We start from the raw sequence: 137,915 nt of genomic DNA, 5'->3' as shown, positions 1-137,915 counted from the left end.
AGAAAAACTTGGAGAGCATTGTCTGTTCTTAGATGAAAGGCTTGTTTTTTGTTTGCTTGTTGGCGTGTTTGTTTCTCATGAACATGTCTCACGGTTGAGGTTTTATGAGTAAATGTGGTCCCGGCTTGTGCCATTGAAATCAGTCTGCCGGCTTCATCGGAATGGCCACGAAGAGACCAGCTACAGTTGCTTACGCTAGTGAAAGTTTATTAAAAGACCACTAAGAAATGTCGTAGGGCTCCCCCTTGCTCAGCAAGGACTTCTCAGGCACCAAGCCTCTTGATTCAGGGGCTGCTCCCCGAGGTAATTAGAAAGTTTCCATGTTTCTTTCAGAAGGAATAAGGTTGGAAGGATGGAGAGAAGTTGAATGAGGCGGTCAGGACTTCTGCCTTTCATTATTGTTTTTTCACAAGGAACACACAAATGTGTAAAAAAATAAAACCTTCTTTTGTGTGTGTTTTTTTAATTAAGGGGGAAATGGTTTTCCTCAGAAGACAGTGTATTTGCTCTAAGCCAAAGTGTTCTGGATGTCTGGAACCCATTATTTTATTTGCTGCGTAGAATAGAACACAGTTATGTTCAATTCTGTCAGGTGGTCTCGGCCTGAACCAGAGCCCTAAAACCTGGCTCCTCTCTCACAAGGTTTCTCTTTTGTGTAGGGAGGTGAGTATTCACTGCCCCTGGCAGCATCCTCCAGGCCAGTTCTGACTGTCAAACATGACCCCCCTCAACAGTCCCCAAAGAGATGGAATAAGAAACATAAATTCAACCCAATGGAAGCAGCATGGTATAGGGGGAGGGAGAAGATAGGAGGCTGTGCTCTTTGTACAAGACCACCTAGTGCTGTTTCTGAGACATGATCACTATCATCATCATCATTATCATCAACTCAAGCTTTTTATCTAGGAGAAAGCTGTTCCACCAGCCCTTGCCCCAAAGCCAGACAATTCAGTTCCTCCCTGGAAGTGCTAGGTGCCTTTCTGCCCCTAGCCTCTGGAGCATAGATAGAGCCTGTGAGTACAAAGAGCAGGCCTACTGGAAACGAAAAATTTCTCACGCTGAGTTCTTGTTGATGCGATTCGGCTGTGAGAGACCTATTAATGGGCATCAGTGACTTGCTTTCTTCATTCCTAAAAGTAAACAGTGGCTTCTTTGGAAGGCAATGTGATAATGTGATGCTTTATTTGTCACAGCTGAGATGACTGCTTATTGGACTGAGTGAAATGGCTAAGTGGAAAGTCCTAGTCAAAATAGAAGCAGTGATCACACTTCTATAATAGGTACTGTAGGGCATTCAGAGAAAGGCAGTGGGCAGTGTGCACACCTGTGTGCTCACAGCCCCATGCAGAGGAATGAACCAATGTTGCTAACTGTCTTGTAATTGTTTTTCCTGGCCATCCACATCTAAACCATTGGCCTCCCATCAGAAATCACATCTAGTTGGAATCTCAACAGACAAAGGACATCTGAGCCAATGCTAATCAGAGGCAGTTCATAGAAAGGACCCCTGGCTGCAACCCAGCTGACAATGGATAGAGAGAAGTAAAAAGTAACAGTGAATGAAAAGGAGCAGTGCTATCAAGGAACATGTTGAAACAACAGCCACCACAAGTGCCCCCCACTTCCACATTTACAATGTGCTTTCTCCTCCTGCAGCCACCTCAGTCTACAGTTCCTCACAACGAACCCTCCTAGTCTCCTGCAACCTCACAGATCCTATGCAGATGCCAGGCAGGTATATGGACTGTGGCAGTGGCTATGAACACAGACCCTAACTGTTCCTGGGAAGTGGCTTGCGATAGGACTCTGGAAGGGCAAGGTCTTCCCAAGCCATAGGGAAATCTTGTTCACAGGAGCATGAGCATTTCTGTGAGTAAATATGTGCACACCTGGGTACTACTGCATTTGCAGGTGTGCAATTTGGTTCACATCTAAAGTATGGCTGTCGTGGAAATTATCCACACAATCTCAGCATCACCACAGTTGCTGAAGGAAGTGGATGGGCAACATTCTAGGCCAGAGCAGCATTTGGTACAGTCAAGCGAAGATGATAAATCTGATTTTCTTAGTTGTAACTAGGCTCACGAACAGAACTTCTGCCCAAGTGCACCTCAGATTTTATTTGAGTACACTAATGAGACTGTTCATCAATTTGGGGAGCATCTCAGTGCTAGGTCAGCCGTTCTGGCTAGGCAAGCACTTGGCCCAGTCATGCCCATAACCAACCTCTGTGGTTATACCAGAAGCAGCACTATATGTCCATTCAGTCTTAGTTTGAAAGTGGTTTCCAGTAGAGTGCATACAAACAGTTGCTCTATTATTTCTCCTAATTTTTGGCCAAAGTTGTGTAGTGGTTGAGAGCATGGACTCTATAACCAAAATACGCAGATTCGATTCCAAGCTCTTGGGTAACCTTGGGCAAGCTAATGAACTTCCTTCTGTAACAAAAAACAGGATAATACCCACTTCATAAAATAGTTAAAAGAATTAATATATGTAAAGTCTTTAGAACTATTTCTGGTCTGGGTTAAGTATTCTGGAAATATTAACTATTACTATGATTATTAATTATTATTATTAGTCATTAACAATACTATTATGTTATTTATGTGACATGTTGTTCTTTTTAAAGCTTCCTCACTGCCCTAGTTTCTAAAACACAGTTGAGAAATAGCATCTAAGGGGAAGGGATGTGTGCTCTTCCCACATCCACCCTTGCTTTCTCTGTTTGCTCTTTGACAGTGCCAGTGTGATCACCAATGTCCTAATTTTTTCTTAAGTGGTTCCTATGGTTCTTAAGTGAAATTCAAAATGTTATCCATGGCCCCAAGTCTCTGCATGATCTGGCCTTGCCGCTTCTCTTTCATTCTGTGCCATCCATCCCTTAGCTCTCCTCACTTCAAACTCATTGGCCATATCGTAGAGTGTCAGAACCTGTGAGTTTGCTATCCCCTTGGCGGGAAGCATTCTGTTCCTCCTGCTTCAATGCCTGCAGCTCCCTCTTTCTCAGTCCTGCTCAGTCCTTCTCAGTCCTTTCTATCCACAAGCCTTTCCTGGTGCTCCAGGCAAGTGAAGGCCCTCTGCCGTCCTCCTTTAACACTGCACTACTAAAACTTATTTACCAAATACATCTTTTGCTCCCCACACTGTTTTCTTCACTATTCAATCCCCAGTGCCTACCATGTGTCTAGAACTCATTAGGTAGTTAAAAGAAGAAAATGGAAAAAAATAATGCACTTGATGGTTAATATTTGGAATTTCTATATAGTAAAATATATTAATCTTTCTATGTCTTGTGTTCTTTATAACTTATTTAAGAGCTTCCTTTCCTACCCATGGGGTAATAAAGATATTCTTCTCTAGTTTCTTCTAATAAGTTTAAGAATTTGTATTTCACCTTCAAATGCTTAATTTATGCATGACTGATTTTTGATATGGTATGACATAGGGATCTATTTTCCATTTTCTTCTATATGCATATCTTTTCCTAGGACCATTTTTTGAATATTTTAATTATTCTCCATTGATTTGCAATACCACCCCTGTCAAAAATAAGATTTCCACATTTGTGTGGGTATGATTCTAGGTTCTGTAATTCATTTATCTAATTCTGTCCAAATGTCCCATTGTCTTAGTTTCTGTACCTTCATAATAAGTCTTGACACCTGGTGAAGTGAGTCCTTCTATGAAGTTCTTCTCCATAAGAATTATCTTGGCTATTCTTGGCTATTATCTCTTTCATATAAATTCTAAAATCAGCTGTGCTGGAATTTTTATTAGAATTTCATTGTAAAAATTGACACAATTCATATATTTGTGATACCCATAAACATAACGTGATATATTTATACCTTGAAAAAAAAACTCAAGGTGCCAAAGAATGGTTTCCCTGGTTGAGATGCACTCCCACCCACCAAGACTCATCTTGTACTATCAGTGAGTCTCAGATCCTGTCCAGGCTTTTCATGGAAAATGTGCCATTGGCCATCAGATGAGATACTGAGTGATGCCGACAGCCAGAAGTTCAGGAAGCTGGAGTCTTGGGCACAGAACATAACTTCAGTTCACTTCTGTGCTTGGTCTCAGGGGAAAGTTTATTCATACTGTGTCCAAATACCACACTGTGCAAAGATTTATTAATTGAAACATTCTTCCCCAACTCAGAGTAAAATTCCTTCCTCCAAGGGAAGGAAGGAGACCTAATGCACTTCAGGAGAAGGGTGGGGCTCTTTCCTCACAATTTAATGAAGTAGCGGTCAGAAGGCCATTGGGGTCAAATGGAAGTTGGCTTCTTTGAGTAACTTTTCTGGAAAACATTATGGTAGAGATGATTATACTTGCAACACAATTACAATTTAGGTTTCACAATCACAATACAATGAAAGAGTGGTTTTGGGAATTTACGATCTTTTCCACAGAATTCAATATTTCCTTTTCCTATCTTCTGCTTATAAATTTGAAACAGGTTTTTCCCCTTAAGATATTATAATGTAAAATTTATCCTTCATTGAAAAGTACACTTGTTCTAATAAGGATCTATTAATCTAATTTAGTATGTTTCCAAAAGTAGCAGTTTTAAGCTCAACATTTGAAGGAATTCAGGCACTAAAATTACCAAGTTTTTCAATTTCCTAACACAAAAAATAGCCTGATTGAATTTCATCACACTTATCTGACTTTGACTTTACTTGCCATTTTTTTCTAGAAAAGGAAAAGGTATTGAATAAAAGAAAAGAAATCCAGAACTTCAAAATTGTGGCTCTTGTTCTCCCAGAATTCACTACTAGTTATATTTGCTTTTCTCTAGCCCAGCTCCTACAGCCTGGGTTTTCTGCAACTGTTTTAAATAAGGAGATAACATTAGAGCAGCAATTTGTAATTGGTATGCTGCAAGAGTTTTTAGAATCTGCAATACCTGACTATTTAGTCAGGGGCACTGACCTCTTTTCCCTTAGACTGTCAAAGAAAAAAAAATGACAACAGCCAACACAACAATAGCTATCCAGTGTGAATGAATCAAAATTGTACCTATCTTCTGTCAGGTTAGCAAAAAATATATTTTTTGGCGTGCTGCAGAATTTTAGTAGTTAGTTTACACATGCTGTGGGATGAGAAAAGTTGACTATCACTACATTAGAGTGAGCAACATTAAATTGCGCTCCACTCTGCACTCCCTAGTTCCCACTGAGAAAAATTGATGGTATTTCCAAAGGTGAAACACATACTAGCAGAAATATGCAAGATGATTTTGGATGGGAGATTATTTAAATGAATACGTTAGACTTTCTCCTTGATGCAATCAGAATTATCAAAAGAAGGGGGGAAAAGGAAACACTTCTCTCACCAAGTAACTCATTTATGCATGGCATGCCTGTATAGCAGTAGGTCAAAAAATTAATATGTAAAATGTAATATTGTTAACTAAAGCCAACATACTTTCCTCTCCCTGTATTAAACAATATTGGAATCTGCTATACTTTTCTTTCTTAATGTTAGCCATACAGAGAACAAGCAAAAATGCCTTAGCTACTTGCTCCTAAAAGACGAAACTGTGACTAACCAAAACAGCCTACTTATCAGTACTAACCAACTTGCTCAACAAGACCTACTTCGACTCCTTCATCTCCCACTGTTCAGCAATCCAAAGCTACTACATCATAAATTCTGCCAAGCCCAACAAGTTCTCTGATTGGCAAATCTACCTGCAATTCACCCAGCCCAGGACCTAAAAACCATCAACATTCCACCCTGACTTCCCTTCTGAGATACTACTAAGACTGTCAATACGGTATTCATCATTACTGTAATAAATCTGATTAATTAGCTTTGACTGGTCAACAGGTTTTTCTGGTGGTCTTTGGGGTGGGGGACTCAACAGCTGACAAGCACACTGTAATCAAGATTTGTTTCATGTTACTGCATCGCAGTGGAAAACAAAGCCAGCAGTCAGGGGCAGGAGGGTTGAGGGCAGTAGAATCAATAAAAGCTTAAGAAGATTGTGAGAATTGGGTCTTCAAGTGTCCCGAGTCTACCTCTGGAACACTGGGGAGCCATGTCTCATTAGGAGAAACACTTCATCTCTGAGAATAACAATTAGAAGGAGAAATCTCAAGAGTTCCTAGTGAAAAAAATGGCAACTCACCAAGCACCTTCCTAAGTGGTTAAGAAAAGCTCAAATATTCAAAAAATATGAGAAAAAAATGTCATGTATCCTGGATGGGAAGGTGAGTGTGAAGATAACAAGAGGGCCCCCAGGGTGGTCAGAAGCCTAAAACCTCAGACAGGAGTTCCCTTGATTTATCCTGCAAGGATAATAGCTCTGAACCTTTCTAACAGCCCAATGCTAATTTCAGTTTCGTTTCTCTGCTTTAACTGTAAAGGTATTAAAAACATGGTAAAATATCTTTTTAAAGCCCATCTGGAACATGAATAATGATTCCATTACATATTTCGAAGCCATTGAGGGGAAAGTGCTGCTTCTGTTAATGCAACATCATCTGAACCGTAATATGAATTTTGATGACTTAAAAGCGTGGAGAGAAAATTGTATTTGCCACACAACAATGTCCTAACAATTAAATATGCCCTGGCTGGTGTGGCAGGTTCAATTCCCAGTCAGGGCACATAATCAGGTTATGGGTTCGATCCCCGGTTGGGGCACATATGGGAGGGCAACCAAGTTGATGTTTCTCTCTCACATCAATGCTGCTCCTTCCCTCTCTTTCTTTCCCTTCCTCTCTCTCTAAAAGCAATTTTAAAACACCCTCAGGTGAGGATTAGAAAACAAGAAATAAAATATTTCTGTGCTTTAACATTGTGGCTGAGAATATAATCTTTGGAATGTAATCAACCTAGGTTTGAAACCCAACTCTGTTTTTTATTAGCTGTGTGATTTGGGCAAGTTACTTAATCTCTAAGTTTCAGATTCCCCATGTACTAATCATGGATGATGTTTATGCTATAGGTTGTCGTGAAGACTAGATGTCGCCTATGTCTAATACCACATTGGGCAGCAGCATTAGGTGTGCAGCAGCATTAGGTGTGCAGCAGCATTAGGTGTGCAGCATTGGGTAGATGATGAACAAATACTTTCTTCCCTTTTGCTCATCTGAAATCTTGTCCTAAAAATCATTCAGTACACTATTTTGTTTCCTACTTGGTGGAAATGGCATATTTCACAAAAGACATGAAGTGCAATAATTAATTATTTCACACCAAACCATACATAAGATCTTTTTAGCAAAGCATTTCTGTAAGGGAGAGAACATGACTCTTTAGACATGGCAAAATTCTAGGCTGCAATGTTCTTTGCCTTTGCCAAGAGTATTCAGGACAAGAAGTTATTGGCAGAGAAACCGCAAGGATTGAGGACAGTGTCCTGCAGGAAGTGACTGCAGATGAGCCCAGATAGGAAGGACACACCACAGTAGATACTTTCTCATCAATTGTAATACAAACACTGGGAGGCCGGTGAGCTCTGTCACTCACTGGAGCCTGTGACCCGCATCTTCAGCTACAGCTACTGCGGGGGATAAAGCAGTGTTTATTATACATATGTTGTTTTACATGTAGTATTCTTTGTCTGCAATGGAATAATAGTGGAAGCAAGGGGGAGGGTTGAAACATAGAAAATACAGCCTTATGCTTCTGAATTTCTGTGCCTGATTCAACATGGGCAAGAAGGAGAGTTTTTGCCCCAACAGTTTCACAGTCTGTCTGGTTTTCAAAGGCCAATGAAAGAAATATAAGCCCAGGTACTTGGTATAAAAGTCAAGGAAAGTACTAAGGCAAATCCAGACAATCTACTGATGTGGTTGCAATTTTGTCTTAGGTGTTCCATAACCAGCATTTTGTATCCCAGACCTGCCTTAATACCCCATCCCCAATATTCGCCCTAGTGCTATAGAAGGTCAAAACTGTTGATCTCCGGTGGAGTCAAACAGAGGAATCTTCAGGAAGATAAAGTGTCCCTCTCCTTGATTACAAACTATGCACTTTTAGAAGTGTCCCTGGGATCAAGGAGGATGATTAGAGCCCAGGCCAACTTCACATTTATAGAGTGAAGTCTGAACTTCAGGGCTGCTTACCAATCTTCCTGTAATAGAAATCTGATTATAAATTCACCTAAAGGAAGAATTTCGTGGCTCCCCGTGATAGTGTGATTTATAATAAGAAATACTTATTTGGTCTATGTCCCTCTATTCCAGGCTCAGAAGTTCCAAAACCCTTGGAATTTCCGGTGATAAGAATGATATGGGTATCTTCTTATGCTAATAAGATGACTTTTGGCGAGTCCTTAGGTAACATAGGCCTGAAGCCTGGCTTGCTGGGGCATCAACCAGGAGATTAGAGGGTTGAAACTTTTGGTATCCCTCACACCAACCTCCCCAAGTGGAGGGGCTGAAGGCTAAATCAATCACCAATGAATGATTTCATCAGTCATGCATATGCGATGAAGCCTCCAAAAAAACTTAAAAGGACAGAGTTCAAAGAGCTTGCAGGTTGGTGAACACCTAGAAATCTGAGGACAATAGTGTGCCTGGAGAGGGTGTGGAAGCTCTGGGTCCCTTTTCCCATAACTTGCCCTATGCATATCTTCAATTTGGCTGTCCCTTTTGTATCTTTTTATAATTTTTTTTATGTTAAAGATTTTATTTATTTTTTAGCTAGAGGGGAAAGGAGGGAGAAAGAGAGAGAGAGAAGCATCAATGTATGGTTGCCTCTCATGCACCTCCTACTGGGGACCTGGCCTGCAACCTAGACATGTACCTTGACTGGAATCGAACCATCAACCCTTTGGTTTGCAAGTGGCACTCAATCAACTGAGCCACACCAGCCAGGGTGTATCCTTTTATAATAAGCCCTTAATCTAGTAAGTAAAATGCTTCTCTTGAGTTCTGTGAATCACTTTAGCAAATTAATCAAACATGAGGAGAGGGTTGTGGGAACCTCAGATTTATAGCCAGTCAGTCCAGTCAGAAGTACAGGTAACAGCATGGATTTGGGATTGGAATCCTGAGTTGGAGAGAATCATTGGAACCTCCAATTTGTAACCACCTGGGCTTGCAACTGGTGCCTGAAGTTGTGTTAGGGGAAGTATCTTGTAGGACTGAGTTCTCAATTTGTGGAATCTGATGCTCTATCTCTGGACAGTGTCAGAATTGAGTTGAATTCTCAGATACCCTGCTGGTGACTGAGAATTGCTTGGTGTTGTGTGGAAAGCACCCCCAACACCCAGATTGAAATTAGACCCAGGAACCCATAAAAGTTCTTAAAACCTACAGGATGAAATTAAACTTAGAGCAAGGTGTAAAAGTTCTTTCGTGATCTAAATGCAGTCTACTTTTGTAACTTACACCAAAATCTAAGCTGTCTTGCTGGTGCCCACACATACCATACCTTTATTTATTTGCAAATGCTGTTCCCATCTGCCTACTAAGTAAATTCTAGTGATCCTTAAAGACTTACTCAGATGTTACTTCTTTTATAAAGCCTCTGCCTCATCATCACCTCCACTCAGTGTTAGTTGTTCCAGTCTCTGTTGCAGTATGTACAGATAGATAGAATTGATATAAGTATAGATATAGATAAATCACAATATAATAATTATAACAATTAACTTTCATGTCTCTACTGGACATCTATTGTTTCAAATTCTTAGAAGAACCCTCCCTTCTCCTGGGAAATATTGATCCTACTTAAATGATTCTGAAAAGATCTGCCATTTCTTCAGGGCCCCACCTCCCAAATTTGGCCACTCAGCCCCAGGATCTTCTTGTATTCAGAGAGGCTGGGTTTTCATTCCTCAGAAGATAGATGTGAGAAGCTAAGGCTGATGGAAGCTATATTACACTCATCACGAAAGACTGTTGAAAGGTTAAAGCTGACCTACAGAGAAGAGAGATGGAGAGCTTTCTGGGAGTGTTTGAGTTCCAGGTCCCAGTCATCTTTAAGACTGTCCTTCCCACAAGCTTTGCACATTGGCCAAGAAATAAACTTTCTTGGCCTAAACTAGTTAGTTGTATTTCACTTAATAAAAGAAGCCTGGCTAATAAAATGACTATTTCATCAACTTAAATCTTGGTTGCTTTGATTACTGAAGTCATCTGTTATTCATTTTAGTATCTCAGAAATGTCCTGAAGTAACTTAAAAATGTTATAAAGCACCACAGTAGGATAAATAAATAGTTATGTTTTCTATCTTCATTTGAAATAAAGAGCTAGCCCCCAGAAACTTCAGAATATCTCAAATCCCACTCGATGGGATTAACACAGGTGGTGGAGCCGTGTGTCAAGTTTAACAGCCACTGCTCAGGTGGACAAGTGCTCAGGTTAAGGGCTCTGTTTATCCTGTTCATTGCTGTGTTCCCAGGAACAGAGAATTGCCCAGGTCGGGTAGTACTCAATAAACACTTTTTAAAGTAAAATTGTAATGAAATAATTTAGAGAAATTTAAAGATTCTCTGTTTACAAAAGCTGCTATATAATTAGCCATTCATCTACCAATTATACTTCATCTACCAATCTTTCACATCCAGGTTATTCCTGTTTGGGAGTTTGATTTGAAACTTCTATCCAGTTTACAGGTTCATTTCTACTTCTATGTCTCATCATTTTCACCTATCACTGCAATAATTATGTACAACAAACCGCTCTAAAACCCAGAGGCTTATAACATTAAGCCTTTAATTTTCTTGTGTGTGGCTCCCTGGATTGTCCAAAGTATCTCTTAAGTAAGGTGGACTTGACTCCAGGCTTTGGGTAGGCTTTAGGTCTCTTTTACATGTCTCCATATTCTCTCTGGACCAATTGTCATCTAGTCACATGGACCAACCTATTAATGAAGTGGAGAAATATATCCTTCCCACTCTAGTGAAAGGGCTTAGTGAGTCTCATTGTTGGGAACCGCCCTGACTGGTATCAGAAGCTGAAACCCCCACCTAGGCTAAGGCTAAGGGAGCGCCCTTGGAACCGTAAGCCAGCAAGGAGACAAAAGCTTATCTTCCTGGCAGGAATGCTGTTTCTGCTGCTTTATTCATAACTGAACCCCAAAAAGCTTGGTCGGTTAGCCAAAGACGGGTAAGATTCCCCACGGGGGAACGACCTAAGACAGGCACGATCACTTTGGGAGGCCCCCCAAAAGAAGGACTTGGGGGGGGGGCTGCAGCAAAAGGGGGGTGATGGACCCTCGCTCCTCGGCTCTGACATAGCCTACGTTCTCAGCATCTGGGGAAAAACCTCTTTGTCTCCCAGTTGCCTTAGTTCCCTTGCTCCACCTAAGCCTGAAACAATGACAGGGTGGTGCAGCTCGGTACTGAGAAGTGCGGATTCCCCGGGGTGATCAGGCCTAAGAAAGAACATGTAAATTACTGTGAAACCTCCTTTGTTTAGAATGCTCTCAGTTGAATGAGAAGGGTCTTAGGAGGAAGTTAGTTTTGTTCCTCAGTCTTACAGCTCTTTGACCCCCCAACTCAATAGACCGGCAGAGTTCTTTGTTTTCTATGGTTCCTTACTTCCCCGAATGAGTACTGTACTTTACCTGAATTATTATGCAGAATGAGCCTAATAAAAGCAGGTATGGACGGTAAATCGGCGCGCTCCCCACTAGGGGGGGTGGCCATTTCGTCCCTACTTCCCCACAGAAACTAGTCTGTCTCTGTGCATGTGTTGTTTTTTCTCGCGTGTTTTGTCGAGCCATCCACAGCGTTCCGTGGTCACTGCTGGCCGGTGACCCACGCGCAACATCTCATGGCAAAGGTCATGGATGCAAAAAGAGAGAAAAGAACAATAGTCCAAATCCACCATTCCTCTACAGATGACTAAACTGCAGATTACCTTTTAAATGTAAGAGCTATATGTCATGAACTGCCTGTAGTCTGGTGGAAAATCTGATACATAAGTAGATAGTTCAGTAACTTCCTGTATTCATAAAACAAAAGCCAATTTCACATCTTCCTTTGGTTAAGTGCATTCAGAACATTTACCAAGATAGATCATATTGTGGGCCATTAAACAAATCTCAATACATTTCAAGTGGTTCAAGTCATCCAAAGTTTTTCCTCTGAACCCACTAAAGTTAAAGATCACTAACAATACTATTGTATTCCTTTAGTCAATAAAGTATTCTTATTTTCTAATGTTGAACTATCCTTGCATTCCTGGGTAAACATTATTTGGTCAGATTACATTATTCTTTTATATTTTTATATGCTTTTTTTGTTCTATTCTTACATTTGGTATCCATGTTATCTTGGCTGAATAAAATATATTAGATAGTTTATAATCTTTTTCTATATTCTGAAATATATGATATCAAGTGGTAGTAACTGACTCCCTAAAAATTTGGTAGAACATTCTTGTAAAACTATTCAGACATGGGGAGATTTTATTTAGGAGTAGTGGTGATTAGATCTTTGATTAGATCTATTTAAGTTTTCTCACTTTTCAGGTAATTTTTGATATTTTATATTTTTCTAGAAATTTTTAACTTTAATTTTTAGAATAATTTATATAAGGTTTTAAAAACATTCTCATTAATGCCCTTTATATCTACACAGCAATAATAGTAGCTAATATTTATATTCTCATTGTTCAAAGCAGTTTTGCACATATTGCTCATGTATTTGTGCCTTCTCATGCTTTTTCCTATAGACTTTTCAAAATATTATCTATTTACTAGTGTTTTTAAAGTAGATATGATATACTGATCAAATGTCATTTTTTTAAAAATTATTTATTTATTTATTTTTAGAGAGGGAAGGGAGGGAGATAGAGAGAAACATCAATGTGTGGTTGCTGGGGGTTATGGCCTGCAACCCAGGCATGTACCCTTGCTGGGAATCAAACCTGTGACACTTCGGTTCGCAGCCCGCACTCAATCCACTAAGCTAGGCCAGCAGGGCTAAATGTCATTTTTATTTGTTCACAATTTCTGCCTTAGCTTTATCATTTTTATTTCACTGTTTTCAGTTTGTTAGCTCATATTGTTCCCATCTTTTAAAAATGAATCTATCCCAGGCTACAAACATTTCCTCTGGCTACTGCTTCAGTTGCAACCACAAAGCTTTTTGGGCAGTCTTCTTGTTTTCATGCATTTTTTAAAAATTTTATTCTTGTTCAAGTAAAGTTATCTACATTTTCCCCCCACCCCAGCCATCTCCCTCTCCCTCCCCTGATTCCACCCCTCCTTGATTATGTCCATGTGTCCTTTACAGCTGTTCCTGAAATCACTTCCCCCTTCCCCGCTTCATCCCCTCCTTCTAAATACTTTTTAACTTCCATTTAAATTTCCTTTGTACCCTGCATTACACAGAAATGTTTTCCCCTTTTTTGTGTATATTTCATAGTTTTGTAAAATGGAATCGTTCAGCTTATCCTGTTTGATATGAGCATTTTAAAATTCGACAAGATTGCTTTTGTCATCGTAGTGACATTTTTGTTGTCTCCCCAACATCTATTCCTCCTCACTGTGTAGCAGTTAGAAGATTTGGGTGAAACTGACTTCGCCTCTAAGTTCAGGAAGAAGCCTTGATTGGTTTAGAGTATGATCTCTCCTTTGTCACCATATTGATTCAGGTAATTAATTAATTCAGTCAGTGTCTGACATTCCTCTGAACACATGAATTGGTTCACAAGTGGTCCAGGCAGTTTGCCTCTCTGTGGTGTTTGCTGGAAATTTTGGGGTACAGATATTCTCTTGCTCTATATGGTATGGTGTATAGATATGAGGCCTGAAATTTCTGCTGTCATTTTGCTTCTATGACAAAAGTTAGTCTGAAGACAAAAAAGGGATTGCTAGGGGAATTTCACAGAATCAGAGTCTGTACAAAGCCTTTATTTCTCTAATGACTTCATTTCCATCGGAGTAAATTCTTCCTTTTGTTGAGTTTGATTTCTCCTAAAATATATTGGATTTATTTAAATGTTTGGTTACTTTTGGTTGTATGGTCACTTTGCAGTTGAGATGCCCTGCTTTGTGGTCCACTTACAGGGGAAGAATAAGCAGGAGCCGCTGCCTTTATTGGTCCACCACACTGGAGCATTCCTCTGTGTCATGCTTCAGGGGCTGATCTTCTAAGAGCTTTTGTAGAGTAATCACCCATGACTCAGGACGCCATTTCTGAAATATAAGCTTCCATACTCCAATTCTACCTAGAGCAGTGAGATTCCCCTTTGTTGTTGCCTGGCCCAAGACAGAAGAATCACAGGAATATTTCTCCCTATGTGTACCCCTATCACCCACCTCATCACCCTATCATTTATTCCTGAGCCTTTTTCTGCTTATAGCTTCTACTCACTGACTCCCTAAGCATGGATCAATCTTTCACAATATATTGTAAAATTTCCCACAAATCAGCTGGGCTGTGGCTTTCTTTCTTAACTTAGGAATATTTCATTTCTGTCTTTAGGAAAACTTTCAATGGATAAAAAACTAGGGATGGGTGGAAATGGGAGGGAGGAGGGGAGGGCAGAGTGGGTGGGCTGGAATGGGAGTAAAAGATAGAAAATTGTACTGCAACAATGATTAAAATAAAATTTAAAAAATAAAGATAAAAAAAACTTTCACAGCCTCTGGTCCTTCAATAGTTTCCATCTCTATTTGCATACATATGCATTTATCTATTGACTTATTTATTTAGTATTCTATCATTATATAAGGGCTTTTATGTAAAAGATATTGCAGCACAAGCTCATTCTGCCATCTTGAAATGGCTTCCATCAGTGAATCCCATAACTGACACTTCTACCCTTGAAAATGTGCCAAGTTTTTATTATTATTGCCACCTCTGAAATAAACACTGGTCTGGATGGCAAGGATCTCAGGAAACCAAACCAGACCGAAGGGAAATCAAGGATAACACTTAAAAGACATAGCAAATGTTCTCAGTTCTTTTCTGTTCATTTTACTTTATTCTCTTGATAAACTTCATGTCTGATTCACTAACTCAAATTTTTGTTTCATATTTGAATTATTAATTTTCATTACTGAACCACCAAACATCTGGCAAGCATAAGCTTGATAATTCTATAAACACGTCTCTGAAGAATGTTTCAAATCCTCAACATTAGTAAATATTCGAGTACCAAGTCATACATTGGCAGGGTATCCTGAGTTGGTGCTCACTGTGATTATTCCATCTGCATACACTTGGAATTTATGCCCTTTGCTGCATAAGTTCTCTAAAAAGAAAATAATGGAACTCGTTGAAGGGAGGAACAATTAAAAGGGGATCTGTGTACAAGTAAATAAATCTTGGTGTTCTGGCCATCACATAAGTCTGCAAGATGTTTTCAGTCCAATGATTAAGGCCTTTTTGTTGTTGCTGTTGCGATTAAAAGGGATTTTACAGAAGGATTCCAAATGCTTCCCAAAGTTTTGTGTAATAAATATAACACAAATGAAATTTATACCCTTACCATCTGAAATTCCTAAGAGTGTTACCCATATCCCTACACAAGAAATGTGGGAGAGAATTTATACATAGGAAGAAAATGTATCTTCTTCAAAGTCAAGGTTCAGATTTTACATTTCCAAACAGGTGAAGTCCTCTTGAATTTAATTTAATTTTCAACAGTCCAGGAAGACAATTCTGGAATGCTGTTTTACACCACTGACTAGAGAACAGAATTCTCTGCAGGGCAGGTACATCTTGACTACCACTCCCACAAAATAAGAAGGTTTCGTTAAAGAATGGGACACTTGATTCTACTTACACAGTGGCCATGCAGTGAGAAACTCAAGGTCATTTTAGCTGTGCCGAAAACATCTCTGCAGAGGAAAGCTACATGTTAGAAAATGCTCACTCATCATGATTATGTGATGTTCAATAATCAGGTAAATTATTTGCTTTCTTGCCACACAGTGCTTGCAGTTTTCAGGAATCTTCTGGTTTCTAATCAGTAAGATAACAGACTAAGTTAAATCATGAATCAAGACAAATAGAGTTGTTATCTAAGCCCTCCTTACCAAACAAACAAGATATAATTTTATGGACAGTAGGGAAAACTCCATTGCCCCGGAATTTTCCCTGCACTAGTTTCAGAAACCTCAATGACCATGATTCCTGTGTGTATAAATGGCTTGACTACCATTCCATATCTTAAAATGTTGTTGATCCAGTCTTCTGAGCAATGCTGCCTAATTCCCATAGGCCTTCACTGTCATGCGACAAGCATTGTATTTATTCCATTTTGATTCTACTGAATTCACCATAAATATATTTTATACCAGTCTCTTAACCCCACAATGTTCTTTGTGGGGGCTGTCAATTTCCACTGAACATTGTAGTGGATAATAGTAGATGATATAGTTTCCTACTTGAAATCCATTATACCATTCTTCTTCATTAACAGTGTCCAAGTTTTGTTCAGGTGTCTATTCTCTCTGTGTGACATTAGGAAAATTTACCCTATTCCCAGTTTAGTTGAATTCAATCATGTCCTATTCTTCTTGCCAGCAGTCATGTGACCTTCTTGCCAATCACACACAGGGAACTCTAAATGTTCTCTCTCCTTCCTTCTTTGGACATTATCATATTCAAATAAGATGCCTGGTGCTACAGCAGCCATCTTGTGATTAGCTTGAGGATGACACAGCAGAGTAATGGAAAGAACCTGGGACTTTGATGATGTCATTGAGCAACTGTAGCTGCCCTTTCCAGAACTTTCTGTTATCTGAGAAAATAAATATTATTGAATCATCCAGCTGGGTCAGAGTTTTCTATATCTTCCTGCTGAGGACATCCTAACTAAAACAATGACTTTGCTACTTTACTTACTTTACTTAAACTGCTAAATCTCAGACCTCATTCTTGTGAATGTTTATGTTGTCTTAGGTTCTTTTTTTAATATATTTTATTGATTATGCTATTACACTTGTCCCATTACACCCCTTCATTCCCCTCCACCCTGCACACCCTCTCCCACCCACATTCCCCCACTTTAGTTCATGTCTATGTGTCATAAGTTCTTTAGCTTCCACATTTCTCATACTATTCTTGTCCCCCATCTATTTTCTACCTACCATCTATGCAACTTATTCTCCATACCTTTTCCCCCTCTCCTCCTCCTCCCACTCCCCTGTTGCTAACCTTCCATGTGAGCTCCATTTCTGTGGTTCTCTTCCTGTTCTAGTTGTTTGCTTAGTTTCTTTTTGTTTTTGTTTTAGGTGTGGTTGTTAATAATTATGAGTTTGCTGTCCTTTTACTATACATGTTTTTATCTTCTTTTTCTTAGATAAGTCCCTTTAACATTTCCTATAATAAGGGCTTGGTGATGATGAACTCCTTTAACTTGACCTTATCTGAGAAGCACTTTATCTGCCCTTCCATTCTAAATGAAAGCTTTTTTGGATAGAGCAATCTTGGATATTTAATGGATGTTGCCTTTCATGACTTGGAATACTTCTTTCCAGCCCCTTCTTGCCTGTAAGGTCTCTTTTGAGAAATCAGCTGACAGTCTGATGGGAACTCCTTTGTAGGTTACTGTCTCCTTATCTCTTGCTACTTCTAGGATTCTCTCCTTCATTTTTACCTTGGCTAGTGTAATTATGATGTGCCTTGATGTGTTCCTCCTTGGGTCCAACTTCTTTGGGACTCTCTGAGCTTCCTGTACTTCCTGGAAGTCTATTTCCTTTGCCAGATTGGAGAAGTTCTCCTTTATTTGTTCAAATAGGTTTTCCACTTGTTGCTCTTCCTCTTCTCCTTCTGGTACCCCTATAATTTAGATGTTGGAACATTTAAAGATGTCCTGGAGGTTCCTAAGCCTCTCCTCATTTTTTTGAATTCTTATTTCTTCATTCTTTTTTGATTGTATGATTTTTTCTTCCTTCTTGTCCACTCCAATGAGTGAGACCCAGTTTTCATTCCATCACTATTCGTTTCGTGTGCATTTTTCTTCATTTCACTTATTGTAGCCTTCATTTTTTTTATCTAATTTGCGCCCAAAATCAACCAATTCTGTGAGCATCCTGATCACCAGTGCTTTGAACTGTTCATCTGATAGGTTGGCTATCTCTCGGTCGCTTAATAGTACTGATACTGGAGCTTGTAATTCTGTTTGAGCCATCTTTTTCCCCCCCCCCTTTGGTCTGGTCATGCCTGTTATGTATGAGGGGCAGAGCCTTAGTTGTTCACCAGGGCTGGGCACCCCCACCCGACTCTGGGTTGTGACGTTGTATGTGGGGGCGGGGTCTGAGAGGGAACAATGGCACTTGCTCCACTCTCTCTAGGACTTCAGTCCCTTCTGCCACTTCCCCCAAGCAAACTGGGCCACTCTGGTGCCAATTCCCATGTGGGTGGGCTCGTGCACCCTGTGGGACTTTCCAAGGACATCTCCTGTGAGGCTGGGAGTCTCTCCCTGTGCCTCAACCCCCACAGGTGTTTTCAATCAGTGCCCCAAGGCTCTATTTCCCAGTGCTGGGATCCTGGGTTGCTCGCAGTGCCTTGCTTCACAATTGCCACCTTGCTGGGTCTGCCGGTTGCTACCCCTTGGCCGGGGTCGGCCAGCTGCCACTTGTGCACTCAGGGACCACCCGCTGCAGTTTTGTGTGCCCTGGATGCCTTACGCGCCCGGTCCCAACGGCGTCTGCTCTCAATGCCGCGAGCCGCACCCAGCTGTTGGATTCCATCCCTCCTACCGGTCTGGATGAACGTGTCTATTTTAACTTCTTGGTTGTCCGACTTCCATACAGTTCAATTTCCTGTCAGTTCTGGTTGTTATTCTGTTTCTAAATTGTTGTTGTCCCTATCTTGGTTGTGCAAGGAGGCACAGTGTGTCTACCTACGCCTCCATCTTGGCTGGAAGTCCCTGTTGTCTTAGGTTCTGATGACCTCAACAGTAAAAGTTTCCTCCTTTGTTTTTGGGGAGAGCAGACACTCCAGGTGTTCTTCCTACACCTGGAACAGTTAACTGCATTTCTTCTTTGATTCTGTATCCTTCTCCAGCCTCCTACCTGTACCTGCATCAAAGTTTACTCCTTGACCTTCTGCTCTGTGTCTGCTGTGTGCTCATTCATTCTCATAGCTTGATCTCCCACATGTGACCATGAAAACCTTAACACCGCAACCCAGGACTCTTCTGCCCAGACCACTCTCACTGTCTGCTGGACAGCTCTGTCTAGATATTCCATGACCATCTCAATATTGACATTTCCACAAGCAAGCTTAGAATCTTCCTCCAAAGCCCAGAAATACAAGACTCTGTATCCCTCTCAGTGCTACCAGTTTTCTCCCAGACTCAAAACTTAAAGTCATTTTTCATTGAGCTGTCCTCCATTTCCTAAAAAGATAGGTTGTCACCAAGCACAGAGCCCACTCACACTATCTGTCTGTCATCCATTTTTGACTGCCCTCCTGCCTCCACTCACATGGCTGCTATTGGAGTTGCAATATTTATTCAAGAATATCTGTCTCCTGTCCCCTTTTCGTTGGCCCAGAGGTGAAAACCTGACCCAAGCTATGGTCTCAGTCATGATTCAGCCATGGGAAATAGGAACTTGGAACACTCTTTTTCTAGGTGCCTAGACTGAAACTCAGAAGCTCTCACTGACCAGGCTTTCTATTGTATGGGTGGTAGAAATTGTGTAATCCTGACTGAAAAGATAAAGGAAAAATGAGAATTAACAAACACTGACAGAGGAGAAGAAATAAGAAATGGGGGAAATAAGTGATGGAGTTCAGAACTTGGTCACAGTTGTTTCTAAGACCTAGCTCCTGTCCTCACCTGGAGTCTGTAAGATATCTCCAAATCCTTACAAGGAAATCCCTTTTCTCATAAGTTAGTCTAAAAAAGGTTTCAGTTACTGTGACTCAAAAGACATACTTTATAAAAGATCATATCAATCCCTTCTTTGAAATATTGGGAATTTTATTTCCATTTTCTAAACATCTGGTCCAGGTTCTCATCCCCTAAATCTCTACAACAGTTGGTTCTTTTTGGGTCACTGCCTCCAGTATCTTTCCTGGTCATTATGTCCTGTGGTCCAACTCAAGATTAACCCTCGGAAATACAGCTTTGCATATGCTATTCTCTTTCTCAAAAATCTCCCATGGATTCTCATTGCCTACGTAATTTAGCACCACTCAGTATTTACTAGTGCTTTGCGTAACTAGCTATGCAATACTACCTTCAGACTTCTACTTTTTATAAATGTGAATATTCTGGTTCAGCTAACCTTGTCTCCTAATTATTTTCTGAACATGCTATGAAGAATTCAATAACTGTACCTTCATTTACATTGTTTTCCCTGCCTGAAAGGCTTAGTCCCTCCACTCTGCTATTCTATGAGCATTTTTTCTTTAATGTAGAATTCAGATAACATCTCTTTTGGGAGACCTTCTTTGCAATGGTGGAATGCAATACTTGTTCATGATTTTTCCTTTTTTTCTTCCACATCTTCCAAGTTCAGTGTAAAAAAAGTATATTTTTCCCACTCAATTTATTTTGGGCTTAGCCTTGTGATATATATTGGCCAATGGAATATGACCAAACATGGAAATGCTTGTCCTTAGTTAAACTTTTAAGTCAGGTGCAGTGGCACACACCTGTAGTCCTAGCTACTTGGGAGGCTGAGGCAAGAGGATTGACTGCTTGGGCCCAGGAGTTCTGGGCTGCAGTGTGCTATGCTGATCATGTGTCCACACTAAGTTCAGCATCAATATGGTGACCTCCCAGGAGTGGTATGGAATCAACAGGTGGCAATTAAAAATAGAATTGTCTACATTTCACTGCATTTAACAACTATTCTTTATTGATTGTGGTTTGGGATTTTTGTTTTTCTTTTAATCTCTTTTCTGGCTTTCTTTTGCTCTAGATAAAAATATGTGGTTGGTTTATCTCAATTCTGCTAATCTTAACTGGAAGTCTCCTACCAACTCCTTTTGCATAAATCTACTTATTTCATAAATTATGATTAATTTGTAGTGAAGCATTCCCTTCTATCTTTCTACTTGGGCTTTATTCTGTATATATCAATGGTGAAGAAATCCTTAAAATCCAACTACTTTTTTGTTATCCTGAACCCAACTTCAATCCAAAAACCAAATTGTGACTCATATAACTCTTGCCAGTCAGTCCCCTTGAGTCTTAGTTAATTTATGGCAAATGGTTTGATATTTCTTTTGTGCTTTTCTTATAAAAATACTTTCTCACATGATGTGGAGCAGGATCCTGGTGGCAAGGGGCTATGGAAAAACAACATGCTTTTCTCCTTTCCTTCTATTTGTTATATATGCAGTTACAGTTATAGGGATGCTTATATTTTATTAAAATATGCTGATAATATTTCAGAATAAAAGCTACCCTCTTATGTATGTCAACTAGAAAGTAAAAGTCTTTCTGACAGGAAATCCAGACTGAGAAGAGCCTACCAAAGTATTGTAGCATGCAGGAAGACTCTGATTTTGATTACTTAGAGACAGAGTATCAAAGAACAGGTTTCCTAGTAATAGACCATGGATGGCACTCATCAAATGAAGGAGACCTGAGAGTGAGGAAGTCTCCAGAACTCTGTGGCAAGTGTGCCAATATCACAAAACAGAAAGATGATCTTTATTTTCTGGTAGCTTGGCAGGCAAGATGTGACCAAGGAATTGTTGGGATGATGGTTCAAGGTTCTTAGGAAGAACTGGCCTGAAAAATTGGAACTGATCCACAAAAGGAAATAGTCTTAAAGTTAGAAACATGGAGCTTAATTGTGTTTGAATCTCTGGTTCTAGAAACCCAGCTGTATCCACTCCTTCAAAGGGATACATGAGCCAATTAATTATTCTTACTGTCTTTACTAATTGTTTTGAGTTTTCCTTCTGACACTTAATCCAAGAGTCTTGACTAAAGCATAAGAGACGAGGGACTTGTTTACACTTGAGCTAGAGATTTAAAGGAAGAGTTTTGAATGCCTATGTATCATTTAGAGTCTTGTTTGGTTGTTGGTTCCAGAAAATCTGATAAACAATAGCTCAAACAAACAAGGAATTTGCCTCACATGACAAGAAGTCCGGGATAGGCAGTCCAGGGCAGTTAGGGCTAAGGACTATACCATGAAGAATCCAGACTTTTCCCAATTTTGCAACTTTTTTATCCTTAGCCAAGGCTTCTGCATCACATTCACATTCTAGGTGAAAAAAGTAAGGAAGCTGAAGAGGCAGCACCAGCAGGGTCCCACACTTTTCATCAGCCATAACTGAGGTGTGTGGTCTCCCTGGCTACATGCAAGTCTGAGAAAATGAGCTTTCAGCTTCTCAGGCTGCATAGTAGAGTAGGGTTGACAAAGTGGAAACCCAAAGAGACAATGTGGTAGTGGCAGTGAGGAAAAGAGTCAGGAAGAAGGGAAGTGAAAATTCAAGGGACATAGGTTCTTTTGGATTGGTGTTTTAGGGTTCTTAGGATATAATCCTAGCAGTAGAATTGCTAGGTCAAAAGGCAGATCCATTTTTAGTTTTCTGAGGAAATTACATTCTATTTTCCACAGTGGCTGCACCAGTATGCATTCCCACCAACAGTGCACTAGGGTTCCCTTTTCTCCACAACCTCTCCAACATTTGTTGATTGTTGCTTTGTTTATGATGGCCATTCAGACTGGTGTGAAGTGGTATCTCATTGTGATTTTAATTTGCATCTCTCTGATGGCTAGCAATACTGAGCATCTTTTCATATGTCTCTGGACCCTCTGTATGTCCCCCTTGGAGAAGTTGTCTGTTCAAGTCTTTTGCCCATTTTTAAATTGGGTTGCTTATCTTCTTAGAGTGGAGTCATGTGAGTTTTCTATATAGTTTGGAGATCAAACCCTTATCTGAGGTATCATTGGCAAATATGTTTTCCCATACAGTTGGTTCTCTTTTCATTTTAATGCTGTTTTGTTTAGCTGTGCAGAATATTTTTATTTTGATGAGATACCATTTGTTTATTTTTTTTTATTTATGTCCTATGCACCCCAATGTTCATAGCCAAGTGCTGGAAGCAACCTAAGTGCCCATCAGTAAATGAATGGATCAAAAAACTATGGGACATTTACACAATGGAATTCTATGCAACAGAAAAAAAGAAGGAGCTCCTTCCCTTTGCAACAGCATGGATGGAACTGGAGAACATTATGCTAAGTGAAATAAGCCAGACAGTAAAAGACAAATACCATATGATCTCACCATTAACAGGAACCTAATCAACAAAACTAACAAGCAAGCGAAGTGTAGCCAAAGACATTGAAATTGAGCACAGGCTGATAGTGACCAGAGGGGAGAGGGGAGGAGACAATGGGGGGGAAAGGGTGAAGAGTTTACAGGAACAATTATCAAGGATATATGGACAATAACAAGGGGGGTGGAAACAGGGAAGGGAGGTGGGGAGTGCTGGGGTGGTGGGGAGGGGTAGGAGGAAAAGGCAGAAAACTGTACATGAACAACAATAAAAAATAAAAATAACAAGAGAAAAAAAATGCAAGGGATAGAATTTGGTGTGCTTGTTAGTCATGTCCTCAGCTGGGAGGTTCTCTTCCCACTGCCAAACACTCCTGGGGCAGTACAGATTGGGATGGATCCCTTGCTGTTAAGGGGAATAATAGTTGCAAATATCATTCACGTAAGTTTGGGGTTTTGTAATTTTTTAAATACAGGAGAAAAGACACAAAAAGTACACAGAAAAAGAGAGAATCCACAAAGGACATGATTGGTAAATTGACTATGTAAAATTTGAAACCTCTCTCTTTCTCCCTCCCTCCTCCCCCTCTCTCTGTCTAAAATCTAATGGAAAACTGATGGAAACTACACACATGACAAAAAATTTTCTTTCTTTGCAGTGAGATCCTAAAATTATTAAGAAAAAGATAGTCAATTCAGTAGAAAATTGACTTAAAGGGTATAAACAGACAGTTTATATATTTTTTAAAAAGAAACCAAAATAGACCTTCCAAAAAGGTGATCCTCCTATTTATAATTAAAGAACTACCAAAAACAAGTTACTGTTTTTAATATATCAGATTTGTCAAATATTTTGAAATTTGGCAAAACCAGTGCTGATACATGTATGAGCAAGAGGACCCTCTCGTACTACAGGTGGGAGTTTAAATTAGTGACATCATTTGAAGGGCTATTTGACAGGAGCCATCAAATTTTAAAATGCTGCAGTAATCTCACTGATAGCAGTAAACTTATTTATCAACATTGGACAAGACACAATGCAATCAAAGCTGATATTCAACCACTGTATACTGACTGGTATGGCCCTCTGCTGGCATCCATCTGTTTGGTAAGTGCCCATTTAATAGCATCTTTAATATGTCTTAAAATTGTATGTGCTGATGAAAAACTGGAAATTACCAATTCATCTGTCCACAGAAGACTAGTTAAGTAGATTAAGGTCTTCCAATCCAAGAATATGTGATATGTTTCTGTTTATTTGTGTCATCCTTGATTTCTTTCATCATTGTCTTAACAATTTCCAGTGCACAGGTCTTGCCCCTCCTTGGCTAAATTTATTCCTAAGTATTTTATTCTTTTTGATGCTACTGTAAATGGGATTGCTGCCTAAATTTCTCTTTCAAATAACTTGTTGGTGAATAGGATGCAGTCGATTTCTGTATGTTGACTCTGCATCCTACAGCTTTTTTACTGAGCTTGTTTATTAGTTCTAACAGTTTTCAGAGTTTTCTGTATATGAGATCGTGTCATCTGCAAACAGTGACATTTTTACTTCTTCTTTCCTGATTTGGATACCATTGATTGATTGATTGATCTAATTGCTCTGGCCAGAATTTCCAGTACTGTGTTGAAAAGGAGTGGAGAGATTGTGTATTCATGTCTTTTTCTTAACCTTAGCAGAAAAGCTCTCAGCCTTTCACCATTGAGTATTATGTTAACTGTGGGCTTGTCATATAGGGCCTTAGTACTTCAATGTATGTTCCTTCTATACCCAATTTGTTGAGAGCCTTTATCATGGAAGGATGTTAAATTTTATCAAATGCTTTTCTGCATCCATTGAGATGATCATATGATTTTTTATCCTTCATTCTATTAATGTGGTGTATCATGTTAATTGATTTGCCTATGTTGAATCATCCTTGCATCTCAGGGATACATTCCACCTGATCATGGTATATGATCCATTTCATGTGACACTAAATTTGGTTTGCTAGCATTGTGTTGAAGATTTTTACCTCTATATTTATCAGGGATATGGTCTGTAGTTTTCTTTTCTTTAGTATCCTTTGGTAACAGGGTAATGCTGGCCTCAGAAAATGATTTAATTGCGTTTGGAATTGTTCTCTCCTCATCAAGTTTTTGGAAGAGGTTAAGACGGATTGTGTTAATTCTTTAAATTTTTAAATGAATTCTTCAAATGAATTCATCATTGAAGACATCTCTATAGTGTGGTGCTGACAATTAGCTTTTCTATTGTAATATAAGCGCTTGACTTGAAGCTTTTGATTTCTGAAGCATTCACATCAAAGATATCCATCTACACCCATCTCTCTGCCAGTGGTATAACTAGATAAAAGTGAGGCTGCCTCACTCATGAAGTGTCCTTTTTTCAAAACCCTGGGTGACCTAGATAACTGACCATTTGAGTGACCCTGCATTTTCCACCTTGTATTTAAATCCCATTCTTATGTTTTTAAATTCACCAGTAGAGAGTTAACCTGTGAAACCTTAGTCACCCCACCTTCAACCCCAGTAAAGGCTGAACCACAGGCTCTCTCCACTCCCCCCGCCTCAACCTCACTGTGTAGCCCCAGGCACATTATGTGCTTCCAAGACTTGGGAGTAAAACATTTGTTTATTTTTCCAAATTCTCTGATAGCCATTGCTGGGGTATGCCTTGCATAATAAGGAGGTCCTTCATAACAAGAATCACAAGGTCCAGTCCAGTCACAACATTGGCTCCACTCAGATAAATGCCTGTGGTTGGGGGGGGGGGGTGCTTGGCACAGTAGTCCTGGCCCAGGAGGGTGCCCCCAGGCATTTCTAGATGGCTGTTGATAAGCTGAGCCTAACACAAAACATGAACTTTTCTTTGTTAGATTTTTGATTACTAGTTCAATCTTCTTATTCCTTATTGATCTGTTAAGATTTTCTATTTCTTCATGATTCAGAGCAACCATGGGGCCAGCATCTGGAATGCAGGTGCACACAGTGCCAGGATCTGAAGCACAGGCACATGTGGAGAAGCCACAGCTCTGGGATCCGGGGCATGCATGGGGTTAGGTGGGTTGGAAGTCCTAGTCCTAGGGCAGCATGACAGCAGCTCCTTCTGGAGGGTCTCCCTTCTGGGGATCCCTGGTGGCTGCAGCTGCTGGTACCTCTGTGGCAAAAGCTATTGGTACCCTCTGTAGAGCCAGCTGCTGGAGTCCATGCTCACAAACACGATGAGGTCTTTTGCTGTGAAAACTGTGAGGTCCTCAGTGGAAAAGGCCACTAGGGAGATAGTAGCAGATGGCACCTGTGGCATAACTGATTCTGATAGTCCCTGCCCTTCTTGTTTGTTCCTAGTCTCCTGACATCTCAGCTAAGGTGATCACCCACGATCTTTTCTGTGTAGTTGTTCTCCACTTTTTACTCCACTCTGTTACTGGAGGTTCTAAATCAGAATCTTTGTTGGTTCCCAAACTGTCCCCTGTACACAGAGGGCAGGAGAGACTGAAGAACGAGGCACACCACTCCAGGTTGGCAGGTGATGGTTTTAATGAGTCAGGGAACTTACAAGGCTTGTTATCTTAAGTGCCCAAAAGATGCGTAGATCTCTGCACCAGCTTGCCCAATCTTAAAAGTTTATAGAGAGGCCTCAACTGGGTGCAGTCATGCATAGTGTCCATATGGTCTCAACAGCACATTGCTCTCTCAAGGCTATGTCCTTGAAAATGACTTCCACTGTGGGAGCTGTGGGGAGAGCCTATATTCCAAGTACAGGGGAAAGGGGGAGGATCCAGTTCTTAAAGGGTCAAACAGTAGCCACATCTTCTCAGTTACTTCCTCCAACATTCTTAATACCTCCTGGGATTACTTCCATTCGTAAATAACCGTCCAGTTGTTTTTTGGTGGGGAGATGAAGGCTGGTATCTCTTACTCTGGCATCCTGCTGACTGACAATGCTTTTTTGAATATGACACCAAAAACCCAGGCAAAAAAAAAAAACTGAAACAAAAATAAACAAGAGGAACTACATCAAACTAAAAGACTTCTGCACAGCAAAGTAAGTAATTAGCAAAATTAAAGGGGAGAAAATATTTTGAAACCTTATAGCCAATAAGGAGTTAATATCTACAATGTATAAGGAACTCATACAACTCAATAGCAAAAAAAATAAATACATAAATAAAGACTGAAAAACAAGCTAAAGACCTGAATAGGCATTTTATCAAAGAAGACACACAAATGGACAAAAAGTACATGAAAAGTTGCTGAACATCACTAATCACCAGGGAAATCAAAACCACAATGAAGTATCACCTCATGCCTGTTAGGATGATTCTTATCAAAAAGGCAAGAGATAACAACTGGTTGGTGAGGATGTAGAGAAAATGGAACCCCTGTGCACAGTCATTATGGAAAATAGTATGAAAGTTCCTCAAAAAATTAAAATACAACTACTGTATGATCCAGCCATCCTACTTCTGGGTATATATCCCAAACAACTAAACTTAGTATATTAAAAAAGTATCTGTATTCCCATGTTCACTGAACATTATCCACAATAGTCAAGATGTGCAAATGACCTAAGTCCATCAGTACCTAAGTGAAAAAAGAAATTATAGTGCACACACACACACACACACACACACACGGAATATTATTCAGCCTTTAAAAAAGGTGAATATCCTGCCATTTTCAACACCACAGATGAAACTGGAGAAACATCACACTAGTAAAATAAGCCTGACATGGAAAGAAAGATTTTGCATGATCTCACTTATATGTGAATCTAAAAAAGCCAAGCACTTAGTAAAAGAGAGTAGAATGGTGGTTACCAAGGGCGGGAGGTGGGGAAAATGGGGAGATGCTGGGCAAAGGGTACAAAGTAACAGTTCTGTAGGATGAATAAATATGGAGAATAAGGTACAGCATGATGACTCTCATTAATAATAATACTGTACTGTATCCTGGAAATTTGCTATGAGGGCAGATTTCGGGTCCTTCTACCATACACTAAAAAAATAGAAACTATGTGAGCAGATGAAAGCAAGGATTTTTTTCTTTATTCTTCACTGACATATCCCAAACTAATAGAAGAGCTTTTAGCATATAAGAGCTCAATAAGTGCTCAGTAAATATTTTTGGATGGATAGCTATTACTTCTTACATCTATCTTTGTAAGTTCCTCTCTAAACTTCCATCTAGCTCTAAAAGTCAAAACTAAGATATCTCTAAAGGACCAGGAGATTCAAATAAGGCTAAACATTCTCACTTCACCCTTTAGGGGGAACCCTGAGGAAGGTGATTAAGAAATCAAGACCAGCACTCGGTCTGAGATTTTTCTTTTCCTAACAGAAGAAATTCTGATTAAATTGCTGTGTTTTGATGAAGAAAAATCATGCTTTTAAAATGTCTATTCATAAATTCATAATGAAGAATCTGCTGCCACTTCCAAAGAAGGAGGTTAATTCAGGCCAACACAGAATATGTTTTACTTTCCTGGACCAAGGGTCCTATGAAGATAACATCAGCGCACATGTCCTGGATTTATGTTTCTAAGGAATTTCTGGATTACTATGATACATAAAACATAAACCAACTGTGTGAAACATAAATGTACACTTTAACGAATATATATAAAGTAAGTGCCTGTGGAAATGCAATGCTGATAGAAGAAAATATTATTGGCATCCGTGTTCTGCTTCCCACTTCCAAGCACCTCCCTATGCCAAAGGACTACAGGTTGGGGACCACAAATGCACTCTCTGAAACAAGAGATTCTCATGTAGGGTATTTATAAGAGAATGGCCTTAACCCCAGTGGAAGGGAAGAGAAGAAAATTGAATTAAGCAAAGAGAGAGGTTCCAACCAAGGTCTCAGCTAATGGATCTGGGATCCTTTAAGAGTTGTCCCAAACTGAGGGACTAGACCTTTATAATTCAATATCGGTCAGTTACTGGATACATCTGTATAGGGAACTGTTTTGCATGGCATGGAAATGTAGCTCAGCACCCACATAGAAAACCAGTGGGGAGCCAGTCAGCACATAGGACCATGCCCATGAAGAGGTTTTCCCATGGGGAATCAGGCTTGCATTGTACCTAGACTGCTATGAGACTTGCTTTTGCTAAAACTCCCTCACCCTGAATTGAGGCAGAAACTGCTTACTATAACTTCCTAAAGTCTGTGCTAAACCTACCAAGTATGAAGTGTGACTAGTTCAACCATTTTTCCCCTTGGTCTGCAACATCCTTCTCTTTGAAGTAATTAGCAGCATTCTTTCCTTTGTTATCTGTAAAAGGTAGTCTCCTGCAGTGAACCTATGCATAGTAAATGAGAACTACCCTCCCTGTAATGTACCCAGAGAAGCAATAAAAGCCTGTCCAGGCAGGGGCCAGGGCCTCTTGCCCTCTCGTGCACTTTCTCTCAGGGAGTGGCCATGCTGTCCATTTTTCTCCACAGGACTTCTGTTGGCCATGTGAATTTGTTCATAGCAGCCACAATACACACGGATCCTACTGGCCAGAATCCACATCACATCTGCCAATGGAAGAATGTGTTTTTCTTCAATTGAGGAAATCTTTGATGAAGGCTGACCTTGAAAGGTCATCTTCCAGCTTCACCCACAGCAGCTGGAGGAACAAGTTTTTCACTCCTGAAGGGAGTATGGGCAACTCATCCCCGTTTACACCACATTGCCATCTTGGCTTCAATGGTAATTGCATCTTTGCTTTTTTTTTCTAGTTTTACCGCATAAGGATAACAATATAATTTATTATTGTCTGTTTTTGAAGCTTACATGAATGGAATCCTACTGTCTGCATCTTTCTGCCTTTCTCTCAAAAATATTTTTAAGATTCAGCCATGCCACTGAATCTTAATCCAGCTTAATTCATTCATTTCCACTGTGGTACACATTGGTTTAATGTACCAAAGCATACTCACCCATTTCACTACTAATGGGCATGAGGGTTGCTGGTGACTTCGGGGTTTTAAAAATGCCACTGTGAACACTGTCCATGAGTGTGTATGTACCCTGGTGATCATGCACACAGGTTTCCAGGGCATGCACTTAGAAGTAAATTGCTGGGTCAGGGCATTTGTATTTTCAATTTTAGTAAAAAAAAAATACCAAGACGCTTTCTAATTTTCTTTCCCAAGAGCCACATTTGAGAGTCCTCCATTGCTCTGTTTGTATCACTGGGAATAGGCTTGGTAACACTACAATGAAGACCTCCAAATTTCAGTGGGTTGCAACAAAGGGCATCTCTCAATTTCATGTTCACCCCAGTAAGCTGTTTCCTGATCACTGCAGGATCCAGGCTGATGGAGCAGGCTCTATCTGAAACCTTCCTGTTCTCTTAGAACTTTTCATTTTCATGTATACATATAAATGCCATCTACAAATAGAGATTATATTACTTCCTCCTTTCCAATTCTCCTGCTTCTAAATGTGTTCTCTAACCCAACTGCATTGGCATTTTATATATTTTGAAGCTACATTGTTAATCGCATACAAGTATATACTTTTTTTAACCAATATGAAGTGACTCTAGGCCAGCCAACTGACCAACAGACTGGTAGCTGACTGTGGACACATGAGACAGCCCAGCCACAGCTTGTGTCACATTATAATCACCCCTGAACTTAGTGTTCAAAACAGCCATTTGTTTGGTTCATTATTCTCTGGGTCAGCAGTTTGTGTTGGACTCAGTTGGGTGGTTCTATTGTCCTGGCTGGCTTGTTCCTTTTAGCTGCCCAAGATAGGAAATAAGCTTAAAAAAAAAAAAAAAGAACAATTTAGTTTGCATGCAGACTTTGGGGAGAATATAGATAGGCAAGAGATGTTTCTGTCATGTCCAGTCTTCTCAGCTGGAAAAAAAAAAAAAAAAACAAGAAAAGAAACAACAACAACAAAAAAAACACAGACAGAGAGAGAGAGAACCAGGAGAAATGAGGTAACTTGAGTAATGTCACCATGGAAGTCAAGGAAGGAACCAGATGCTGAATTGCTGAATTCAGGTGCCCCAGGCTTGGTATTTCCCATAATACCATACTCCAACAGTGAATCCCCAGCTGCATTAAACAAAAGAGAAACCCTAGGAAAGTGCCCAGTCAGCATGAGCTCCACTCAGGAGAGCTAGGACAAATCCTTGGATTGATTTATTGACACATTTTGATAGATGGCTAGGAGCCAAATTCTTAGCCTAGCATTCCCAAACTCACCAATTTTCTAGAATCAGTGAAATCCACTATATGTTTAAAAGTGCAAAGCAGTCAATTCACACAATGATTAAAACACAAACTTTGCAGTGAACCAAGCAGATATCAAACCAGTTCCAAATACATTTTAATTCTAATTTTAGGCTACCCATTGATTTGTTGTATGAGATTTTATGTCACTTGACCTTTCTGCATCTTAATTCCTTCATCAGAAAAATTAATATTCCCCAGAGCAGTACATAGTGATAATTAATGAGATAACAGGTCTAAGGGAGGAATTAAAATCACACAAACTTTTTTCCTTTCGGCTGACACCCTGGTGTCTGAAACCAATGCAGAGTATCTACAAAACAAAGTTTTCCTAGAGCAAGAGATGCATATGGTAGGAGAAAAAGCATCAGCCATTCTGGGGGGACATTTCTAAGTCTTTGAAAACAGGCAGAGAATAAAAAAAAAATCAGAACCAAAAGGAAATGTGTCATGCCCTGTGGAGGGCAGGCAATTCTGAAGGTTAAAGACTCACAATCTGACATGAATAAGGGGCAATTGTTATAAATATGGGAGTGGGCAAAAGTAGGTTTACCATTGTTCATATGGAAAATAATACAATAATTTAAAATGATAATACAAGAATAAAATCAGTGTTTTGCATACTCACAACTGTAAACCTACTTTTGCCCCACCCTGTATGATGGGAAAAGGGCAAAAAGCAAAGTCTGCATAAGGTGGCCTATAGGAGATTAGAAGCAATTCTTTCTTGAAAGGGGATGATCAGAGAAGTTTTCACAGAGACAATGAGAGCTGAACTGGATTTTACACAGATTATGGATCTGGTAGATAGCAGATACCTATTAAATATTTTTCAAACAAATGAATTAAAAAGGTATTACCCACAAAAGTATCACCAAGGACAACAGCATAAGTGAATTGAATATGGAATTTCCAGAAAACAATAAGTGATATATTTAGTATTACTCCAGTGAAAACTTGGAGGGACAGCACAATTACCACAATTAGTGAGGCTAGAGATGGATACAAAGTCCAGATTGCCATACTAATGCTTTTGTGTGTGTCCTGTTTGATTTGGGAAACTATGGATGTTCGGAAACAATGCAAAAGGGTATTCCAGGTAAAGGCACTATGATGGACAGAGAGATGTGCTCCCCAGATCCAATCCCCCACCTCAGTGAAGGACTTACTGAGCCAGCTGCTAGGACCACTGTTGATAGACATCCTTCAGCTGGGCTCCTTCAGGGTCTGCCACAGCTGGAAAGCTACCTCACCCAAGAGCCAGCCTTTCCCAGAGCAGACCCCATCCAAGGCAGGGGATACAGGCCCAGCCATTTTGGCCCACCCTGGGGCAACTTTGACAAACCCTTTTAGTTCCAAAGCTCCCTGTGGGGTTGGCCAAGGCTGTCTTTAGGATTGTGCTACATCACAGTTCAATTACATTCCTGTTTTTTCCCAGACCTATGGCCAGACCAGAACCACCACCCAGGCAGGAGGTTGGGGAAATTGGCAAGGAGAGGGAAGCATCTGAAGCAGACATCAAGGTTAAGCTTGTTTACATCAGTCGGGAAATTCCTTTCTTCCATTTTTGCACATCCTCCTTCCTTGCTGGTGACAGCTCATGTTTTGGAACCAACAGAGTAGACCAAAAGGAGCCCTAGAGTTGCAATCAAAAGGAGTTCAAGGCCGGTTTCTGTTATGTGTCTGGGTCAAGCCACTTCACTTCTCTGGGAATGGGAAGAGCAATGGGAAAAATTGGAAAGAACAATGCCATCATTTGAGGTTTAGTAGAGGAAGTGGGCAAATACTGAGATAACATGGGAAAGTGCTTTACAAACTGCATACACAGAGTGGGGATGGATGCTATCTAAAACAATAATACTGTTTCTGCCCCTTGATCAGATTGTCTCTGTACTTCGGGGTTTTTGAAGTAAACTTTCTGCCAGGGTCAGAGCTGCTCCATGGAAAGTTTATACTGCCACCTTGTCTTTGCCTTTGTGCTCCCAACTTGTAGGTGTGGGAAGGTCAGCATTGGAAAAAAGAAGTGGAAAATGGATCACAGCTCAAATCATATACCATCCTCAGTGTAGACAAGCTGGGCCCCAAATGCCCAGGCAGCTGAGGTGATGCCTCAAAAAGATGTGCAGACACACACCTGTGTAATGAGCAGCTCTGACACACAGGGTGGAGCATCTGTCACTTCATGCCCATTTTTAGCCAAAATTGGTTACAATGTAGTGTGTTAAGAGAGAAAAACACAGTATTCCAGGCATTAGGAAAACACCTGGATTATACCAAAATGGTTATCTTTGGGAGAAAAGAAGATAAGTGAGCTTTATTTTTTCTATGTGCATTTTTACAAATTCATAAATTTAAACTTCAAAGTTGCTACCATGAAAACTTATCCTTTTATGATCACATAAAAATAGTCATAAAATAGAATGAAAATTTTAATGTTTCTATGATTTTATATAAAGCTGCCTTCCTATCCCATCTGCAGTGTTATGGGGCTTGACCGGAAGAATAAAAAGAATTCTAGAAATCACAACTTTCATTATTGAACAGAAACTTGCCAGAGAGTAAACTCCACTCTGGGTCCCTGAGCACAACCACCAGCTGCTTATAATCTGTTAGAGACTGAATGCTTGTGTGTCACCTGACCCCAGATTCATAAGTGGAAGCCTTAACCCCTAATGTGACTGAATTTGGAGATATGACCTTTTGGAGATAACTAAGTTTAAATAAGGTCATAAGGATGGGGCCCTAATCCTAAAGGCTAGTGTCCTTATTAAGGAGAGAAACCAGGGAACACTCTCTCCTCTGTCTCTCCCTCCCTGCTCTTTCTCTCTCATTCTCACCCTCACTCTCCCTTCCTCTTTCTTCTCTCTCCACAGAGAAAAGGCTACATGAGGACATAACAAGAAGACAGCTGTCTGAAAGACAGGAAGAGAGCTCTGGCCCGGAAGAGAACTCTCACCAGAAACCAAATCAGTGGGCACCTTGGTCTTGGACTCCCAGTCTTCAGAACTGTGAGAAGTAAATTTCTGTTATTTAAGCCCCCCAGCCTGTTGTATTTCATTATGGCAACCCAAACAGACTAATTCATAGAGGAATATCCAGAGGCCCTGTGCCAGGCACCCTCAGTACCCAGTAGCTCTAGAATTCCAGACAGTGCCTAGTTCTGCCCTGAACCTGGACCCAAGGTCAGAGGCCTGAATATCGAGCTGTGAGCCAGAAGAAGATCTCACATAACCACGATTATCCTCAGTATCCATACTGCACAATGTTTCCTGCAGGGTGAACGTAGACCCTTTCATTTGCATTGACAATGTCAGCCTTAAATATTGAGTTACCAAGTTTTAAAGGGCAAGAGTCACTGCAGTTGATTGCAAAGCAATGGTCCCATGACAAAGTCACTTCTGCTTCCTCTCCATCAAGTACTATGTCACAAGTATAGCAGATTGCAGTGAGCAGGTATCACACAGAGTGTCACATCAGATGATTTATTGAGAATGCCTTTATTTTCACACTACGTAGTCAGGGTGAAATTTCACAATAAATGTCCATTTTTCCAAACCCCTGCTTTGATGAATACTTCCAGGCCTTCTAGTGGTTAAAAAAAGTTTCAACTCACTTTTAAATTAGTTTGGACTCACTGCTTACATTGATTTTTCTTTTGTTACGTAGACAAAAAAAATAATGTTATGTCAAGTTCAAGTTTCTTTTCCATTCAATTCTAAATCATTTAAATAACTTTCAGGAAAGTTTCGGTCACTTTTTAAAGTACTAGAACACCATCCTTCTCAAATCACAGGTCTAGCCCCCACTGGCAGGAAAAAATTCAGGGGGTTAGGAATTGACCTCTGAGAGTAAAGAGTGGGCTTCGTTACTCATGAGCTGTGTGGCACTGTCTCAGGAAAGGCAATGTCAGCTTCATCGCCTATTACCACAGAGGCAACAGTCCCGAGGCTCTACTTGGCTCTACAGAGGTGTTGTGGCACACTGAACCTCGCATTCTTCCTTGGTTTCAAACCGGTTGGCATTGCCCCCACAGCTGCCATACCAGAACGGTTGGCAAGCCCGCTCCTTCTTGTTATAGTACCATTTCAGGATGTAGTCCTGGCACTCGCCTTCCATTGGATCCATAAAACAAGGACCTGCCATGACACAAATGCAGAGAGTTGAATTTTCTGTGTGAGAACAACAGGAAAGGAGCAATGGTTCAGTGTCACAGACTTGGAAATGAATCCAAGCCTCACTACTCACTGGCTGTGTGACCTTGAGCAAATAACTTCACCTTTCTGAGCCTCAGTTTCCTAAACCATTGAAGCAATATTTAAAAAACACCTTCATCACAAATTTGTTGTAAGGTGTCACAGAACAGATGTGAAAGGTGTAATACAGTTACAGCTATTATTTTGCAGAGTACCTAATACATGGCAGATACACCAAACAATGTATTAATGAGTGAGCGAGTGAATGAATAAATCTTTCTGAGACTGAGAACTCCTTACTTGCCTATTATGCTATTTCCCTCTATTTTAAAACCATCTCAATCCCTTGCCTAATCTCAAAGCCTTCTAATAGCCTGAGCAAATCCAGTTTATTTATTATTTATTGTATCTTGACACTTGCCCAAGAAGTTAATATAACTGTTATAAGAAAAACATTGTGGTCCTGGAAAATGAAAAAAGCAGAGAATCGACAAGTCACAACAGCGCAAAATCTGGCACATGGAATTTTAAATTAATTAATTTAAATTAATTTAAATTACCTATTACCACAGAGGCAACAGTCCCGAGGCTCTACTTGGCTCTACAGAGGTGTTGTGGCACACTGAACCTCGCATTCTTCCTTGGTTTCAAACCGGTTGGCATTGCCCCCACAGCTGCCATACCAGAACGGTTGGCAAGCCCGCTTTAATTAATTTAAAATTAGGGCATTAATTTTTCCAAGTGTTCTTGTTTCAGGCCCTCTCTGCAGCACAGAATAGTGTTAGCCTCCAAACAGCTTCCCCCTGGGCTTTCTAATCCCTTCCAAATAAGGAAGACATTGCCTTCAGAAAGCAAGAGTTGACACTTGTGGTCTGTTCCTGGAAAGCTGCCTGCTCACTTCCCATTAGTATAATCAGCACAGACTAGTTTTCTTGAAGGAAGAACCAGATGCACTGGGTCCAAGAGGATGAGATACACTCAATGAGGTAAAGAATGGTCCTGCACCTTAAACAGGCCCATTCGAATTGGTCTTCTGCGTGACTCTGATGCTGGGGTGAGGGGCAGGGGTAAGAGAGCAAGCAGTGAGGGCCCAGGAGAAGGAGCCAGAGCAAATGCTGCTCCCAAAATTTGTGAGTCAACAGAAAAACACTCCATTGGTGAACTTTTGACAGTACTCTGTAGCCTCAACAAGGCAATTTGGGGCTCATCAATTAGCTGGCACCCACCTGTGTTGTTACAAACTGATTCTAAACTGACAAGCCAAGGACTTGTTTAAATAGATCATTATTTTTCCCAGTGACACTTTGTGGTTTTTGCCTTTAGAAGCTCTACCCTTGCCTTTAATCAGGGAGATGATCAAACCCGGGCTGCCTCTCCTGGATTATTTTTCTAGAGCAGCATTGTCCAGCAGAACCTTCTGCAGTGAGGGAAATGTCCCGTATCTGCACTGTCCAATACATTAGCCAATGCCTATCAGGTATCTGAAATACGGCTATTGCAACAAAGGAACTGAATTTGCAGTTTTGTTTAATTTCAAATTATTTTATACTTAAATAGCTGATGTGGCTAGTAGTTGGTTAGCAGAGCTAGAGGTAAGTAAATCCTAAATGCTTTAAACTACTTATCTCTAAGGCATTCTTTGCAACCTAAGGAAGCTTCAGAGTCTTAAGTTTTCTTTTACCAGCATAATATGACATTGGGGGATAAGCAAGTTTTCACCCAAGTAATTACTGTTAGCCCCCAGTTGTACATTTGCATTATTTTTGCCATGAGTGTTAACTTTTGCCTTCTTGGAAGAATTCTGCAGCAGTAATCAGTTTTACTCAAACAAGCCCATGGAATTCAGGAATGAAAAAAAGGGGAGGAGAAAGAAGAGAGCTGGATAGGCAGGGAGAACAGCTACAATGAAACCGCCATGTGCCTGGGCTGGTTCTCTCTCCTGATATATATGTCTCACGATGCAGCTCTACTTGGAAGAAAAAGCAAAAAAAAAAAAAAATCGATCTGTGTGCTTTGGCAATAACACTGAAAATGAAAAGTATACCAGGATCAGCCTGGCTTCTATGACAAGAAATGACATTTAATTCTTCACGAGTAGGTGCAATGAAAGGTTGCAGGCTCTATAGCAGAATTTGATTTAAGATACAGGGGCACAAAGGAGACCATGAAAATTTAAGATTATGTGGGGGCCAGAAAGGATTCTTAAGTAGAAGTGAAACTTGACCTGAGTATTAAAAGGTGAGTAGATGTAATCCAGGTGGACACCTGTGCAGAGGATGTGAATGGACAGATGAGTGTGAGCAATGACATGAAGACTTGGAACAAAGAACAAGGCATAAGGGGCAATTGCAAATAGCACAAAAGGTAGATGCAGGGAAGTGGAAGCCAGTAGGCCACAGGGAACACAGCAGGGACTAACCTCAGAGACCTGTGTGCCTCATCCAGGCATCTGAACATTATCTTATAAACCATTGGAAAATAAAGAAGAAAAGAAATGACATAACCAGGTTTCCATTGTAGAAGAATTAATTTGGTGTTTAGAATGGACCTGGAAGGAGGACAAATTGGAAGAAATGAAACCTTTTAGATAGCACTGCAAGTACACTTGAGGTGAAAGCCAAGGTATTAAGAGGGAAGGTTGTGGGAAAGGGGATAGATCTGAGAGATGCTGAGGAGGAAGTCACACCAAGATGTGGTCACCAGCTGGAGGCAGGAGGTGAGGAGAGGAGACAACTAGTGATGTTTGGGTTTTAGCTTTCCAATACTGGGTCAGTGGGGGTTCATTCCAGTAAAAGAATAAAGTTGGAGAAGGTTTGAATGGGAAGGATGAGTCCAGTTCTTCAGCTGAGTTTGCCTGAGATGACTTCAGGCATGTTCATTGGTGCCATCTGGAAGGTAGTTGACTGAATATACTGGTCTGCAGCTCAGGAGAGTTAAGGATGGAAGCTAAGAATTTGGAATCAGTACAGAGGGGCCAGTTGCAGTCACACTAGGAAGGCCTGCCCCCATGGTCCACGTAGCAGCCTTAGAGGATGGAAGACAGAACCTTGGGGAAGGCATTGCAGGTTGAGGGCCCCTTGTTTGCATAAATCTCTTCTAAATAAATATTCCCTTTTGAATTTAATTTTAATAATTTTCTATTCTTTTCTTAAGGAGGGCCCCTAAATAATATAAATCTCAGGTTCCATGAAACCTGGATCTCTCTGTGGGGACGGACTGGAAAGAGGACCCCACAAAGATGGGGTGATCAGCAGTAGAACAAGATAAGAATACCTCCGAAGCCAAAAGAGGGGAGGGACCAAAGAAGAATGTAGCAGCCAACACTGGCTGCATCCCAAGGAGCTCAAGTCCCTGAGTTCTGAAAGAGCCCCTTGGGGTTTTTGATAGATGGGAATGGTTCAAGACAAGGGACCGCTGTCTTCTCTGACTGGAGGGCAGGTAGACAGGGTATACACCAACACAGGACCTTACACCTGGCCACTTTCTTTCTTTTAAAAGCAAAAAAGTAAGGACACCACCTAGAGAAAAGAGACAAGCAGGATGGAGCTGGAGGAGGTGGTGAAGATTTAGAATAGCCTTGGAGTGCAATGGGAGAGGGACTGGTCAGGGCCAAGCTACAGAGCAGGTGAGAGATTTTGGGAACCTCCAGGCCTCGGTTTTTGTCTGTGAATAGAACTGGATTGGATGACCAGTAAGCTCTCCTCCACCTCTTTCACCTTGAGTGTGTGGGAAGGAATGCCTCAGAGCAGTGGTCCCCACTCTTGGTTGCTCAGTGGAATTACTGGGCAAGTCCCCCACCCAGTGATGCTGATTGAATTGGTCTGGGATGAGCCCAAGGCCCGGAGAACTTTTAAATATTCCTAGGGGTTTCTAATCTACAGCCAAGACTAAAAATCACTGCCTTAGTAAGATTATCTGAGAATCTTTTATACTGAAAATAGAACAATCAACAAGATAAGTTTTTTGATGCTTAATTTTTAGGCTAAAGAGTAAAAATGTTAGTGTCCCTACTGAGAGTGCCCATTCCTTTACCTGGTTTTATTATTTGTTTGCTTTGGAATCGAAGAGGTAGAACATATCAGCATCATAATAGCTAGCTTGGATTGTGTGCTTACTCTGTGACAAAAACACAGATTAATAAACTTCATTCTCAAAACAACCCTATGTGAGAGGTATTCACATAATCCCCACTTTACAGATCATAAAACTGAGCCACACAGGGTTAAATAACTTTCCCATGGCCACTTCACTAGCAGCCCCAGATAGAGAACCATCTAGGCACATTGAAATCTCTGGGCAAGCCCCTGGCCAGGTAACTCAGTTGCTTCGAGCATCCTCCTGATACACCAAGCCTCCTGATTATGGGCTTGATCCCTGGTCAGGGCATATACAAGAATCAACCAATGAATGAATGAATAAGTGAAATAACAAATATCGATCTCTTTCTTTCTCTCTCTCAAATCAATTTTAAAAATAAAAATAAAATACCTCTGGGCAATTATCTCTCATTTAACCTAAGCAGGACTGACCACATCACTCACTAGAAACTCTTCTGGCTACCTTTTCCCTGCATTTTAAAAAATTTCGGAGTCCAATCCCTCCAAATCTGTTTCTAAAGTGGTCAATGCTTTGCTCAATTTGTTGAACCCATGTAAGAAGTCATGTCGCATTTGTATTACAACATGCTACAACCCTAAATCAATGCTACAGTTGCTTTAGGTGGAGCCAAACCTTCCTGAAACTTGGTCAGAACCTATGTGGCCACTCGTAGATGAAGGAGCCTTCTACAAGCCAGTGTGTTTTCCCTCAAGGTCGGGAGGATGTTGCCACCTCTGCAATAGATCATTGCAGCTCCACAATTTAATACAGGCAATTCACGGGGTGTGCCCCCTTCATACTCCTTAAAATAGCTTCTGTTCAGCTCCAGTTCTACATTCAAGTGAAAGCTAGCCTTTACATGTGTTCTTAATTTCTTGAGTGGCATACAAGAATTTGTGCACTTGGAAGGAAAGTTTATAGAGCTAAAATTTGCCTGTTGACACAGTACACAGGAATTTTTTTTAAGATAAAGACTTTAAAAAGTGAACTCAACCATTTTTCTTTTGTTTTGCAGACATTTCTTGTTCATTTTCCTCAGTGGCATATCCGTTCTTCTCATAATTTTCAAGTGCTTCTTTCAGAGTTATAGATGTCATCATGGCTGTTCTGTTCTCTAGACCAAAGTCTGTTGCTTCAGGTGCTGCCAAATCATCAGCAGAGCCAGACATGCCGCTCCAGCGCTTGCGCTGCCTGTATAGAAACAATCCACGTCAAACCCCGCACAACAGAACAATGAGAACTGAGAGGTTCAATTTCCAACTGATATATCTGGGCTCAGTAAGCTTTAGGTTTGGGCATTTTCCAATGACTTTGTGATCACATTGGCTACCTTCTTAGGTTTGCAGAGGTGTTTGGACAAAGGTAACAATAACATGTTTACCATTATTGATTTTACTTCTTTGGACACGGGATTAGAAAATGAGGGATGGGGTGGAATGGAAATTTTTTTAATTCTGCTTTTATATATTCATGTATGCTTTGAGTGTTTTCTATTGGTCCTGTATTGGTCTTTAAGGAAAGAAAAACCAAACCATATCAAAGTTGTCAAACACAGGAGCATCCAAGTCCCAATAGTTTGGATAAAGTCAAGGACTGGCATTGCCTGTGACCTTTCTTTGGGGAGATAGTACAGCCTCCTGCAGGGGACAGAGCTATGCAGCCACCTCAGCTCTGCCCTCAGCCTACCTCTCGATAAGCCTGTGTGGTTGCTGCCGAGTGTCCCCTCGGCTGGGGCCCCCACATTCTTCACTGAGCTCTGGGGGTGGGTACTTATTTGTTTCACCTAAAAATAAAATATAAAAATCAAACCAAATCTAATAGAATAATGTCAAGCAAATATGAGTAAGCATAAAATAAAATAAGGCATAAAAACAAAATACTATCCACTAAAACAAAAAACTTTAAGACATAAAATCAAATAAAGCATAAAATTAAATATACAAGAAAGCAAAAACAAACAAAACAAAATAAAAACAAAACAAAACATAAAACAAAATACCCATTGATCAAAAAGATGTAAAATAAATTCAAGCAAAGCATAACATAAATACAAAAATAAAAGCAAATAGAAAATAAGAAGCACAAAATGCCTTCTATTATATAAGTAAAATCACAACATAAAAGAATATAAGAAAACATAAAACTCAACCTAACATAATAAAACAAAAAATAAAGTAAAATGAAATTAAAACAGACTAGAAAAGTGATTCATTCAGACTTCTTCTCCCTCAAAGAATTGCTAAGCCATCAGCCTTACATTCCAAATCTCTCCTCCATCTGCTACAACAATAAGGAATCTAAAGTTCTAGGATCACATAGTTCAGGAGTAGTCAAACAAGATTGAGAACCAAATCATTGATCTTTGTACCTCTGGAAATGGAAAAGCACAAATGCTGTGTCAGGACTTCCAAGCTGTCCATCAGACTCCCTTTTATTCCTTCAGTATTAAGGGTCAGATGTCCCTCAAGGCTCCCGACAGGATGTCACACCCACTTACAAACAGAGAAACGCATGTCTCCCAGCAAGGAGGGCAAGAAGGCCTCACAGGTCACAATGAGGCGCCCCGTACATGACTTGTTTTGGACAAAGCCCAAGACAAACTCCTGGAAATATAACCAGGACCATACCCACTCCTGAATCCCAACAATCTCCATGATCATGTGAGAATTCAGCTTTCGTACTGGTTCCCCAGGAATTCTGATTGAAGGTGAGGGCACTAGGACAAGACTGGACCATCAGTGTGCCTCTTAATCTCCACTGCTGGCTTCATCCACCCAGCCTGACGTGGGAGACCCTATCTCACTTCCTGGCAAGTCCCTGAAAAATAAATGTCATAAACTCTTACTACTCAAGGTGTGCTCCATGAACTAGCAGCATCAGCATCACTTGGGTGCTTGTTAAAAATGCAGAATCTCAGGCCCCAGCTGAGACCTACTTAAACAGAATCCACATTTTAACAAGATTCCCCAGGAGATGCGTGTGCATGTTTGAGAAGCACTGTTATATACTATTGGATTCTCAAGTCTGGATTACAGGAAATAGTAATAGCAATAACTACACCTCATATTTTCATATCATTGGTGCTTTCAAAGGCCCTCCATCCACATATTTGAATGTAGGCTTCACAAATAAGAGACTGTAATTCTCATTTTGGTAAATGAGAAAATTGAGAGGTTAGGTGGAAACCTGAGACCTCCCTACCACCAACTGATGAGAAAGCAGCACCAGCCTTGGCACAGTGTGAGAGCAATGATAGCTCAGTGTTTTCTGGAAACAGGGTGCTCCCTAGAGGCACCCCAGAGGCCGTGGGGCTGCATGTACCTCAGCAAGGATGAAGGTTCAGTGGGCACCTATTTGCCCAAATGCCAGGCTATGTAAGTATTTCTCCCCACCCTAGCCCACACCAGGCATCCCCAGTGCTCAGGGACTGCTGCTCACTTTTTAGGAGGTTCAGGAAGGCCCGTGTGAAGCCCTGGGCATAGTTCATCTCTTGGTTTGAGATCCCCTCCAGACGTAGCAGGTGCTGCTCAGAGGGGGTGCTGGCCACTTGAGCCAGCTCAGCCAGCTCATGGGTTCCCACGCCAGGGCCCAAGGCAAGCACAAATAGGGTGATCCCCTTGCACTTGGCCTCCAAGGACAAAGTTCTAAGCTTCTCCCGGTCCCAGCTGCTGGTCTCACTGGCCACGATGGCGAAGAGAACCTGTGCCTTCCTGGGCAGGGGGGCTGCCAAGAGCACCTTCTCCAGTGTCCATTCAAGGGCGTGACCCAGAGCTGGGGGTCCCTGCAGAGGGTGGCCCACAACCTCATGGATGTGCCTCTGCATCTGTGCCCGGTGGCCATAGGAGGTCAGAAAAAAACCCTCATGTACAGGTGGGCGTCCCGTTCCTGGCCAGAAGCCTGGAGTTGTGTGCATCACCAGAGCCACACGCACCCCATAGGGGGATGCATTCGGCTGAGCAGCCACCTCCAGGTTGTTCAGTATGGCATCCACTAGACTCAATGCGGCATGGTACACATCGACTCCAACGCTGTGGGAACTATCCACCACGAATGCCACATCCATGTCCATTGCCAGGGGGCTGGGCATGCCCGACCTGCACTCCAGGGCTGGTTGGCAATTGTCTGGGAAGGAAGGGTGGGGAGAGGTCAGAGTTACCAGGCATGACTTTCAATGCAAACACATTTCCAGACTCTCAATAAGGATAGCCTCTGCTGAGCACTACTTGCATTGTATTGACAAAGCCAACAGATGTGTGCTGTAAGTAAATGCCCGTTTTTCAGAAGAAAGAACTGAGGTGATCTGATTTCACACTTAATGTTTGGGGTTTTTTTTAAGATTTATTTTTTAAATTTCATTTAATTTAATTTATTTTTAGACAGGATGGGAGAGAGAACGAGAGAAAGAGAAATATCAGTGTGTGGTTGCCTCTCTCATGCCCCCTGCTGGGGACCTGGCCAGCAACCCAGGCATGTGCCCTGACTGGGAATCGAACTGGCGACCCTTTGGTTTGCAGGCCTGCACTCAATCCATTGAGCCAGACCAGCCAGGGCATTACACTTAATGTTTTTAATGTTCTTAATCTTTAGGTTCACAGACATCTGCCTGGTTCAGTCCACGTCCTACCTCTTACCGGGTATTTAACCTTGGGAAAATTACTCAGCCTTTCCACTGCCTCAGTTTCCTCATCTGTCAAACAGAGACAATGATGATAATAACAGCACCTACCTTGTGAGGTTTAAATTTAAAAAATGAATATATGTAACTGGTCAGAATAATGACCAGTTCAAGAAAAGCTCAAGCTCAGTAAATACCAGCTCAGTCTATGCTTCTATAGGAAAGGGAACTGAGGCCCAGAGAGACAATGTGTCAAATGAAATAATGGATGTGAAAGCAGTTCATCAATTATAATATATTCTGCAAATGGCACTTACTGCATGTGACTTGGCTGAGTTCTCAGGACCAAATCTCTCAGGGTAGTGTTAGGTCTTTGTGTGGATCAAGAAGGGGAATAATTAAATCCCCTTGTGATTTCACCAATAGGACTCACTCTAACCCTGTGTGAGGTGGGGATGGATGAGAGCCCTACACACATGGGCAGGTATGGGTTTCAGCACAAAGTTCTCTCAGGCACAGGCTAGTATGAGGTGTGGGATAAAGCAGTCAAGGCTGAAGACACAGAGACATTGAATGACTTGCTAATATCCCACAGGTGGTCAATGATAAATCCAGGCCTAAATAGGACTCTTGATTCTTGGTTCAGTGGTCTACCCTCCATACTAAGGTGCCACTAAGGATGGAACATGAGCCCAGCCATCTACAGGAACCTGACAGGACAGATAAGTAAGCAGAGCAGGCCAGAGGTAAAGCAATAGGGAGGGGAAGGAAATGTGGGTCACTAACAGACACTTGCCCCACTAAAGGGGAGTAGGCAAAACTCAGCTCTGGCTGACTGTGGCCACATGGGAACCCAGCATCTGCGACTCTTCTAGACTAGTCTGACTTCCTAAGAAAAACTGGTCATCCAGAATTAGTAGGAAATTCCCAGATTCTAAAACTCTACACATACCAAGAAAATACACATCTGCAGAACAGATTTGACCTGTAGCCACCAAATAATTTATCTATTCTAAAACCATTAGTCTGATCAGAAATGTAGTCCACATGTACCATGGCAGAGAATGCAGCGGGCCACGTGCTCCACATCCTGCTGGCTCTTCGTCTCCCAGACGAACAGGTGGAATCTGTTGGTTGCATCCATCTAATCCAAACACATACACAAAATTTTCCACTTACTGAATTAAATTTCAGGCCATGATTTTTTCCAATTCAGATGAGAAAAACATTAATATGATACTTTTTGAAAAGAACATATAATTATATGAACTTCTGTGTGTATGTAATTTGGCATTATCCATTACAGTCATTTAGATTCATTAAGTTCTCTGGTTCTAATCTGGAGGTTGGACTGTCATTGCTGTGGGTACATGAGCTGTGGGTCCTCAGACTCCCAATGTGTGTAAAACTCGGCCAATGCCATGTCGTGTTGGAATGAGGGTAAGGGAGTTCAGGGTTTGATCATTTGTAAATTCCATGAATCTTTAGTGATTGCCCGCAGTATGCAGGACACATTGTGGTGGGAGTTATGGACATGAACGGTGCCTCCCTTTAGGGAGGTGGTCATATGAGTCATATACCATTAGATTGGAAAGAGGCAGAGACCTAAGGGAGGACATTCCAGAGTATTCCTGGTATTCAGAGTTGAAACATATCAAAACCAGAAGGCAGAAGTGAGGAGAAATCAGGGAAGGCTCTGTAGAGATGGTAAATCTGTTTATCTCCTTCACTTAACCTTTCCAATTAGTATTATTTAATAACCAATATCAAGGTTGAAAAGCAAAATATTAATAATAACAATAATAAATCCAACAAGGTCCATGTGCCAAGTGGTTAGATAATCAACAAACCTATTCCCTCTTCTTCCTAGGGCCACAAGGACACTACATTTCCCACCCTCCTCTGCAGTTAATTGGGACAATATGATTGGGGTCTCACCAACGGCATGAACGTGGGAGTGATATATGCCATTTCTAGTGTATACAGTATACTCCATTGATCCCTTGGCCCTCATCTGCCAGCCATATGTAGAGGATCCAGAAAAAGGCTTTGAGGTCAAAGGGTATAATGAGGGCCACTGACAGGAGGAGCCCAGGTCCTGAAATGGCTACACGCAGTAAACTCGATCTTCCCCTCCACACATGTACCCAAGGTCCCACATGCATTTGTGGTAGATGGCAGAAATAATACTTGATTGTATTAAGCCACTGAGACTTGGGCATGAATGATTTCACAGTTAACCTGCCCTGACTAATACAGATTATTTGCACCTCATGATGAAATTAGGAATGCTTTCAGATTATGTCTGTCAGGAATTGAGGCGTGGTTTGCAAAGAGGTGAATATCTAAGCCCAGTCCTGTCCAATGTTTTTGTCCACTCTCTGTCAAATCATATAGAATGGAGCTCCACTGAAAGTCAGGTCCTCCTTCAACCTGAGGCCTGGACCAAGCAAGCTCTGGACCCCCCTCTGGCAGCAAGGTGCCAGGCATATAAAGATGTCGTGCTAGCCCTCAGAGACGTAGACAGGCAGGGATTACTTTGAAAAAGAACTTTCTGTAACATATACTCCATAAAGAGCTTTTTACTTTTTCTGTTTAGGACTGTAGCATATCCCAAATACTCTCAGAGTGAGCTTACTTAAAGGAAAAGCCCTTGTTGGGAAAGAAATATAAAGAGTTAGACTTTTGTTTATGCTAATGTGACACCCAAACATGAGAACTTTCCTAAGTCTCCTGAAAAGAAAGGTGAAATACATCCTCTCTTGCTCTTTATATGGCAAAAGCAACCTAAATTCTGGTTTTTCCTGACTTAGAAATTCAAATCAACCAAGACTGATTAAACAGCTATGACATAAAAGTGTTAACAAGCCATGTGGAGATACAAAAATGACATAGCCACACCTTCAAAGAGTTTAAGTGGAAAGACAGCCTATTTTCAAGAAAGTGATCTATGTTTTAGGAACACAGAAAAGGGGACACAAATTTAAAGGGAAAGGGATAGAGAGAATCTGATAAAGATAATAGCATCTGGCCCTTTTGAAAGAATGAGTAGGATGTTTGCCTGGCAAAGAAACAGGGAAAAGCATTACAATGTGGAGGAATGGCATGTACAAAGGCCCAGAGGGAGGCTGGTTATCTTTAGAATTCTTCTCGATGCTCCCACTCCCCAGAGATTAGAGAACACCCACCTCCAATGGGTAGCTACAGAGCACATCTGAAAGCCTGAAATTCCTTGCCAGAGGGAGGAGGCTGACATGAAAGATGAGTGCAGAGTTGCTGACTTTCAACATTCATTCAGATCTATTCCACATGATTATCAGTTCTGTGTACTGACCAAACCAAATGGACCTAATTAATATCAAAGATTACAGAAAACAGAGCATAGCCACGCACTTGACAAATTAAAAGCTTTACTGGAAATCACATGAGACAAGTTGGAAGGCTTCTGAAATTAGGACCCCTGGCAGGGTTTCAGGAGATATGAGGAGGCTAGGCTAACCCTCGGAACATCAATTTTTACCCCAAGAGTCATGAGAAAATGTTAGGACACATTATTTTCAAATGACAGGAAATGGGTGCTATAAAATGCAGAATTTATATGAATTTTTAAGGTTGTATGAAAGACTTCAAATAAATCCAGATATTTCCTCAAGTTTGTAGAAAGAAATGGCTCATGGAAAAAGTGTATGCAGTACAAATGGATTACGTGTCATGAACTCAGGTCCTAGCCCATGATCTACCATTATTGGCTATGTGATCTGGGACAAGCTCTGGCCTCAGTTGCTCCAGCAATAGAGTTGTAGGTCAGAATCAGTATGGCTCAGCTTTCTCCCTGTTTCAACACAGCCTGGTTCTCACTTATTGTTTTCTGTATTTGCCTCTTGTTCAGGACACTCTGTGACCTTTTCACCTCTGAGCAGCTGAGAGGATATGCAAAAACTTCTCTTAATTTTCTGATCATGCTTAACATTTTTCCTGCTCCTGCAAAAATAAAATTGTGGGAACAAGTATACAAAACCCACAATGAAGTCCACAGGGAACTATAATTCAATATAGATTTATCTGTACATGGTTGTTATTAATTAACATTTAGTAACTTGGACTTTGGAGTTGCCAGCATGATCCTTGTCACTGATAAAGTAGACAAGATAATTCCTGAGAAACCTCAAGCAGAGATCCAGTGTTGAGAGGGATCCCAGTGTGAGAAGAGAAAAAGGGCTCTACAATTCCTTCTGCAAACTCCCATCAGCCCCAGAGAGGGAAATCTCAAAAAAAAAACAGAGTACCTTAAACACAAAGCAAGTGATCTACTTGAGGTTTAAAGCTGTACTACACTTTGAATCAGCACCTATAGTCATTCTCTCAACCAATTTCACTCCTAAATGTCGAATTGTAGTCTTAGGGACAAGTTGTATACTGAAGACACAAGTATATGGGGGTACAGTACAGGGATCTGTATCAATAAACAGAAAGACATTTCCTGAAAGGATATAGACAATCCTCATACCTCTGCCCTCACTATTAAAAATCTCTTCATGGGCCATGAGCTAGAGAGACCCATAGGGTCTCAGCTCCCGCATTAAGCTGCCAGGGGCCACAGGACAATGTTCATTCCTGGAACTGAGCTGGAGGAGGCTCTTGGCTTAGACGGATGGGAGGAGAGGGATAGGAAGCAAGTGCTGTAGAGGAGGATATGCCCTGGACAGAGGAAAAGCTATCTGGACCCTAAAGAGGGAGAATTATAAACAATCTGGCATCCAGCTGAGGTAAGAGCTCAGGGAACAAGGAGGGAAAATAGGGAAGAGTCACATAACCTGTGACTGACCCCAGGAGCTTGAGTTCAGTTTTGGCTCCTGCCATTTGGCATGATCCCACCAAGACTGCCGTGAAGCAGTAGACTCTTCCTGAACTCCCCTGCAAATATTAAGAGTTGACATTGGATTGAGGGTGTTGGATCACACAGTAGGACTAGGGAACCAGACATGTGAAAAAGCCAATGCCAGGACTATGTGGTTTAGAACAAGTCATTTCACCTCTGACCTTCCCTTACCTTTTTTGGAAAGGCAGGTTATTGTTACTAACTTGTGGGATAGTTGAGATCATACCAGCACTCCTCAAACTTTAACATTCATGCAAACCATCAGGGATATTATTAAAAATGCAGAACCCGACTGATGAGATTGAAGGTGGAGCTTGAGATGTGGCATTGCTTTTTCTAAAAAAAGATTTTATTCATTTACTTTTAGGGGAAGGGGAAGGGAAGGAGAAAGAGGGAGAGAAATATCAAAATGTAGTTGCCTCTTGCATGCCCCCTACTGGGGGATCTGGCCTGCAATCCAGGCATGTGCTCTGAAACCAAACCAACCACCCTTTGGTGTGCTGCCCATGCTCAATCCACTGAGCTACACCAGCCAGGGTGAGATGTGGCATTTCTGACAAACCTGGGTGCTGATGATGTGGCTAGTCCCAGGACCACATTTGGAATGGTGAGGAGTCAGGGTGACAAGGCATGACAAGCATGTAGCATGGTGCTTAGAACTTCATAGGTGTGTACCATATGGAAACTATACATTTTAAAACAGTTACTGGGCAAAAGTGCAATCTTAGAAGATGAACATGCACATACGAAGTATCAGATGTCCCTGCAGGCACTATCTCTCATAATTCCCACAACAAACCTGGGAGTATATCCCTGTTTTATAAATTGAGGGAAATTGTTTTATGAACTGGGTGAATAAATTGAGATTCCAGTGCCAAATAACATATACAGATGACATAAGGGACAAAGCCAGGGTTTGAAGCCTCATTGCCTAATTCCATCTTCAGTTGCTGATTCTGGCTTTAAGGGAATAACAGTCTAACAGAAAACAGCAGCCCCAAGGTCTCAGCCCAGTGCTATCCATGGCCTTTGCAAGGGCCTATCTGGGCAACCCAATATTTTCTTTAAAAAGACAAAACAAGCAAGCAAATGACAACAACAAAAAAACCCAATGTCCTCCTGCAACTTTTCTGAATTCTGAAATTATATCAAAACTTTTAAAAAATTTCTTTGGCCTTCTTCTTAATTCATTGGGTTTATAGTTGTAATACAAATAAATAATATAATAATTAATGCATAATAATACAAGAATAAATGTTTCATGCTCTCGCAACTATAAACTTATTTTTGCCCACCCCTGTATTTTCATCTTCTAAAGCTGATTTTACTTTTTGTCTTCATAATAGTCAGAAGTCCAAATCTATTCTTTGGATTTCTTTTTAAAGAGCAATACACAAAAATAAAAATAGGGCCAGTTCATAGATTTATCTCATAGCATTATTGAAAAGATAATACAAATTAATTCATGGGAAGAATTTTGAACTTCTAAACTCTCTTCCTGTTTTTGACTTCTGAATTAAATCCCATTGCTAAGGGGAATTCCAAACCCTAAGCAAGTTGTTCAACTTCTCTGTCTCAGTTTCACCACCTGAAAAATGAAGGCATATTAAGAGTTATCTCATTGGGTTGTTGTAAAGATTGTGAATCAATAAATGGGAAGACCTTAGAACAGGGCCTGGCTCAATAAACATGAGCTATTTTCTTAGGTACTGTTTCAAGGGAACACATACTAGACTTTTGATAAAGAAAAATTAAATCTGAAATCTGGCACACAAATTGCATTTTTCCTGTAATCCTGTGGTTTTTAACTTTTAAAATATTGGGTCAATGAAGTCATGTTTTGAGACACAAGGCAATAGGACAGTTCTTGACAATGGGATTAGTCATAAGTAGTCCAAATGCTATAATACTATTTTATTTAGGGCTGAGAGGACTCAATGGATGACTTTAAAAATCTTTTCAATATGCCCACAGCCTCCAAGCATGTTTAAATGGACAGAGAAGTCAGGGTATTTGTTTATATAATTGTTTCAAATTGAATAACCATCATTTTGCCAGAAGCATCCAGGTGTTGTTCTAAAAAATAAAATAACATAGAGATAAAGGACAAAAATCTCCACAGACAGTGGAAGAAAGCCCACAGGGAGATAATTCAGAAGAAAAATCACAGGATACTCACACTCTCCTAACTGAATTCCCCTAAAGATAGAGAACAGAGTAGGGGAGGTTAAAGGCTGCAATATGCCCAATTGTGAAGAAATGAAGATTTTTCTGAAAGGCCCTGAAAGGGGTTGTCATTTTTACAGTTTTCCCCCTTGCTAATGTCACTAGAAATTAGGTCATTTATTACATTTGAGCCAGAAAGCACCATTTAACATCCTTTCTAAATTGTTCAATTTAAGAAACAGGGTCATCTCCCAGAGTCCTGGAGCAAGAATATATCTGAAAAATGGAGAGGAAAGCAGATAGAAATGACACAGCTGAGGTTTAGGTAGAGATAAGCTAGAAAGTTGTTTTTTTTTTCCCGCATACCCTTACATCCTTTTACTAGGAACCTAGAGCAACAAAGAGGGCAAGAACATCTTGGCAAAGCATCACCTCCCCATCAGATTCAAACACGGTCTGCCCAGGACGCCCTCCAGACAGCAGCACAGATGAGCATTGGAGGAATGGAACTGTACCCTGGGTATCACTCTCCAATTGTTAGATAATTACACCTGGCAAGAAGCCTAGATGATGTCTAGTTGTGACCCTCTCCATTTTAGAGCTGAGAAAAATGAGACTCAGGAAGATACAGAGGCTTTTCAAAAGGCATCTCATTATTGATGGAAGAGCCAAAGACAAAAGCTACATCTCTAATTTAAACCATTGTTTTTTTATACTCTGCCTTCATTAATCCATTCAGGAGGTTATTGAGAGCTGCCCCACACCCAGTAACCCATCCTTATCCAGACATCCTGCTAACCAAGACAGATGTAACCTGAACAAGGAATTCACCCTCTGCATTTTAATCTTGTTTCTCAAAGCCCAAAATATTTTGTCCATCCTTCCCAGCAGTTTGCAAGCTCTCACAGTTTTATCTATTGATTCTTAGAAGCACATTCACAGCTGTCAACAAAATCTCTCACCTAGCACTTCTGTTGTACCATCAACATCCAAAGAAAATTAAGTGGCCTAGCCCAGCTAAAATCATAAGATATTAGGGTGAACAATATGACAATTCCACTTTTGCTGGTCAAAAAGGAGTTGAATATTGGCAATGTCACATGGTTCAACCTGACACTCATAGGCATCCTGGAATATTTTACACAGAGAATAGCAATCTAAATCCAAAATGGTGGGGCCTGGGGTGGGCAATGAGTAGGTAGATGATACACTCATGTCCTCCCACAACCAAATTGGAATTACATCTCAGATACAGAGCAATCAACCTGAATAACCAACTGAGGATTACCTGAAGAGAAGTCTTATAACCAAGAATTTATAGAAGAAGCCACATTGAGACTGGTAGGAAGGGCAGAAATGCAACAATGGCTGACCTCATTCCCATGGTCTGTGGCTGAGATTTCAGAGGGATGTATTAGCTGCAAATGTTCCCTCTGAGAAGTGTGGGATCTTAACTCCAAGCAGGGCTACCCATCCCAGAGCACCAGAGGTGCCCACACTATATCTGGCTATGAAAATCAGCAGGGACTCTGCCTGCCAGGGAGATACAGGAGTCAGCTACAGAAATGGGCACCCTGTTAAAGCCAACACACAAAATCTTGTTTACAGCCACTCACCCTGGGCTCTGGAGGGAGGGAGGGCAGGGCGGACTAGAGTCACATAAAGAAAGACTACAGTTTGTGGTTCTAATGAGAGCGCTAACGGGACAGTGGCCAAGATCCCTGTGTTGAGTTGCTCTCTCACACCATAAACACCATCTTTATTCGGTGGAATACTTCCCTCCATATGGCATCTGCCTGGGGGAATGCGATAGCCCCACCCTGTGGAGGTTGTGCCCTGCTGAGGAGTCAGCTGCCTGGGACAGGGTGTAAGAGATCTGGGCAAACCCAGGGGGTGTCAGTGACTGAGTTGTGTAGCTTTGAGGTGGGTAGGATTTCCCCCCCTTTCCTACAAACCTGAATGGTGCCCTTTCCCTCAGGGGAAATCAGCAGGCCTCACCCTCCCAACTCCCAGTGGCTCTGCCCTGCTGTGGTCTGGGAAGAATCCCGGGCAGACTTAGTTCTATGGCACTGGAGAAGAGGCCACTTCCCCTACCATCCCCCAAGCCTGACCAGCGCCTCCTCATCACAGAAGATCCCTTAACCCCACCCTCCTGACTCTCTGTGGCTCCACCTCACTGAGATCAGGCTCCTGTCTGAATCTGGGACAGATTGAGTTTTGCGGCTCTAGAACAGGGCTATTTTTCCCTTGCATGCCCAACTGGTGCAGAACTCTCTTCATAGGTTCAAATCCTGGTCTGTTTGGGCCTGATAAACTCTACTGGCCTCACCCTGATGACTCCCTGAGTCCTGGCCTCACCACAAAGGTGTGCAAGCACCCAGCATGTGGCAGCTAGACTTAGTATACCATGGGACAATTGCTGAGTGGCCTCAGACCCAGCACTGGCACCAAGTTTGAACCTCTATCCATCTGGTGAACAGCACTCACCCTCACCTGGTGTCTCACTGAGAACCTACCTCATATATCTTGAGTACTACCAGAGGCTCTTTCAGTGACTGAGCTTAGCAAGTAGAAGCAGGTAGAACTGAACTTTGGGATGCCTTGGGACTTTTGCTGACCTGCCTGTGGGCCCAATAGTGGTAAAAGCTGGCCTTGGTATACAGCTTAGTCTTTCCCATGCACGCCCAAACCCAGCAGAGGAAGCCATATACTGTGGATAGCTTTATAACTCCAAAGAAATTGCCAAGGGCCAGTCACAGGTAGCATCTAATATTGGTCTGTACCAGAGTCCCTCCCAAAAGGCCCCAGAACCAACACGACCCAGGGGCCAACTTCAGACATCAGAGCAGGATCCAATTAGCCTCACAAGCAGCATATCCAAAGGGAAATCTTGGCGGGCACCAGACTCTGTAGAGGTAAATCTTGCTTCATGTAGCCAGCACCACCACAGAAGCTGGTAGTCCAGGTTGATCCTCACAGTTAGCCAACCTGAGAGTCAATCCCTCACACAAACAGACCAATTGTAATCAATACTCAATTAAAACAAGAGGGTTCGTATAACTCACACAAGGAAAATTCCTGGAGCAGCAGGCTCAGGTGATGAAAGAGACTGTGCCACTGGGTCCCACAGGACACCTACTACATAAACCCATCCTACCAAGACTGGGAGCCATAGCAGATCTACCTAATACATAGAAACAAACACAAAGAGGCAGCCAAAATGAGGACGCAAAGAAGCATGCCTCAAATGAAAGACCAGGAGAAATCTCCAGAAAAAGAGCTAATAAAATGGAGGCAAGCAATTTATTAGACATAACGTTCAGAAAAATGGTTATAAGGATGCTCAAGTAAAAAAGAGTTACCTATATAATACAACATGGATGAGTGAAAAAACCCAGTAACAAAAGAGTAATACTATAGGATTCAATTCATATGAAAGTACAGAACAGGTCAGACTAGTTGACTGTGATAGAAGCCAGAAGAGCAGTGACTCTGGCAGTACATGGTATGGGATGGGACGTAAGAAAAACTTACAGGATGCTAAAAATGTTCAGTACCTTGAAACACGTTTTGAGGTTTTAATCATATATAAAAAGCCAACCAGCTCTACATTTAAAGTTGGGGCACATCACCTGCTTTCCTCTATGGATATATATTTTCACCCCAAGTGAAAAAAGAAAATTACCTTCTATGAACCCCCATGATACAATTTAGAATAGTGATTAAGCACAGGCTCTGAAGGCAGATAATATGAGGCTGCCACTTGACTTTCAATGATAGACTTAACCACTCTAAGCCTGTTTTCTTATTTCTGAAATGGAGATATACAATAAACCTACCTTACAGAGTTTTGGGGATAAGTAAATAAGGTAATGTTGATGAGGCACATAGCACAGAATAAGTGATTAAGAAGGCCAGTCAGCACTAGTATTAGAGTCCATAAGGAGACACCCCCCTTCTCATGCATACACATTAATTCCTAGGAAATTCTTTCCCTGAACAGCTCTCATACCTCATGTGGTCCTCAATGGAGGGGTAAGGACCATGCACTAACCGCCCCAGTGCCCCTGTCCCCCAGGAGCTCCCCCACATACCACCAGGGCGTCTGGGAGGTTGTGGTCCTCTGTGAAGGTGATGACTGCAGGGATGATGTCCAGCGCACTGAGCTCCAGGGTGGCAGTGTTGATGGAATCGGCATCATTGGCCCAGCCTGCCTGGAAGAACACAGCCACTTTCCTCGTGAGAAGGCCCGAGCGCACACGTTTGAATACGTGTCTGGCCACAAACCTCATGGCATCCCCAAGGTTCCTGCTGCCAGATGACCTCTTCAGGGGAATTTTCTGGACTGCCTGAAGGAGTGCAGGCTTCCTTTTGTAGTCTGAGAAGCGAATCAGGTAATCTATTTTGTTGTTGTATGCAATGATGGCCACTCGGGCACCCTTTGGGCAGTTACTCTCACTTATTTCCATCTTCATCAACAGAGACAATAAAATGTCTCTCATCCTCTCAAACTCCAACTCAGAGATGTCACTGGACATGTCCAAGGCAAAGACCGCTTCAGTGGGGAACACTGGGCATTTGGAAACACCTGGGAACGTGGATATACAGCTTTAAGATTTTCTGCAATGCCTCTAACAAGTGAAGATTTGAATAAGAAGAAATATTATTTACCTGTTGAACAAGCTGGAAGGAAGATTATTTTGGAGAGAAAAGGAGACATTTGTTAGTTTACATAAGCAGTGGTGTGTTTTCCATGCAAGTGCTTCAGGATGAAAAACCATCTTGCCTGGAAAATTTAATCAGTGGCTTTCTCCAACACTTGCCTGCCTATGGCAGATACCTCTAATTGCTCCCCTCTATTCATGCTCCCTGTTTTCTACAGTAAGAGAGCTCCAGTCTCTGGCTGGGCACATGGCTTCCTGGAACAGACTGCCTTATCCAGTGGAATGGCTCTATTAGTAAGTTCTAGATAACAGAATAAGAAAAATGGCAGGTACAACTTCAGAGAAGTATACTTGTCCTTTCCTTGCTTCTGCTTGCCAACTGAAGCATCATGTACATCTCAGACTATGAAATAATTTGGGAAACAGAGCACTTTCTTTCCAATGGCAGAGCAAGAAAATATAAAGAGCATCTCTGAACGCTTTGGAGCACCACTTTAACCCTAGACTGGCATCTTCCAGGTTTTGATTTGAGAAACAAGTTTGTGTCACTGCTATTGAGCACTGAGGTCACATGTATTAAACTTAAATCAAATTAATACTGAGCTATTCTGGAGCCATATATATAATAAACTATGGATATATTATATGTAAGTGTGTATGCAAGTAATATATTTTTATGGAAAAAATTAGAACACAAAAAATTTAAATTACCCTTAATGCATCTTAATTCCATAACTTAGAGTATAGGATATGTTCTGTTTGGAATCGTTTTCTCACTTAGTATATAATGGACATCTATTTGTTTAGAGCAATATCATCCATTCTACTGCACAGACATCTCATGACTTCCACCTCCAGCATCCCATTATGAGCATATTTGTACATGTGTCTCTGTGCATATTTGTCCAGTGGTAATCCTACCTCAATCTCTGTCATTAAAGCTTTTGATACTCATTGTCTAATTGCACTTCAGACAGGTTGTACCAATTAGCAATCCTCCCAGCAATGAGTATTTTTGCACATTTCCCCAATTTGGAGTGTGGTATTTTTTTTGTCACTTAAAAAAATATATTTCCAATTCGAGAAACAAAAAGAGTATCTCTTTTAGATTTGTATTCTTTGACTTCTTGTGAAGTCAAACATTTTCACAGGTTTGTTGTTCATTTGCAGGTTTTCTTCTCTGAATCCTCCATTCATGTCTTTCACCCATTTTCAGTCTAAAAGAAGTTTTTACATTTATGTTTAGCAAATATAAAATATCTGTATTTATATAAATAATTTGGTGAAAATGATTGAGTAGCAGCAATTTTATATATTTTGACATGATAGAGCAAGAACCTTTGCTTGGATCCATTGCTTTTCTTGCATGTATTTTTTTTTTCATTTTTCTGTTTGCTTTTTAATGTAAAGGGATTTTCACTTTTTATAAAGCCAACTCTGACATGCTTTGCTTTTGTGGTCAAGATGATGGTATTATTCTTTATGATTTCTAAGAAGCAGGATTCTACACGCTCCCTGAGCAACAACTAGATGGGAATGAACAGAATATGGAAGAGTTAGACAGAGTGAGAGGGGTGGGATGATTGTGAAGAAAACCATGGTCCCAAATAAAGTAATTTGCCAAATCAATGTTCTCTCCCTGTTGCCAGTAAGTGGAGAAATGTGTTTATTATAAGATGCAAATATCCTGGAATACATTGAAGACAGTAAATAAATTAAAATCTGATAATGTAATAACTTAAAATTTGATGATTCAAAATTCCATTTTTAAAACCTAAATGTATATAAAATAGGGCATGTTTCTTATTGAAAGCTCACTGTTGATCCCTCCTGTTTAAATAGATGAGATAAAAAAAAACAAAGCTTCTTTTTGCCTATTTTGTGGTAGGAACAAGATGCAGACGTGTAGGAGTGCAATTACCATTGCATTTCATGGCGTACCATATTACACAGTGGAGTTTTCCTCCACCATTTAGATGCTGAGGCCATTTCATTTCTAAGACCACTTTGAGGAAGGTTACTTACCCAAGGGGAGACTGAACTAAATATATTCACTTACAGGATCCTTTTATGATGGACAATGGCCCCTCCCAAACATCAGTCAAATCCATGGTGACTTATGTCCCCAATCCATGATGCATCCCCTTTTCACACCACTGGCTCCTTCTGAGCCCTTTTCAAACAACTTACGGCAGTTTTTTCGTGTGAAATTGATGATTTCACAAGGCTGTTAGGAAGATGGAGAAAGATAGAAAAAAGAGAAAAATACTTAATTTGAAGTATATTCCTCCTCACTCTGGTGACCTAGAAATGCCATATGGATATTATCAGTGCCTATCCAAAACTTTTGAAGCTATAACATAAAACATGAATATTGTTATAGTAAATAAAACTATCCAGCAATTATATTTATGGATCCAGTGGCTATTTTAAAACATTTAATATATTTTACATACAATATAGTGCCCATATTGTTAGAGCTAGATAAATGAGGGGAATTCTTTTACCTTTCTTATCTGCCTCACAAAGCAAAGGAATCAAATATCATTTTGAAGAAGTTTAAATCCAGGAATCTTGGCACAGAAGGCAGAGAAGTGCCTTCATTTTTTGGATCTCTGTACCAGCAATTCCTAGTACACTTCTTTAGAATGGCTGCCAAGACAGTGCTCCTAACACCTCCTCTAGAATCCTGCTTTGTCCCTTTCTCTGTTCTGTTTTTCCCTCCACCCACCACTTCTTGCTCCTCAGTTGTCCCTACTTCCTTCCCCCAACCCACAATAGTATTTTTGTACTTGGAAGATGAAAAACCATCATAACTTTTGAGATTGTTTTCAGGTGTGCCATGAAACACAAAGGCCTGGACTGTGTCCTGTGTGTTGGCTTATAAATACTTTATAAGCATATTTTTGAACTTTATGAAAAAGGCATATGCATAGGGGAATAGTCTCAATCTTTCCTTTCATGTCAACTAGTACTGCTCAGAAACATTCAGATGCCCTCCACAACCTAAAATATTATTCTACTCTTTTTATTTGATTTGGTTATAACCTTTCAAAGTAAGCTTATTCTATAAGCTTAAAGTACTAACAAAATTTGTAAGAGGCAAAACTAAAGAATCTTTATAGATTTCTGTGTTGTCCAAGTGGAAAGCTCTGTGTTCTGAAAAGAATAAAGTTTAGAATTCAAACCTTCACCTACCATCATATCTGCCAAGCCTTTGGGGCCCTTGATGCCCTGCAAAGAGCAGAAACAGGTTTAAAATGCAAAATTCTGAGGTCCAATACATTATTATACTGAGTTGGAGTTCTGATAAAGTTCACCACAGCTCATGGACTACTTCCTGACTCTGGAGTTCTGTCTGACTCCTTACGGAAGGAGGTCAGAGTGCCTAGGAAGTGTGTGCCAGACCTTGGAGTCCAGGATACCTAGGTAGATGGTATGTAACTTTAAGAAGGCCAAGTCGTTTTGAGAAAAAGCCATAGTTTAAGATAAAATTCAGGAAAGTCCATTCAAGAATCTCAGGGCCATTTGTAGGCAGTTCTAAAGGAGAACCCAGTCCTCCACATTCCTTTCTCCTCTGTCTACCTACCACCTAGACCTATATCTGCCCTACCTATGTCTGACCTACCTATATTTGCCCTAGACCTGAAGAAATCTTCCCTGGATCCTTCAGAATAGAGATGCCTTATTTAGACGCCACAAGGCAGTAATTTATGACCTTTGGCAGGTCACTATAATCTTCTCAATCTTCTCAACCTGCAAAATGAGCATGGGTGGTCCTTCTAGGGCTTTTGATTCTCTGACTTTGTTGTACTTCTCCAGTAAGCCCAACACTGCAGTGAAACCACCAGGTTCAACCCCCAGCTGACCCACTGTGCCATCCCTCGTGAAATGACAGCTAGCCTCCTAGCACAAGCCATGGGACAAAGTGACAATACCCCATGTGTTTCCTTTCACACCAAATAACCTTCCAGAGAACTTAAAAAATGTATGTGGGCTTTCAACATTGTTAATTCAGTTAAGATGATATAAATGTCCTATTTTGTCAGGATTTCTTTCTAATTTTGGCATAAATGTTGCTGCTTACCTTGTTTATGTTGATAAACTCAATCTCCAGGGAGTATTATGTATTATTTTATGTATTTAGACAGATGTATTTATACATCTGTATGAAGATGTATTATACATCTTCATCCACTCTGAAGCTTCAAGTAAAACATGTATGTTGAAGAAATATACTCTGTAAGGATGTGAAGTGAATGCGAAGCAAATTTGACCTATTTTGTATATAGATCCTCTTGTGTGTCCCAAATGTTCATGTGTTCTTAGAGATGCCTATTATCAGATCTTTATGCATTTTTACACAAAGGTTGAAAATAAGAAAAAGGAAGAGTCCATATTACCTGTGGTCCTGGTGGGCCTTGCTCACCTGGAGTTCCAACAAATCCTGGAAGGCCAGCATTACCCTAAAAATCACCAGACCAAAGAAATAAGCTTCCCCACTTGAATACAACTCAGTTAAAGCCATCACTCTGACATACCAAGTTGTCATTATATCTAAGGTAGAGTGAGTCTTCCTCAGAGTGGTTAGTTTGTGAACTGTGATCAGTGGAATGACACAGAGAGACTAGAAAGACAAGGGTTCTCTCTATGGGAACCATCTAAATCCTCCACCCACCATAAACCTAATTCCAGCCAACATGTATACACGCACACACACACTTCCAAACAGCCTTAAAGGATGTCATATTCAGTTGACCCTCGAGTCACGTGGTTAAATGAATGCATAAAGTGCGCATTGAGCACCTGGCATCAAGAGAAAAGTAAAGCTCCTCCACCCTCGTCTGGTCTTCAGCATGTGAGAAAAGGTATATGCTATCATGGATTCACTGCTCACCATCATCTGCATGTAACTGATGTTTTATCTTTTCTTTAAATTTGAAACCAGAGAGATAAGTTTAGCTGAGCAGGACAATATCAGCCAGCAGGAAGCCAAGTGAGGCACAGATCAAAATTTTCTTTATGTCCTCACCAGTGTATGGAAATATCAACTATGGAGTTCCTAGAAAATATACATTCACTTTCCTTTCCTCTTTTTTTCACTGAACTCTGGTTCATGTCTTTTTCCCAGAAGGCCTTGCTCCCTACCAGCTAAACTCTACCAATGTTTTAGATATACATGGGGTTACTCTTTCCAAAAAGAGCTTCTGGTGATTGTGGCCCTTCAAGATTGAATCTTCAGAACCTGGAAAAATCAGTTTTTAATGGTAGACTCCATAAAGCACAGAAAATAGGACTCAAAGTCTACTGAGATGACACCACATTCTTGAGTGTGTAGTAAAAGCTAAGAGAAAGGTAAGACTCGGGAAAAGCTTGGAGAAACAGCAATATTTTCTCTGCAGCTAAAACAATACCCTTCCAAATTATATATAGGCTTACCAAAGACAGCGGTCCCTCCAAACTTATTTTTTTTTAAAGGTTAATATTGCTCAGCTCAAACTCTAACTTGGATTTTCTGCTGTTATGGTCTGGGGAGCTGTGTTTCCATTCAGAAGATGAATGAGAATGGAATTAGTGGGAAATGAGGTAGTCTTAGGAGGATGTGTAAGTGCCTGCCTGAGGAGGACATGGGCTTCCTGCTAAGAAGTCCATCAACCCCATGCAAATAGGCCCCCATGAGTAGTGTTATGATGTAAGCCTTCATAGGTCTTGGGAAATCCCTTTCATTCTTACCCTCTTCCCTCTGATTCCCTTCGCCCCCTTCTCTCCTCGGTGGCCTGGGTCACCAGCTTCTCCCTTAAGAGAATCAAAAGCAAAATCTTGAATGTAAAGAAAAATAAGTACAAACAAATGACACAGGGTGCATACCAGTTGCCAGACCCAGAAAGATATCTTCTTACTTTTGTGCCAGGATAGCCAGGAAATCCAGGTTCACCCTAGTGTCAGAAATGAGAGAAGAACTTGTTTAACACCATGTGATTAAGTCTTTTCTTTTTTGGCATTCCCCAGAAAAAAAGAAGAAACAGTAACTTGAAAAAAAAAAGATTAAAAACAGGTGCCAGAAAAAAACCAACTATATCAAAAGTTATTTTGAGCTACTCCCAAGTGTCCATTTTTTATTTCTATAATTCATTGTGAAACAACTTGCAAATGATTTTACAAATTCCTACCCCTCCTTAATATATTGTGTAATGAAACTGCCTTCTTAAGCATTTTTACCTATCAGTTTAAATAATCAGAGGTCTGATCCGATAGAAACCAAGGGAAGAAGCACCAAATTGACTGTTGGGAAGCAGGTCATCAAGGTCAGATCAAAGGCACACTACAAAGCAATGATTCATTCAACATTTATTTAGCACTTACTATGTGTTAGGTGCTTTTCTAAGCACTGGGAATTAAGCAGTGAACAGAACAAAGACCGATGCTATCATGGGACTTACTCGCTAGTGAGGGAGAGATGTGTAATATGTCAGGAAGAGATAAATGCTGTTCCAGAGAGGGGATTAAGGTATAAAGAATGACACGGGTGGATGTGGGCATATATTTTACAGAAGGTGGTCAGAAAAAGCCTTTTGGTAAAGGTAGCATTTGGGCAAAGTCCAGCATGAATTGAGGAAGCAAGGCAAGCAGATATCTGGGAGGAGAACATTCCAGGCACAGAGAGAACATGTTAAAAAACAAAACAACACAAAAAAACACTGCATCATCCCCCCCCCGCCCCAGCTGTGACAACAAAAACACCTCCAGGCATTGCCAAATGTCTCCTAGAGGGTAAAATCACCCCTGAATAAGAACCATGTGTATGGGCCTACTTCTTCCAAGAGTTGCCAAAGAGAAATGGGGCAATGAAAGTGTGTAGTTAAGTCAGGGTTTTGTTGTTGGTTTGGGTTTTTTTTTTTTAGATGATAGTCCTACCTCTTTTTACACTGGAGATGATCTACAGAGAGGAGACAGCATGAAACAGAGCACTCAGAGAAGAGGAGGGTGAACAGACTAGGAAAATGTAGTCTGCTGGCCTATCAGCAATAAAGGCCATTTAAAGTGAGACCATTATGACTTGCTAGGAAAAACTCATGCAAATGTGGAGTGAATCTGTATGTTCCACAGCGCTAAGTACATCACAATAAGAAGAGACTGCCCTTGTGTTTAGTGGGGGGGGGGGGGGGGGCAGGGGGAGGGCAGAGGAGTTGGGTAACATAGTTCAAAATATGCACATTTGAATTCTACCCAGAATTTTCTGCCATGCAAACTCTCCTCTAGAGGAGAAAGACTTAATTTGCCAGATGAGACTCCCATGAACTAGTTTCCACACTCAGCTCTGTCTCTAACTAGCTCTGTGACCACAGGCAAGTTACAGCATGTCTCTGAGTCTCCATTTTCTTATCTGTAAATCAACAAGGCTAAGCTAGATGATCACCGTGGGTCCACACTGTTCATCATTCCACAGGTATCTACTAAGGGATCACTGTGTTTTAGGCACTTTCCTGCTCAATAAAATGACAGTAGTGTTGTCTAGAGCCACAAAGGGAAATGAGAGAACTGCAGAGAAGCCAACCCAGAGTTCTGACATAGTTAAGTAGCTGAGCATCACCAAACATCCCAGTAATTTCTTCTTTTGTGAAACAAAAACTGTAACTTGCAAGCTAAAGCACCAAGAGTAACTGCAGCTACTGACATTTGATTAGCTCAACAAGGTTCATGTGACTTCTATACTTCAAATCCTCTGTCAGTAACCCATTAACTGCATGTTAAAATACTACCTACCTATGGGAGTGGAAATACTTAAATATACTTATTAAGAACCTACTCTGTGCCAGGTTGTGTTCCAGCAATACCAAAGGAGTAAGATGCAATCCTGCTATCAACTTCACAAACTGGAGGTAGACAAATACACAGGAATAAATTAAATATAACATCAATGGAAAGGGACTACTGTAGAAATATGAACAATGTGCTTTGGGAATACAGAATACAGGACAAAACAAATTCTGCCTTCCACAAGGAGAAGTTGATATCTGAGTTAGTAGAAAATGAGTAAAAATTGTCTGAAGGAGGGAGATGGGAAGGACATCCCAAATAGAGGCAAGAGCATTTGCAAAGTCAAGGAGTTGGAAAACAGCCTGGATGCCCAGGGCTGGGGTAGGAGTAGCTGGGTAAGAAGAAGGTGAGGTAAGGAGTTCGATTTTTCAATAATGGAGTGACAAAATCAGCTTTTATTTTTTTTAAGGACTGAACTCTGACAGCTACAACATGTCATAAACAGCGTGTAGAAACTGTTCCTGGCATGCCCCTTTGGCAGCAACTCTCATTCTAGTAAAATAAAATAAAAGCTATAGTCTTGAGTTCAGAATACTCTGTAAAGTAAACCGCACCTTTCTTCCTTTTCTTCCTGGACGTCCATATCCATCGGGACCAAAAAAACCCTAAAAAAAATGACACAGGATGAATTGTAGAGTCACCCAGATCATCACTTGGCTGATAATATTATCTGAACCCTTGGAAAAATCAACAGTGGAAGAAGGAGGAAAGGCAGAAGGGGGATTGATGGAGGTTTATCCCAGCTTCATAGGATAAACATTAGACTACCTTCAAAGGATAAGGAGGGAATAGGGTTTAATGTTTTTAAAGACCATGATACAAATAAGTTTTTGGTATTCTCCTTAATTTTTAGCCTCCTCTTCAGCAAGATTCTGTACCTCAGCAAGATACCATGGGTATAGGAAGCCCACTCACTGTACAAAGTTTTCCTTGGGCAAACTTGCTTTCCTTGTAGGATAAAGGAACAATGGAAGAAATTACAGAATTGGTAAATCTCTAGACAGACTTTGGGGGGAAAGAATAGGATAGAGGCAATGGAGTTTAGTAAATAAGTTTATAGGCTGTAAATCCAGAGAGAGCTGAATTTTTATTCCACTTTAACATTGGTTGTATGAGTGACCTTAGGCAAGTTACTCAACTTCTCTAAGTTTCAGTTTCCTCATGTGTTAAATGAGGATAATAATATCATTTATCTAGTATGGTTGAGAGAGTAAATGAGATTGTGCATAGGAAGTCCTTAGCACAATGCCAGGCACAGAGAAAGCACTTGGTAAGGGGTCATTATTCTGCTGCTGACAGTGGCAGTAATGCTGATGATGTTGTCAAGAGAGTGGTTGTGATGGTGATGATGGTGGTGGTGATACTGGTTGTGGTAATGGTGTTGGTGATGGTACAGGTGGTGGTGGTGGAAATGGAGGTGGTGCTGATGATAATAACTGTGAAAATGTTGATGATACTGCAGGGATCTCAGCATGTATACATACAGACAATGAGCTTCAATAATAAAGAATGAATTCAGAGCCTTTTAGGTGCTTTGTGCTGAAGACAAAGACTACACCTAAATCCATTACATCATCTGAAAAGAAAATTTTAAATTTTAAGCCACAAAGATCATTTTTATGGCTAAGCAGTAAAGTTAAAATATTAGAAAATAAAAGATTGCCAAAAATTAGTTATTTGGGGGGAAAGGATGCACGTGAGGTTCGTTTGCTGTCACTCCAGCTTCTCTCCACTGAAGGACATGCAGAGCCTTCAGCATGTGGAGTCCCAGAGACTCACACTGTATAGTTTGGAGATGTCCTACACCCTCCAACATTCCTATAGCAGCACATTCAAGAAAGGCATTGCTCCCCAGCTCTGTCTTTCCCAAAAAGAGGTCAATAGGAACAAGCTTTGTCTTATTTTAAATCAGGATATTTTAATAAAGCCAAACAGTGTTAACTTCATCATCTGAACTGAGTGTAGATGCAAAACATTATTTGCCCTACATTTCATTTGACAGTAATCTTGTCCTGTTTTTCCCTTGCTGCATTTACATTTAAACTTCTTAGGACTGCTTTTATTTTCTCTCCCGGCAAACAACTGCAATTTCAGTGCTGAGTGTAAAACAGATACAGGTCCTTCCTACTGCTGATGAGAGAAATCCCAGAAATATGAGTGGAAGAAAAGACATTACTCTGTATCATAAAGCTCATTCCAATAAGGTGTTGAATTGAAAATAGTCACAGAAAACAGACGTGCTTTTGTATTCAAAGCAATGACCAAGGTAAAAATGCATAACCCTGTCTTTGGAAGTGTTATCTATTGAAGTAAACCTTTTATGATCCTTGGTCTTCAAAGATTATATCTTTTCTCTGGATAATCAAATCCATACCCTTAAGAATTTGCACCTGGGCCCTGGCTGGTGTGGCTCAGTGGATTGAGCGTTGGCTTGTGAACCAAAGGGTCATCTGTTTGACTCACAGTCTGGGCACATGCCTGTGTTTCAGGCCAGGTTCCTGATTGAGGGCACATGAGAGGCAACCCCACATTGATGTTTCTTTCCCTTTCTTTCTCCCTCCCTTCCCTTCTCTCTAAAAATACATATATAAAATCTTTTTTTAAAATGTGCACCTGATTGGTCATCTTATTTGCTTTCCTTAAAAAAAAAAAGTTTCATTGAGCATCTCTGTATTCCTAAAAGACTCACATGCTTGTAAAACAGCTTCATCAAACACAAGAGGCTAACTGGCACTTCCCTCTTCAATAACGTATGAAAAGGCAAAATAAACCCTGAGACATCTTTGGATTCTTTATTGATATGAGAAGTGTAAGGATCTTTGACTCTTGAAAGTCACAACAGCTCTAGTGATTATGTCATTTTGTTACTCCAAATATTCATCGTGAATATTAGAATTTTATGTGAAATAAAAACAAGTAATAAACAAGAAATTCAATCAGGAGTCCAAAACAGAGAAACTAGACTTACAGGTTGCCCTCTTGGTCCTTGTTGACCCCGTGGGCCTCTCTGTCCTGCAACACCATGCTCTCCCTTTTATAATGAAGGATAAAGATGAAATTAATTTTCTCCTGTGAGTTCATACAATTTTATGTCATTTTTCTTAGAAATTTTACAGTCACTCTTTTCAAGTCCCATTGGCATCATCCTACAATCTAAGATAAATATCTTACTCTAGACTTTTGTTAAATATAAAAAAACTGAAAATATATGTTAAATTTTGGTATTGTAAATTATCAAAACCAGGTATGCAGCACCAGTTACAGAATTTTATATTGCTATGACTTTTTCTAGGTGTGAGTGTGTGAATCCTCATTTATGGTGAATGCATATGTTTATCTATCTATGGATATATCTTTGTATATTGATACATGTGACCATCTATTCATCTTTCTATATGTCTGTCTATATGTCTTTCCTTCTCTGTATCCAGCTATCCAGCTATAAGTTAATGGACAGTCAACATCATCAACAGCCGTATCAGAAACTCATGCTGGAAATGATCACATAAGGAGAGGTTCATATAGGAAAACCCAAGTTGCAATGAAGGAGGAGTGTATCCTCTGATATTTACCTTCATTCCTCTTGGTCCAGCTTTTCCTTTTGAACCACCTGGCCCTGGCGGCCCAGGATTCCCCTACAAAAAGACCATGCCCAAAATCACCTAAAGGGCCACAAAGTTAACCATCTGACTCTTTTTATTATTGAAATGCTCATGAATCACCTTTAATACAATTAATTTTATCTTGCAACATAGAAAATGCATAATAAACACATTTAACATCTGGGCTGGGGGATGGGGTGGGGGAGTAAGGTATTCTGTGCAAGAGGCCATGTCTCCCACACACCAATAATTAAGGGAATCATCTGGCTATTAGGGAGGAAGTTTGATTTGAGTAAGAGGTCAGGGAGTCAAACAACTGAACTTTCACCCTTCCCAAACAGAAAATATTATCAAATGAGAATAAAAATAATACAATTGGCTTGAGGGCCAGAAATCTCCTGACCATGAGAGAATGAGGACAGAACAAGGGCTTAGGCCATCCTGGGGCTGCTATCTTAAATCTCCAGATATTCTCATCCCCAACTTAAATCACGCTGCTCAGGTTTAAGGTATTGCAAATGCCCCTTTCCTTAGAAAGTCCATCCAGTCATTTGCCTCAATCTGGTCTGAACCTTCTCTGCACCACCAGGATATTGGATGAGTTGTAGAACAGGCAGCAGAAAGACCCAAGTTAGAAGCCAGTTCAGCCTTGACTTTGCAGATGACAAATGATTTAATCCCTTTGAGCCTCAGTTTCCTCATCTATAAAATTAAGATAGTAATTCTTCTTTATGTGTTTGTGAGGAGTAAATTAACTACTTAGTCCCCTTTTACACTATTTTTCCTTGCTCCACAGGTTAAGTATGAGCTTGTGTTACACAGCCCTGAGGCTCACCCCAATCTCATTGATCGCTCTAGTCCCACAATATACTTAGTGTAGAAGGGGGCATGTACTTGATGATTGTTATCTACTGTGTCAAATCAGCTATTTCTAGAAATTCCTGACACCCACAGATCCCAGAAAAAAACAGGGAAGCTTTATGTTATTTGTCTGGAAACACCCAGGTGCATAAACTGGCCATTGTTAATGAGTAGCTGTGTTGCAACTTTTAGTTTTCCATACCTACCTGAGCACCCAGTAAGCCCTTCGGTCCAAGAGTTCCTGGTGGTCCTTGCCTTCCTCTTGGTCTCTGATCCAAAAATAAAATTACAATCCAGCCAATTTTTATAGAGATACATAATTATAGTATTTTCCACATAACCACAAAATCATCTTAGTTGCTGATGGAAGTCCAAATTAAGGTGTCTGGCCCAACACTGTCTCAGTTATTACACATCAATCAAGCAGCATCTGCACACTGAGCTCCCTCAGCACACTCACTGCAAACTCTTTCCATCTGAAGCACAAGATGTGAGTCCTCAGCATCTATATTTTTTAATCATCTCTTCAGCTGAATCTGATGAGCACTAAAATTTGAGAACATTGCTTTTATATTTCAATTCACCCAATGCAGTTTAGATATTAAAAGGGGAATAGAGAAGCTGCAAAGATAGCGAGTGATCTTTTCTGAAAAAAAAAATCAACCTTTTCCTTATATATACAAGGGCTAAACAAGAAATTGTGTTCTGACTTCATCAAGAACCAAAGGTACACTTATGGGGCCTCATCTCACTGGGCACTTTGCTTCAGAGTTGTTTGTCTTCTCCCCAATCTATTTTACTTTACTGATTTCTGACACTTTAATTTTTTCCAGCTTTTCTGAGAAATGCTTTCCTATTAGAAGCATTGATTATAGCTTCTAGACTCCCATGAGAGATATTGAATCATCTATGTGGGTATTGAATCACACCCACATGCCAGTGGGGAGTGAAAATTAAGGAGAGGTTTTATCGATTGTTTTGCTCATGGCTCACCACACAGCCTGCCCCCCTTGCACTCAGCAGTATAGCAAGGCAAACATAAAGGAGAAGGCCAGGACCCCACAGCAGCGGGACATCTGAATCTGAATTAAGCCAGTGGTTGAAAGAAAAGGCAAAACTGCATCTCTCAGTTTTTCCCCCTATGTTCAGGTACTCTTTTTTTATCACAAAGCAAATAAAATCTGTTATTACACATTGATTACCCATGTCTTTCTTTAGGATCTTTGTCAAGTGGAAAAATAGCAGAAATCTTCTTGAATTATCTTCTGACACTCATAGGATCTTCAAAGTTAAGGAGCGTGAGTCAATGTGTTAATAAAATTGGTTGTTTTAAAGTTCTTCCATTTGAGAACACTGAAACAATTTGGCTTTTAGAAGAAAGATGTAGGATGTATTCCAGAATGACAGGTTTGGGTTACACTTAGAAGATTCCAAAAGAACCAACCAGAAGTTTAAATGTCCAGTTATCACAGAATAGCTTACAATGCTCTACTGGACTGAACTCATGGAGGGCAAGATCCTTGCCTTGATGGTCTGAATGGCCAGTGGCAAAATGCCCTGTGTATGATAGGTAATTCATAAAGAGGCTGCTGATTTTTTCCTGTCAAACTGAATACAACTTTGATGAGGTAAATATGATTTGAGTAACTTGAATGGGCAGTAACTAAGAGCATAGATTTGTAACTATGCTGCCTGAGTCGGAATCCCATCTTTGTCATTTACTTACTAGCTGAATAAGCTTGGCCAATTTACATAACTTCTCTATCACCCCATTGCTCCCCTGTAAAATGGGGATAACAACCCCCCCCCAAGAATTTAATGAGTTATTACAAGTGCTTAGGGCCATATCTAGGACATAGGAAGAGTTCGATAAATATTGCTATTGGGATTTAACCTGCCCAGAAGAGAGTTACATAATTTGCTTTGGGAGACCCTGGAAGGGAGGTAGCCAAGGTCATTCTGATATATGTTAAATCCCTATCACAGAATTTAAGTTGAAATTTTGAACAAATATCCTTTAGCTTAGAAGCAAGTTCGCTGATACAACCTGTGAGCCTGGATACCCGGGTTCTCCTTGGTAACCACGTTCACCAGATTCTCCACGCACACCCTGTCAAAATGAGTAAGATTTAGTGAGTTCTCCGAGCATCTTTAGTGTTCCTACTGAAGGCAGTTTTCCCTACAAGATGTAGCCTGAAAGCCACAAAAGAAAGACAAAAAAAAAAAAAACATTTCACTGTCTGTGCTCAGTCCTCTTAAGACATGGAGCTGTAGAGGAGCAGGGGGGGAGTTCCATTCATGTGGGGGAGTGTAAGACCAGATTCTACTGTCTTTCCTAGTCTTTGAGCATCTCCTTCCAATGTCTCAGCTCATGATGGAAGCAAAACAATTCATTTAAATTACTCACACTCCCATTTAACATAGGTTACTAAAAGCCCATCCATGCCTTTGAAGGAATGTGGGCCCAATTCTTACTGCTGTTAGGGACCCTTATCCCATGTGAAGAAACTCAGAGGTTGAGCACAGCAACAACTGTGACATTCTAGAACAAAGGCCCAAAAAAACACATATAATAGCAGAAAACTGGCTTTAAAACCCTATAGGTATTTAGAGCATTAACTTAGTTCCCTAGGCAAAGGGTGAGTTCTTAAAATGATTCACCTAATTAATTCTCCCTCAAATTAATATTTTCAGTTCTCCCGAGAAGGTACCTTTCCCAAGATTTAGGCTAATGTCCACTTTGTGAATTATTCTGTCTTCTTTTTCATGTTGACCAGGCTACTGATTGATCATTCAGAGTTACAGAAAGGAAAAAAAATCTTAAACTCAGAATGAATCAATATGTGGATCAATTGCATGTGCTTCTTAAGTTTTTAAAACTATTCTGATAAATGGGAAGCACTTCTACTAATCATACTATTCTATTATTCTATTCTCCAGGAGTTGATTTCTAGATTTATAAATATAAACCATGTTTTAAAAGACATGGAGCTAGAAATTTTGAATCAGGTTGTGGAATGTTGCCTAACTTGCACATTACATTGGTGACATTTATAATGCAACGTTTCTGAAAACCACGTGGCTTTATACAGCAAAGCTCAGGCTCTTTCATTATAATTCCATGCCTATACATTTATATTAGAAAATCATTTAAGCAAAGCAACAAAAACAAAACAAAACACCTAAAATACAGTTTCTCTTTACATCACTAACATGATAAGTAACAAAACAGAAATTACCAAATTGTTTAGTAAATCATTGTTCTTTAACAGAGTAAGGCACAATGTATTAAAGTGGTAACAGGAAGATTTGGAAACAGAGAAAAGCAGAATATAAAATAGTATATACATTATGATAATTAAGTATATAAGTAAAGGAAACACAGATTATTGCCAAAATAATCCATGCATTGATTTTTTGCCATAATACAATCTTTCCCATAAATAAAATCTCATTTAGATTTCTATTTTATTAGACATCTTGCGAAAGCCAGAATATCTAATTTTATAGACAGTAATGAGCCACATGTTCCAAGGCCTGAGAAATGTAATTTAGAGTTCAGCATCTCTGTAAGCTACATTCTTCCACTAGTATTGGCTCACCTTAAGCAGGTTGTAGTCTCAAAAACATAAACAAGTCTACTTGACCAATGCTCCGACACATGGTTATCTAGAAAACTACTGACATGTTGAATAAACCCAGTTCACCCTGGAGTCTACAACTCCTTCTTGTTAAGAAAAGTCAAAGCTTTAATAGGAAAGAGCAAACAACTACAGGGATTCAATGAGATTACAATGTATTAAAGGGAGAGGCTTCCTATCAGAAACAGCAGTTTGCACACAGTTTTTCTCTGCTTCCAAAATGAGAGGTTGCTGCTCTACAGTTGGTCCCAGTGAGACAACAGGAGAGGGGTCCAGAGAGAAAGCCATCTGGACTGGAGTGGGAGGACACAGGGAGGGCCCAGGAAGAAGCCATCCAAGAAAAATAGACCTGATCTGTTTGCATATATTGGGAGGTTAGCAGTCTTGTGAAAGAGTTTCATGATTAACTAATAATAACACTCATAGAACACAAAGCAAGGGTGACTTTGGGGAGAAAGGGCGACTCAGGACAACAACAGTTTTACAGCTGTAAATAACGCTTACCTAGTCATCCTAGGAACAATGAACGAAACCAGTTGAAAGTAGATGAAGTAAGGTCACTGCAAGCAGGAGTTTGGGGACAGTGCATGGACAAGGAGATGCACAGGTCAAGAAAAATCTTTATCCCCCACAGTAGGAAATCAAACAAAACAAAACAGAAACAGACCTTTAGATACTGAGAACAAACTGACAGTTGCCTGAGGTGTGGGGGGTATGGAGATGGGTGGAAAAGGTGATGCAAAATATTTAAAAAGAATGAAAGAAGAGAAAAGCATTTTAGAACTAATCTTGTTCCAAGCAAGCTTTATCATATAAAAGTGGAGGGAAAAAAATATTCAGAAGGCTCCATCAACAAGAAAGTACGGATTCACAATATATTATAACCTAAAGCACAGCCTGAACAGGAATCTGGGCTAGGAACTGGCCCATGGCCATACACTGCAAACCCAACGTGTTTATTCTACAATAAATGTTTCATAACAGTACATTCATTTAAGTTAAAATAGAGAACTAGAGGAAGCAGGTTAGAAAAACAAAATTTTCTTTACTCTTGAATATAAAACTTTAAAGGCTTACAGAATTCTTGTTCAGGGTCTAGCTGTGAGAATAAGATAGACTATACACCACAAATGAGCGCACAGTAAGAGCCTGGAGGGGAACGTGTTCTGATTCAAGAACACACTGGGTGAATCCAGGTCTAAACTCTGATCAACAGAGAAGAAAAGAAAGAAAGAAAAGAGAGAAAAGAAAGAAAGGAAGAAAGAAATAGAAAAACATCCAAAACTGAAAACCAAGAAAAACCAAAGTAAGCACATCATTTAGGGAAAAGGCAGTAATACCGTAAGGAAAAGCCCACAGACATGAAAGCAGGTTTTCCTGAAGTTCTGGGATTCAGGGACACCAAGGGCAAGGAATGGGCAAGGAAATACTTTTCATTATTAGCTTGAGAGTGCAAGTGGCCTTTAAACTTATGCACAGGCTTGGCTCTGATGTAAATTAAAGAAAAAAGAATGATGTAGGAGATGGAGTAACACAGGGAATAACCCGAGAACAACTGAGCAGAGGGCCCACTGTTCATGGGCATGCAGAGAAACTGCACATAGTATTACAAAAGAATTAAATAATTCAAGAGTAGAAAATTTACTCCACTGCCTAAAGCCACTAAATTTCTCTAAAACTTGGTTTGGTCAATTGTAGTTTATTCTTTTCTACCTTTCAGGGGATAGAAACAGTGGGATAAAATGATATTTCTTTTTTAAAGATTGTAGTTATTTTTTTTTAGAGAGAGAGAGGGGAATGGAGGGAGAAAGAGAGGGAAAGAAACCTCAACATGAGAGGAACATTGATTGTTTGCCTCTCTCACGCCCCCAACTCGGGACCTGGCCCCCAGCTCTGGCTTCTGCCCTGACAGGGAATCAGTCAGTGGGACAACCCCCAACCCACTGAGTCACACAGGTAAAGGCAGGTAAAATGATATTTCAAGACATTATTTATTTTACTGGTGTGAAGAATTAATAGCACAAAAATTATCTAAGAATTTATTTCAAACCCTAACATTGTTTAAGAAATGATATTTTACTTGGTGCCAGCAAAACTTGTTTTGGATTTTTGAACCTTGGGATTTCTCCATAGCCATGATTTTTCAACATTTTTCGGTTTTAAGAAATAATATTTTACTTGATACCAACAAAACTTGTCTGGATTTTTGAGATTTGGGATTTCTCAATATCTATGCTTTTTCAATATTGTTGGTTTGAAGACATAAAAGTCCCATTTTCTTCTTGTACATAGCTCCTGGGCCAAAACACACAAACACACACACACACACACACACACACACACACACACTCCCATTCACTCATCCCCAGGCTCAGAGAGGACATAAGTTGATCTCTGACTCTTCCATCCTAAAATCATGAGAATACTAGACAAAATAACACCAGCAGAGTGTGAGCAGACTATGTTAGAGATAAGTCTTCTCAATAAATTTAACTCTTATTTCCAAGAGCATTCTGATCTTTGGATCTGAATCCTATCTCCACCAATTATTAGCTGTGTGACCTCTGACAAGAAACTTCATTTTGCTAAACCTCTATTTCCTCTCCTATCCATAAAAAGTAACCCAGGGGTCTCATAACTACTAGGGCTGTCGAAAGGGTTACATGAGATGTAAGAAAAGTCTAACACGGTGACCGGTGCTGGATAAATGCTCAGTAAAATACCATTTTCACCACAGATATCACCCCATCCCGCCCTCGAATCATGTCATTCCCCCTTTGGAAATAGTAAAAGTCAAATTTTCCCTTCAGTTAGTGACTACAACATTCCCTTATGCACCCTTAGGAAGTCTTCTTTAAGTAGAAAAATCATTATTTTGGAGGTAAAGCTATTCTGTAAGGTATTAACCTTTTTTCCATCTAAATGAAATGTAATATATAGCCAGCTGGACAGGGTACAGAGAGGGACCATATAAACCTTCCCTCCTTCATGAAAAAAACATCCCCAGGGAAATTTCCCAGTGATCCTCAGGCAACCTCAGACAGCCCAACCAGCACTGCCCTTAACCTCAGATGGAACTATTTAAAGTGCCATAGATGTGCAACAAGGAGCATCTCTTGCAGAAAACACTGACCTGCAATCCTGGCAGACCTTGTCTTCCTCTTGACCCCTAAAAATAGAAGGGAAATGTAGACCTCAGAGAAAAAAACAGCCAATTTTCACCCCACCCAACTTCTCTCTTCCACAAAAGCAGGTGAAATGTACACCCCATAAGCAGTTACACCTACCTGAGGGCCAACATTTCCAGGTACCCCCTGAGGTCCATTGTAACCAGAACTTCCCTGAAAAGTAAAAGGTACAGCGAAGACCAGTTTAGATATCTACATACATACATTTGCATTTCTTCTCTAGGCATGGGCCATCCAATACAGAAGGCTGTAGCCACATGTGACTATTAAGTTTAAATTAAAGTAAATTTAATTGAAAATTTAGTTCCTCAGTTATACAAGGCACATTTCAAGTGTTCAGTAACCCCATGTGGCTAGTGGCTACCACATTGAATATCACAGATGGAGAATGTTCCCTTGATCTCAGAACATTCTATTGGTCAGTACTCCTTTAGAGTGCTGATTTAATTCTGGTATTTTAAAACATGCATGTTGTGGGCATCTTTCCCCCAAAATTGTTCATTTGACAACCCCTTAGGTTTCAACAAGTTGGGGTTCAACAGTAGTCATAGATATTCTCCAACAAGCCATGCTTAATATTTGAAAAACACTAGCACTTCCTTTTCTACCTGCATCCTGTAGAGAATGGCAACTAGAAACAGAAGGTAGAAGAGAGTGTCTCTGCACATATGGAGAGGTCAACAGATACAGACGATGAGGGAGGGAGAGGTCATATGCAGTTGCAATAAATGGGGAGACTGTCTCGTGCTGCCAAGTTCTTTAAGATCAGAAGTGGGAAAATGTGCAGTATCCAAAGAAAGAATGAGTTCATCTTTCAAGAGAAATGGAAACCACCTGATTGCAAATGGGGATATCTTAGAATATTATTCAGTGAAGTCAAATGCTAAGTCAATGAGAATGTATAAATTAGGAATGAACGTAAAATGTGGAAATGAAAACATTCTGTGCCATGTGTTCTTCTGTTATTTATAACAGACTAAATTCTGAAATAATTTATATATTCCACAATATGAAGAAAGTGTTAATTAAATCATTGTAGAAATGCTTATTGAAATAATATAATTAAAAATATCTATCAAAAGTTCATTAAGTCGAAAAATTGTGCTATAATGTTGTTCTTTCCAAGTATGCTAAATTCTGCGAAAGAATAATTTAACCCAAATACAAAGAAAGACAAAATGATGATTCCTCATTTTCTTATGTTACACTGGAACATTTTTTAATAAGTCCTTGAGATCCTCATCTGACTTTCTCAGGGAGAGTAACTTTGCCACCGAAAAATTAGGAAAGTTAGTAAAGGGATGGTTTTCTTAGCTACTGGAAGTATTGATTTTTTTCTCTACATTTTACTTTTCTGTATCCCCAAATATCTATTGTAAATGTTACTTTTATAATGGGAATTGTTTAACTAAAGTAGTTCATATCAGGGAGAAGGCTTTAGATATAGCATTCTCATAATTGATCTAGATATAATACAGATTCTTTCTTAAAATGTTTATTATTTTCTCATTTTAATAGTAAAGAGGTTTCTTTTTTTTTATTTTTTATTTTTTGCAGCCAACATAATAGAGGAATTATTTGAGCCAATACAGGTATCACTGGGTAAAAAAAAAAAATGTTTGGAAACAAAAACTTTACCATCTCAGACTATTATTGTCCGAAGTACTTAATCATTAGAAAATGGGCCAAAGTATGTTCACAATAGATTAATCAAGTGACCAAATTAATGTATCAATAATGAGAAAGACTGACCTAGAGTCCCTCCTGGTGACTAAGAAGGGTACATTTCTTAATCTCCTACTAGAATTGATTAACTTGAATCTAGTCAGGAAGAAACAATCAAACAAATCCTAATTGAGAGATGTTTAGCAAAATAAACTAGCCTAGAATATCAATGTCATGTAAACAAAAGAACAAAGGGACACAGTTGTGATTAGAAGACACAGGAGAGACAAAACAAACAAATGCATTACATAGTCCTTGATTGGAACCCAGAACAATGACAATGATAAAAATAACCATAATGGGCACTATTGATGCAACTGTGGAAATCTAAGTATGGACTGTATAATAGAAATAATTTTGCATCAATATTAAATTTCTTGAGTGTGATGATTGTATTGTGCTTATATAGGAAAAGGTTCTTGTTTTTGAAAGATATTTATCGAATATTTAAAAGCAAAATGTCATGATACATTCAATTAATCCTCAAATGGCTCAGCAAATTACATACATATATTAACTATGTATTTGCATAGAGAGACAAAGCAAATGTGGCTAAACAGTAGCAATTAGTTTTCATTGTGCTATTATACTTGCAACTGCAAAATTTTCTATAGATTTACATTTTTTCAAAATAAAAACCAGGGTTAAAGTTATACAGGCTCAACATAGAATCTTTTAACAATTTGGATAATAATGTTAAGAAATTGAAATTCATAATTTCTGGGTGTTTATCCCCAGGAAATATAGATACAGATACGTTCAACCAGTTAGGACTCTCGTTGACTACAGAGTTTTATGATCTGGTTTTTTTTCTTTTAATACTATATTGTGAATGTTTTACTTATTATGAAATAGTCTTCTAAATTATTTTTCATGGCTTAAAATATACTATTATGTGGATTTGCCATTGTTTTATAAAAGATCCCTTATCATTGGACGTTTAGGCATTATAGTGATTAAAATTCATTACACTGATCATCCCCAGATCTGAATCTGTAGACTGAGTCATGTTTAACTTCTGGATAAGCTTCTATAACTGGAAGACTGGATCAAAGGACACACATGTTAAACCATGGAAGACACAGTTGGTGGCTATTCAACACTCCCTTGCCTTTCTTCCTTGCTAAGAAAATCTCAGTTTTGTTTAGAGCAACGACTTGACCAGCTCCAAGGGATAAATTATGACAAGGCTAAGCCAATCATGGAAATGATTGAAAGAAAAGTCTTTTTTCCTTCCTGCATTTTATGTAAAGGCGAAGGTAAAATTCTTGGTTTGCCAAGCCCAAGGACACAGTGAGGATGGCACTGTGGAAAGAAAGGGCCAGAGGCCTTGATGACAACCCTCGGTTTTGATGGCATCACTGAGCTAGTACACCAAACCCGGAATCTCCTATCCCTGGATTATCAAACGTGAGTGTTAAGTAAACACTGCCAGTCCAGTTTTCTGTCACTTGTATATTGAAAAACAAACAAAAATCAGCAGTCCTAACTGATGTATGTTGCCTGATCACCTTCCAAAAAGGTTGAATTGGTTTTCTTCCTCCCCAGAAGTGCTAAAGCATGACTGGGTTTTCACTCTTTTCCCAATAGTAGGTTTCTCAGTTTGGTTTGAAAGACTGCTTCCTTGGGACATATTCTCCAAAGGAACTGTGACTTCTAATTGGATTTTGGGTTGGACTCAAAACTAATACTAATGAAAGAGTGCCCCCTAGAGGGCTATCTTTAAGTTCTTAGAGCACCCTTCCTTAAGTTCATCTGGGTAGTAGAAACTATGAGGAATGCAAATGCAAAATGACATGGCACCACCTCAGAGGGTGACAATTTTCATTTGCATGCACAGTTCAGGGATCTGAAGTTCAAGGTTAACCCTTAGCTAAAGTCAGTGATGGAGACCTCAGAAAACTGTGTGCATGAGGCTCTTCCCATGGCAGTCTAGATGGAGTTCCTCCCCAGCTGTAAAACGATGAGCAAGTCATGGAACCAAAGCTCAATTTATGCACAGATCCTGACCTTTCTTCCCATGATAACCACTAACAGATGGAAATGCTGAAATGGTTTCCAATTTGCCCACCTTGCAGATGACAAAACTGAGGCCCAGATGATTTAAGGATTGCTGTTTTGCTATTCTTTTAGCTCAGTCCCATAGCTAAATGGGTTATTATTGAGTGGACAGGGCTCTCTAATCTCAATTCACCCAAGAGAACCCTCTCAGTGGAGTTTATCCAAATAACTAACAACAGAATGAGAAAATCTTGCAGCGAGTTGTGACAGTTTTCTCACAAAGCTACATTATAATGATCTTGTTAACTACTAGATTTTATTCGGGACCTGGGCATATATACAATGGGTGGGAACTAGCCACAATCGAGGGAAGAGAGCTGGTGTCCTAAGGTTTTGTCAAAGGATACAAGCTGGAATTTAAAGTGAATAGAAGCTGCTCTACAGTTGTAAACATGTTGGTATGCAGACCCCATTCCTGGAAATCAGGGATAATGTGATCTGAGGACTAGACACTTGGGTTATTTTGGTCATTTTTCAGAGTCATGCGTTTTAACGTCTAGGACATAAAAATCTAAAAATGGCTTCCAACAAGTAAGCACCTGACAAGTTAACAAGTCTTTTCCCTTCTGTGATGTCTTCTGTCACAAAGCTGTTAGTCTTCAGAACTAAACAGGGTGCTATCTTTAAAAACAGCTAGTACGTACTCAATTCACATCAATCAACATTGGCAGTGACGGAAAGCAAGCCAGCAGTGTAGTGAGCCTGAGCATCTTTTTTTTAAAGTATATTTTATTGATTATGCTATTCCAGTCATCCCAATTTTTTTCACCCCTTTATCCCCCCTCCACCCTGCATTGCCCCCAACCTCTAGCATTCCCATCCCCTTAGTTCATGTCCATGGGTTGTGCATGTAAGTTCTTTGGTTTCTCTGTTTCTTATACTATTCGTAAGTTCCCCCTGTCTATTTTGTGCCTATTATGCTTCTTATTCCCTGTACCTTCTCCCCCCATTCTTCCCCTCTGCCTCCCCACTGATAACCCTCCACGTGATCCCCATTTCTCTGATTCTGTTCCTGTTCTAGTTGTTTGCTTAAATCAACACATCATTATAAAATTGGAAGATTTTAAAACTGGAAAGATCTTACAGATTACTGAGTCTGATGCTTCCATTTTGGATATGAAGAAACCCAGAAAAAAGAAGTAAAGAAGCATATATTACTAGTGTGGTGGGTGATAAGATTTCTACCAAAAATACACACACACACACTTATGAGACAATGGTGCAAGGATAAGGATATAAGCAGGGATTAACATTCAGAGCTCTGTCTCCATGGACAATAGAGTCTTACAGGTTTGCTCTCTGGTTTTCTGTGCTGATTCAACCAGAATGCCAAGTCTTCTGCACCAGCTAGTAACCTTTCCCGTGTCCACCTGTATCCCCGAGCAAACAAAGACAATCTTACCTGCTGTCCACGCCTTCCTGTTTCTCCCTTAGGGCCTTGGATGTAACTATGAATTCCAGGATCCCCCTGGGAAAATAAAAGGCTATTTAGCTCAAATGGATAGGAAAAACAGGGGAAAATTGTAGGTAGCATGATCTTTTCTTAAAAAAAGAAACACACTAAAGGAGACTCATTTTCATTGGCTAGATCTACTCAATAATCCCAAATAGGCAATGCAATTAAAATTCCAAACTGTTCAAGAACCCAAAAGTTCTATAAGATGGGTTTCCTTACAAATCTCTTATTTGTTACAATACCAAGATAGGCTGAATGATGACTGATTAATGAATAATTCATTGTTCTGTGCCTTTGTGCTCAAACAGTTTACAAGTCCCTGGATTACCACAGTGGAAACTCCTCAACTACCACTCACAGGATCGCCCCTTAACCCAGTCTCTCCATGCTCTCCAGGTTGTCCAGGCAGTCCTGGCAAGCCCTTGAATGACAAATAAAAAAAAATATGTCACTGTTTAAAATCATCTATTACCTAAAGGAAAGAAAACATTAAGAAGGAAAAATGAGAGTCAAATTAGAAGAGCAATTTAGTACTTGAATTTTTAAGCATTTACTGCCAAAGAGGTGAGGTTGAGACACAGAAAAGAACATACTTTTATTGGAAATCTTCGATATGTTTGACCTTGACCCTAAGTGTGCATTGCCTCATTTAACCTTCACAACTCAGGAGCTGAGGCTCAGGGAAGTGGAACCCAGGTGTCCCAACTACCGAATTCCTTGATCTTTCCACTCTTCCATGATGCTCCCACACAGAAACACATGTAAGAAAAACAGAAAGGCTCTCGCCATCATGAATGTGGAAAGCATTAGTAGAGCAAGATCTCATAAAAATAGAAAAAAAGAGAGAAAAGCACTCTCAGGGCTCCTGACTATTGTAGACAGGGAACCAGAGAGGCAAAGCAACTTGCCAAAAGACTATGACATGATAAGGAAATGATTGCTTCTCTTAAAACCTACCCTTAGTGGTACCATTTCTATGTAGCAGGTTCTACAGAGCCACAGAACCTTCCTTAGATGATATGTATGTGGCTCTGGAGAGTACACCTCACTTGCCACACTCTGAAAATAATGAAGTGGAATTCTTCTCTGAGATCTGACTCTCAAACACAAGGAATAAAATGTTTTCTAGGTTCCAAAAGAAGCTAGTCATAATGACTTGAGACTCCTCCTTACTACTTTCCTGGCCCAATATAATAGTAAAAGGAAGTTAGTTGATTCTAAATTATTTTTCTGCCGCTTAATTTACTATCTAGGCAAATTTCTTTGACTTCTCTAAGACAATTTTCTCATTTGTGAAACAGATATACCTATTTTATAGAGTTGTTACAGGGGTTAAATGGAATGATAAACTAAAATGCCAAGTACAGAGCCTGGTATACAATTCCTATTATGATTTGTCCAACTTTTAGTCCCTTCTTTTTCTGACCCAGACACTGGCTTCCAGAATAATCTTGCAAACCTGTGACTTTGCACATGTCTTCCTTGCCTAGAATTTTTTGATAGAACCTGATTATGCAGTAGAAAAAAACCCTGAATATGGCATTAAATTGACTCCAGACTTTCCTCCCACTCTTTATACTTTTTATCTCACCTTCTGCTCCTGTTGATTTGGAATCCTTGTTTGTCTGAACCCACTTTGAGTTCTTCTAACTCTAAGCTTTTTCTTTTTCTTCATCTGGAATACAGATGTCTCTCTCATGAAGGTCTGGGTAAGAGATGTCTTGATTTCCTGTGTGCTCTGGAATGCCACAGTTTTCTCCACCCTTCAAGCAGCATTCTCAAATGCCACAGACCTTAGTGTGGAAGGTTGGTCTCTTGCCCACTTCTTTCCTGCCTCATCATCTGGTTGTTATTCATCCTTCAAATTTCATTCCATCTTTACTCCCTCAGTGAAGCCTTCCTCACCACACAGGCTGGATCAGATCCCCTTGTCATTTACCTCTCCATGCCCTTATCTCACCAGTATTCTTACATCTCTTTCCATGATTATTTCATTAACAGCTACCTCTTTCCTAGAGAGGTCAGTTCTGAGATACAGAACCCATGACTGTTTTGCTCCCTATTTTACAGTCATGCCTGAATTACAACAGATGCTCAATAAATCCTGATGATTGATCAGATGAAGAAACACCACTCTATTTTAGATTCCTTTTCAAGTTACTGTGTTCCCATTCATTATTTGCACCATTGTTACACCTTTCATCTTACCCTATCTTGTATTATTGTACCTCCTATATAAATCTTATCTCCTGCACCAGTTAATAAGCTCTTTCTTGGTTGTAACTGAGACTTATTTATCTTTGAACTCTTCTTTGTGTCTAGCAAATGCCCTACAGGTAGAAAACACTTGACAGGTGTTTATCAAATTTCACTAAGTTCAATGGAAACTGAAGTCTTTCCAGTCTTGAAGAAAGTGTGGTTCTCCAAAATCTGATCCACAAACGCCAGGTTGGAAATTAAACCTCAGTAAAGAGCCATTTCTTGTGATTTCCTGTTTCACTTATCAGGAAACCAATCCACACCTTGTGGTAAAGCATTGCTCTACTTCTACATGGGGTACAAAAACACACAGATAAATAAATTTCATCCCCTTACCTAATTCAATCAACAAAAGCTGATTATAGCACGGTGTTGAGACAGATACTTTGGGCTGTATAATTGATTAGTAATGTCTGTCATGGCACATGAAGAGAGAACTGAGTATATTTGACTTCCCTTACATAGAAATATAAGTCCCAGCATGAGGCAATACATAGTCACTGTCAAGCATATAGTACAAAGTACATTGGAAGGATATACAGAAGGGGGAAAGTTCGGCAGACTAACGTGGTCAAGGAGGTCCAGGGCATCATGAGAAAGAAAGACAGGAGCTGGAAATTGAAGAAAAAGTGATATTCAAATAAGCACTGAAGACAGAGGCAGGGAAAAGGCATTTCAGGGATAGGGTACCTAGCATGAACCAAGATGCAGAGGTAGGCATGCATAAGGAATCTTCAGAGGACATTAAGTAGTATAATTTGACTGGGAAGAATACTTCTCTTTTTATTATTTTTCAACTACAGTTGAAATACAATATTATATCAGTTTCAGGTGTACAACATAGAGAGATTAGACATTTACATAACTTATAAAATGATCACCCTGATAAATCAAGTATCCACCTGATACTATATAGAGTTACTGCAATATTATTGACTATATTCCTTTTACTATACTTTACCTCTCTGTGACTATTTTATAACTGCCCATTTGTATGTCTTAATCCTGAGAAGGACATTTCTTGACCAAGATTAGTGAAGAATGTGGTTAAAAGGCCTTGGATATAAGACTAAATCATTGGCAACAGGGACACATAAAAGTCTGTGAAGTAGGGAAATGACAATTACAGTTCTAAAGCACAAAAAATGAAATAAAAATGTAAAACTAGATTTACATTATTCATTTCGCTATCAGCAGAGTTGGGCCTTAAGTTACAGGTTCCAAATAGTCATTTAACTATTGCCCTTTAACTCCCAATCTAGTTGTTAAGCCACTGAATGATTCTTTTCTCAAACTTAAAAATAAACTGCCAAGGTCTGTGTAACCAGTAGAAATATGAAAGAAAAATATCCTTTTATTTTACCCGATTTCCCCTGTCTCCTTTTTCTCCAAATGATCCTGGGATGCCATGATTACCCTGAAAAAAATTATACAAAGAATCTTTGTTATAATAGTCACACCAGAAATTTTTTTCACATAGTTTCACATTCTAGCTGACAGTAGAAAGTTTCTTTACCATTTGTTTTCTGAGTATGTGACAGACTAGATGTCCTGAACCATCATCCCTTTGAAAACTTAAAAACATTTTACATACATTAGTGAGCTGATAAAGAAAAAGAGAAATCTTTAGAGTTCAAAATAAAGAGAAAGCAAAAATCAACAGAAGTAATAGGCGCTGGCTGCCCAAAGAACTCTGATCACTGTGTGTGACTGTAGTGTGAAAACCCACAAGCTGATCATTTATTTTATTTTTGTTAACTTTTTTCTTTTTGATTTTTTATTGTTGACACTATTAGAGATGCCCCCCATTTTCTCCCTCCATCCAGACCTCGCCCTCTCACCCCTGCCCTTCACCACATTGTTGTCTATGTCCACGGGCTACGCATATATTCTCTTCCAGTCCCCTCCACCCTCTCCCCTCTGAAATCTATAAGTCTGTTCCATGTATCCATGCCTCAGGCTTTATTTTGTTCATCAGTTTATTTCATTTACTAGATTCCACATATGAGAGAGATCATATGGTACTTGTCATTCTCACTGGCTTATTTCACTCAGCATAATAATTTCCAGGTCCAAAAGGAACTGCCATTTGACCCACTGATCCCACTTCTGGGGATATAGTCTGAACATTTATTTTAAGTGGTCCTAGGAGGTAGTGCCACCAAGTATTTGGGAGAAGCAAACAGCCTTCAGCTCAGGCCTTAATGATTTACCACAGATAAATTTAAATTTAAAAAATGTGTTTAAATCAAAGTCACAACATACATGAGGGACACCAGGAGAGGGGAACCAGCAGAAATGGCAGACAACAAAATCAGACTTGCAATGACTATAGATATTGGAATTATCATATATTGTATATAAAGTAAGTATATTTAGTAAATTTATTTTAAAAATAATTTGTTTAAAATAACAGTCAACCCTGGCTGGCGTAGCTCAGTGGATTGAATGCAGGCTGCTAACCAAAGTATCGCAGGTTCGATTCCCAGGCAGGGCACATGCCAGGGTTGCAGGCCACGGCCCCCAGCAACCACACATTCATGTTTCTCTCTCTCTCTCTTTATCCCTCCCTTTCCTCTCTAAAAATAAATAAATCAATCTTAAAAAAAAATAAAATAACAGTCTACTATTTTTAAAAGACTAAGCAGATTTGAGAAAGAATCAAATAGAATTTTTGAAGTGAAAATTAGGCTAATCAAAATTTAAAATCTAACTGACAGGTGAAAAGGCATATTAAACAAAGTGATGTAAGGATTAGTGAATTAGAAAGTGAATAAATTATTCAGAATCCAGCACAGAAAGACAAGGAAATAGGAAAGAGGTTAAAAATCATTGAGAATGAAATGAAAAGTTCTCGCAAATTTTTAATTAGACTCCTAGAAGGAGACAATAGAGAAAATGGAAAAGATAAAAATGTCAAAATGATAATTTGCTAAGGATTTTCTAAAACTAATAGAAGGCACAAACGCTCAGATTCAAAAGTCTAATAAGTCTCAAGCAGGATAAAGAAAAACAAATCTACACCTGGACATATCATATTGAAACTGCAGAAAACTAGAAACAAAGGGGAAATCTTAAGGCAGCCTGATGTATTATCTTTTTAAGATTGACGACCAAGGAATAACAATTAGTTTGATGGATAACTTCTTAACGGCAATAATGAAAGAGATAACAGAAGCCAGAAAACTATGAAATTACATTTTAAAGTGCTGAAAACAAATGTTTACCCAAGAACTATCTTTCAAGAAAAATGGATATAATAAAGAGAATTTCAGAAAAACAAAAGCCAAGGGAATTTATGAACTTCATCCAAGGAAATTCTAAAGGTCCTACCATAGGCAAAAGAAGCATGACCTTTTCATGTTCTTTTGAAGGCCCAGTAATAGTAATAAACATAAGGATAAAGCTAGATAAGCACTGACTACGTAACAGAAAAATAACAGTGTCTAATTGGTAGAATTTAACCAAAAAATGGAAATAAAATATTGGACAATAATATGTAATACAGGAGGCAGCTGGTTAGAGCTAAGTTTCTAGGGCCCTTCTATTTCAAAGACAAGGGCAAATACCTAAATTAACTTTAGACATTGTTGAGCACATATGTGAAAGTGTCTAGACTAATTGTGAAATGTATAACTAGAGAGTATAAATGCCAGAGTAGTAGAGGGGGGGACACAGAATGAGAAACTTTCCGAACCTGTTCTCCATCCAAGCCATCAACGCCATCCTCACCAGCGTCACCCTGTGGGGCAAACAATGCATTTAGAGACAACAGGATCACGGGTTACATGATTATTGCTTTGAAGTTAATTTCCATACTAATGTTTTCTTTCAGTTTTGCTCTTAATACCATCTGACACATCCCTTCACCTAAAAGTTTTAAGCCTCACCTCGCTCAAGCAAAGGAAAAGCAACCGGACTCAGTATTTTTTTTTCCCGAAGAAGCTACTCTTCACTGTAAGAAGAGTAAGGAAAGTCACCTACCTTCTCTCCTGAAAATCCTCGTACTCCCTAGAGTTCAGAAAAAATAAAAATAGTTGAGCTTGAATTAGATTTTTTAAATATCATTTCATTTAGGAAACCATACATTCTCTGGTTTCAAGAAAATGCAATGAATAGACCAAAACAAAGATTTCTTCCCCAGTGACTGTCATGGACATCACAGCACTCTGCCTGCTACCACTTCCCCGTGCTTGGGACTTGGGGGGGAATTTAACCTTGCAACTCCTCACATAGTAGGGTGAGCAGGAAATGGCAGCGACCCACCACTCATTATTATAACAATCATTTTTCAAACAAAAATGACAATACACTGACTAGCAAGCAGGAAAGGGCTTCTAGGAACAACAGCACAAAATAATTGAAAGAGTAACTTGTTAAAATACTCAGAATATGGTCATTGTGGTCAGAAAAACTATGTATAGAACTCTGAGGTTGTAGAACTTTTTTCCCCCTGGTCTTACTAAAGGAAATTCTCTAAACCTGGAAGATTAAAAGGCATTGAATGCTACTACTCAAAAAGGGTGCCCCACCAATTATCCCCTTTAGTTTTTAAAATTTCAGTGTTCTCAAGCCTACCTTCCAGCTGCCAGCACTGTGACTCTTTTCCTCCTAAGGGTTTTTCCTGGTACTGGACCAGTCCAGAAATGCTGGGGAATCACTGCCTTCTAGGAGCAGCCCTAGCCTGATGACTGATAGGACCTGGTGCGTGAATACCCCAGCTCCGTCGCCCCTTGAGTGGGATAACATTAAGGTGCATGTTCAACACTGGCCTCCAGAGTTCCTCAGCAGGATTAAGCGGTCTACCCATGGTAGTAATCTAATTGATAATGCACCCTTTTTAGGCCACCTTCCATCCTTGTCTAACTTCTCTACTCCCTGCACGTGTGTACTGAAATCTGCTCCCGGTAAACTATTTGCATTTAATCCTTTCCTCAGGCCCAACTTCTGGGAAACCCTCCTTCTCAGGAGGAACCAAGATACCATACCTATGTTGAAGAATTAAGGTTTTCCACAGACTCAAGGGATTAAACAGAGATATGGGAAGAATGCCACAGTTTGAGGTCACACTCACCTTGGGTCCTCTCACACCTGGGCATCCTTCTTCACCTCGGCGTCCAGGAAGACCTTGGGGACCTCTTTCTCCCTGTGAAATAAAGAGGCACATGGAGACAATCAAGCAACTCTCTCTATCAGCACCCAACTGACTCAAACCAGCAAGAATGACCAAACTATGGCACGGTCCTTACAATTCCTTCTACATCCTCAGAGACCTGATTGGATCACCTGCAAGGCTATCAGAATGTTCACCCATCAGCTACCAATACTGATGGTCCCAAATCTTAGAAACCCAAATTATCTATATTTTTTTATCAATTCACTCAAGCCCCATGTGCAAAACATCAGCGTTGAAACAAGAGAGAGGTGTGTCTGAACATTTCCTCAGGCAGCTAACACTAGGTGGTTTCCTTGTAGTCTGACAAAGAATAAGCCACTATTTAACTTTTTCTCTTCTAGGTGAAATCCTGACCATTCCTGAGATATAGATCATTTTTCGCCTCCTCTGAGAAGATACATTGTGTGTTATTGTTTTTGTGTTACACTGTTTTCTGCCATGTTATGAGCTTCTTGGCGACAAGGACGTTTCATTTATCTGTGGGTTTCCAGCCCTAAGCACAATGTTTGGCACACAACAGATATCCAATTGGGGTATAAAGAATTACTTCCTAAATTATACTGAGTATAAGCTTTTGATCTAGTATCATGCCTTGTGCCAAACTGATCAGATATAAATTAGAAAATACCATATACAACATGAGCTTTCAACAAAACAGGGTCTGCCAAGGTAGCATCTATCTTCTACTTCATGATGTTGGGCAACTTCCCTAGATAAGCTGGCCTGGACAGTGAAAGGGAACATGGTGAAGCGAGAAGCACTCTGGATCTAGAATGAATGGACCTGGGTTTGAGCCCAACTTCAGTTTCCAACCTGTTTTGTAAGCTTGGACAAGCACATGACTCTGAATTACAATGTCTTCCATTTATAAACTGTGGATCTGGATAATATTGATCCTAACCATTCAAAGATCATTGTACTGAATGCATGCAATACTGTGTTGAAAGTACTTCATAAATCACATGACTTGAACAAATGAGGGGTTTTATACAGAGCAGACAACAAGAGATCATGAGAAAAGCACAGGTTCTGGCATCAGACAGATGTGGGTTTGAGCACATCTCCAACCCTCTCTGTCTGACCTTCATAAACCACTGACTTTCTCTGAGTTTCTACTTCTGCATTGATAAAATGAAAGTATCAACCCATATCAGTAGGGTTGAAGATTAAATGTCATCATGCATTCAAATGCCTAATGTAGGGCCTAACATACAGTAGATGTCAAATAAATGTCTTTCCCCTCCCCCCCACCCCGTCTTCCTAGTCTGTATGTACTTTCAGGTTGGTTCAATGTGTGGTGTTTAAGCTTCATCTGGAAAATTCAACACTAACATAGTTACTGTACTACATTGCACTATGTGTGCAGTGCTATTGGTCATTGAGTAATTGGTCATTGTCTCAATTAGAAAACAGTTGTTATATATAAAACAAGTGTCCCTGATAAAGCAGAGACATGAAGAAAAATTCTTAAAGTTTTATGTTTAAGAAAACATTAAAGGTAAACCCACTCTTAGAAGGGCTATCATAAAAAAAGTATTGGTGAGGATGTGAAGACACTGGAACCCTCACACACTTTTAGTGAGACTGTTCAAGAGTGCAGTTGCTCTTGAAGACAGTGTGGTAGTTTCCCAAAAAAGTGAAAATGGAATTACCATATGACCCAACAAGCTACTCTGGATGTGGACCCCAGGGAAGCTCGGGCTCACAGAGGTGTTTACAGTCACAAGCACAGCAGCAGTGTTCGCAACAACCAAAAGGTAGAAGCTACCTGAGTGCCAGTGGATAGATGGATGGGTAAACAAAAGCGGCATCTATGCACAATGGGTTTATTCAGCCTTCAAAAGGAAGGAGATTCTGACATACCACCACAGGGATAAACCTTGAGAACATCATGCTAAGTGAAATAACCCAAAAGACATGTACTGCTTGATTCTACTTAATACGGCACCTAGAGAAATCAAATTCACAGAGACAGAAAGTAAAGTGGTGGCTGCTGGTTGGGGGGAGAAGCATGGGGAATTGGTGTTTAATGGGGACAGTTCCAGGTTTGCAAGGTGAAAGGTACTCTGGAGATGGATGATGGTGATAGTGGTGCAACAGCGTGAATGTCCTTAAAACCACTGAACTGTACACTTACAAATGGTTAAGACAGTAAGTTTTATGTTACGTGTATTCTACCACAATTTAAAATATTTAATTAAAAAGAAATTTGTGAAGAAAAAAAATCCCACTCTTATGACTTCTATTCCCAGTTTTTAAAGTTTCAGTTGCTATAACATATATCCATAATTGGGTATGTGTTTTCCTCAAATTAGTCCATGGGGAAAAAAGTATTCTTAAATCTGAGTCCTCACAAAGTTTCTCATATTTCAGAGTACTCTCTCTCTCTACTTAACTGCTCTCTTTATGTAATTTTGAGCAACATAATCCTGACATACAGTCATTGTTTATTTGAGATATTTTGGGGATGTTTATGGAGGTCAGCTACCCAATCCATTAAAAAACAGATAGTAAATAAATTAATTATTATTTATTATATTTGAGGGTGAGACCTCACAATTTCAAATGTTAGATGGTATGTAAATAATAGTTTCAAAAATCATTTTTATAAACACTAGAATTTGTGATTATATTGTGGAGACCATAAAAATATTCTTACAAGAAAAATGAAGCAATGAGTTTGGAAGCTGGAAATAAAATTTGTAATGACAGTTTTCATAAACAGACTCAAAAGTGGTTTCCTTTAAACAACTTAGACAGAAGTGGACACAATATGCTCCAGAAAACTGATTGAGATGTTTCCAAAAAGTGGCTCCAATAATGCTGAAGACACTGATATAGAAACTATGTGGGAATCATTTGTAATTAAATGGTTGTTCCAATATTAGAGAAAAAAAAAGCAGAATTTCTAACTTAAAATATCATTTTACATAAAAGATATTTAAATGTTTATGTGTAACTAAATAAGTTAAATATTATAAGTAGACATTTGTCTAGTTCACCTATATTCCTAAGAGCCCATGTATTCTAAGAGGGCAAAAGCATTTTTTGGATGTTGTCATGAGAAAAGGGGAATTGCCTTAGAATGAACACATATGTTAGATTATTTTGAGAACAAAATTTGGGCCTACTGTGATTCTCATTCAAATATCAAGCTCTGTCATGTTCAAAAACTGGTCTCCTCTTTGCTCACAAATTGCTTAAAGCTATCCATTACAGCCATGATTTAATGGAAAGAAGAACCTCACCAACAGCTTCTCAAGTTACTAAATCCAGCTTCTCAACTTGAACCAGCTTCTCAAGCTTGGTTCAAGTTACTTTATGAGAAATGAGAATAGCAATAGTGATATCTTATTTTGTAGATGAAATGAAATGCATGCAAAATATTTAGTTGTATATCTGGCACAGAGTAAGGTATGAACAAATATTAACTATTTTTGCTACTACTGAAGTTCTATAACTATTTTTGTGGCCTTAGATAATCTGATTAATTTAATGTATAACTATGTGATCAATGCATATTTAAACCACCATCTCATAATAGGTAAATTTTGAAAATATATAGAATTCATGAGTCTGGCAGATTATATTTTCTAAAGATGCCCACAACAAAATATCCATGCTCTTCTACTCTGTGACCCTGCCGCACCCTCATCAAGAGGAGGAGTCTAATGCCTCCACCCAATTCTTGATTCTGGTCTGGATTTAGTAACTAAACAAGTCACTAAATAGAATGTGACAGACAAGTTACTATCTAAATTCTGAGGTCTGCTCGGAAGCTTCGCAGCTTCAGCCTCAATCTCCTGGAATGCTCACTTGCAGGACAGACGCACCCTATTGGATGTTGCCTCTTAGACCCCGCTACTATATGCCACATACTTCCACCTCAATGTTCTGCGATGTCAGCCAGGCCAGCCATCCCAGCAGAGGACCACAGATGAGACAGGAAGCCACTCTCACAGTGGGCTCTCTAGCCCCAGATGGCCTAGTCAGCCCAGCCTCAGACACCCATTGACAATGCCCCTGCTATTCTCTTTTCACTCTCACCCACAGAGTCCAAGAACTTAACAAAAGTGATGGTCATTTGTCACCACTAAGGATTTTTTTGGGGGGGAGCAGTAGTTATTTGTCCTTATACACTTTCAATCTGAACCTACTGAGTTAGCCACAATGTTTGTAGTTTTTTCTGTAATGTGGCTCTAGTAGCACCTAGTTGTCTTTAATTTTATTCAAAACAATTTTGTTAGATTGTGTTGTGACACTTATATCAGCATGCATTTAAAAAAACGTATCAAAATTGGTGAATTTTTGTGTAGCTATTTTAATATTGAAGATAGAAGAAAATATGCAACTTTCAGCATATTACATTTTATTATTTCGAGAAAGGTAAAAACTCTATTAAAATGCAAAAAAAAGATTTGTGCAGTGCATGGAAAAGATGCTGTGACTGATCAAACATGTCAAACGTGGTTTGCAAATTTTGTGCTGGAGATTTCTTAATGGACAATGCCCCAAGGTCGGGTAGACTAGTTGAACTTGATAGCGATCAAATAGAGACATGGAGAACAACCAATGTCTTACCATGCAGGAGATAGCTGGCATACTCAAAATAGCCATACCAATAAAGTTATTGGTGGAAGTAAAAAATGTGTCTTTTATTTTTTGGGAAAAACTAAACAAACTTTTTGACCAACCCAATACAAATTAAGGGCCCCATTATAAAACATGTCCACTGCAGCAATGTCTCCACCGTGGACAACCCAATCTGACCTGCTTTGTGGGGAAGTGACATTAAAAGCACCTCAGAAAACAACACATTTTGAAGTTCTCTTCTCTTGTGAGAAATGCAGCAAAAGCAAACAAGACCTACTAGAGCTGTACTGTCGGATATAGTGGCCACAAGCCACATGTGGCTTGTCCACATTGAAATGTGCTATAATTATAAAATACACACTGGACTGCAAAGACAATATATTTAAAAAGTAAGATATCTTATCAGTTTTTGTATTAATTATTAATTACATGTTTAAATAATTATATTTTGGATATATTGGGTTAAATAAAATATATTATTAGAACCAACTTCACCTGTTTCTTTTTACATTCTTTGGAGTTCTACAATAAAATTTTAAATTATATGAAATCATATACAGTAGCCCTCATCCCCCAGGAGGTATGTTCCAAGCCCCCAGTGGATACCTGAAACCACAGGGAACACTGAACCATATACATCCTGTTATTGCCTATACATTCATACCTACGATGAAGTTCAATTTATAAATTAGGCACAATAAGAGATTAATAATGACTAACAATAAAATAGAACAAGGATAACAGTACACTATAATAAAAGCTATGAGTGCGGGTGGTCTCTCTCTCAAGGGTGAGACTCACCCGTCTTCTTACAACGACATGAGATGATGAAGAGCCTACCAGATGAGACACATTTGCAGTTTGACGTGTGACAGCAAAACTAGCACAAATTTCTATTTTCTTCTTCACAATTTCACAGACGGAAGACTCATTCTCACCATAGATCTAAACAACTTCAGCATGCGATATTTTTCTTTCCTTAGTAAGTCAAGAACTTCTGCTTTTTCACTTAAAGGAAGCACTTCACGGCTTGTTTTTGGCATATCTGAATCGCCAGCATCACAACTCTTAACTCTGGGGGCCATGACTAACTAAAATAAGGGTCATCAGAACACAAGCACTACAATACTGAGAAAATCTGATAACCCAGGTGGCTACTAAAGGACTAACCAGCAGGGAGCACTCACAACATGGAGATGCTGGGCAACAGGACGATTCCCTTCTCGCAAGGGACAGCATGAGATTTCAACACATTGCTAAGAACAGTGCAGGGTTTAAAATACACTGATTGTTTATTTCTGGAATCTTCCATGTAATATTTGGAACAGTGATTGACTCTATGTAACTGAAATCTCAGAAAGGGACATGGTGGCTGACAAAAGGGTGGCACTGTATGTCATTCACATCATATACTTTGCTGTGTACTAACGGGTTTTTATAAAATATCCTGGTTTTAAGATACTAAGACAGAAGAGAGGGGGGCAAAAATCATCCCCAACCCTCAAAAGACAGGGCTTGTTCACCCCGTTTGTCTGAAATTGGCGTCAGTGATCTTAATGGACTGGTCAGAACTTAGCACACTCTCTGAACTTGGGCAAGGTTCACTGAACCACAGGCCAAGCAGAAAAAACTAAAATAACACTTAAGGATATTTTTACAACTCCTAAACAAAATAGAAAAAAAATCCACAATTCACATTTCTGAATGTAATTCTAACATCTAAGACTAGGCACACTGAGGCAAAATAGAAGTTGAGCAATTCTCCCATAAAGGTGATCAAAGAAATGGATCCACTACATAGGTCTCAGCAGCTACATTTTTCTCTAACTTCTGCTTATTTTCCAAATTCAGGCCACCGAAATGTTCAGAATAATAAAAAGATGTGCTACTAAGTGGGGCAATGGGGATTCTGATGCTTATATATACCAGCAGTTTGAAAAGTTCGGTCCAAGGACCCCTCAGGTCCCTAAGACCCTTTGGGAGGGGATGCTCAGAGAGTTAAAATTATTTTCCCAATTACACTAAAATGTTATTTTCTTTTTTTATTCCTATGGTCTCTCAAGCATACAGTAGAGGTTTTAAGGAGCCACATAGCAAGTGATATAACAACAGACTGAATAAAGAAGCAAATACATGAATCTAGCTGAATAAACTAGACCTTAATGACATTTGAAAATATATTTTAAAAATCCCACTCTCCTCACCAATATATTTTGTTTTGGACAATATCATTTATCATAATGAAATAAGTCATGTATGTTAATGGTTTTACGTTTGTTATTTTGGAATAAAATTGATCATTTAAAATTCAGTTTTAATTTCTGATGTGGTAAATAACAATAGAAACCACATCAACAAAAGCTCTTCGAGGTCCTCGGTAACCTTTAGGATTGTAGAGGTTTATCCTGAGACCAAAAAGCTTGAGAACCAGTGGCATATACAAATTAACTTTAAAACAGACACCTGTGGCAAAGTGGGTTTCCATAATTTAAAATTCACTGAAAACAGTGGGGCTTTAAAGTCCTTTTGGTATTTCTATGATGTAATAAAGATGATCCCTACCACATTTCAGTTCTAACAATTCAGCTAACTATTCTCTGTATGATATACATTTTCCATGTCAGCCAATCACATGATAGATAATTTTTCCTTGCCCAGGAACATACCCAGGGTTCTCTGCAAACCATCAGTGAGTAACTAAAACCCCATCATATCCCCAGCCACTCAGGAAGGTATCTGAGTGATCATGTTATAAAAACAACTTTGATTCTCTCGAATTTATTTAGTTAAAACACTTACAAATGTGGCTACGTCATTCATAGCAACAGACAACCTGCAAATTAGTTCTTGATTAACAACTCCTATTACACGTATGCACATTAAGTAGAGGTCACATTTTCAGTTATCGCAAATTCTCTCATTAACAAAATCCAAAATGACCACACTTCCTCACTAAACACCTTCCAGAGACTATCTTCATACAATGTGTCCACCTGACATTTGTTATACTAAATGGTTATTTTTACGTATTTTAAATCTGTTTTATTTTCTAAACCCATTTTAAATAGCACAAATGAGAAAAACTTTCATGACATAAGTGCAATTAAGTATTGCTAATATTTGACTCATTTTACAATATCCCATCAAAGAAAAAAATAAGACTCAATACTAACATGTTCACCTTCGTCACCAGGATAGCCAGGTAATCCGTCAGGCCCCTTCTCTCCCTGAGAGGAAAAGAAATCAAAATAAATCACTTGGACTCTAAAGTCTTCATTTCTCAAATCTACAGGAAATAAAAGTTGTTATTAACTGAGTGATGTGTCATTGAGTTGACATTTTATTGAGAATCTACTAAACATTGAGCACGATGTGCAGGGACCTGTAGAAACAGACACTCCTGATCAATCTCACAGTGCAAACATCAATACCTGTTTGGTTTAATATAATTGGTACAGCAACCTATTTTTATTCTTCTAAAATAACTTTTTAAGCCATTATGTTATGAAAATCCAAGCCAAAACTAGTTCCAGTTAAATGTTTATGGAAAACTGTTATTTTTAAAGAGGCCTTTGACCTTGTTTGACAAAACTCAATAAGCAAAAATGTTACCACCATATTACTTATTTCTGTGTGACTCAGCTATATAGCCTTCCTTTTTTTTTTTTTACTTCTTCTTAGATACCTAAAAACACAAACTATTTCTTCTCAAGAGAATTTGGCTTTCCATTTTATAGCCAGATGTGCTCATTTAGTCTAAAACCCGGTCGATAAAACATGGGAGCCATAGTGTATTGGTGATCAACAAAGATAACGAAAGTCAATTCAACCAACCATTGGATTTTAACAAACAGAAGGAGCAGAGAAGTCAAAAGTTCAAAACACTCTCATCCGTGACCTCTGTGGCAGTTGAAAACAAAACAAAACATGTCAAGAGGTTCCCAAGCTTGATTTTCTGATTCTCCCATCTGATGTTTAAGAATATGATGGGGGCAGGGATACTATAGCACTAAGTTGTAACTACAATTTATTTTTCAAAAAATAAGTACACACTTTATACTATTCTAAACTAAAATGGATCCCCAGAGTCAGCAAGAGCTCATTGCAACCACCTCATGGGAGACCTCACAAAGAGAGTAGGTAAAAAGATGGACAAAGCCAAGGGGTCTGACTCACCCTCACACGTGGATTTGTGACTCTTCCCCCACCATGAAGCTTTAGTCCCTATGATCATGGAGCCTTGTTTCCCTGGGTGCCTGAGGGCCATTTCTAAGGGGATATTCTCCCTTAAAAGTGTGCAGCAGTAATTCCCTATCACGTAACTCAAGAGTTAGCACGTGTGAACAGTGATTGCTTCCTTCTTCAGCAATTCATGCTGTCGAATGAGAGGTTAGCAGGAGGGAGAGGGGCGTTGACTACTTAGTAAAGAAAGCTGATGGTGGATAAGTGAAAATTTTGGAGACAAGTAAAAACTTCTGTGTAGTGAGGGAATCTGTGAAAGTATTTGTCAAATAAATGTCAGTAGGCAGCATCATAGAGTGGAAAGAATGGGAGTCAGGTAGCCGGGGTTTAAATTCTAAAATGCCTCTCCGTAATGGTGCAGCTTTTGGAAAGTGATGTTCCATCTGTGAGCATCAGTTTCAGACCCATTAAGTAGCAGTTACTTCCAAGGTTTATTAAGAGGGTAGAATTTTTCTAGAATTTTTCTAGAATTTTTCTAGAATTAGAAAAACTGCGTTAAAGATATAACACAGAGTCTGGTATATAGTCACCGACACTCACCTACTTAAAATGTCATCTCTTTCCCTCTCCCATCCACACCCAGGAAATTCTCACCTTCCTCCCTGGGTTCCCAGAATCACCTCTTTGCCCCTTTTCTCCAAAACACTTTGCATATGTATTGCAGCATGTCCTTTCCATGATTGTGTCCTGAAAGACAGAACCCATGTCACATAATGACTTTTTTCATCAGTTAACCTATATCCCATTACACACTAAGGAGACAAAATTCATTCCCTCAGGTTTTTCAAACCCTGTGGATGGTATTTAAAAATATACTTACAAGTTGCTTCAGTAAGATGCTTGGGAGGGACTGCAGTGTGATGCTCAGAGGCTGATTATATGCAAATCCTCTGCCAAATTCCAGCTCCTGAAGCTCTTCCAGTTTATGTACACTTTCCAGGCCAACAATGAGGAGCGCAGAGAATCCTTCAAGATACCAGCAGGTGGGCAACTTACTTGTATGTCTTTTGTTTGGTCTTTGTTTTGATGCCAGATATTCGACCACCACCCCACCCTTCCTATTTTTGTTCAAAGCCAAACTAGCTCATGGCATTCCTTCTTGAAGAAGTGGGAACTTCAATGCCACCAGCTGGAAGTTAAGCAGTTAGGCAGAACCAAAAAGGACTCTCATAATTCTTTTGCAGTCCCTACTTTTTTAGTTCATAAATGGTTTTCACCCATTGTTGTGTTGTTACATCCTTTTAAACCCATTCGTGATGGAGATTTCTGGTTTTGCTCTTAGAAACTGTGGCATCATTGGAACTGCTCACAAATACTCTGGTTGCTCCCCAAAAGGGCACATGATAAGATTTTGCTTCTTTGGAAAAGTTATAAACTCTCCTTAAGCCTCAGTGCCTTCCCAATGAAAATATTACCTATCTCATGGAAGTTAGAGCTGTCCACCTGGTTTGCTCTGACCAACAAAATGTGTACAGCATGATATGTGTCTCCCCCTGAGAGAAATTTTAAGAATAGAGAACAATCTGCCTAATTTCTTTTCCCCTGCCACAGGCATAGACCCCTCTTTCAGCCTGGGTCCTTGAGTGATGAGCAGGCAACATATACGTGTGGGCATGGGGCATAAATGAATAATACAGTCTTGCTTCTGTAAAGCACTGAGATTTGGAGATAGTTTGTGACTGCAGTCTAACCTAGACAATTCTACTGAATTTGGAACTATCGGATCACCTGGATTTGTCCACACAGAGAACAAATATGAACAAGGACACCTCATAGTTGGCAAGGAATTGCTGTTTCTAGAATTTCAGAACAACCATTAGTGTTGATATGTTGAACACTAAAGTCACACACACATCAGCTTCCTGCTATTGAAAAGAAAAAAGCTGCTTAACAACCTTTGGTTAAAGGTTGTTACACATAGTCTTCATTATTTCTGAAAATAAATTCCTGGGCCTAGCATGTAGGCAAAGATTGCAGTCTTCTGTCATAGCGTCCCAAATTTCTTCCAGAAAAGTTGCAACAATTTAAACTTCCAGTAGCAATGTATTTGGTAAATTTAGTTGGGAACAAACTGTCATAAAAAATATTCCAACACACTGTTAACCAAGGGAAAACATCATTCCCAGAACATGTTGGACACACCCCACTAGGAGGGAGAGGGATGAAGGGAGTTTGAACAAATCATGTTGCTGGTCGTTCACTCCAAGTTGCCTTGTGCCTTTATGTGGCACAAACGGGGAATAGCCAGAGTAAACAGGCACAGTTGTACAGAAGGTACTGCCCAGGGACACACAGCTAGGGGGCTGGTGGGTGCTGAAATGCAGCCAGGACACCACTCACCAAGCCAGGTGGCCAGGCACAGGATGGCACCCACCGGGGCACTGGGCATCTTTTTCCAATTTCACAAAGATGCCATATAGACTAGCAGTAGCCCTTGGAAATGGAGAAGGAGGGAGAAGTAGGGGGCACACAAGGGAGAAAGGGGAGTGGAAAGAGTAAAGCCCAGATTCAGGCTGATTCCAGGGTTTAGGAAAAAGAGACCTATGTGCCCTGAGGTAGCCTAACAGAGCAATCGGTTCCCACTCAGCGTGGAGGAGTTGCACCTTCACCCCTGCCCCCGCCCTCAAAAGCAGATGCCAGGCTGATAACTGGTGAGTCTTGTCTCAGAGAGGCCCTTGGTCAGGGTCAGGGATGGGGGCACCGCAGGGTCTCTCAGCCCTGAACAGCCCCCTGCTTCTTACGAAGAGGGAGATGGTAACAGCCTGGTGGGTACTGAGCTCCTATTGCCTGGGTCAGTATACAGGAGGCTTCACAGGGTCCAGTGCATCTCCGGCCCTGTGAGAGGAGTGAGGCCCAGGCGGGGCAACTCTGCGCACTTGCCTTTGCCACGGAGAAGCATGGATGTTTCCTTCAGTCTCTGTAAGTCACCATCCAGTCCGTCTGTAAACACTAAAAGGACCTGTTGTTTGGTGGGGGATGGGGGGGTTGGAAGAAGTGGGGAGGGAGAGAAGAAGAGAGAACAAAGGAGAAGGGGAAGGAGGGGGAGAAGAGAAGGGAAAGGGAATGGAGAAGATGGATGCTATAAACTGCACATTACTTTAAAATGCAAGACTAAGGTTAGCTTTTCTGGTTGTGTCCAGACTTTCACCCCACTCCTTTTTACCCACTTATTATTCATTTTATCACGCATTCATTTTTACTTCAATTTCTCCCAAGCTTCCCCTACCAAAAAAAAATTTTGGACCAGCTTAAAATGTTCACTTAAAAATACCTTCCAAAAAATCATCTTACAATATTTATCATTATTTATCAATGTAAAAGATACAAAAAATATGGCATTTTCTACAATTAAAACATGTTACCTTTACTCATAGAAATTTTTAATTTTAAAATATGAATTATACCAGTCAAGAAATAAATTCATTGGATGCATGACTGAAGGGAAAAATAAATGTAACTTTTAAAGCTTGGAGATGTCAAATTTATTTATTCTTAATAAATGTCACATGGGGTCTTGCAGTCCCTGGGGACTTCTGTGGGCGTAAAGTGTCAGGGCACTGAGAAGGGAGAGTCAGGCCACACTGGAGAGCCACTAGCTGTCACTGAAGACAGCACGGCGTGCGCACTGCAGAAGTGATGGGCCCTATTCTACCTGGCAACCAGTGACCTTCAGGAGCGAGGGAGTCTCAAAATATCGCCCAGTGATCTTTGGAATGGATTATTCCATAGAAGAATCTAGATCACTAAAGTGTGGACAACTTGAGGGAAGAGACTTTATCCTTTCATCCCCACTGTGATTATTCAACTAGAGCCTCCAGGGCTTAGTAAATTGTTGACTGGTCAAAGTGCATCTCCTGTTGGTTTTTACTGGGTAAGACTATGGTGTTCCTTTATGCAGGATCTCCAGGGAGCAACAGGTTTGTTGGCCTCAGTTACAAAACCTTAGCCCGACTTCCTCCCACCCCAGGCCCTGCCTGATGGCTCCGTAACATGTGTCCTCAGCACTTATTACCTTCACTTTAGCAGAAGAGGAGAGGATAGCATTATCTCCCAAGGATAGCAAAAAGTCCACATCCATATGGTTGATCTTGGCAGCCTGATGAACCAAGAACTTCTGAATAATTTCATTACTGTATTTGCCAAAGCCTGAGTCAAAGGCAAGCCGGCCTTCTAAGTCAGGAACCAAGTAGCGAAAGTTTGTGTTGATCTGACCGGAAGTGCTACAGCTGATGTTAGAAAGCACAGCCAACTGTTGCATCAGCTCTGGCAGTAACTCTTGAAGCTTCTCCCAATTTTGCCTTGTGGAAGTGGAGAGGTCAATTCCTACAGACAAATCTATGTTGCATTCTTTGAAGGTAGAGGAGAAAAAAATCAAATTAGATGCATAACCAAGTCCAGAAGATATCAGCCAAGACTGCCCTTGAAAAAAAATCCCAGACCACCCATAGAAGTATAAGGTTGTTGTTTAATTTAGGGAATAGTTTGTTACACAGCAAAAGCTCACCGATACACCTTATTTTGCTGTGCATAATGCACACCCACATTTTTGTTTGCATTATACAGGGGATTATTACATCCATGGTATATAATCATTATACCCATGTATAACACACATCCTTATTTTTCCCTCAAAAATTTGGGCAAAAAACATACACACTTTACATGGCAAAATACAGTATACTGTTTTATACCTCTACACCTTCTACTCCCTTTACCTGGTATCCTTTCCTATCCCCTCAGTCTAGGTCTTGTTAACTCATTCACATCTTTCAAGTAGCAGTTTAAGTAACCTCTCAAATAGCAGTTTAAACAGCCACCTCCCTAAAGTTCTTTTTGACTCCTGTCCCCAGCTCTTCGTGTTGAATTATCAGATTCCCTCGATTTACTTTACCGGACCTTCTCTACCACTCGACAAGGATTCCTTGCCAGCAGGACCGTGTCATCTTACTTTCCCAGTGCCCAATACAGACAGATGCTCATTAAATGTTTGACAAATGAACACAGGAATATAAATGAGCCTTGAGTTTCTTCCAGCACAAGCTATACTACTTCCTTTTCCCCTGGAAGTTTTCTTCCTCATTCACCACCCATGCATATACCTTGTTTCAGGGGAGCATGTTACAAAAGATCAGGCCTGACAATCATTCCCAATTTTCTGTTACTTCTACCTGAAAATTTTTAAGCCCTTCCAGAAGAGTATAACTAGAATTTGAAGGTCCATTGATCTTTTGAGGGGGGACCTCAAGAGTTGGAAATTTTTAGATTTAGGTAATAGTTAATAAGTTTAATAGGTAATGTATGCAAAAAAGCTATTTTTTCAGAACTGAAGACATGGCCCACCCTGACTCCAGGAGACCACAAGCAAGTCAACCTTTGTGCCCCAGAAGAATAACAATCAAGCTGGTATCTGAGCCCTCATGTTCCAGGGAGAGACACCCCACCACCCAGGACAGAGATAAAGAAAATCACCCCAGACACAGGACACAGGAAACAGGACTCAGATAGAAAATCACCAGTCAACAGATGAAAAGATGATAGGGAAATTACCAGACTGCAGCTTTTATCTGATTAACCTCTTTCCTGAAGTCCAAATCCCTTACCTATACCTTTTCCTCCTTATAAAAGAGGCTGGCTTGAAAGGCAATGTAAGACCGTCTGTTAGTGTATATAACCCACCATCTTCTCAGATCGCCAGCCATCTGAATAAAGCGCCCCTAACGATTCAATCCCTGTCTGTGCTTATTGGTTCTGGTAGTGACAGGCAGCATGAATACCGACTTTTCCAGTTTCACTTTCGGTCTAAGCACACCCCCCCCCCCCCGCCCCACACTCACAGGTAAATGAAATCATCCGCAAAATTCTACTGAAGAGGTAAGAGTTGATGGCCACAGACACACCTTGATTAGAATCTGAATGAATGTCGATATGTAACTTATTGGCCATAAAAGGGTCACTATCATTAATTACTTCCGGACAACGGACAAAACTTGGCACTGCCTGGGGCAAGGCAGGACATGTGGACATCTCCTCCTTGAACCAGCACACATTGGAGAACCTTGCTCAGAATCAATAAAAACAAACTGAACATGGTTGCAGGGGCAATTTTGAGAAAAATAAATAAATACCAGACCCTTCAGCAGTGAAAATGGTTACAAACAGTGGCTTAAAATTTCTCAGGGGCCTAAGATCAAGGGGTGAGCCCTGAGTTCTCCATCCCCTAAATATTATACTCCAGGCTACCTGGCCTAGCACATTTCTGGAGTTGCCAAGATAGAAAATGACTTCCCCCCTTCATTTCCTATATAAGGAACTGCGACACTCACATAAAACATCTTGGCTTTGTTTTAATTTTTAAATCTCTCATTGAAATTCACCAAAAGGAGTTCCACAGATATAAATCCCATTTTTATATCGGATCTGTTTTCAGAAAAAAAAAGAAATTTCCCTTTTGCAGTATGGTATATTATTTCAACATTTCTAATTTACATTTTCCCCAGGGACATTTCTGCTGGCTTTATTCTGTAACACAAGGAGCATTTCCTTTCACTGTTAATAGAGAGGGTTTGAATCTCATCAGATAACCTCCAGGGTCTTTATGATTTAGCTTTATGACCCTAGAAATCTAGAATTAATTAGAATCCAGCTATTATTAAAGTATCCAGCTAATTGTATCCAAAAAGTTGAAAGACAAAGCTGAAGATAAATATAAATCCTAATTTACTGCATGGTGCAAAATGAACTGAAAAGAGAAACCAGAATCCTATATTTCTTTTCCTCTCCTGGATAATACCCAGGTGCTTATGAACACAAAAACAGAACTTTATTTTCTGAAGAATCTGAACTGCTTAATGCAGGACGGCCCATAGTCCATGCTTACTAGAACACGTTTACACATGCACTCTTTTCAGTTGATTTCTGAGTTTGCAAAGGACACTACAAAGTAATGATATTCTTTAGACACCGTAAACAAAAATATTAACTTAATATTCTGGAAAACTGGCTTCAGCTTTTGACACCAGCTGCTGGGAAGTCCAATCCTGACTCCATTATTTTCCCATTTGCGCTTCTTAACCTGTCTTGTTTTTCTCATGTTGATACTGGAAACTGGGTATCATAATAACAGCATCTGCTTCACATGGGGTTGATGTAGGAATATTGGACTTATGGGTTCCATCATATACTCTTCTCTATGATTCCACACTACACTGTACTTCACTATACCGTCCTATACATCACTATACCACATCATACCATTCGCCAACATTCTGTGCTATTCTATACTACACTACTATCATGAGCCTAATAATGGCATTTTAGTCAATGACAGACATATATACATCTATGGTCCCAGATTATGATGGAGCCAAAAATTCCTGTTGCCAAGTGATGCTGTAGCCATGTAGGTCGTAGTGCAATGTATTATTGTTTGTGGCTGCCTCAGTTTGTGGATAGTAACGTGATTCCTAGAAATGCCAGGGGCATTTGCCTGGGCTGCAGTGAGCTTTCCACAGACATCTCTTTCGAAACCTATATTGCAACAGGACCAAAGCTTTGGTTCTTATTACATGCAAGACACCCTTCAGCAATAACCATTAGAAAACTTTGAAACAAAAAGTTGATTACTTACAGGCCCTGGGGTATACAGGCACTCCAGGGGGAACACAGCAAGATTACAGGTGGAGAGAGAGAGTACAGAGGACTGGGGTCCTGCTTTTATTGGAGTCAAACATCAGGAAGGAGGGGCTGTTTCACAGTTCACTTGTTATTGGTTAATTTAAAACATATAAGGGTGAATTTAAAGCACAATAAAAACAAGTGATCCAAGTGGTCAGTTATCAAAATCAACCAAGATTTCTCAAACAAAGGAGCCTCAGTCGGGGAGGTGGCCTGACTCTTCATCTATTGAGGCAGGCACTGTGTTTGTTACAGACTTCTCTGAAGTAGATGTCCCTTTGAGATGGATGTCTTGGCAATGAAAGCTCAAATCAGGCACTTCATTTACAAAAAGAGAAGCCCACACTCAGGGCTTACACTACAATCACTCACGTGTTTGTGGTGACACTGGTGTAAACAACCCTACAGTGCCAACAGTCCTGTGAAAGTACAGCACCTACAATTACAGTAGCAGGATGTGCCATCTGTGTCTGTGTAAGTGCACTCTGTGATGCCCACAGAACGATGAAATCACCTAAGGACACCTTTCTCAAAAGGTATCCTCATGGTACAAATTGGTTGTTACAGAATAGTCCCGGGGATGTAAAGTACAGCACAGGGAATGATATTCTAATAACTATGTATGGTGTCAGATGGGTATGAGACTTACCAGGATAATCACATAATAAGTTATATAATGTCTAATCACCAAGGTATACACCTGAAACTAATATAATGTATGTCAACTGTAATTAAAAAATTTAAAAAAGATTTTTTTAAAAGAGGGAGAGAGATTTTTTTAAACAGCTCATAGTTAAGTGACACATGACTGTCTATCATACTATGTAATACTCTTCTACATTATACTATGTTTCATTATGCCATGCTGTACTAGCCTTGTAAAGTGTGATTTGAGAAACAGCAGAATCAGCATCACCTGGGAGCTTGTTAGTAACAGAATCCTATCCAGAACTTGATTCAAATGTATGTTGAAGTTTGAGAGGCCTCTGCTCTACTACATATACCAAAAAGCAATATAAAACAGCATTTAGTACACAAACTCTAGAACTAGACTTACTCAAGTTCAAATCTCAGCTTCGCTGTTTATTGGGGCCAAATAACCTAATTTTTCTGTGTCTTGGTTTCTGCATTGGTAAAACTGTATCTATTCAATAGGTTTATGTGAAGATTTAATAGTTTAATATAGGGAAGCCTTTGGAAGAGCCCCTGGCACAAACATAAAGTACCACCTGAAGCTTAGCTCTCCTAATGATGATGTGGTTGTGCTGCAGAATCTCACTTCCTGTGGGAAGGAGGTAGAGTCATCCATAAAGACATTCTCTGGGTCAATCACCCACTGAAAGGCAAATCTTGGGAAAATATCACAAGAACAGACCCAGACTGTTGGGAAGAGGAACCTTAGTCTCTGGACCCTGCTGTTTTGGATAAAAGCTTAAGGAGATAAAATGGAATGGAGGATGACCTTGGCCACGTGGAAGCAGATTAGCAACAAAGCAGAGAGACTCCCATCCAGAGACTCTAGAAAAGAGTGTGTTCTATTTCATATGAACCACTATCTAACTGGTATTACCGTATGTTTTGGACCGTAAGATGCGCCTAGGTTTTAGAGGAAAATAAGAAAAAAAATGTTGGAGCAAAAAATGTGGTAAAATATTTAATAACATAAATAACATAATATTTCACCAATGTAAATGTAAACAGAACTCAACAGCAGCATTACCAGCCATTACTCCTCCCAAATTGGGGGGTTGGGGTGCATCTTATAGTCTGAAAATACGGTATTATTCTCTGCTCCTATTTCTCTTTCGATATGCCCCAATCTTCAGTGAGTTGTGTTTACACATTCCAGTCTGGTTTCATCTATCTACAAGGGATAAAGGGAAGAGTTGTGAGGACTTTCCAGAGATAGAGTTCCGAGAAAGCTCAGGCCTCTGGAGGCCAGAGGAGTGACAGCGAGGGAATGATTTAAAGAATCCCCACGGAAAGGCGAATAACAGCGGTGGGAGTGCAGTCCAGTTGCCCTTCCCACAGGGCGATCTTTCCTCCCTCCCTCCCTCAGCTAGAAGGATCAGTTTTATTAAGGGAGCCAACAGGGTCCCTGACACTTATGATGGGCTTATGGATCAAATGGCAAACCCTCTGGCACTCACCTTGTGGAATGCAGACCTTGTAAAGAATTTCCTTCTCCAGGTTCTGCAGGGACTCAAAATTGTCTTGATAGTACACTTTGTCAGGGTCATTAGTAATCTGCAAAAGCTGGGACTTTTCAGCCCCTCCTACACCAATGGCAAAAATAATTATGTTTCTGTCCCTGAGGGCCTTGGCTGGCATGTCTACATCGTCCTGGGCCACCCCATCAGTGATCACAATCAAATACTGAAGAAGACTGGGTCTCCCTCCTCTTGAACTGTCAAAAAAAGGCAGAGTGAAATTCAGGGCTTTCCCAGTTCGGGTGCCATCGTTCATCTGCTGAACTTTTGAGATGGCTTCACGAATTTCCTCCTTGAGGAAGAAGTGGTCGAGCCTGAATTCTTCCTGGGGGTCCGAGCTGAACTGCAAAAGGCCAATCCGAATTTCATCAGCACCGATATTAGATTGATTCACCATCCTCTTCATGAATCCCTTCATTTTTTCAAAGTCTTTTGGGGAGATGGATTCTGAACCATCTATCAGAAAGATAATGTCAGCTTTCCTCTTCTTACAGACTGGTAGGGGTGGGGAGGAGCAGAACAGAACATTCACTTAGAGCCTGAAATTAATTATGAGCCCTCAGAGACAGTCTGAGGTGGCATATACACAACATGAAAATATTTTTAAAGGGGCGGGGGAAGAGGAAGTCAATGAAATAAATTTTCTATGACCCAGCACAAACCAGTCTCAAAATAGACACAGCTATATAATAAAGACATAAAATTTGGCCAGTTTTGTTCATTCTAGATCATGGTCATTCTGTGTCTAATACTCTCTTCTGGACTAGGGAATCCACATTTTGAGAATGAAACCTATTTGCATAAATTAGACACATATATTGTGGTAGGGGGAAGGGAGAGAGAGAAAGAGAGAGAGAGAAGAAAAAATCTTACTCTCTGAGGAGCAGATGTCTTTTACCACTTCCTGTTGGATGGCCTTCAAAGAATCAAACTCATACACGAAAAACATCCTGTCTTCAGCTATCTCCTTAAGGTCAGCAGTGTTAGCGTCTCTGACCCCAATGGCATAAATGTTGACTCTGTTGTTCCTCAATGCCTTTGCAGGCACGGCCACCTCGTCCTGAGACTGACCATGGGTGATGACTATGAGATACCGAGGTGTGTTGCTGCGAGCAGTGTCTGCAAAGACCTGAGCCATGGTTCTCAAGGCCTGACCTGTACTGGTGGCACCTCCGCTCTGCTGGATACCATCAATGGCCACATTCAGCTGTGCCACACTGGGATACTGGCTGAGGATGAATTCACTGTTAATTCGGTCTGAGTACTGAACGACTCCAAACTGTACTTTGTCAGGCCCAATATGGAACATCTTTATCACCGCCTTCATGAACGCCTTCATTTGAAGAAAATCATCTTGTCTGATGCTGCTAGACCCATCAATAAGGAAGTAAATATCAGCCTCCTCGATGTGCACACAGCCTAGGCAACGGGAAGAAGGAGCAACTCATTAGAAGAGAGGCGAGATGGCATGTGGTCCCAACAGAGCTGAGCCCCAGCTGCCCACTCAGCTGCTCAGCAACTCAGCCTGGACTGGCTGCCTCCTCTTCCTCTCTTCCATCTCGACTCCCCTTACCAGTGTGTGCTGGAGTCAGATAAACCACTCCCAGATAAACCACTTGCAACTAGATCCTTGTCTCAGAGTCTGTTTCTGGTGAACCCCGCTCAAGAAATGAAGTACACATTACTTGGCAGTCGTCAAATGGGGAAGTTGAGAAAAGCTAAAAATAAAATATCAGAGCATATTCGAACAGGTGAATTGTCTCAATATCCAATATTCCTGCTTCCCATGAAAGTCATACTTTTTTAAACATATGGGCACTTTCTAGAATTTAATTTAATTGATTTAAATGAATTTTAAACTTTTTGTTTCAGACTCTGTCTCCACCACTCAGTAGCAGGCTTGCCCCTTTGCATCTCAGTTTCCTAATCTGTCAAACAAGAATCTTAACATCTGCTCCATAAGTTTATTGTAAGGACCAAATAAGATTATGGAAACATAGAAGAGGCGAGTATTAAAAATTCATGGTGAAGGTCACCCAGTGTTTTGTGTGTGTCACCCAGCAGATTCCTAAGAAAGAATGAAACATAACTTCCTCCTCACACCTTTCAGGAAGGGCAGCTGAGCCTGGGGTTATTCCTGCCTGGGTTCCCTTGACCCAGGGAAGAACCAAGAGCTTCTTAATGTTTCCTGGGCGAAAGGGAAGTTGTCTGGGAAGGGAGTTACCTTCATTTGGGAGGACCTTGGTCCAGCCAATATGTGAGACACATGTACCAAAAAAAAGTATGTCCTGTTTATCTGAATGGATTACAGATTTCAGTGGGCATCTTTACCCTAGAGGAGCAGGCATTGCAAGGGGTGTGGCTTAGAGGGGTATAGGGAGTAGTCATCTGCCACTGCAGTGTTTGCTGAATGCTTAGAGACTGAAGGGAAAATGATAAAAAGAGGCAGAAACTTGGACTTTGCTGGAACCCAGCAAACTACGCTGGTGACAGGTAGATAGCTAGCCCAAATCTGAGAAAAGGGCCATGGTCACCCAGGGCCTTTGCACAGTCCAGAGGAGCCCAGAGACCTAAATACTGCCTGGTACTACACATTCTTGCATATCTTGGCAGGTGAAGGTTTGGAGGCCATGGTTGGGGAATGAAAGCAGAAAGATATTTCTTATACTCTGGCTGCTGCTAAGCATCCACATCTGTTACATACACAGAGTGCCTAGCAGAGTGGCTGACAGCATAGCAGGTGACCAATAAACAGTAGATATTATAAACATTAGGATCAGCCAGGACAGATTATTTACCACTAAGCTACCCCCAACCCCAACTCCTTCATACTTTGGACTGATTTTCCTGACTTCAGGTTTTGTTTTAGCTGCTATGCTGTCTGAGAAAGAAAACAACTCTCAAGTTTTGATGCTATTTGTGAATTAGGAGACAAAAGGAGCCTTCTCTTCTTTCCTGCAGATCAGAAGCGAGGAGTGCACAGGGAAATGAAATTCATATTTAATGATTTTGTTCCTCATTTCTAGGACAGAGAAAGGGACCAAAGAAAAAGATGGGAATTTATTTATTTTAAATCCCTAGACCTCAGCACAAAGTAAACAAAAAATCACCAGGACATGTAGTGATTGTTTAAAAAAAATAAAAGTGTAGTCATTTTGCCCTGAATATATACTGTATTTTTTGAACTATAAGACACGCCTTTCCACCCACAAATTTGGGAGGAATAATGGTTGTTAATGCTGCTGTTGAGTTCTGTTTACATTTACATTAGTGAAATATTATGTTATTTATGTTATTAAATATTGTACCATTTTTTGCTTCAAAATTTTTTTCCTATTCTCCTCTTCTAAAACCTAGGTGTGTCTTATGGTCTGAAAAATACAGTAATCACAAGCCTTGAAGTTTTAAGTCCATTATCAATATTTCAAGTTATCTTCTTTCTACAATTCTGATTTGAATCTAAGAAATACTAGCATGGGTGGACAAAAATAGACAAGTAGACTGACAGACACAAAGATAATTATAATAACCCGTCAGTGGCAAACTTTGGATTTAAAATTCAGGTAATTTGACCCCAATGTGCACATACTTTACTGCTATGTTTTGTTTTGTTTTTTTATGTTTTGTTTTGTTTTTTAACTACACATACAGAGTAGTTAATCTCCTGGGGAGATTGTCTGGGGAGCCAATCTCCTGCAAGTGGCTCCCCAGATAAGCGCCTCCTTGACTGAGTTCTCCCTTCCCTCTGTAACACTGAGCAATATTTGCATAATGCACTGCGTGCCTTCAGCCGGAGGCTTCCCAGGTGAACGCTGCATAGTTCTACTTTGCTTAGCAGAAGAATAAGCTTACCAGGAGCAATGCGTGTTTATCCTCAGCCTGTTCATGGCAGATTTGTTATTATAATTACACAACAAATCAAACATGGTGCAAAATCAGCAGGATATGGGTATGAATAGGAGAGGTTTCTGACATCTATGAAAACCAGGTTAACTGCTTAGAGAGGCCAGTAAAGGCAAGTTGTTATCAGAGAAATTACTGGTGTACTGGATAGCACTGTAAAAGATTGAATTTTTGAGATCATAAAAATCAATAAGGATTTCTATACTCAGATTATTTCAAAAGTGGTTATCTTCCCATTTCAAAGAAACTGGAAACTATAGAACATACACTACTGCGTGATTGATAAAATACACAAAATTCCAATCAGGAAAGCTCATATTCAAAGAAGCATTGGCCCTACATGAAAGATTAAAAAACTGATGTTCATTTATTAAGTCAAAAAGTTTTAATTTCAAGAATGTTTATATCTTTCTAAAAATGATTTCCTGCTTTATATGACTAAGATTTGGTCAAGCTATATTCAGATCCCTAGGACTTCTACTGTAAATATACATATATTTTCATCGAATTGTTAAAATGAATGAGGGGTAAGATAGAAAGAGGGAGTAATGTTCACTATTTCACATTCCTCCTCTCTGTTTAGAATCAAGACAAAATAATTTTAATTTATAAGTTTTGTGTTTCAGTTTCTTAATAAATTGACTCCAAAATCTTTTCTTAGATGGGGCAAGGGAAAGGCAGATAAGGTGAATGGATGTAAGAAGAAAGCAGAGTAAAGATTAAAAAAAAAACAAAAACAAAAAACCCAGAACAAATTTGGGAAAGATCCTCCTACCTGTCTGTAGAACATTGTCCATCTCAGTAATGGAAAATGTTTTGCCACTAGTCTCAGGGCAGAGCTGGTTCTTAATCATGCTTCCCACAGTGGAGAGATGCAAAAAGGATTCCAGAGAAATGGCATGCTTCCCAGGAGGATATGATGCTATCCTCTCCAGGTTCCCACTCTCTGAGGCAAGCTCGGTGCCCACTGCATAGATGGTAACCCCTGTCCTACGGAGGAGGGAAGCTGGTCTGGACACATTATCTTGAGAGAAGCCTTCCGTGATGACCACAGCTATCTGCTGCACACCTGTCTTGGCCCGGCCACCCTTCTCCTGCACGAAAACCTCATTCCTTAGGAAATCCAAAGCAGCACCAGTCTTGGCCCTTCCTCTTTTTTCCTGGTAGGTTAATTTGTTCAAATGCTCCAAGATTTTGGCTGGAGTCTGAAATGCATCCAGTGCAAACTCAAGTCGTGGTTCCTCATGGTAAAAAACCAAGCTGACTCTCACAAGATCAGGATGAATGCTTAGAGAGCTAATGGTAGTCTTCAAGAAATTGATAACTTGATGGAAATTCAGTTCCCTGGCCCTGCTAAACTCCTCAATGAGGAATACTAAGTCAGCAGGGATTGCAGTTGGACATGCTATAAACAAAAACAAAAGAAAGAGCTTTATTTTAGCATGAGAACAGAATAAAAAGACAACACTCATTTTGTATAAAAAGGTTATGCTATATTTTAATATACCATAATAATTACATATTTATTTATTTTTATGTAGTACAATATTTAGTATTACAAATTACAATAATGTTATACTAATGTATATTTATATATTTTAGAACTTAGTAGAAGTCTTTATGACCATCATTTAGCATGATGGTCAAAGATCATCACAGGGTTCATACCTATCCCAAAATTTTTTACATGAAGAGTATTCACATCACTTATAAAACATGTAAATACATGTATATCCACAAGGAAGTACTTTAAGGTAATTTTTCAATTCATCAGTCTATTAGAAACATCTGAGCCTTGCTTAACTAGTTTTTTCTTTATTTTTCTAGTTTCAGGAAACCCTGTGTCAAATTCTCTCTTTATAGGCCTGAAACCTGGATTTAATAACTTTCCTTCTGCCCTGATAAAAGACACAAATAATAAATTGTAAGTATTATCTTGTGTGCCTTTTTCTATAAGTTTCATATTATTTCAACAGAGGCAACATGAAATACTACAAATTCCCATCAAAAATCTTTGTCCAGATGTTGGGCTTACTGCCTGTTTTATTTTGCTATGAAAGAATCTTCCCTTTAACTTGCCTTAAATGGGCTATTGGAATTGTAACTGCATTAAATTCCCTCCTAAGAGGAGTCTAAACACCACTCTCACAATTTAAAGCAGTCCTCACTGTGAAAAAACCAACTCTGTCCACATACCAAAAGAGATACAAATCTGCTTTAATGTAGAAAAAAAATAAAACTCTCCCAGCCAAAACCACGTAGACCGGGGGAGGGGGGCGGGCTGAAATCAGTGTGCAGCAGTGTGTGAACAACAAAATACTGTGAAACAAAGTTTGGAGAAGACACTACAGGGACATCAGAATAATCTTTTGACTTATCTTTGGTTTGGTTTTGTGGGTTTTTTTTTTTTTTGGTATCCTAAAATTTCCCCCTTGTTCCTTTATAATAAAAACCAAAAATCGATCCTAGATTTTAAAAAAAGGATATTGCCCTGATTTTGCCAAGTCTAAAATACCTTCTGTAGAAACCCCAAGCATCTGTGGCTTCCCCTTCCTTCACCTGCTGGTGCCAAGTGCTATTACTCTCTCTTCAAGTTGCCATCAGGATTAATGCCCTTCCCTCATTATCAGAGCCACCATTGGCTAGACCTAAGCATCCTCCCTATACAGACCAATGACAGCTCAGCTTTAAAGTCCTTCTGAGTCAGCGGTGTCATGTGGAATCTAGCCTGCACACTGAAGGTTTCCTTAAAGACCATTTCGATCATATCACTTTTCCTGCTTAAAAGCCTACTGTTACTTCCCAGTGTCTTTGTCACCCCATAATCAGGGTTCATCCTACCTAATCAAATCTCATCCCTCACTACTTCTAAATCCTCCCCCAATCCCGGTTGGCTCCTTTTTTTCCCCACCTTCTTCATCCAGCCCATTCCCACTTTCACCCCCTTACTTACATCTTCTCCTTAATATGAGGACCCTCCTCCAAAAATCACACCCATTGTTAAGGGACCAACACAATTTTTCCAGGGTTCTTTGCTACGCCCTCCTTTTGTTCTATTTCTACTTAATATAGTGTCCACAAGGTGCTTCTTAGTTCCTTATTATCACTACTTGGATTTCCTCTTCTGTCTCACATACGTTTGCCTTTTCTGCCTATAAAATTACAAGGACCCTCAAACTCTAGATGTTGAGAGGTCTGAACAGAACTATGTTAGTTCACAGAAAGTAGGGACTAATTGTTTCTAGTTTTGAGAATCAACTAGAAGCTACACCAAGCTTTGAGTCATCGGGCTGCTCTATCAGGAAGGTAACTTAAGAGCTGAAGGATGAAGTTTTGACTGTGGACATTCCAGGCTAATGGTATAGTGTATTCAGGGCAGAGACAAAGGTGGGAAAGCATGACACATATACAGCAAATGGTGGGTAGTTCAACCTGGCTAGTGGTTAAGATGTATAAAAGAACTTAGCAGGAGATAATGCTCAGTGGTTCTCAACCAACAGTGGTACCCAACCCCAGGGCACATTTAGAAATATATAGTGGTGTTTTGGATTGTCATAAGATTCCGGGATGCTACTAGGAGGGATGAGGGCTGTTAAACCTCTAGCAGTGCAAAGGACAATCCTACACTATGAATTGTTTCACCCAACATGCTAAAGCATCTCCCTTGAGAGTTTTGAATGATAGCCTATGAAAGGCCTTTATTTAATCTCTGGGAAGAAACCTGAATGCTCCTTCTCAAAAAAGCCTATGGTAACATAGATTATTGTTCAGAAATATTTACTCCCTACACCTCACTTCCATGGTAGAAATATACTTTCTTGCCCCATTGATGATGACATGGCCACATGAATTATTTTGGTCAATGGAATGTTAGCAGATGATGAAGCAGAGGTCTGAAAAGTGCTTATGCAGCTGGGATTTCTCTCCTGAACCTCTACAATTGCCATGGGAAGAATATGCCTAGACTAGCCTAATGATCTCAGAAAATGAGAGAAAGCTACAGAACATAGCCAATGGAAATCAGGCAACCCTCAGACAAATCCCAAATCTGTGAATGAGCCCAGACAAGATTAGCAAAGCCATTCAGTTGAACCCAAAGAGAATCAGCTGACCCCACAGCAGACCTGTGAAAATAAATAATTCTCTTCAGTCACTGCCTTTTTGGATGACTTTTTATGCAGCATCGTTGTGACTGTAGTTAATTAACACAATGTCTGTACCTGAAACAACTCCATACCCCTGTCTCTTCCCCACCCACCGGTGCCAGTGTCCTAGTACTGAGGAATCCAGAATGCTCCCATTCTCTGCTCTTTCCCCAGACTTTCTTGTTATGCTGAGGCTCCTCAGTGGCTCACACACCTAGAAACCAAACCTTACCTGCCGTAGTCTCTTCCACGGGCACTGTCGTGAACTCAGACCGCCCCATCCTATTGATCACCTCATGCACATTTTGTGTCTCCTGTCTGACTCCATCTTGTCCTTGTATCTCATATATAAGGGATGGGGTCCCCATCTCCTCCAGTTCTCTTCTGTCAAAGTCCTGTACACCCACAGATATGACTTTCACGCCTTTCCTCTTCAACATCTGTGCGGTTTCCAGGACCTCATCCTCAGATTGGCCAGAAGTAATGACCACTGCATACTGGGGGATGCCCTGGAGAAACCGGCTTCCCGCTGCCTCCTGGAAGAAGGTCTGGTAGAGGTATTGTAGAGCTTTGCCCGTCCTCCTGGAGCCACCCCGGAGCACAAAGTGTTCACGGACATGAGCAATCATCTCCTCCTGGCTCTGGTAGGCATTGAACAAAAATTCAGTGTGGCCTTGACCACCATACTGAGCCAGCCCAACCTGGTACTTGTTCCTGCCAATGTCTAGTGTACCAATCACTCTGGAGATGAAATTCTGCATCAACTGGAAACTGGCCTGTGATGTGTTCTGTGAGGTGTCCGCAAGAAAGACCACGTCTCCATAGGCCTGGGTGAATTCTGGATCTGAAGAGAGAAATGGGGAGGAAAAGACACAGAGGAGAAAGTAAATCAAATCAAGATCTCATGGAAATTGAATACAAGGGTAGTTTAGTGTTGGGGACATAAGACAGTTACAAGGCTTTCCTCCTCTTATACCCCACTGCCTGTATTGTCTACTTCATTAGACTAAAGTATCTTTTGATTATTCCTCTTCCACTGATGGAGGAGACAAGGGAAGTTAACATACTGAGCAGTTACTTCGTGCTAGAGATTTTCATATACTTTATCTGACTTAATTCTCATAAACTATCCTGGTAGGCAAGTATTATTATCTTCATTGTGCAGATAGGAAAACTGAAGTGAAGTTTAACTGCCTATCCATGCTCACAGAACTAGAAAGTAGCAAAGGCAGGATTTAAAAATTAAACATGTCTTCCGGACTTCAAAACCCATGCTATTTCATCTTACCAACATGGCAGGGTGTTCTTTTCTAACCATGAGAACGTCATCCATCCTTTCATCCCCAGCTCAGATGTTCCTTCATCTAGGAAGCCTCCCCAGGTTCTCCCCAGGGATGGTGGAGAGCTCCTTCTCCTACCATCCATTGCACTCAGCGTACACTGGCTCACATTGCAATTAGGCACCCTGGTTGAAATGCTGGACTTGACACAGATTCTTACCTTTCATTTTACCCTCCACTGCTAAACACAGTGTCTGAAGAATGCCTCCTGCAACATCCTGCAGGATATTGAAGTTTTCAGTGTTAAAGAGAAACTTCTCAAAGGGCTCACTGGCTATTTTTTGCAGCTCCTGGGCATCCTGGACGTTGATGCCTACCACATACACAACAACTCCATCTTCTTTCAACCTGTCAGCTGCCTCCTGGACTTCATCATTTGACTCCCCATCTGTCACCAGGATAACCATCTGAGGAACCCGCTCCTTGGCCCGGCTGCCAGCTGCCTCGGTCAAGTACTTGGTCCTGATAAACTCCAGGGCAGCCCCTGTGTTTGTGCCTCCTGTACGGTAGGGCAGATTCTGGATACGATCGAGGAGCACACCCTTCTGAGAGTATTGGTTCAACTGAAAGGCTGGGTAGATGTTGTCACTATACTGAGCGAGTCCCACTCGGACCTTGTCCTTGCCAATGTCAAGCCCCAGGATGACAGAGTGAAGGAAGTTCTTCACTTTCTGGAAGTTCTGGGGTCCGATGCTGGTTGAGCTGTCTACCAGAAAGACAATATCTGCCAGGACTGCTTCTCTGCAAGCTGCAAGAGAGAGGACAAAAGGGATAGAGTCTGTGGACCTTCACTCAAAAGGGTTAGAACCAATGGAGCCAAATGGTGTACAGGAAGGCACAGCAATACCAAGCAAACTATGCTCAGTGGTCCTCAGACACCCCAAATGATGCTGTGCTCAGAAAAGTAACAGCATCCCTTGTGCCTTTCCTTCCCTCCACTCCATCACCTTCTGAGAATTCTGTCATGCTCTGTTGATACCTCCAAACTTGCAATCCACTTGGACAATTCCTTTCATTAAGAGAAAAACACTTCTATAAATGCAGCAAGCATGCTGAGAAAGGGGCTGCACTCTCTCCAGTGGAAATAAACTTCATCTCTAGGAGTGTGCTGGCACCAGCAGGTTAGAAAGCTGGAAAGTATCCCAGGTTTTATGATACATCTCATTATAGCTCTACCACTTAGTAGGCCTTTGAGCTATTTATCACTCATCTCTGTAGGACCCAATCCTCTCTCTGCAGCACTGAAATTTTTATACCAGCCCTCACAATCTCATGGGATTGTCTTGAGGATAAAATAAGATAATCTATAGTAGCAGACAATATCAGGGCTCTACCCAGGTCCTTCTGGATCCCTTTTTGCTGTTTCTATGCACTGCTCTTTGGAGGAATTCTCTTCAGAGGACTTCTCCTCAGGTACTGGAGTTGCTTTGCCTACCATATATGAAAGCCTAGCTCCTTGCCTTGGGTCAAGACAATCCTGAGTTCTCCTGTAGGATCAGGCTAAAACTACCCTCTGTGGAACCTTTGCCTGAGGTCACACCCTTCCTTTCTTTCCTCTTCTTTCTGTCCTACATCCCCTACATCCTTACCAACCTCCTTTGGGAGATCTTCCATAACAAATGATGTGCATCTCCATCGTTACCTCAGGCTTTGTTCCTGTGGAATACAATCTAAGACACTTTTCTATTGAAATGGACCTGCTCTCAAAGACTTGGGATCAAGTCCTAGTTCTGCCACCCAGTTATGTTACCTTTGGCCTCAGTTTCCTCACATGAAAAATGCAAATAATACTAATTGTCTTATGCATCCATGTAAGAACAAATACTAATTGTCCTATGTACTTATGTATTTAACAAAAATAAAGCATTGTGTATCTATCAGTAAGACAGGCAATGCAAACAGGTTTTGAAAACTACATAGCACCAAGCAAACTAGATATTACTATGTATGTAAAACCTATTTGTACACCTGGAAGCACTATACAAAAAAAAAGATATATAATTCAGCTGTACAAATGCAATATTACCACCACACACCCATGGTGCAAAAGTTTAAGCACTTCTTCCAATTCACCTAACCCATGTAGAAATACCAAAACAAAGACTAAGTAATGAAATGTCTATTCTCTTGTGGATTTTGATGGAACCCATAGGAAATCTTTTCTTTCTCTTTTCAAAATTTGGAGCTTTTTTAGAGTTTAGTGATTAATCTATAAAGAATTTTCACCCCTGGCTAGTGTGGCTCAGTTGGTTGGAGCATCCTCCCATAAACCAAAAGGTCATGGGTTCAATTTCCAGTCAGGGTACATGCCTTGGTGGTGAGTTTTGTCCCTGGTTCAGGGCATGTGCAAGAGGCAACTGATCAATGTGTCTCTTGCACATACTAAGCACTGTGATAAGCTCTTTACTTGCATAATTTTATTTAATGCTTTCAACAAGTCTCTAAGGCAGGTAATATCATCCTAGAAAGAAAATTTATAGATCCAGAGAGATAAAGTAAGTAACATGTTCAAGATCTCACAGTCAGAAAGTGGAGAATCAGGATTTGAACTCAGACCTCTCTTTTCTCTAAATTCATCCTCTTAGTAAAATAAGCCAGCTTCCTGGTAGTGGAATAAGCCAGCCTCCTGGGGGACCTAAGCTCCCTCCTGCCACCCCCATGTGCCCCCCATCCAGGCAATATGGGTAAATTAATCTAGGAATACTAATACCATAGGGACAGATATTTCTTTCATCAAAAATGGATTTATCCTACATCCTATATAGAACTGACATAAAACCCACGGGATTTTTTTCTTTTTTTAGAAAGGAGTTGATAAGTTTGGGTCAATGATTACAAAACAGTATATAGTACAGTTGGTTTAGTGAAATTTTAATATCAAAATCAAACATGCATACGTGGGAAAAATAAGGACAGTGGATGGGGTGGATAAGAGATAAAGCCTTGAGTTCTGTGACTTCTAGATCAGAAACAAAAAGGGAAAAGCCTTTGTACCTGGAGAGACATGGTCAAGTGGTTGGGCTGCCTTTGCGAAAGTATCGCAGAGCTCCTTCTGTAGCCTCTGGGTGAGGCTGCCCAAAGTAGAGTAGCTGGGGACAAAAAAGAGAAACTTCTTCTCAGGACTGCTGGCAATCTTCCTGAGCTCTGCCTTAGATGTACCTCTGAGGCCAACAGCATAAAGCAGGATGCCTGCAGTCTTAAGTGCCTCAGCAGGTTCCTGCACCGAGTCCTCAGCTGGGCTGCTGCTGATCACTATGGCGACCTGAGGCACTCTCTGGCTTGCTCGGCTCCCAGCTCTTTCCTGGAAGTGGTGATCTAGAAGGAACTGCAGGGCCAGGCCCATCTTTTTGCCCCCAGGGCCCACAGATTTCAATGGCAACCTCCGAATGTGATTCAACACATCGCTTTTGTGGCGGTATGTGGAAAGTAGGAACTCGGAATGGGGCACGTCTCTGTACTGGGCCAGCCCCACGCGGATCATCTCTCTGCTGACATTGAGGTTATTCACTGTGTTATACAACAAGCGCCGAATATTGCTGATACTTTGGGAGTCATTGCTGGTGTCCACTAGAAATACGACATCTCCCATGTAGGCCTCTCTGCAGCCTAGGGAAGAAAGTCAGTTTCAGAGAAAACATTATAAAATTGGCAGCTACTGGTTGTAAATACATCCCTCCCAAATCACTGCATTTACAACCCATAGGTCTGCCCACACCGCTCTTTGAGGATAGCTAATGTGCATGCAGTCTACACACATGATCACCTTCGCTCCCTCATTGCCACTGTCTACCCTGGTTCACCTGCCACCCTCTGTTCCACTGTAACACACATTTGACCCTTCAGTTAGAACCCCAACCATGGCCTTCCATTCACCTCTTAATAAAAGAAACCAGGGAAACAAAAAAAGTAAACAATTGAGGCAATATCAAACTAAACAGTTTCTGCACAGCAAAGGAAACAAATCGTCAACAAAACAAAAAGGCAACCTACTGAATGGGAGAAGATATTCACCCATGCCATATCCAATAAGGGGTTAGTATCCAAAAATACATAAGGAACTCCTACAACGTAACACCAAAAAGACAAACAATCAGATTTAAAAATGGGTAGAGGATCTGAACAGACATTTCTCCAGAGAGGACAGCAATGGCCAATAGACCTATAAAAAACTGCTCAGTGTCACTAATTAATGAGGAAATGCAAATTAAAACCACAGTGACATGTTGGGGTCCACCCTGCCTGGTTTCAGGAGCTGCAACCCCCCATAACCAAGGCTGAATGAGGGACAATAAGGAAACAAGCCTCTTTCCCTGGCATGAGTGCTGCCTGCTCCTTGCCTGGCCCCCATTACTTGGTCGGGTAGCCAATGACGGGTAACATTCCTCAGAGGAGGATGGATCTAAGGCAGGCATGATCATGTGAGAAGGCCCCCAGGGAAAGACTCAGGGGGCTGTGGAAATGAGGGGGTGATCGATCCCCACTCCCTCAGTTTGACAAAGCCTGAGTCCTTATTCTGCCTGTGAGAAATCCAAATCTTCGGGCTGCCTTTGTTTCCTCTCCCCAACTCAGGCCTGTGGCAATTGATAAGTGGTGGTGACACCCAAACTAGAGACTGTGGACCTCCTGGGGTAATTCCACCTAAAGCAGAGAATATGCAAAATCCTGTGAAACTTACTTTGCTGGAGGGTACTTTTAATTAGAGTATGAAGGCATGGGCAGGAAATGAAACTAGCCCTTTAGGTTCTGTAGTTTTTAGGTGATAAGACCCCAACTCAGCGTGAGCCCGTTTAGCTCTTTGAAAGTTATCTACTTGTTTGATCTTCCCTGCCAGACTATAATCAACAAACTGTATCTGTATTCCTAATAAAAGCCTACTAGGGTGGGAAGGCACGGCACTCCACCCTTGGGAGATTAGCCATTCTGTTCCTATTTCTCCACAGGACTAGGTAGTCCATGTGTATTTCTCTCATATCTCAAGCATCTGCAGCGGCCACAGATACTGCTGGCCATTATCCGCCACAATGACATATCACTTCACACCTGTCAAAATGGCTGTTGTCAATAAACCAATAGGCAACTAGTGTTGGTGAGATGCGGATAAAAGGGACTTCTCATGCACTGTTGGAAGGATTGTAAATTGGTATAGTCTCAGCATGTGGGTTCCTCAAAAAATTAAAAAGAGAACTACCACACGACCAAGCAATTCCACTTCTGGCTATTTATCTGGAAAAATCCAAAATATTAATTCAAAAAAACACATTCACAACTATGTTCACTGCAGGATTATTTAAAATAGCTGAGCTGTGGAAATAACCTATCTATTGATAGACAAAGGAATAAAGAAGATGTGGTACATACATTTAATAGAATATTACTCAGACATAAAATGAAGAATGAAATCTTACCATTTGCAATAATATCAAAGGAGCTAGAGGATATTATGCTAAGGGAAATGTCAGACACAGAAAAACAAATACCACATAATTTCACTTATATAGGGAATCTTTAAAAAAATAAACAAAAACAGAAACAAACTCGTAGATACAAAAAACAAATTGATGGTTGCCAGATGAGAGGGGGTTAGGGGGATGGGCGAAAAGAGGGAAGGGCTTAAGATGTACAAATTGCCAATTATAAAAACAATCATGGGGATGTAAGTCACAGCATAGAAAATCTAGTCAACAATATTATAATAACTAGGTATGGTTTTAGATAGATACTAGACATATCAGGGTGATCACTTTATAAGTTATATAAATGTCTAATTACTATGTTGTACACCTGAAACTAATATAATATTTTATGTCAACTATGATAATAAATTTTTTAAAACATTTTAATTTAGTTTTAGAGAGAGGGAAAGGGAGGGAGAAAGAGAGGGAGAGAATCATCGATGTGTGAGAGATTCATTGACTGGTTGCCTCTCACACAGCCCCAACAGGGGCTGTCCAGGGATGGCAACCCAGGGATGTGCCCTGACCAGGAATCGAACCGGCAACCTTTCAGTTCTCAGGCTGACGCTCAATCCACTGAGCCACAACAACTGGGGATGACAATGATATTTTTAAAAGAAAAAGAAATCATCTCTCTACCAGTAGAAAATGCCATTGATACCCCACTGAAACCTCCTCTGCCAGCAACCACACTTATGCCCCAGTTGTTTAAAGTACAACAGTTAACTGCTCCTGTATGGTACTTTGTCCAGACACCTGCCCCTGGCTGAATGGAACAGCCTCATATAGAAACAACTAGAAAGATACATCAACTCCACCACCCTGGGTGGCCAGTGCTTGAACACCTGGGGATACAAATCCCTGATGCCCTTGTCCTAACTGAAACAATTCATGGTGCTATTTACTCAGGACTCGGCTGGGTTTTGCCTGAGGCTGTGTCCTTGCTTCATTTCTTTTCCCACGAGCCTGTCTCGACCTCTCTCACTGCCTTACAGATTTGTCCTAAAGAGTACTCCTTCCAAGTAACACGTTCACCAAATCCCTGCTCAAGGCTCTGTTTCTAGAGAACTTGATGTAAGACATCAGTTTTCCAGCTATGATCTCTAGCATTCCCTAGCTACCACTAGCCCCTTTTAGTTCGACTGGTGGCACTACCATAAATGAGTCACATTTGTCCTTCGGCTCCCTGAACTCAAGGACAAATTGTGCCCTCGTTTCTCCCAAACCCAGCTCTAATTCTGGGAACCACGCCCCCAACAGTGATCGACCGAGTGGTGTTCCAGCTGGGCCCATCCTGGTCTGCAGCGTGGAAGGGGTCTGACACCAACCAGGTGGCTGCAGGACTTGAGCCAAATAGCTACCCTCTCTCTTTCTCAGATCATGTTTCTCTAGAATAAAAGATTGACCAGATGACCTGGTCTCTTCCAATTCCAAATTTGCTTTCCTCTGATAAGAAGTAAAATGTGGATTAAGTGCAGTGCTTGTGTAGATCAAAAGGAGAGATGACTATGATCTACCTACTTCTCAGTAACCACACGATTTCTCCCCTCCCCCAATACCTCACAAGTTCATTATCTGTGATGATGAAAGAACACAGAAATTAGTGATGGCAGGAGAAACAAAAGCAGAAACCAGTTAAAGATGGTTTAAAGTGGCTGAAAACCCAAGGGATAATGATCTCAGACTGGTTAAACACATCTTGCATTTGGTTTCGTGCCAGGAGGGTTAAAATACTGGCCTGGGCTGGCCCTGCGTTATCTCTCTAGCTTTATTTCTCCGACCACTCCACTTTGTTCCCTGCGTTCCAGGCTCCTTAGTCCAGATTCTCAGACTTTCCATGCTCCCACTTGCCCCTGCTGACTTTTTCTTCTTCCTTTCATCCTTTCTCTTTTCTCATCTGGTAAACCCCCACAGAATTACATTCTTTTATCTCAGTTTGTAATATAACTTATTCATTAGTATGCTTATTCAGTTAATGGCAATTTCACCAGCTAGACTGTGAGCTCCATGGAAATAGACACCATGTTTTTTGTTGGTCCACCACTTGCATGTCAAGCATGGAGTAGTCACCCAAAGATAGAAAGGAGAAGACATATTGAACATTAATGAAACCAACTAAGGGAATCAGAAAATTCTAGAGATAGAAATGACTCTATGAGACTACGCCATGCCATACTGTGGCCACTGGGTGCATGTGCCTATTGAGCACTTGAAATGTAGCTGGTACAGCTGAGAAATTAAATTTTAAATTTTATTATTGAATTTTAACTTAAGTAGTCACATGTGTCTATGAGTCACTGAATTAAACTGTTTAAGTATAGAACAATGAATCCAATTCATCTACCTTACAGATAAGGAAAATAAGACCTAGAAAGGCAAAGGAACTCATAAATCCATTCAAAGAGCCAATATTGGAAACCAGTCCCATTTATTAACCTGGACTGGATAGGGAAGATTAAATTAAAAGTCCACATTACAGAAAGGCAGAGACCACATGAAAGTTAAGATAGAGAAGGGGTAGAGAGGAGTGGTAGAGGAAAAATGGAGACAACAGTACTTGAATGACGAGAGAGAGAAGGGCTGAGGAGGTTGCTATACTCCCCAGACACTGAATTCATTTGTCACTTCCAGAGTCCTGAATGCCACCACCTCTTGGAATTTTGCCTAATGTTGGTCAGAAAGCCAAGTAGAATCATAACTACTGAAAAGGCAGATGATATATGAGCCTAAAGCCCTTTAAGCATTCTTTCCTTTTACCCCTTTCAAATGCAACCCTGTTAAGAGGAGAGAATTCAGTGAGTGCTCCAAGGATGGCTAACTGGTTTGTCCCCTTAACATCTCTTTCAGAAGAGATCAGACACAGACATGAAGTGTTTTTCTAATCTTCCCAATCAGGAGAAAGCTCACAGCTGCAGAATTTTTTTTGGGTAAATAAGTATTGCCTCCATCATGTGCGCCTGGAGTCTTGTATTACATTTTCATGCAGCGCTACTTTCTTAACCCCACCACTAGCTTTTTGTCATTTGAGAAAGTGTTTGAAGCATTGAAAAGGCTGACAGTCACAGTTTCTGTTCACAGGAGAGGGGAGTCAGAGCCAAAGGGGAAATTTGGAGAGTGTCATGTCTTTTCCCAACAAATAACAATCTGTATAATTACATATGAATATTTAAATCTTGATACTGTCTCTGTGGGGCTTCAGGCTACTTGACTATTCTTCTCTTGATGAGACTTTCATCTTGAAAAGTCCCAACAATCTGTTAAAATGACTGCAAAAAATTTCAGAGGTGTCACCAGCATTTGGGGAAGTTATTCATCTTGTGATGACCATTACCCCTGGGAGTTGTTCTGCCAAAGGAAACAAAGCAGAATGCAGAATCGGTACACCAGGCCCATGTTTACCAAAGCATTTGAAAGCTTGGTAATACATTTAGAAATACAATGTTTTTTAATATCTTTTTTGTCACTTGAGGTTAAGCTCTGAAGAAAAAAAGGGGCCCACTGTTGATTATAAGGTTCCAGATTCTAAGTTATTTTTAAAGAACCATTTCCCTTTTGTTAATTATGAAGCCCCTTTAAGATGGTCACTGCCACTAGGTTCCTGGCAAGGTCACCACTTTTGGGTTAGGAATCTGATGCATTACCAGTTCTCTGTGAGTTGATGAAGCCAAAGCTGGCTGCAAGGAAGATGATCTCCCAAAATGTCTTCCAAGTCTCCATTCTAGATGTGTGCCTGGAGAGAAAAAGAAACCTCATAATTAAAATTATCAATGCCAGGAAGACAAACAAGCCAATTAAGAAATGGGCAAAAGACCTAAATAGACACTTCTCCAAAGAGGATATACAGAGGGCCCATAGACATATGAAAAAATGCTCAACATCACTAATCACCAGAGAAAGGCAAATTATAACCTCAATGAGATATCACTTTACACCTGTCAGAATGGCTACCATCAATAAATCAATAAACAAGTATTGGCAAGGATGCGGAGAAAAGGGTTCCCTAGTGCCCTATTGGTGGAAATGCAGACTGGTGTAGCCACTGTGGAAAACAGTATGGAGTAGCCTTAAAAAATTAAAAATGTAACTCCCTTTTAACCTAGCAATTCCACTTCTATATACCCCAAGGATTCTGAAACACAAATCCAAAAAAAAAAATATGCACCCCTATGTTTATTTGCACTATTTACAATAGCCAAGATTTGAAAACAGCCTAAGTGCCCGTCAGTAGATGAATGGATAAAAAAGCTGTGGTACATTTACACAATGGAATACTATGCAGTGATAAAAGAGAAAAACTTGTACATTTTGCAACAGCATGGAAGGGCCTTAATTATGTTCAGTGAATTAAGCCAGTCAGTGAAAGACAATTACCATATGATCTCACTTATATGTGGAATCTAATGAACACAATGAACCAACCAACAAAATAGTAACAGAAGCTTAAATACATAAAACAGATAGACAGCTGCTGGAAAATCAGAGTAGGAAAGGACGGGATGGGATAAAAGATGGTGAAGGGTTTAATCAAAGAATATTTATGCACAACCCATGGACCCAGACACCAATATGGGGATTGGCTTGGGGCTAGGTGGAGGTACAGAAAGGGAGAGAAAAGTGGGAATAACTGTAACAGCATAAAAAATAAAAATTGAAATTAAAAATTATGTCTTCAAACACTTAAAATGAGTACATCATATTGTATATTAATTATATATCAATAAAGTTGAGTTTTTAAAAAAGCCCAACTGTCTTTCCCCAGATGGAAGCTTTATAAAAAGTAAAGAAGGACATGTTGCCATATTATTTCATGGAAAATGGTTTTGCTGACCCAACTCACAAAGAATTTTGTAAACACCCAGAGTGGATACCTCAGACTTCCCTGTTTAAAGTTGTCCAGATATGGCAATCAAATGAGAAAGCCTATAGAGCCTGGCAGAACTTCTGTTTCCCACAGTGAATTTATTTGCTAGAACATAAACATTTCTGGAGGATTTTGCTGGTATTTTTATACAAGCATCAGATGGCCTAATAAACATCTGTGGCATGAAGAAATATTCAAATCTCTCGGGAGCACATCTGCCTGATAAAGTCTAGCTGGCCTGAAACTATTTTATACATTCCCAGAAGAAGCAGAGCCTCAGACTTCCCTCTCCTACACGTGGGTCCCTTTCCAAAGGCCCCCAAGGAAAATATCCACTCCCAATTCCATTTCTATTTTTTTTTTACTCTAAGAAAGTCTACATGTTTAATAGTGAGAATAACATGGCCATCACATTGAATGAGGTGTTTCAACTGGCATGGGGAACCTCCTCTTTATCTTCACAGCCAGGCAACCTCACAGCCATCCTCAGAGAAGTGCAGGCGTAAGAGGAAGTATTCTTGGAGAGAGAACACCGGATTTGAGTCCAAGACCCACTGCATAAGAGCTAATCTTGAGCAAGTTGCTTCACTTCTCCACGTCTCCGATTCTTCATTTTTAAAATGGGGCAATTATATCTTGTACCTCAGAATCTGGTCATCAGGATTGAGTTCCTTATTGTAAAGCACTGTACCCATGCCTAGCACACAGAAAGCACTCTTTAAGTGTTTGTTAAATAGAAAATGTCTTCTTGAAAACCCACTATGTAAAAGTAAAAAAGTATGTCCTCTAGTTTGAAACTTAGAATCTTCAGAAGTAGAGGAACACTAATACTTTGCATTGTGTATTAATGAAGCAGTTTGTTCTGTGTATTTTGAGTCATATTCTTTATTTAATCCATTTAACTTTCACTTCTAATTGGTTGCTGCTTTGTAAGTTACTATACTCATATCTCCATGTTTCTCACCTCAAACCTGGGAAAGACCAGCAGAACAAACCTTACTCTGTTCATTTCATTGACGGAAATGAAGAAATCAGGCCCCAAAGTGAAGCAGCATACCAGAGCTACGGAGCCTGCGCTGTCAGGGTGTGTCCCAAGTAACCTGACTCCAGTTCTGAGGCTTTGCACCTCAAACATCTGCTTCAAACCCTTCAATGAAAGATTTTAAGTCCAGGCTGTTGTTCAACTCCCCAGAGTCCACTTCCTGTAAAATAAAGACCTGTGAGCAATTTATCCCCCAGGGTAAAAATGTGAGCTCAAGACCTAAGGTCCTTTATCCACCAAGTGGGTCTTCAAAGAGCAGTTTTATGTCTAAAACACTATATTTGGTGCTCCAGGGAATGGCATTACGAACTTTACTTTTGTGTTTAGAGAACTAAACACTCTCTTTTGGGAGAGAAATTTTACATACCAGAAACGATAAGAAATTAAGGAAACTTTAAGAATTATTTTTACACTTATCAAACAGTTGAAGCAAGTGTCCAAGTCACTTTTCAGTCTTGGGCCTTTTAAGCTGGATGTTCTATGGAAATGACATCGTGATGCACAGAAATAGCATTCACCCAACAACTGAGATCCTCTTTCCAGAATGTGTCAGTGTAGTCACCCTGCTTCCCTGTGGACCCATGTCTACAGTGTATGCTTAATTTACTATGTAAGAGCGACTTAAGGATACACATCTATTTTTATTTTCTGACCACAGAAAATACTTAGAGACGTCATGAGTTCAAAGGAAGTCCATAGACCTTGATTCTGGCTTCAGCTTGACCATTTGCTCCACAGGGACTTGAGCAAGTCAGTTCACCTTTCAAGGTTTATATGACAACTCCAGAAGGCTTGATGCCGATTTGAGACGCCTACTCCATTGTCCACTATATTACAAACATTCCCAAGGTATCAGTCCAGTGATATGCCAAAACATAGTATGATATAATTGGATTTCTCTGTTCCTCAGTTTCTATATCAACTTCCCCTTAATGCCGCCTCAAGGAGGCATATAAATAATTTAAGGAAAGATCATTTAAAATTATAAATATCTTATTCCCCAACAAATTTTCATCTAAATGCAAGTAACTGAATGCACAAACCTTAAAGAATAGAACATTCTAATGGACTAAGGAGAGTATGAGAGGAAAGAGGTTGAGAGTTTGATAGTGCCAGAAAAAATAATCCAAAATAAATTCATACATTATGATTATGATTATTATAATAAAATACCATATTTCAACATTTTAAACTCTTGGGTTAATAAAATTAGATGAAATATAAAAATAGAGTATTTACATTTTTACATTTCATTACATCCTAATTATCAGTATAATGTAATAACTCATAAGAAATGAGTATTTTTAGTTAGTTGTAAAAGCTCCAGAGCTGTTTATGGAAATCTAGTGGGAAAGTCAAAAGTTTATAAACATTGTACATCTGTTTACATGTGTGTGCTATATCAACAAAGAGGAAAATGTCTATATATCAAGGACTTACCATCTACATTATATGTACTATTTCATGAAGGTGTTTATATTGAATTTAAGCTGCTAAAGGGGTTTTGCATTTGAGCGTGTAGGACCCATCATGGAGGCAAAAAAAAATGAGGCCACTAAATGAAGTGTGATTAGGGGGGTTAGCATAGGAAATCAATTCTTTCTGGAAACAATTCTAATGGGTTTGGGGTAGAGAGAGACTTCTCTCAAAGTATGCTGCTTAATTAGTTAGCTCATTAGGGCAATTTATTTTTTTAATATTAATTTGTTCAGTTAAAACAATTACCTTGTACCCACGATAGTAATAACTGATTCATGGAAAAATCATTAAGAGATACTAAACCTATTGGGTGAAATTGTGTTGAAACAGGATTTTAACACAATCTCAAAGTATCCCCTCACAAATCACTTATAAATACCAAGGGTAAAAAAGTATCTACAATGGGTAAACATGGTGGACAAAATTTAAACAAGTGATCAATATTAATATCAATAAATATAGGATAAACCAACATCAAGAACCTCCTGATATTATGCATGAGAACATTCAACATCACTTATATGGTAACCCTCCTCAAAAATTCATGACCTAAATCCAATAATGAGGAAACAATCATATAAACCAAAACTTGGGGCAGGCTGAAAAGCAACTGGCCTGTGCTCCTCCAAAATAGTAATGTCATGAGAGACAAAGAAAAACTGAAGAACTAACAGATTAAAACAGTCCAAAAAGACATGACAGCTAAAGGCAACATATGATCTCGGATTGTGAAAAAAATAGTGCTATAAAGGACATTAAAGAGGACAATAGATAAAATTTTAATGTGGACTGAATATTATATAATGATTATGTTTCAGTGTTAAATTTCCTAATTTTGACCCTCGTGTTGTAGTTATCTAGGAGAGCATCCTTATTATTAAGAACTACACACAATATGTTATGGAGCAAGGGGTCTTAAGATCAGCTATTTACCCTCAAATGTTCAGCATATTACAATTCAGAAAGAGACAGAAACAGGTAGGAGGAGTGAAGAAGGGGGGAGAGAGAGAGAGAGGGAGAGAGGGAGGGAAGGAAGGAGGGAGAGAAGCATGCCAATGCTCTTGTAACTTTTTTCTTGAGGCTTATAAACTTCATCATCTCAGCATTTCATGAGCTTCACCTCACCAGGGAAATAGAAATAACTAGCCTATTTTTCCTGAGGCATTTCATTCAGGGAGGATGCCTACAATCCACTAAGCAGACCAGGCCTCTCTCCGAAGGCCCTGGGAAAGTCAGGGCACCCTGCCACTCAGTACTTCCTGTCACCAAGGAACACAGAAAGACCAGGTTCATGATAGTGAATAAGGCCAAGACGGTCCTCTGCAATTATCTAGTCTGGTATCACATACATAGTTTCTATTTCTTTTATGTCCTTTAAGAAGAAGGTTGCTCCAGATACTGGTTCTAGAAGTAACAGATTAAAAAAAATAGTTCTTTCTCTAAGAGAACTTGGAACCCTACTAAAGAGAGATGGATAAATTACAGTTCCATGGGGTGAGGAAAATACTATAGAAATCCATACATACAAGGTGCCAAGGAGCACAGTGGGTGACCACGTCCCCTCACTTGGATGAAGGACTCAGAGCCAATGTCACCAGAGTTGAAACTTGAAGGATGAGTAGAAAGTTGCAAGTGGACAAGTGTCCTTCCAGGCAGCAGGACAGCATGTGCAAAGACACAGGAGAGGTTCTAGATACCCCAAATGGAGCTCATCTGAGGCCTCGGGAACTAAGGTTTGGAGTGGTGGGAACTTGGGTAAACCTCATTGGAGCGCCCGTACTATACAAGCTCTTAAGACATAAGTTTGATGGAGACCTTCAGTTTTCTGAAATACCTGAAATGAGAAGGTGGGATAGGAAAGAGGAACTGGGCAGAATTTATCAATTTTCAACAATAAAACAACTAAACTCCATTGAATTACATTAGCAGTGTTTTGCATACCAGTCTCCTTCAGGGTTTCTGTTCTCTCTCTGTGGATGTCTCCCTCAGCCATAAAAGTAAATCAGCCATCTCTAATGTTCTGTGATGGTGGCTCTCAAACATGAGTGATGTATCAGAATCACCCAGAGGACCAGTTAAAACCCAGCCTCCTGGGCCCTAACTCAAGAGTTTCCGATTCAGGAGGTCTGCAGTGGGGTGTGAGAATTTGCATGCTGAGCTGGTCCAAGGGACCACACTTTGAAAACCATTCTTCCATGCATTTAACATGCAATGGCTCCTTCCCAGACAGATGTCTTTGACAGCATCTCTAGCGCCACATGGAGAAAAGCAAGTGTCTATAATTAACTAAATGGCGAAAGGGAAGAGATGATCAATTTAAAAATGTCTTCTGTATGACTGAAAGGTAAGCAGAAACTGCAGTATATTTAGATGAAAGGCCCAATGCAAATGTGCAAAATTAACACATTTAAAATTTTTCTTTCTAATTATACTTTACTCTGAAATCCAGAGCTATGTTCATTCTCTCTCTCTCTCAGTCTCTCTCTGGCCACTTAGAGTATTTTAAACCCCTTAGATCTGGCTTTCTAAGATGTGCAGCATACCACATCTGGGCAACAGGAAGCTCCAGGAGGCAAACAGTTGAGGGACATAAACAGATTTTTCTGTATACAGCACTTTAAAAACCACACAGCATGTCTGAAAGTTAAAAGAAACTAAAGGTTAGCCTTAATCAACTGAATAAACATTAACATTCGCTCTCTGTGCCCATTCACAAGTCTTTTGACTACTTGTCTATATATACAATTTTGCTGCAAAATATTTGAGGGAGGTCATGTCAAACATTTCAATGACAATTAATGTGTCATTAGGCTCCAAAAGAAAAATACAGCAAGATGCAGGGCCTTGGAGCATGCCTCCAGGTAGGGATAAAGTTGACAACGCCAGAGCTCAGCAGAGCAATAAATGGGTGCTGTGACCGTGAGACTCCCATCAGCTGTGGTCATCACAAGAACAGAACACAGTTCATTTGTAGGGTGTTTAAAATTTTGGAACTGAACAAAATCTCAGCAGCTGGGCATTTTTAAAGCATCTTAGACACTCTTCATATCCTGATTCACCTGGTTTCCCATAACTCCTGGTTCATACATCAAGTATATCATTTGCCATATTGCATTGTCATTGCCTGCTTAGTTGCTTTATCTCCCTCACAGGGCTGTGAACACATAGAGGGTGGGGACTTGGTCTAAGAAATCATGGTAGGACAGGCTACATTGATGCTAACTAATTGTTCTTTCCCTTTATGATCTTATATAAATGGTTGCTCAATGTTTTCATCCAATGAAAAAAGTGTTTACTCAAACTCTTTCAGCTTCTGTGTGGCTTAGAAACTCAATAGCCCCAGCATTTCTTGAGCTCTATCTATCTTACCAGATAAATGGTAATAACTACCTTATCTTTCTAAGACATTTCATTCAGGAAGGATGCCTACAATCCACTATGCAGATCAGGCCTCTCTACAAAAGCCCTAGGTGGGTCAAGGCACCCTGCCACTCTGTACTTCCTGTCACCAGTAAACACAAGAAGAGCAGGTCATGATAGTGAATAAGGACAAGACAGCTCTTTGCAATTATCTAGTCTGGTGTCACATACATGGTCCTTTGTTTCTTTTATGTCCTTTAAGAAGATGGTGGCTCCAGATGCTGGAGAGGAAGTATAGTGTGGAGCAGTAAAATAGACACATAATCCGACTTTGAATTTTCTGGTTCACATGTCACCCCTGCAATATCCTTGATATATGACTTCTTGGAGTCTCTTGAACCCTCTAAGCCTCCGCTCTGTCAGCATCAAGTAGAGGCAATGACACCTTGCCATCACCACTTGGCAGAATGGCATGAGCTTATTGGGGAGAAAAGACTTTGGAAAATATATAAAACTTGACAGGTTACTATTACCTTTGCCAAGCAATAATCTATGAAACAAAGTCCCAGAATGTTAGGCCTTCCTCATTGACACAACCAAGCTTCAGCATTTTTTATTCCAAGAGAAATGCTTTGTTTGAATCAAAGAGCCAAGATGGCATTTTTGCTTCCTGGAGTCTAGGTAATAACCACAGTACGATGAAAGTGAGATGTGGGGTTGTAACAGCCTTTTCACAGCAGTGAGAGAAGACTTCCTAAATCAAAGGTGTAGGGTACCTAGCGTGACACCAACCTGGTGGCCATCTTGTCACCTGGGTGACACAGTTCTTTGAAACTAGCTGCCTATGTTCTTTGAGCTGAATCTTTCACTTTTGTCTCCATGACTTCAGCTTGAAATAAAAAAGTGCCATTAAACTATTCTTCGTATCATTTTAAAAATATCTCAAATAGTGTATGATACATTTTTTAAGATAAATACAAAAAAATACCCATTAAATGCATTAACAGAAACCTCTCTGGCCCTGAGAAAAATGAAGATATGTCTTTATAGGTTGTAAAATGGCTAACTTTCTGAAGGTTACATAATTGTAAGATGAGTGCTTTGCAAAGTTCATTCAGACTTCACAGATTTGCAATATGTCATTTATTCCTTCCCCCTGCCTAAAACGGTGCACTCCATTCCTTGATCCCAAAACATGTGCATATGTGCGCACACACCCACACATACACTCACACCTGGCAGGCTCCCTCCAAAACCCATCTCAAATGTCACCTCCCTCCTGTTCTGTTCTTCCTCTGAACCTTGTGCACTTATTTCAGTGAATAACCAAGCTTTTTAAGACTGTGTCTCCATCATTTATGTATGCTCAGCACCTAGAACAGTTCCCTTCTTTGCTCTTTTTTCTCCCTCCTTCATTACCCTCAATTCCTGTCAACTGCAACCTTCTCATGGCACAAACCCAACTTCATGAACTCGTCTGGCTCACACACACCCTACATTTAACCTGCCAGGAAATCCTGTTGGCTCTCCACTAAGGCTGTATATCCAGAAATTGATTCTCTTCCACCACTTCTACTGCAAACAGCCTGTCTTGAGCCACCATCCCCTCTCTTGCTTGATGACTACAGTAACCTCCTTGGGTCTCTCTGCTTCTAACCTTTCTCCCTGAAGTCTAGCCTCAGTACATATCCAGGAAAATCCCTTTAAAACCTAAGTCACCTCTGCTCATAGCCTTTTAATGAATGCCTGTTTTGCTCACAGTAAAAAAAAGACAAAGTAGGTTACAAGGCCCTGTGTGCTCCCGGCCAGTTTTCTCTGATTCATCTCTCACTCATTGTACTCCGATCACCTTGGACTACTGGATGTTCTTCAAATAGCGAGCTACATCCCCTGGTAGGATCTTTGCATATGCTCTTTCCTCCGCCTCTAACACTCTTCCCCATACACCCCCAAATCTATATGGCTCATCAAGTCTTTGCTCTGATGTCACCTTCATACGTAGGCCCACCCTAGCCATTCTACTTAAAATTGCTGCCCACCCTTGTTCTCCCAGCACACCCACCCACGCCGACCCTGCTCTGCTTTTCCTCTTTTCCCATAGTTTTTATCACCTCCTAACATGCTATATGTTACTCATCATGATTTTTATTAATTATCTGTTGTTATATCCCCACCTTAGACAGAATATAAGCACCATGAGGAATCTTTTATTCTCCATGATATGTCCCCAGGGCCTGGCACATTCTAGGTGTTCCACAAATTTTTGTTGCATAAATTCATTTGCTTGAAAAAAATAAATGACTTCTTGTTCTTAAGATAGAATGATCTACATGAAGATTTAGAGGCACTCGGGAAGACCGATGGCCCCTAGGCCATTATATTTTGGTAGATGAAGGACTCAATGACAACTGGGTTTACTTTTACATTTTAATTACAGCTATATTTTAATTCATTTGTATTAAATGTATAATCAGAACAAACAGTATAAATCTAAACATTTGGCAAGATTGTCGAGTGGGTAAAACCATATCATGGGCATAGTGTGGGAAGGGACTTGGCTCAAGATCCCTGAGAAATCCAAAATTTAGCTGGTCTGTGACTGCAGCCCATATCCAAAGGGGCATGGGAGCGATGCGGCCAAAGGGGGGAATCCTCTAAAACTCACAGCCACAAAAATTCACTTAGCAAGCGCGGGCTACAAACCAAAGTATTGCAGGTTTAATTCCCAGTCAGGGTACATGCCTGGGTTGCAGGCCATGACCCCCAGCAACCACACATTGATGTTTCTCTCTCTCTTTCTCCCTCCCTTCCCTCTCTAAAAATAAATAAATAAAATCTTTTTTAAAAATCCATTTAGCTAGTGAGTTGCCCAAGCATAAGACACAAGATTAGGTTGGAATGTTTGAGCAAAACAGTCGTCTGTATGATCTTTTTTAAAGGAGTCATCATGTTTTTAGGTTCAGAATATTCCAGGCCAAAACTTCAGGGAGGTAACAGCTATCATTTTACTTCCTAGTGACTCTATAACTCACCATATTTTCGGTTTGTGCAAAAATATAAACAGGGGTTGATAACTCTTAGTCAATGCCAAGATAAACACATCCTCAGACCTTTCAAAGCCCATTCCTATGAGTCAGAAACTATCAGACAGAACTATGTGATTTCAGACAACTTTCACAAGCCTGTGGGTTACACACTCAGGGGCTGAAACTGAAAAGGACCCCTCTGCATTGGGTAGTCCCGGGACCTATTTCTTAGTTGTTGAAGATAAATACAAAAGAAACAAAAAGGCAATAGATTTTTCTCCTGTAGATCCTGTGGAATAATTTTCAGCCAGTATTTTTGATACTTTCATCCCACCAAAGTCATCCTCACTAGTCGTAACCATCCTTATGTTTGTTCTCTAAATGTAAATGTAGAAATATCAGCCACAGTTATCTAAAAATTGCATACAAAAATCTAAAATGGATCAATTTCACCTAACCTTTTTTTGCAGTTCTTTACAAAGTAATCAGTTCCTTGAGCTCTAGTCAATTATGTGCATGCTGACATATTTAGGGAGAAGTATACTGATGTCTATAATTTACTTAAAAATTCATAAAATAATAAGATGGATTAAGGGATGAATAAAGGGAGTGATATGTGGAAAACAACCATATTAAGCCCTGGCTGGCGTAGCTCAGTGGATTGAGTGCGGGCTGAGAACCAATGTGTCGCAGGTTCGATTCCCAGTCAGGGCACATTCCTGGGTTGCAGGCCATGGCCCCCAGCGACTGCACATTGATGTTTCTCTCTCTCTCTCTCTCTCTCTCTCTCTCTCTCTCTCTCTCTCTCTTTCTCCCTCCCTTCCCTCTCTAAAAGTAAATAAATAAAATCTTTAAAAAAAAGAAAACAACCATATTAAAATGTTAATAGTGAACCTAAGTGTTGAGTATACATGTATTCTTTGAATTTTTAAATTGTGTTGTATGTTTGAGTTTTTTTCATAAAAAAGTGAATAATCATTTAACTTACTGGTTAAAACTGTGTATGGTAGTCAAATGGAAAGGAAAATCGTAGTCAAATTGTATGAATCCTGATAAACCAGATGGACAAAAACTTTCATTTCTTACTCAAAATTGCCCCCTTGGCTGGAGAATGCTCTAAGAGGGGAAGTCATTTTGACCTCAGTTTTATGTCTCTACTAAGTCTGTTTATTCACTAAATCTTTAGTGTTTTCTTCTTCCTTTGGTCTTACATTCAAACATTAATCTCCATTTTCAAAAGCTCCCGAAGATGTGCATCAATGAAATAATTCATGCAACCTGTGTGAGTCCCCTGAGTCAGTTTCCCTTTTCCACACAGACAATACGACAATACGTTCTGGGTGCATTTGCAAAGTATTTCCCATATCCCTGCTCAGTGACAGTTCAGAGAGGTGCAGATCCCTTCTGTCATGGTTTTCATTTAGAGGTTCCTCTTTCTCTGTACATCTAACATATTCTTCAGGGCGTAGGGGTTTCCCCTGCATCTTTCTCCCTATCTCACTAGTTCTCCATCTCTTTGCCGTTCAACATCTCTTTCAGCCTCTGTCTCTTTCTCCTTTGTCTGTATCATTTTGTCTCTCTCTGCTTAGAAGTGAAAAAGTAGCAGTGCATTTGCAAAAATAAAGGGAAACAAACTAGAGTTCCCAATAAGAAAATTATGCCTAAGAAAAAAAATTTCCTCCTACCTGGCAAAGTTTTTTGGGCAGGTCCTTTCAATTTCTCCTTCTTATCTTCATCCCTTAAAAAGCTGTTCGAGCCTAGAGGACTGGAAGGCTCAAGGATATACATCAGCTTTTGTCCTGGGGGAAGAAAGGAGGGGCAAGAGGAGGAGCAACTACTGTGTCTGTAGTAAGTGACAGATTGCTTGTGCTCACACAGCTTTATTGCCATTAAATAAAAATGGTCCTTCACTCTGTAAACACTGGTCTTCAAGGTGAAGACAAAAACTTACCAGGGAGAGCATTCTCAAAATAATAACACCACCACAAGCAATAACAGCAATATATAAATTAACTAGCATTTTTCAAATTTAGTTAAGAACTCCTAGAATAAAAATTGACCCTATTTTAAAGATTTAGTCTCCACGTAAAGTCTCTAGACAATAAACTCATTGAAAGCAGGCACTGGGTATCATTCATCTTTGTGTCACTGATATCCCCTAGATGTCCCCTAGCAAAAAGCCTTGGACATATTAGGTCTCAAAACAGTGTGTATAATGAATGTTTGGATGGATGTGTACATGGCAGGGGGAAGAATGGATGGATGGATGGATGGATGGATAAACTAATGAACTGAACAATGACAAACACACCCTGCGTTGATAACCTGCCCCAGGCAGGTAAAGCGCAAGTGTCCACATTCTCCTTGGATGTTCTAAACTAGCTCACAACAACCAGATCAGGATGGAGTCAAAGGAAATATACAGTATAAGTATTTACACAGGTGTATACACGAGTTAAGGTAAGAGTTAAGGTGCTATAACTAGAGACCTGACAATAATATGGCTTACAGAACAAGGAAAGTCATTTCCCTCTCACTTAATCAGTCCAAGTTGGGTATTCCATGTCAGCGAGAGGCTTTCCTCCACTCATTCAGGGACCCAAGGTGAGACCCAACACCTGCCATCTGAAGTTTCTGCGAGTACCACTGGGGTAGCCAGTGGGAAGGAGGAAGCTAAACTTAGAGAGTTCCTCCTAAATCAGCGAAACAGAAGTTGCTCACATTCCTTCCACCACACTCCATTGATCTGAGCTTAGTCACACAGCCATACATGTTTGTTCATTTATTTTAGAGAGAGGGGAAGGAAGGAAGA

At 40.2% G+C, this 137,915-nt stretch overlaps 1 protein-coding gene across 2 annotated transcripts; it reads right to left on the bottom strand.

The window, feature by feature from the left end:
* Nucleotides 1-34,851: 34,851 nt before the first annotated feature.
* Nucleotides 34,852-136,885, bottom strand: LOC123830851 (collagen alpha-4(VI) chain-like). 2 transcript variants are annotated; one of them, XM_045857477.1, is made up of 38 exons: nt 136,789-136,885; nt 124,977-125,065; nt 118,877-119,488; nt 116,043-116,630; nt 114,775-115,386; nt 111,173-111,802; nt 107,368-107,913; nt 106,435-106,989; nt 100,623-100,957; nt 99,491-99,569; nt 97,431-97,576; nt 97,205-97,297; nt 95,542-95,595; nt 87,674-87,745; nt 86,584-86,610; nt 86,297-86,341; nt 83,963-84,016; nt 80,699-80,761; nt 80,287-80,352; nt 75,198-75,251; nt 75,044-75,079; nt 70,317-70,379; nt 68,476-68,538; nt 67,379-67,441; nt 66,775-66,837; nt 64,361-64,411; nt 61,889-61,924; nt 61,722-61,784; nt 60,392-60,454; nt 59,187-59,222; nt 58,179-58,215; nt 55,996-56,007; nt 55,419-55,912; nt 45,333-45,423; nt 43,103-43,786; nt 41,351-41,447; nt 40,659-40,855; nt 34,852-35,509 (listed from the first exon to the last, which is right to left on the bottom strand). In XM_045857477.1, exons 2-38 carry the CDS (start codon nt 125,050-125,052, stop codon nt 35,334-35,336), a joined length of 7,032 nt encoding a protein of 2,343 aa, XP_045713433.1. In that variant the 5' UTR covers nt 125,053-125,065; nt 136,789-136,885; the 3' UTR covers nt 34,852-35,333. The 2 variants fall into 2 exon arrangements, with proteins under 2 accessions (XP_045713433.1, XP_045713434.1); XM_045857478.1 differs by lacking the exon at nt 118,877-119,488.
* Between the last annotated feature and the right edge of the window lie 1,030 nt (nt 136,886-137,915).

The sequence above is a fragment of the Phyllostomus hastatus genome, unplaced genomic scaffold (genome assembly GCF_019186645.2).
Source record: "Phyllostomus hastatus isolate PE091 unplaced genomic scaffold, TTU_PhHast_1.1 phas_scaffold_129, whole genome shotgun sequence".
Lineage (NCBI taxonomy): Eukaryota > Metazoa > Chordata > Mammalia > Chiroptera > Phyllostomidae > Phyllostomus > Phyllostomus hastatus.
Note: the sequence above shows the minus strand (reverse complement) of the source record. Positions and strands in the feature narration are given on the sequence as shown.

Bases quoted from the DNA above. Each gene is read 5' to 3' on its own strand.
- LOC123830851 (XM_045857477.1), bottom strand. From the start codon at position 125,052: ATGGAGACTTGGAAGACATTTTGGGAGATCATCTTCCTTGCAGCCAGC. The intron at 80,762-83,962 runs GTAAAATAAAAG...TTGTCATTCAAG, and splicing joins AAGGAGACAGGGGAAATCGG to GGCTTGCCAGGACTGCCTGG. The intron at 59,223-60,391 runs GTAATATGGACT...TGCTCTTTGCAG, and splicing joins AAGGCCCACCAGGACCACAG to GGCATCAAGGGCCCCAAAGG.